Here is a 144,179-nt window from a genome sequence, read left to right on the forward strand (position 1 = left end):
ACAGGCTGCGCTACATACCAACAATAACCTTGGATCTAGCAGTACAAAAAAATCGTGTAGGATGCACTTACAAAGAATTCACTGCCTGCAAACCTTTGGAATTTGATGGAACCGAAGGACCGATCGGATTGAAACGGTGGACCGAGAAGGTTGAATCGGTGTTTGCCATAAGTAAGTGTACTGAAGAGGACAAAGTGAAGTACGCTACGCATACCTTCACAGGTTCTGCGTTAACATGGTGGAATACCTATCTAGAGCAAGTGGGACAAGACGATGCGTACGCACTACCGTGGTCAGCATTCAAGCACTTGATGAACGAGAAGTACCGTCCCAGAACCGAGGTCAATAAGCTCAAGACAGAACTTAGAGGGTTACGAACCCAAGGATTTGATATTACCACGTACGAAAGACGATTCACAGAATTGTGCCTATTGTGTACGGGAGCATTCGAAGATGAGGAAGAGAAGATCGACGTGTTTGTGAAAGGATTACCGGAAAGAATCCAAGAAGATATAAGTTCACACGAGCCCGCCTCCATACAACAGGCATGTAGAATGGCTCACAAACTAGTGAACCAGATTGAAGAAAGAATTAAAGAACAGACTGCTGAAGAGGCCAATGTGAAGCAAGTCAAAAGAAAGTGGGAGGAAAACGGTGATAAGAATCACCAATACAACAACAACAGCAATTACAACAATAATCGCAACAATTATCCCAACAATTGCAACATCAATCGCAACTACAACAAACGGCCCAACAACAACAACAACAACAACAACAACAACAACAGCAACTACAACAATCATCCCAACAACAATAATAACCGCAACAACAACAACAACAACAACAACAACAATCAGAAGCAGTTATGCCAAAGGTGTGAAAAGTATCACTCGGGGTTCTGCACCAAATTTTGCAACAAGTGTAAAAGAAATGGTCATAGCGCGGCGAAGTGTGAGGTCTACGGACCAGGGGTTAATAGAACGGAAGGAACAAATGGTGTCGGAACGAGTAATGGCGGAGCAAGTAGTGTCGGAGCAAGTTATGCCAATGTAGTTTGTTATAAATGTGGAAAACCGGGCCACATTATTAGAAATTGCCCGAACCAGGAGAACACGAATGGACAAGGCCGCGGAAGAGTTTTCAATATTAATGCGGCAGAGGCATAGGAAGACCCGGAGCTTGTTACGGGTACGTTTCTTATTGACAATAAATCTGCTTACGTTTTATTTGATTCGGGTGCGGATAGAAGCTATATGAGTAGAGATTTTTGTGCTAAATTAAGTTGTCCATTGACGCCTTTGGATAGTAAATTTTTACTCGAATTAGCAAATGGTAAATTAATTTCAGCAGATAATATATGTCGGAATCGAGAAATTAAACTGGTTAGCGAAACATTTAAGATTGATTTTATACCAGTAGAGTTAGGGAGTTTTGATGTGATAATCGGTATGGACTGGTTGAAAGAAGTGAAAGCAGAGATCGTTTGTTACAAAAATGCAATTCGCATTATACGAGAAAAAGGAAAACCCTTAATGGTGTACGGAGAAAAGGGCAACACGAAGCTACATCTTATTAGTAATTTGAAGGCACAAAAACTAATAAGAAAAGGTTGCTATGCTGTTCTAGCACACGTCGAGAAATTACAAACTGAAGAAAAGAGCATCAATGATGTTCCCATTGCAAAAGAATTTCCCGATGTATTTCCGAAAGAATTACCGGGATTACCCCCACATCGATCCGTTGAATTTCAAATAGATCTTGTACCAGGAGCTGCACCAATAGCTCGTGCTCCTTACAGACTCGCACCCAACGAGATGAAAGAACTGCAAAGCCAATTACAAGAACTTTTAGAGCGTGGTTTCATTCGACCAAGCACATCACCGTGGGGAGCTCCTGTTTTGTTTGTCAAGAAGAAAGATGGTACATTCAGGTTGTGTATCGACTACCGAGAGTTGAACAAACTTACCATCAAGAACCGCTACCCACTACCCAGAATCGACGACTTATTTGATCAACTACAAGGCTCGTCTGTTTATTCAAAGATTGACTTACGTTCCGGGTATCATCAAATGCGGGTGAAAGAAGATGATATTCCAAAGACTGCTTTCAGAACACGTTACGGTCATTACGAGTTTATGGTCATGCCGTTTGGTTTAACTAATGCACCAGCTGTGTTCATGGACCTTATGAACCGAGTGTGTGGACCATACCTTGACAAGTTTGTCATTGTTTTCATTGATGACATACTTATTTACTCAAAGAATGACCAAGAACACGGTGAACATTTGAGAAAGGTGTTAGAAGTATTGAGGAAGGAAGAATTGTACGCTAAGTTTTCAAAGTGTGCATTTTGGTTGGAAGAAGTTCAATTCCTCGGTCACATAGTGAACAAAGAAGGTATTAAGGTGGATCCGGCAAAGATAGAAACTGTTGAAAAATGGGAAACCCCGAAAACTCCGAAACACATACGCCAGTTTTTAGGACTAGCTGGTTACTACAGAAGGTTCATCCAAGACTTTTCCAGAATAGCAAAACCCTTGACTGCATTAACGCATAAAGGGAAGAAATTTGAATGGAATGATGAACAAGAGAAAGCGTTTCAGTTATTGAAGAAAAAGCTAACTACGGCACCTATATTGTTGATATTGCTCTAAACATACATATTATTCGACGCAATATCACTCATATTTCATAGGTTTTTATCTTCTACAAAGACATTCAATGCGCATTTCACGAGAAAAACGACAAAAGTGGATAAAAGCTTGCTATTTGAAGATTCGACGATAAAACGATAGTTTTAACCAGATTTATATCAAGAAACGTTTATCTGAATGAAAGTACAAGATTGATGAAGAAAAGAGTTCAAATGTATAATACCAAGACAGTACACGTCAACACGAGATCAACATAGAACGACTGAAGAACAAAAATCAAGAAAACTGAAATTTACTCTTACACGAATCGTGTACCATTACACGAATCGTGTAATGTAACTGGTCTTACACGAATCGTGTGACCATACACGATTCGTGTAATGTTAGGCCGAAATACTGTTCCAGTTTCGAGAAGGGTGGCTAGCTTTTTAATTTTAAAACAATACTTTTTCTGAATTGTGTACAGCAAAGAGTCCAATTGAAGATTTCAACAACTACTTGAAGGTTATAAATATGGATACGTTCAGAGATACAGATACACAGAGATTACAACACAAATTTATATTTCAATTACTATAGTTAATATTATTGTTAATTTTATTACGCTGTAAAAATAGTTTCAGTTATTAAGGGGGTATTGTTCGTGAAAAAGGGTGTTATTGTACGCGTGAAAGGGGTGTTATTATTGTAATTTTTTCTACCATTTGAAGTTAATGCAAGTGAAGATATATTAGTAAGTTTACTCTGTTAAAATTAGCGTTGTTATTATGTTTGCATATATATATATTTTTATGTCTCCCCTAGTGTAATGGATAGCTAAATTTCTCTAGTGTTTGCTTAAATGTAGAGCCCCTAGTGAAATGGATTGTTACCATTAGTAAAGTTAAAATGTAACTTTAGTATTTTTAATATTGAGCCTAGTTAAAAGAACCATTTTTATGTAATTAGGTATTTAACCCTTGCCACTTAATTTAGTAAATTTAAATAACGAAAGTTGTTTTTATTTACACAAATTAAGCTTCAACATTAAAAATGATCTAGACGAATTTATGGATAAGTTATTGACACCAATTTAGAAATAAACTTCGGTGGTTTGGGTGATATCAATAAATTATGTGAAGGTGAAATTATAAAAAGGGAGACCGTTATAATTTGGGTATGGGCGAAGGTCAAAACTAGGCTAGGTCTCAATTTAAATACTTAGGGAATAGTAGCTTTCTAAGAAGAATCCGATGAAAATTAGATTTTATTTAGTTAAGTTGTAACTTTATATTTATTCGAGAGAAAAATGTAAAGTTTGATACTAGAACATTTTAATAGGGCGTAAAACTTAAAACAATCCATGGATCTAGGGGTGACACAATTAAGTAAACACTTCCCATTTATCTTATTTTTATTTCTTATAAAAGTTTTATCTTTATTATTTACGAATTTCAAGTTTAAAATATATAAAAATACATAAAAATAACTAATTTTCGAAACAGTAATCTGTCCCATAATTTAAACCTTACACGAATCGTGTACTCCTACACGAATCGTGTAGGCCTTGACGCGGCTACAGTACCAGCTAGGGTAAAAATTAGGGTTTTGATTAATTAATTATTTATAATTTAGGTTATTAGTTATTTAATTATTATAATTAGGTTATTTATTATATAATCAGTTTTAATTAAGTATAAAATACAAAAATACATGTTTTAATCCTAAAATTAGCATTAATCATTATAGGTTTATAAATTGTAATTAGTTTATAATTAGTAAATTAATTAAATTCCTTTTAATTTGTATTAGTTTTATTAAAAATGCATTTTAGTTAAATTAATTAAGTTTATATAATTTTTTGCTTAAAACAAAATTCTAAACATATAGTTTTATTAAAAATTACTATTTTATTAATTATCATCTAGTAATATAACTGTCGCATCATAATTAGTATAATTTCATTTAGTTCCTTTTTAAGTTAATTTTTGTAAACTTGTAATTTTATTTAGTAAATTAGTTTTAGTTATTTTCTTTTACTGTTATTTTACAATTGCCTAATCCAAAACCCTCATTAATTAAGTTTGACATCAAAGACTATAATAAAAAAAAAAAAAACCATTAAACACTCCATCTCCCTGTGGAACGAATCGGATTTACCAACAAACTAAACTACACGAATAGGACTAGTTGCCTATATATATGTGTGAAATCAACCTAAAATCTATAAAATACCACATATACAATAAATCAATTCGTGTAACAAAACAACTTAAATCCGTTCATAAATAAAGGTTACGTTCGCATCACATCAACTTTTTGGCGCCGCTGCCGGGGAATTGGCAGTTAAATAAATAGATAATTTTTCTGATTCGTAGTAGTAGTTGGATTTGTACGTGGACCGGGTTGTTGGATCACCAATTTTATTGGTCTTTGAAGGATCCTGCCCCTCTGCTGCATCTTTTGGCTATTCAAAACGTGGGCAAAAATCAGAAGGAAAATCTGTTTGTTTAAAGGTTTTTATCATTGTTTTTATGTTATTCGATCCTCTCGAGGAAATTCATTTCCAAGAAAGTTCAAAGTTTTTGAATAAATCCTTTAATTCTTTGTACAATTTCCCAAATTGTATGATCCGTTCAATCCTAAACTCGTTAAACTTAATCCAGAACCTCAAAGAATTAATAAAGGACAAAAACAACAAAAAGAAATAGGAAGTACTAGTAATTTTAAAACACCGAAAAACACTAAAAAAAGAGAAACAAATAGGTAACCCTAGATAAACCTTTAGTGAAGTGATCTCATAATAGAAATTAATGTATGAACTTACGTTCCTCCAACGCTGAATTAACTCCCTCACATCCTGAACCCGAAAGGAAATTCCACGAACGCTTAAGAGCTCAAGAAGTAGAATCTCTTGCTAAAAATTTAGAGTCACTTTTCTTAGAATCCGACTCTGAACCAATAATTCAACCAATCATAGAGCCGATTATTAAAGAAGAAGAAGAAATGGCTGATACAAATCAAACGATGGAAGCATTAATGAAGGCCACAAGAAAAGGTCAAGGCCACGCAATCATCCAACCCCCGATGACTGATGGTTTTGAAATAAAAGGTCAATTTTTACACATGGTAACTAATACATGTCAATTCGGTGGAGCCCCAAATGAGGATGCTAACGAGCATCTTCGTAAGTTTGTAAGCATTTGCAAGCTTTTCAAAATCAAAGATGTCACCGATGAAGTTGCATGTTTAAAAATCTTTCCATGGTCATTAAAAGATGATGCAAGGGATTGGCTAGACTCATTACCAGAAGGTTATATTGAAAACTGGAATGATATGATGGATAAATTTTTGTCAGAATTCTTTCCTGCTTCAAAAGCAGCAAAATTACAAAGTGATATAAATCACTTTAAACAAAAGCCTAATGAAACTCTTTATGAAGCTTGGACTCGATTCAATAAAATGCTTCGAATATGTCCTCAACACGGGTTAAATACATTCCAAAAGGTCCAAATATTCTATAAAGGAGTCAATGTGACAACTAGAAAAGATATAGATGTTGCAGCTGGAGGTTCGATCATGAAGAAAACACCTGAAGACGCTCACACAATCATTGCTGATTTAGCCTCCCATTCTCATAATTGGCATCAAGAAATAGAATTTTCTAGATCATCAAATGTTGCTAGTATTGAAAGCAATGATGAAATTGCTTCTTTAAAAGTTCAAATAGCAAATCAAGCAAGGCAAATCGAGAAAGTAACCAAAGAAATGCATGCTATCAGAGTAGGATGTGAACTGTGCCAAGGTCCCCACCTTACTAAAGATTGTAATCAAGCAACAATGGAAGAGCAAGCAAATTTCTTAGGTTACTTACGAAAAGGTGAAATGAACTTTAGCGATTTTCCAACTATAGAAGCAAACAACCGAAGATATCCTCCCATCAACAGCTATCAAGTAGGAGGACCTTCAGGATCAAATAATAATAACTATCAAAATAACAATAACTATCAAGGTGGAAATCAAGGTTACCAAAACAACCGGAATTTTCAAAATCAAAATCAAAGAAATCCACCGCCAGGATATAATAACCGAAATCAACCTCAAAGAAATTATCAAAATAATTTCCAACCCAATCAACCGCAACCATTAGCACTCATGCAACCACAACCATTAGCAATTATGCAACCTCAACCCGAGAGGAAATCTGGTTTAGAAGATCTCTTAAGAGATTTTATGGTTAAACATGAGCAAAATGCAGAGCTCCAAACTCAGCAAATTCGAAATCAACAAGCTACAATACAAAACTTAGAAAGAGATGTTGGAAGGATCTCACAGTTACTATCAGAGAGACCACCAGGTACTCTCCCCTCAAATACTCAAGTGAATCCCAACAATCCCCAAACAAGGAACGAGCATGTAAATGCTATAACTACTAGAAGTGGTTTAACTACTAAACCCGAGACTCCAAAATCTCCGGAAGTTCCTTTATCTCCTACTATTTCACCAATACCGGTTGATGAAAACGAGCAAGATAACGAAGAACAAGAGAAAAATGATCTACCGGAGGTCATACAAAAGAAAATTGAAGAACCACCAGTAAAAGTGCATAAGGAACCTATTCCTTACCCAAAAGCATTAAAGAAAGATAGACTCGCAAAGCGATATGAGAAATTTGCGGACATGATTAAGCAAATTAGCATTAACATGCCACTCGCAGAAGTTCTTAGGGATATGCCCAACTACGGGAAATTCTTAAAAGATCTAATATCTTCAAAGGGTAAATACCATGATGTTTCTGCCACATTCCTCCATGAAGAATGTTCGGCTATCTTAAAGAAACAAAATGTACCTCCAAAATTAGGAGACCCTGGTAGTTTTATCATACCATGTATGATGGGTGATTCGGTAGTGTACGATGCACTAGCCGATCTAGGTGCAAGTGTCAACTTAATGCCTTACTCGTTATATTTAAAACTCGACTTGGGAGACTTAAAACCAACCCGAATGGGTATTCGATTAGCAAATCAATCATTTGACACTCCCATAGGTATAGCCGAGGATATACTTGTAAAAGTTGGCTCACTCATCTTCCCCGTCGACTTTGTTATTCTAGAAATGCAAGAGGACACAAAAGTTCCTATCATTTTAGGACGTCCTTTCCTAAATACTGCAGATGCTATCATCAATGTCCAAAAAGAACAATTAAGTCTAGGTGTAGGAAACGAGAGAATAATTTGTCACATTGACAAAGCCATGAAAAGACCCACTTCCACCGACGACTCTTGTTTTCAAATTGATGTTATAGATCTATGTGTCGAAAATGAATTAAAAGAACTACTAGAAATTGATATCCCGGGATTAGCCCCGGTAAGTGAAGATGAATACTTCAATATTGATGAAGATTTTGATAAGTTAATGAAGGTAGTCACGGATGACGAGACCATTAACGAAGAAATTCCCAATGAAGAGGAAACATTTGAGGAAATCAATAATGAAGATAGATTCCGTATAAAGAATTCCTTGGAAGAACCACCCGTACTAGAGCTTAAAGAGCTACCCAAACACTTGGAGTATGCTTATCTCGAAGGTACATATCAATTACCAGTAATTATCGCTTCACATCTTTCCGATAATGAGAAAGATAGGTTAATTTCTGTTTTAAAAACCCATAAAAAAGCTATAGCCTGGAAAACAACCGACATTCCGGGAATAAACCCGTCTTACTGTACACATAAAATTCTCCTTGAGAATGATTACAAACCCGTAGTACAAAGACAACGTAGGCTAAATCCCAACATGAAAGAAGTTGTCAAAAAGGAGGTTATCAAGTTACTTGATGCCGGGTTAATATACCCTATATCCGATAGCCCGTGGGTTAGTCCTGTTCAAGTAGTACCCAAGAAAGGAGGTACAACTGTAGTCCTTAATGATAAAAATGAACTCGTTCCTACGAGAACAGTCACTGGTTGGAGAGTCTGTATAGACTACCGTCGTTTAAATGACGCCACAAGGAAAGATCATTTCCCACTTCCTTATATTGATCAAATGTTAGAACGTTTAGCGGGAAAAGAATACTATTGTTTCCTTGATGGATTCTCCGGTTATTTTCAAATTCCCATTGATCCATTAGACCAAGACAAGACAACTTTTACTTGTCCATTTGGTACTTTCGCATACCGACGAATGCCGTTCGGATTATGCAATGCGCCAGGCACCTTCCAAAGGTGTATGATGGCAATATTTCATGACATGATAGAAGAAAGTATGGAAGTCTTCATGGACGATTTCTCTATTTTTGGAGATTCCTTCGATTCATGCCTTTCAAACCTCGAACGAATGTTAATTCGTTGTGAAGAATCAAATCTTGTTTTAAATTGGGAAAAATGCCACTTCATGGTGAAGGAAGGCATTGTCTTAGGACACAAGATTTCTCGAGATGGAATGGAAGTAGACAAAGCTAAGATTGATGTAATTTCAAAGCTTCCTCCTCCAACTAACGTTAAAGGAATTCGTAGTTTCTTAGGTCATGCGGGATTCTATCGACGATTCATAAAGGATTTTTCAAAAATCGCTCGACCCATGACTAAACTTCTTGAGAAAGATAGTACATTCGATTTCAATGACGAATGCCTACAAGCTTTCTCCATCCTAAAAGAAAAACTTACGAATGCACCTATCATAGTATCTCCCGATTGGTCCAAACCATTCGAGCTAATGTGTGACGCAAGCGACTATGCTTTAGGTGCTGTTTTAGGACAACGTTCAGATAATCATTTTCGTCCGATTTATTATGCAAGCAAAACTTTAACAGGAGCCCAAATTAATTACACCACCACAGAAAAGGAACTCCTAGCAGTTGTCTATGCATTTGATAAATTTCGGTCATATTTAGTGTTGTCTAAAACCATTGTTTACACAGATCATTCAGCACTTAGATACTTATTCAAGAAGCTAGACGCAAAACACCGTCTAATTCGTTGGGTTCTTTTACTACAAGAATTCGACATTGAAATACGTGATAAGAAAGGAGCTGAGAATCTAGCTGCCGATCACTTATCTCGACTTGAAAATCCCGAATTAGAGAAACTTGATGATACAATCATCAAAGATACATTCCCTGATGAATCTCTAATGAGAATAGAAACCGACTTTGAAATTCCATGGTTTGCTGATTTTGCAAACTATCTTGCTACAGGAGTATTAATTAAAAATCAAACATACCAGCAAAAGAAGAAATTCTTTGCTGATTTAAAGTATTACTTCTGGGAGAGTCCTAATCTTTTTCGAATAGGAGCGGATCAAGTTATCCGCCGTTGCATATATGGTAAAGAAGCTCAACAAATATTAGAGCACTGTCATCAAGGTCCAGCTGGTGGTCATTTCGGACCTAGCTATACAGCCAAAAAGGTTTTTGACTCAGGCTTTTATTGGCCAACTATTTTCAAAGATGCATATCACATGGTTAAAACATGTGATTCTTGTCAAAGATCTGGAAATATCTCCAAGAGGGACGAAATGCCACAACAAAGCATCCAAGTATGCGAAGTATTTGACATTTGGGGTATTGACTTCATGGGTCCATTCCCCGCTTCTAACAAATGTAAATACATTCTCGTAGCAGTCGATTATGTTTCTAAATGGGCTGAAGCAAAAGCCCTACCCACTAACGATGCTCGAGTTGTTGTTAGCTTCCTTAAAAACCTTTTCTCACGTTTTGGGATTCCAAAGGCATTAATCAGTGATCGTGGAACTCATTTTACAAATCAATTACTCGAGAAAGTGCTTAAAAAGTATGGAGTTAATCATCGTTTCTCAACTTCTTACCACCCTCAAACGAGTGGCCAAGTTGAAAACACTAATCGAGGTCTTAAACGAATTTTAGAAAGAACGGTAAATAACAACCCGAAAATCTGGCATCGAAAGCTAGATGATGCGCTATGGGCATTTAGAACCGCATTTAAAACGCCCATTGGTACTACACCTTTCCGATTAGTTTATGGTAAGGCATGTCATCTACCTGTCGAAATCGAACACAAGGCATATTGGGCTTTAAGAGAATGTAACACCGACCTTGTGCAAGCCGGGGAAAACCGATTCTTACAAATTAATGAATTAGATGAATTAAGACTACAAGCATATGAAAACTCTAAAACATATAAAGAGAAAACTAAAAGATGGCACGATGCACGACTAAAAACAAAAGAATTTGAACAGGGAGATAAAGTTTTAGTCTTCCAATCACGTTTTAAGTTTTCACCTGGGAAATTAAGATCCCGATGGTCTGGGCCATATATAATAAAACAGGTTTTTCCATCTGGATATACAGAATTGTACGGTAAAGACGGTGGAACTTTCAAGGTGAACGGTCATCGACTAAAGCTATACTTTGAAGGGATCAACACTACGGAAAGAGACGAAGTCACATTCTACCCTAAGGACAACTAAATTCAGGGTAACTCTAAGGTTGTAAAACTCCATTCTCACTTTTCATTTTTATCTTTACGAGTGGAGTTCGATTGGTCTTTCCCTAGCAGACCCTAAAGAACTAGTCTTCTCCCCCCATTCTACCTTTTTAATTTCTTTTGGTTTGTTTTTATTTCTTTATTTTCAAGATGCGAGGTAAATATACCTACAACCACTTCATTTTAATGTGCGATAAAATTCTACCAAGAGATGTGGTATTAGATATTAAGAAACGATGCGATGCGATAAGAAAAAGAGAAAGACAAGATTATAATGAAAAAAATTATGCAAAAGGTAAATCAAAATGCGCTAAGAGACGTCGAGCACGACAATTGGGTAAATGTGAAAAATGTGGAAAACCGGCTCACTCCGGAGATTGCCCAAAGAACCAAACGGACTCTAATTTCGAGTACGTAACTTTATGCCGAGAAGGGCCTTTCAAATGTTTAGAAGAAAACCTCTTAAACCCACGAGGTTACGCCTACGAGGCAATGGGAAGCGAAATTTCACGACTCGACTACGAGGCGAGTCAACGTGGGTTCACTATCTAATTCTTTTTCTCGTCGATTGTATGTATGTGCATATTTTATTTTTATTTTTTATTTTGTGTGTATTTTGGTTTATATTTGTTTGCAGTGAGTTTTATAAAAAGATCTACTATTTAAAATTGATTAAACTTGAATTTAACCTGTTTTCATTGAAAACAATAATGTTAAAGTGTTAAAACTGAATTATTATTGTTCAAACTGCACGAAATTAATTGTTAAATTGTTAAGATATCTTTTAAATAGTAAACCACGAAAACAAAATAAAAATCAGAAAAATTCTTTCTACTAAATTGAGGTGAAACGCCTTGAGTTTAACTTGTTCTTTGAAAATGAAAATGTTAGGTGTCACAACTGAATTTTCATTCTTCAAAATTGTACAGAATATTTGTTAAATTCTAAAAGTCTGTAGTAGATTGCAAAATTATACTCTTTTATCAATAACCGTAAAAATATATAACTTATAAAACTTTGTCGTGGATAATGATAGGTTTGACAACCGAAATTAATCTCTACCTAGACGATAGGAAACAAAGTTTTAAGTTTGAAAATTAGTTGATTTAAGGGTATATAACAAAAATAGAGTGAATTTTTATTTATTTTTATTTTTATTTTTCATGTACTTGTTTTTATTTTATTTATTTTCGATAAAACTATAAAAACTTTAAACTTTTAATTTATTGAATTTTATAAATTGACTTTAAAAATTTATAAACGGATTAAGATCAGGTGTAAAAACCGAATTTCCGTTACAAATATAAATTTTTAAAAGATATTTTAAGATTCAATTGATTTTAAGTTATAAAAAAAAATATAGAGTGTATTTTAATTTGTTTAAACTTTTATTTTTCATGTACTTGTTCTAAAATTAAAAATGTTAATCTTTTTAACACAAAAATAGAGTGTTTTTATTTTATTTTTAATTTGTTTTTGAAAAACTTTTAAAAACTTTAACTCTTAATGAATTAAATTTTATAAATTTATTTTTAAGATTTATAAGCGGATAAAGAACAGGTGTAAAAACCGAATTTCCGTTACAAATATAAATCTATAAAAGATATTTTTAAAACTTAATTAATTATAAGTTATATATAAAAAAAAAAAAAAAAAAAAAAAAAAAAAAAAAAAAAAAAAAAAAAAAATATACAGCTGGAATTTAAGCCTTACACGAATCGTGTAGGCCTACACGATTCGTGTAAGGCCACACGACCTGAACATAACAGCCGGGGCAGGGGCTGGGTTTGCACACTTCATCTCCCAATTTTTTTTCTGCAAAATCGAACCAAAAACCCCAAAATCCCCAAAATCGCCCCAAATCACTAAATTAACACCTCAAATCACCTCTAATTCTTCAACCTTTCATCATGCCAAGAGCGGTACGGATTTTTAACCCAATTTAATTAGTGTTCTTCAAGTTTTTCATTATTTTTCTTTTTAGTTATAATCCGAAATTTATGCATGTTTTTGTTGATTGTTGCTTGATTATTGTTATATATATGTTGTTAGTAACATGATAAACCCGATTAGCATGAAAAATTTGAGTTTAAGTGGTGTTTGCAAATTAGGGTTTATACCAAATTGGGGAAGATGAAGAAATTGTTACTAAAGTGTGTTAATTTAGTTATAATTAGTTGTTTTTGAGTATTTTGTTAGTATATAGAACTTGCGAACATAATTTTGATTGTTTTATTTTGTGATTTTTAATTTTAGCCTAAAATTGATAACTTTTGATACTTTCATGAATCAAGTATGCGTTTGAATGATGTTAAGGATAATTTAGAAGCTGAGATACGCGCAATGTGATTGAATAGAAGTATATATGCTTAGAAAAATTGCGTGTTTCACTTATGAGTTAGACTTTTTATATGAAACTTGATTTTTGATTCGTGATGTTTAGTTTGTTTTGCTTTTTCTTGAATGATAGAACTAATTATCCCAAGTTTGTTGAATTAAATTGAATAATGTGGTGTTGAAAACGAGCTTGTTTGTTGAAGTTAAAAATCTTTGCTAACATTTACACATCCTATTGGGATGATTTCCTTGTTTTTAAAATGTTATGCAGGGACCAATTAGAATGAGGCCGGTTAACCAACAAGAAGAAGTTACGCCCGATATGGAACAACGAATGTTGCTACTGCACCCGATTCTACATTTCCCTATCGAAATGAGCCAAAGGGTACAAAAGGTAAAGGATTTGCTTAATCTGGCAACTCGAACAATCAATCAAGTTTGCATTGTTGATTGGGCACCTTTAGGTCACCCAGTTAATTTAGATACACAGATTAGGGATATTTTAACCCAAAGTTATACGGATGAATTTGGGGTAGTTAGGAGTTTTAATGACTGGGAGAGATTGTTTAGCTTGACTGCTCCTGTATATAGGGAATTTTGTTTAGAATTTTATTCTACTGTTAGGATGATTCCCCGCCCAGCAAGTGTCCAAGATAATAGTTTTCTACAATTCCGACTGGGTGGGATTGATAGACGGATGTCCCTAGGCGACTTAACTATAGCATTAGGGATTTATGAGGGTCATGAAAGGATTGCTCCAGGTTTTTGGGATTTTATATTTAATGGAGCTAGATATTCAGGAGATTATGAGCATGGCAGGGTCTGGCAATCTTTTTCCGGTAGGAATACATATTCAGCCGGCCGAGAATCCTATCTTAAGATCCGAGATATTCGCTATCGTTTAATTCATAAATTTATAGCGAACACTATTAACCAAAGGGCATTCCTTTCTACAGATAGGATTAATTATGTCGACCTTTGGTATTTGGATCATATTAGAGATAGGTATTCTACTATTAGTATACCCTATGGAGTGGCCCACTTTTTGGCCAATGTAGGTAAAGGTGCTCGAGGAGACAGTGACATATCGGGGGGTCACTATATCACATGTTTGGCATCCTGGTTCGATATCAACCCGAACGACTTTGCGCCTCCAATCCAACCGATAAATCAACAGGTTCGTACCTTAGGATTGGATGTGTATAGGACAGCTAAAGCTATACGGGTGAGGGCTGGGGTGATTAGTTTAAGGGAACAGGATGTTGCACCTCAAGAACCGATGCAGGAGGATGACGAGCCCGAGAGGGAAGCCAGGAGGAGACGACGCGACACAGATCAGGCGAGCTCGTCTCAGGCAGGTACTTCTGATTACGATTTACTCCAAAGTTCATTTAACTCATTGAGTTTAGATGTACGTAACTCTTATCAAAACTGGGGAGTAAGATCAGAAGACCAGTATACGGCTTTATCTCGGCAGTTAGGGGACATTAGGCATACGCAGTTAGATATTAGACAAACCCAAGTAGATCAATATAGTATGCTGTCCAACATCCAATACGATCAGAGGGGAATACAAAATCAATTAGAGTGGGCGCACCATCAGGCACATTTATACGCGTCTAACCCACAATCATACGCACCCTCAGCCTTTCCATCATACCCCCAATGGCAGTCACCCAATGACCCGCTACCTCCATCATATGATCACAACGCCGCCATTGCCGCAAGTCAGGATGCATACAGGCGCTTCTACGAGGAACAACGCCTAAGCGAGCAGCGGCAACGACAGCAGCAGGAGGAGGGTGAGCGAGGAGGCCCGTATTGGAGCCCATTTGATTAGTTATATTGTTTTAAACATTTACATTTTTATTTTTGTTTGGTTTGTAATAACATAATTTTGTGTGGTGTGTATTTTTACATTTTTTATGTTTATTATGTTTTATTATATCTTAGTAAGAATTAAGTGTGGGGTAATATTGTTTTGTATGATTGAAGTACAACACCATATTTTGTGTGTTTTTAACATGGTTTTGACAGGTACAGATAAAAATGCAATTAGACGAAACGAAACATCGATACAAACGTTGGATAAAATCATAGGTAAAACAATTTGAAAATCCAAATCGGTTAACAAAGGAAGTTCCAAAAACTTCACACTAATTGTACTCTCAAATTTATACATTATTATCTGATTTGATGTAATGAGGGCATTACATAATCTTAAGTGTGGGGTGGGAATATATAAATTCTCGAGAACTTATAAGTTATTGGTTTTTATGAAAATTTGAAAATTTTTAAACAAATGTATCTAATCAATTTTTAAGGTAACTACGAGCAATTAAAGATCAGGTGTAAAAACCGAAATTGTTGTCTCCATACATTAAAAATACATAAGTTTATTTGTTTAAAACTTATAAAAGAAAACCATTTATAACAAGAATTTATAAATCCTTATATTGAGAACCATTTATCACATGTTTCTTTGAAGTTTATTGCAGATATCATTGCTAAGGAACGTATAAACCTGAATATTCCATTATCACGAGTAATAGAGGATGAATCAAGTCCATCCCGTAAGGAAGTAAAGTCTTCCGAATTGACACACTTGCTAACTTATGTTAGAAGATGTAGTCCAGAACAGCTGTAGGTTGACGAAAAATCTTGTAAAGTCATCCCTAAAATCGGCTGGAAATCCACCTAACCTCAGCATCAAACAGGGTTTTTGGTGGTCAGACTTATCCTAACCATGAGAAGGATATGTCCCGTACAATGGGGGGGCACAATGCAAATTAGCTTTTAAGACTAATGAATCTAATCCCCAGATGGATGATCTCCGTAAAGATCAACTGCATCTATGTTTGACCGCGGTCAACATACATATGCCATAACAAATTGAGGTGTGCAAACTCATGGTTCACCGATGATATTTGGACACGATATAATTTTGTTCTAAAACTTATGCTATTTTATGAATTATATTTGTGTAAAACTATTTTTGGACATTTGGCTTCAAGTTCCATGATACTACAATCATGGGGGCGAATAGCTTGCTAATCGCCGACTGAGACTTCGGTTTTCAGTTACCCTCAACCGGAATTTGAGGTTAAAACCGGAAAACGTGTCTAGTGTAAAAACTAGCATGACATTTTATAAAATCATAAAACGTTTTCACAAGGTCCAATTTTCCCTAAGGATCCAAATTTTTAAAACACTAATCACGAGTTTCATGTTTGTTTCTGTTGTCAGAATTTCATTTCGTGTGGTGTGTGTGTGATTCAATAAATACTGTGTTGTGTAATAAATTTCATATAGCGTGTGTTTCATTTCGTGTAGTGTGTGTTGTGTAATATATAATGTTCTAACTCTGTTAAAAGATGTAATTGCTTGAGGACAAGCAACGTTCTAGTGTGGGGTATTTTGATATTGCTCTAAACATACATATTATTCGACGCAATATCACTCATATTTCATAGGTTTTTATCTTCTACAAAGACATTCAATGCGCATTTCACGAGAAAAACGACAAAAGTGGATAAAAGCTTGCTATTTGAAGATTCGACGATAAAACGATAGTTTTAACCAGATTTATATCAAGAAACGTTTATCTGAATGAAAGTACAAGATTGATGAAGAAAAGAGTTCAAATGTATAATACCAAGACAGTACACGTCAACACGAGATCAACATAGAACGACTGAAGAACAAAAATCAAGAAAACTGAAATTTACTCTTACACGAATCGTGTACCATTACACGAATCGTGTAATGTAACTGGTCTTACACGAATCGTGTGACCATACACGATTCGTGTAATGTTAGGCCGAAATACTGTTCCAGTTTCGAGAAGGGTGGCTAGCTTTTTAATTTTAAAACAATACTTTTTCTGAATTGTGTACAGCAAAGAGTCCAATTGAAGATTTCAACAACTACTTGAAGGTTATAAATATGGATACGTTCAGAGATACAGATACACAGAGATTACAACACAAATTTATATTTCAATTACTATAGTTAATATTATTGTTAATTTTATTACGCTGTAAAAATAGTTTCAGTTATTAAGGGGGTATTGTTCGTGAAAAAGGGTGTTATTGTACGCGTGAAAGGGGTGTTATTATTGTAATTTTTTCTACCATTTGAAGTTAATGCAAGTGAAGATATATTAGTAAGTTTACTCTGTTAAAATTAGCGTTGTTATTATGTTTGCATATATATATATTTTTATGTCTCCCCTAGTGTAATGGATAGCTAAATTTCTCTAGTGTTTGCTTAAATGTAGAGCCCCTAGTGAAATGGATTGTTACCATTAGTAAAGTTAAAATGTAACTTTAGTATTTTTAATATTGAGCCTAGTTAAAAGAACCATTTTTATGTAATTAGGTATTTAACCCTTGCCACTTAATTTAGTAAATTTAAATAACGAAAGTTGTTTTTATTTACACAAATTAAGCTTCAACATTAAAAATGATCTAGACGAATTTATGGATAAGTTATTGACACCAATTTAGAAATAAACTTCGGTGGTTTGGGTGATATCAATAAATTATGTGAAGGTGAAATTATAAAAAGGGAGACCGTTATAATTTGGGTATGGGCGAAGGTCAAAACTAGGCTAGGTCTCAATTTAAATACTTAGGGAATAGTAGCTTTCTAAGAAGAATCCGATGAAAATTAGATTTTATTTAGTTAAGTTGTAACTTTATATTTATTCGAGAGAAAAATGTAAAGTTTGATACTAGAACATTTTAATAGGGCGTAAAACTTAAAACAATCCATGGATCTAGGGGTGACACAATTAAGTAAACACTTCCCATTTATCTTATTTTTATTTCTTATAAAAGTTTTATCTTTATTATTTACGAATTTCAAGTTTAAAATATATAAAAATACATAAAAATAACTAATTTTCGAAACAGTAATCTGTCCCATAATTTAAACCTTACACGAATCGTGTACTCCTACACGAATCGTGTAGGCCTTGACGCGGCTACAGTACCAGCTAGGGTAAAAATTAGGGTTTTGATTAATTAATTATTTATAATTTAGGTTATTAGTTATTTAATTATTATAATTAGGTTATTTATTATATAATCAGTTTTAATTAAGTATAAAATACAAAAATACATGTTTTAATCCTAAAATTAGCATTAATCATTATAGGTTTATAAATTGTAATTAGTTTATAATTAGTAAATTAATTAAATTCCTTTTAATTTGTATTAGTTTTATTAAAAATGCATTTTAGTTAAATTAATTAAGTTTATATAATTTTTTGCTTAAAACAAAATTCTAAACATATAGTTTTATTAAAAATTACTATTTTATTAATTATCATCTAGTAATATAACTGTCGCATCATAATTAGTATAATTTCATTTAGTTCCTTTTTAAGTTAATTTTTGTAAACTTGTAATTTTATTTAGTAAATTAGTTTTAGTTATTTTCTTTTACTGTTATTTTACAATTGCCTAATCCAAAACCCTCATTAATTAAGTTTGACATCAAAGACTATAATAAAAAAAAAAAAACCATTAAACACTCCATCTCCCTGTGGAACGAATCGGATTTACCAACAAACTAAACTACACGAATAGGACTAGTTGCCTATATATATGTGTGAAATCAACCTAAAATCTATAAAATACCACATATACAATAAATCAATTCGTGTAACAAAACAACTTAAATCCGTTCATAAATAAAGGTTACGTTCGCACACATCAATTGTCATTGCCTGAAGGGAATGATGATTTTGTGATTTATTGTGACGCATCAAAGCAAGGTCTCGGTTGTGTATTAATGCAACGAACGAAGGTGATTGCTTATGCGTCTAGACAATTGAAGATTCACGAACAAAATTATACGACGCATGATTTGGAATTAGGCGCGGTTGTTTTTGCATTAAAGACTTGGAGGCACTACCTATATGGGGTCAAAAGTATTATATATACCGACCACAAAAGTCTTCAACACATATTTAATCAGAAATAACTGAATATGAGGCAGCGTAGGTGGATTGAATTATTGAATGATTACGACTTTGAGATTCGTTACCACCCGGGGAAGGCAAATGTGGTAGCCGATGCCTTGAGCAGGAAGGACAGAGAACCCATTCGAGTAAAATCTATGAATATAATGATTCATAATAACCTTACTACTCAAATAAAGGAGGCGCAACAAGGAGTTTTAAAAGAGGAAAATTTAAAGGATGAAATACCCAAAGGATCGGAGAAGCATCTTAATATTCGGGAAGATGGAACCCGGTATAGGGCTGAAAGGATTTGGGTACCAAAATTTGGAGATATGAGAGAAATGGTACTTAGAGAAGCTCATAAAACCAGATACTCAATACATCCTGGAACGGGGAAGATGTACAAGGATCTCAGGAAATATTTTTGGTGGCCGGGTATGAAAGCCGATGTTGCTAAATACGTAGGAGAATGTTTGACGTGTTCTAAGGTCAAAGCTGAGCATCAGAAACCATCATGTCTACTTCAACAACCCGAAATCCCGGAGTGGAAATGGGAAAACATTACCATGGATTTCATCACTAAATTGCCAAAGACTGCAAGTGGTTTTGATACTATTTGGGTAATAGTTGATCGTCTCACCAAATCAGCACACTTCCTGAGAATAAGAGAAGATGACAAGATGGAGAAGTTAGCATGACTGTATTTGAAGGAAGTCGTCTCCAGACATGGAATACCAATCTCTATTATCGCTGATAGGGATGGCAGATTTATTTCAAGATTCTGGCAGACATTACAGCAAGCATTAGGAACTCGTCTAGACATGAGTACTGCCTAACATCCACAAACTGATGGGCAGAGTGAAAGGACGATACAAACGCTTGAAGACATGCTACGAGCATGTGTTATTGATTTCGGAAACAGTTGGGATCGACATCTACCGTTAGCAGAATTTTCCTACAACAACAGCTACCATTCAAGCATTGAGATGGCGCCGTTTGAAGCACTTTATGGTAGAAAGTGCAGGTCTCTGATTTGTTGGAGTGAAGCAGGGGATAGACAGATTACGGGTCCGGAGATTATACAAGAAACTACCAAGAAGATCATCCAAATTCAACAACGGTTGAAAACCGCCCAAAGTCGACAAAAGAGCTACGCTGACATTAAAAGAAAAGATATAGAATTTGAAATTGGAGAGATGGTCATGCTTAAAGTTGCACCTTGGAAAGGCGTTGTTCGATTTGGTAAACGAGGGAAATTAAATCCAAGGTATATTGGACCATTCAAGATTAATGATCGTGTCGGACTAGTAGCTTACCGACTTGAGTTACCTCAACAACTCATGGCTGTACATAACACTTTCCACGTCTCGAATTTGAAGAAATGTTTTGCTAAAGAAGATCTCACTATTCCGTTAGATGAAATCCAAATCAACGAAAAACTTCAATTCATCGAAGAACCCGTCGAAATAATGGATCGTGAGGTTAAAAGACTTAAGCAAAACAAGATACCAATTGTTAAGGTTCGATGGAATGCTCGTAGAGGACCCGAGTTCACCTGGGAGCGTGAAGATCAAATGAAGAAGAAATACCCGCATCTATTTCCAGAAGATTCGTCAACACCTTCAACAGCTTAAAATTTCGGGACGAAATTTATTTAACGGGTAGGTACTGTAGTGACCCGAACTTTTCCATGTTTATATATATTAATTGAGATTGATATTTACATGATTAAATGTTTCCAACATGTTAAGCAATCAAACTTGTTAAGACTTGATTAATTGAAATAGGTTTCATATAGACAATTGACCACCCAAGTTGACCGGTGATTCACGAACGTTAAAACTTGTAAAAACTATATGATGACATATATATGGTTATATATATAGTTAACATGATATTATGATAATTAAACATATCATTAAGTATATTAACAATGAACTACATATGTAAAAACAAGACTACTAACTTAATGATTTTGAAACGAGACATATATGTAACGATTATCGTTGTAACGACATTTAATGTATATATATCATATTAAGAGATATTCGTACATCATAATATGATGATAATATAATAATTTAAAATCTCTTTTGATATTATAAACATTGGGTTAACAACATTTAACAAGATCGTTAACCTAAAGGTTTCAAAACAACATTTACATGTAACGACTAACGATGACTTAACGACTCAGTTAAAATGTATATACATGTAGTGTTTTAATATGTATTCATACACTTTTGAAAGACTTCAAGACACTTATCAAAATACTTCTACTTAACAAAAATGCTTACAATTACATCCTCGTTCAGTTTCATCAACAATTCTACTCGTATGCACCCGTATTCGTACTCGTACAATACACAGCTTTTAGATGTATGTACTATTGGTATATACACTCCAATGATCAGCTCTTAGCAGCCCATGTGAGTCACCTAACACATGTGAGAACCATCATTTGGCAACTAGCATGAAATATCTCATAAAATTACAAAAATATGAGTAATCATTCATGACTTATTTACATGAATACAAAATTACATATCCTTTATATCTAATCCATACACCAACGACCAAAAACATCTACAAACACTTTCATTCTTCAATTTTATTCATCTAATTGATCTCTCTCAAGTTCTATCTTCAAGTTCTAAGTGTTCTTCATAAATTCCAAAAGTTCTAGTTTCATAAAATCAAGAATACTTTCAAGTTTGCTAGCTCACTTCCAATCTTGTAAGGTGATCATCCAACCTCAAGAAATCTTTGTTTCTTACAGTAGGTTATCATTCTAATATAAGGTAATAATCATATTCAAACTTTGGTTCAATTTCTATAACTATAACAATCTTATTTCAAGTGATGATCTTACTTGAACTTGTTTTCGTGTCATGATTTTGCTTCAAGAACTTCGAGCCATCCAAGGATCCATTGAAGCTAGATCCATTTTTCTCTTTTCCAGTAGGTTTATCCAAGGAACTTAAGGTAGTAATGATGTTCATAACATCATTCGATTCATACATATAAAGCTATCTTATTCGAAGGTTTAAACTTGTAATCACTAGAACATAGTTTAGTTAATTCTAAACTTGTTCGCAAACAAAAGTTAATCCTTCTAACTTGACTTTTAAAATCAACTAAACACATGTTCTATATCTATATGATATGCTAACTTAATGATTTAAAACCTGGAAACACGAAAAACACCGTAAAACCAGATTTACGCCGTCGTAGTAACACCGCGGGCTGTTTTGGGTTAGTTAATTAAAAACTATGATAAACTTTGATTTAAAAGTTGTTATTCTGAGAAAATGATTTTTATTATGAACATGAAACTATATCCAAAAATTATGGTTAAACTCAAAGTGGAAGTATGTTTTCTAAAATGGTCATCTAGACGTCGTTCTTTCGACTGAAATGACTACCTTTACAAAAACGACTTGTAACTTATTTTTCCGACTATAAACCTATACTTTTCTTTTTATATTCATAAATTATAGTTCAATATGAAACCATAGCAATTTGATTCACTCAAAACGGATTTAAAATGAAGAAGTTATGGGTAAAACAAGATTGGATAATTTTTCTCATTTTAGCTACGTGAAAATTGGTAACAAATCTATTCCAACCATAACTTAATCAACTTGTGTTGTATATTATGTAATCTTGAGATACCATAGACACGTATACAATGTTTCGACCTATCATGTCGACACATCTATATATATTTCGGAACAACCATAGACACTCTATATGTGAATGTTGGAGTTAGCTATACAGGGTTGAGGTTGATTCCAAAATATATATAGTTTGAGTTGTGATCAATACTGAGATACGTATACACTGGGTCGTGGATTGATTCAAGATAATATTTATCGATTTATTTCTGTACATCTAACTGTGGACAACTAGTTGTAGGTTACTAACGAGGACAGCTGACTTAATAAACTTAAAACATCAAAATATATTAAAAGTGTTGTAAATATATTTTGAACATACTTTGATATATATGTATATATTGTTATAGGTTCGTGAATCAACCAGTGGCCAAGTCTTACTTCCCGAAGAAGTAAAAATCTGTGAAAGTGAGTTATAGTCCCACTTTTAAAATCTAATATTTTTGGGATGAGAATACATGCAGGTTTTATAAATGATTTACAAAATAGACACAAGTACGTGAAACTACATTCTATGGTTGAATTATCGAAATCGAATATGCCCCTTTTTATTAAGTCTGGTAATCTAAGAATTAGGGAACAGACACCCTAATTGACGCGAATCCTAAAGATAGATCTATTGGGCCTAACAAACCCCATCCAAAGTACCGGATGCTTTAGTACTTCGAAATTTATATCATATCCGAAGGGTGTCCCGGAATGATGGGGATATTCTTATATATGCATCTTGTTAATGTCGGTTACCAGGTGTTCACCATATGAATGATTTTTATCTCTATGTATGGGATGTGTATTGAAATATGAAATCTTGTGGTCTATTATTATGATTTGATATATATAGGTTAAACCTATAACTCACCAACATTTTTGTTGACGTTTTAAGCATGTTTATTCCCAGGTGATTATTAAGAGCTTCCGCTGTCGCATACTTAAATAAGTACGAGATTTGGAGTCCATGCTTGTATGATATTGTGTAAAAACTGCATTCAAGAAACTTATTTTGTTGTAACATATTTGTATTGTAAACCATTATGTAATGGTCGTGTTTAAACAGGATATTTTAGATTATCATTATTTGATAATCTACGTAAAGCTTTTTAAACCTTTATTGATGAAATAAAGGTTATGGTTTGTTTTAAAATGAATGCAGTCTTTGAAAAATGTCTCATATAGAGGTCAAAACCTCGCAACGAAATCAATTAATATGGAACGTTTTTAATCAATAAGAACGGGACATTTCATGTAGCGCAGCCTGTACTGCAGCTATGTTTGAAGCTAGAAAAGTACGGAATTCCTCTTCATTCATATTCACGGTGTGTCGAGTAGTCGGTGCCATTTCCTTCAAAATAGTCAAATGGAACAAGTTAATCATACAGAATATTAAGAGTAGTTAATAGTATTTCGTAGCATAATATGAACTCATTTATAAAAGCTTTTTCTTCATATTAGCGTTTTATAAGTTTAAATTCGGGTAGTACCTACCCGTTAAGTTCATACTTAGTAGCTAATATACAATTCAACTACTACAATTCTATATGAAAAACTGATTATAATAATATTTCGCGTTCAAACTTTTATACAATATTTTACAAACTTACAATACCGCTTATTTTACATAAAGCATGAAATATAGCACACAATAACTTTGATACAAGATAGTTGTGAAGATAATTCTAGCTAGTACACAAGTCGTTCAGCAAAGGCAATAAAGACACGTAATTCATACGTCCAGAAACAAGTCATGCATTCTGGTTTTACTATGACTACTTCCCATCCTTGGTCTTGTGGAACATAACCGTTTTGGCCGTTGATAAGACAGCGTGTTGTAACGTCGTCAAATGGACGAGGGTTACGTAATGTCCAACAGTCCCGTAACAATCTAAAAACCTCATTTCTTACCCCAATTACCGACTCCGTCACTTGTGGGAACGTTTTGTTTAATAGTTGTAGCCTGATGTTCTTGTTCTCACTTTGGTGAGAAGCGAACATTACTAATCCGTAAGCATAACATGCTTCTTTATGTTGCATGTTAGCCGCTTTTTCTAAATCACGAAGTCCAATATTCGGATATATTGAGTCAAAATAATTTCTTAACCCATTGCGTAAAATAGCATTTGGGTTCCCCGCGATATATGCGTCAAAGTAAACACATCGTAACTTATGGATTTCCCAATGTGATATCCCCCATCTTTCGAACGAAAGCCTTTTATAAACCAAGGCATTCTTTGAACGTTCTTCGAATGTCTTACAAACTGATCTCGCCTTAAATAGTTGTGCCGAAGAATTCTGACCGACTCTAGACAAGATTTCATCAATCATGTCTCTGGGTAGGTCTCTTAAAATATTGGGTTGTCTATCCATTTTGTGTTTTTATACTGTAAAATAGACAAGAGTTAGATTCATAAAAAAATACTTATTAATACAAGCAATTTTTACATATATCATAAAGCATAAGCACACTATATTACTTATATTACACCACACGAATACAACTATCTTATTCTGACTCGCTTGTTTCTTCTTCTTCGGTTTTGGTTCGTTTTGCCAAGTTTCTAGGGATATATGATGTTCCCCTAATACGAGCCGTCGTTATCCACATTGGTTTAGAAAAAACCTGGTGGTTTAGAGGTTCCCGGGTCATTGTTACAACTTAAGGACTTCGGGGGTTGACGATACATATAAAGTTCATCGGGGTTGGAATTAGATTTCTCTATTTTTATGCCCTTTCCCTTATTATTTTCTTTTGCCTTTTTAAATTCAGTTGGGGTAATTTCTATAACATCATCGGAATTCTCGTCGGAATCCAATTCATCGGAGAATTGGTAATCCTCCCAATATTTTGTTTCCTTGGCGGAAACACCATTGACCATAATTAACCTTGGTCGGTTGGTTGAGGATTTTCTTTTACTTAACCGTTTTATTATTTCCCCCACCGGTTCTATTTCTTCATCCGGTTCCGATTCTTCTTCCGGTTTCGATTCTTCAGGAACTTGTGAATCAGTCCACGAATCATTCCAATTTACATTTGACTCTTCATTATTATTAGGTGAGTCAATGGGACTTGTTCTAGAGGTAGACATCTATCACATAATATCAAACGCGTTAAGAGATTAATATATCACATAATATTCACATGTTAAAAATATATAGTTTCCAACAAAATTTGTTAAGCAATCATTTTTCAAGTAAACACGGTCGAAGTCCAGACTCACTAATGCATCCTAACAAACTAGATAAGACACACTAATGCAAAATTCTGGTTCTCTAAGACCAACGCTCTGATACCAACTGAAATATCCCGTTCTAATTGATTAAAAACGTTTGATATTAATTGATTTCGTTGCGAGGTTTTGACCTCTATATGAGACGTTTTTCAAAGACTGCATTCATTTTAAAACAAACCATAACCTTTATTTCATAAATAAAGGTTTAAAAAGCTTTACGTAGATTATCAAATAATGATAATCTAAAATATCCTGTTTACACACGACCATTACATAATGGTTTACAATACAAATATGTTACATCGAAATCAGTTTCTTGAATACAGTTTTTACACAGTATCATACAAACATGGACTCCAAATCTTGTCCTTATTTTAGTATGCAACAGCGGAAGCTCTTAGTATTCACCTGAGAATAAACATGCTTTAAACGTCAACAAAAATGTTGGTGAGTTATAGGTTTAACCTATATATATCAAATTGTAACAATAGACCACAAGATTTCATATTTCAATACACATCCCATACATAGAGATAAAAATCATTCATATGGTGAACACCTGGTAACCGACATTAACAAGATGCATATTATAAGAATATCCCCATCATTCCGGGACACCCTTCGGATATGATATAAATTTCGAAGTACTAAAGCATCTGGTACTTTGGATGGGGTTTGTTAGGCCCAATAGATCTATCTTTAGGATTCGCGTCAATTAGGGTGCCTGTTCCCTAATTCTTAGATTACCAGACTTAATAAAAAGGGGCATATTCGATTTCGAAAATTCAACCATAGAATGTAGTTTCGCGTACTTGTGTCTATTTTGTAAATCATTTATAAAACCTGCATGTATTCTCATCCCAAAAATATTAGATTTTAAAAGTGGGACTATAACTCACTTTCACAGGTTTTTACTTCGTCGAGAAGTAAGACTTGGCCACTGTTGATTCACGAACCTATAACAATATATACATATATATCAAAGTATGTTCAACATATATTTACAACACTTTTAATATATTTTGATGTTTTAAGTTTATTAAGTCAGCTGTCCTCGTTAGTAACCTACAACTAGTTGTCCACAGTTAGATATACAGAAATAAATCGATAAATATTATCTTGAATCAATCCACGACCCAGTGTATACGTATCTCAGTATTGATCACAACTCAAACTATACATATTTTGGAATCAACCTCAACCCTGTATAGCTAACTCCAACATTCACATATAGAGTGTCTATGGTTGTTCCGAAATATATATAGATGTGTCGACATGATAGGTCGAAACATTGTATACGTGTCTATGGTATCTCAAGATTACATAATATACAATACAAGTTGATTAAGTTATGGTTGGAATAGATTTGTTACCAATTTTCACGTAGCTAAAATGAGAAAAATTATCCAATCTTGTTTTACACATAACTTCTTCATTTTAAATCCGTTTTGAGTGAATCAAATTGCTATGGTTTCATATTGAACTCTATTTTATGAATCTAAACAGAAAAATTATAGGTTTATAGTCGGAAAAATAAGTTACAAGTCGTTTTTGTAAAGGTAGTCATTTCAGTCGAAAGAACGACGTCTAGATGACCATTTTAGAAAACATACTTCCACTTTGAGTTTAACCATAATTTTTGGATATAGTTTCATGTTCATAATAAAAATCATTTTCTCAGAATAACAACTTTTAAATCAAAGTTTATCATAGTTTTTAATTAACTAACCCAAAACAGCCCGCGGTGTTACTACGACGGCGTAAATCCGGTTTTACGGTGTTTTTCGTGTTTCCAGGTTTTAAATCATTAAGTTAGCATATCATATAGATATAGAACATGTGTTTAGTTAATTTTAAAAGTCAAGTTAGAAGGATTAACTTTTGTTTGCGAACAAGTTTAGAATTAACTAAACTATGTTCTAGTGATTACGAGTTTAAACCTTCGAATAAGATAGTTTTATATATATGAATCGAATGATGTTATGAACATCATTACTACCTCAAGTTTAGTAGGTAAACCTACTGAAAGTGACAAAAAATGATCTAGCTTCAAAGGATCTTGGATGGCTTGAAAGTTCTTGAAGTAGGATCATGACACAAAAACAAGTTCAAGTAAGATTTTTACTCGAATTAAGATAGTTTATAGTTATAGAAATTGAATCAAAGTTTGAATATGAATATTACCTTGAATAAGAAAGATAACCTACTGTATATAACAAAGGTTTCTTGATCTTAGATGATTACTTGGAATGGATTAGAAAGCTTGGAAGTAAATTAGTAAACTTGAAGGGATTTTTGAAGTGTTCTTGAAGTGTTCTTCCTATGATGATTATAGCTTGATTCTTGAAGTGATTTTTGATGAAGATGATGATTAACTACTGGAAAAATACGTTCATAATAGTGTGTGTGTGTGTGTGTTGAGAGAGAATTAGAAAGAGAATTGGAAGTGAAATGGAGTGAATGATGAGTGGTAATTGGTGAGTGGTGAGTGGGGTTAAAAGGAGTTCTAGTTAGTTAACTAGCTCATGGTAGAAGTTAAAATTGATTAGTCATACATGACATAATCAAGAGTGGAATCCCATGCTAATTCCTATTGGTATATACCCATAGTAAGTACGTTTTGAAGCTGTGTATAATACGGGTAAGAATACGACTAGAATTCTTGATGAAAGAAAAGAATGGGAAAGTAACTTTAACCATTTTCGTTAAGTATGAGTGTTTTGATATATGTCTTGAAGTCTTCCAAAAGTATTTTAATACATCTAAATACACTACATGTATATACATTTTAATTGAGTCGTTAAGTCATCGTTAGTCGTTACATGTAAGTGTTGTTTTGAAACCTTTAAGTTAACGATCTCAATTAATGTTGTTAACCCATTGTTTATTATATCTAATGAGATGTTAAATTATTATATTATCATGATATTATGATATATTAATATATCTTAATATGATATATATACATTTAAATGTCGTTACAACGATAATCGTTACATATATGTCTCGTTTCGAAATCCTTAAGTTAGCAGTCTTGTTTATATGTATATAACTCATTGTTAATATACTTATGGAGATACTTACTTATCATAATCTCATGTTAACCATATGTATATCCATATATATATCGTCATGTCGTTTTTACAAGTTTTAACGTTCCTGAATCACCGGTCAACTTGGGTGGTCAATTGTCTATATGAAACATATTTCAATTAATCAAGTCTTAACAAGTTTGATTGCTTAACATGTTGGAAACATTTAATCATGTAAATATCAATCTCAATTAATATATATAAACATGGAAAAGTTCGGGTCACTACACATAACATCAATCGATTCATATATATAAAACTATCTTATTCGAAGGTTTAAACTCGTAATCACTAGAACATAGTTTAGTTAATTCTAAACTTGTTCGCAAACAAAAGTTAATCCTTCTAACTTGACTTTTAAAATTAACTAAACACATGTTCTATATCTTTATGATATGCTAACTTAATGATTTAAAACCTGGAAACACGAAAAACACCGTAAAACCGGATTTACGCCGTCGTAGTAACACCGCGGGCTGTTTTGGGTTAGTTAATTAAAAACTATGATAAACTTTGATTTACAAGATGTTATTCTGAGAAAATGATTTTTATTATGAACATGAAACTATATCCAAAAATTATGGTTAAACTCAAAGTGGAAGTATGTTTTCTAAAATGGTCATCTAGACGTCGTTCTTTCGACTGAAATGACTACCTTTACAAAAATGACTTGTAACTTATTTTTCCGACTATAAACCTATACTTTTTCTGTTTAGATTCATAAAATAGAGTTCAATATGAAACCATAGCAATTTGATTCACTCAAAATGGATTTAAAATGAAGAAGTTATGGGTAAAACAAGATTGGATAATTTTTCTCATTTTAGCTACGTGAAAATTGGTAACAAATCTATTCCAACCATAACTTAATCAACTTGTATTGTATATTATGTAATCTTGAGATACCATAGACACGTATACAATGTTTCGACCTTTCATGTCGACATATCTATATATATTTCGGAACAACCATAGACACTCTATATGTGAATGTTGGAGTTAGCTATACAGGGTTGAGGTTGATTCCAAAATATATATAGTTTGAGTTGTGATCAATACTGAGATACGTATACACTGGGTCGTGGATTGATTCAAGATAATATTTATCGATTTATTTCTGTACATCTAACTGTGGACAACTAGTTGTAGGTTACTAACGAGGACAGCTGACTTAATAAACTTAAAACATCAAAATATATTAAAAGTGTTGTAAATATATTTTGAACATACTTTAATATATATGTATATATTGTTATAGGTTCGTGAATCAACAGTGGCCAAGTCTTACTTCTCGACGAAGTAAAAACCTGTGAAAGTGAGTTATAGTCCCACTTTTAAAATCTAATATTTTTGGGATGAGAATACATGCAGGTTTTATAAATGATTTACAAAATAGACACAAGTACGCGAAACTACATTCTATGGTTGAATTTTCGAAATCGAATATGCCCCTTTTTATTAAGTCTGGTAATCTAAGAATTAGGGAACAGACACCCTAATTGACGCGAATCCTAAAGATAGATCTATTGGGCCTAACAAACCCCATCCAAAGTACCGGATGCTTTAGTACTTCGAAATTTATATCATATCCGAAGGGTGTCCCGGAATGATGGAGATATTCTTATATATGCATCTTGTTAATATCGGTTACCAGGTGTTCACCATATGAATGATTTTTATCTCTATGTATGGGATGTGTATTGAAATATGAAATCTTGTGGTCTATTATTATGATTTGATATATATAGGTTAAACCTATAACTCACCAACATTTTTGTTGACGTTTTAAGCATGTTTATTCTCAGGTGATTATTAAGAGCTTCCGCTGTCGCATACTTAAATAAGGACGAGATTTGGAGTCCATGCTTGTATGATATTGTGTAAAAACTGCATTCAAGAAACTTATTTTGTTGTAACATATTTGTATTGTAAACCATTATGTAATGGTCGTGTGTAAACAGGATATTTTAGATTATCATTATTTGATAATCTACATAAAGCTTTTTAAACCTTTATTGATGAAACAAAGGTTATGGTTTGTTTTAAAATGAATGCAGTCTTTGAAAAACGTCTCATATAGAGGTCAAAACCTCGCAACGAAATCAATTAATATGGAACGTTTTTAATCAATAAGAACGGGACATTTCAGGTTACCAGGTGTTCACCATATGAATAATTTTTATCTCTATGTATGGGATGATGTTTATGAAAAATGGAACTATGAAATTTTGTGGTCTATTATTACGATTTGATAAATATATAGGCTAAACCTAAAACTCACCAACATTTTTGTTGACATTTAAAGAATGTTTATTCTCAGATGATTATTAAGAGCTTCTGCTGTTGCATGCTAATTTATGGACAAGAGTTGGAGTCAGCATGCTTGTATAATATTGTTTAAAAACTGCATTCGAAGACTTAAATTGATGTGTAATATTATTGTTATCCATTATGTAATAATCATGTGAAAACGCTATATTTTAGATTATCATTATTTGATAATCATCGTAATATTTTAAACCTTTATCGATAAAATAAAGGTTATGGTTTGTTTTAAAATCGAATGCAGTCTTTGAAAAATGTCTCATATAGAGGTCAAAACCGCAACGAAATCAATTAATATGGAACGTTTATAATCGATATGAACGGGACATTTCATCTTCGATCCGACAACGATGGTGAATACTCTTCCAGGCAGTTCGATGCCAATTCCAGATCATATGGCATCCGACATGAGAAGACAGTTCCACGTACCCCTCAACACAATGGTATAGCAGAAAGAATGAACTGAACAATCATGGAACATGTTCGGAGCATGCTCAGTATGGCTAAGCTGCCAAAGCCATTCTGGGGAGAAGCAGTCAGAGCCGCATGTTACTTGATCAACCGATCTCCATCAGTACCACTGAATTTTAAAGTTCCAGAGAAACTTTGGTCTGGAAAGGATCCATCATACTCTCACTTAAGAGTATTTGGATGTTTGGCATACGCACATGTATCCAAAGAGCTCAGACATAAGCTGGATGCAAGGACCACTCCATGCATATTCATAGGCTATGGAGATGAAGAATTTGGATACAGATTATGGGATCCAAATGAGAAAAAGGTGATCAGAAGTAGGGACGTGGTGTTCCATGAAAGTCAGACAATAGAAGATATTGAAAAGCCCACAATATCTCAGAAGACAAATGTTGCTGCTCAGGTGCTAGAGGCAACAACGGAATCATTCATGAAAAATCAATTTTCAGTGCAAGAAGAAATGCCAGAAGTAGAAGATAATGATGATGGTGCTGAGCAGGGGAGCCACAACCCCATCTGCCAGACGTTCTAGAAACATCACAAGGCCAAGATGATGGTGGATCTCCTCAGAATATTCCAGAAGTTCGTAGATCTGAATGAAGCCGGATTCCATCGAGTAGATATCCAGAATCCGAGTACCTTCTACTTACTGAAGATGGAGAACCAGAGAGTTTTCATGAAGCGGTAACTCATAAGGATAAAGAAAAATGGTTGCTCGCAATGTAGGATGAGATGGATTCTCTGCAGAAAAATCAAACTTATGAGATTGTAGAACTTTCATGCGGGAAGAAGGCACTGAAAAACAAATAGGTGTTCAAGCTGAAAAAGGATGGTAGTGGAAAAGTGGTGAAATACAAAGCACGACTTGTAGTCAAAGGATTTCAATAGAAGAAAGGGATTGATTTTGATGAGATATTTTCATCAGTAATCAAGATGACTTCAATTAGAGTCATACTTGGATTGGTCGCAAGTATGAACTTGGAGCTTGAACAGATGGATGTAAAGACAGCTTTTCTTCATGGAGATTTATAAGAAGAAATTTACATGGAGCGGCCGAAAGGTTTTGAGGTTTCAGGAGATAACCTCGTATGCAAGCTGCAGAAAAGTTTATACGATTTAAAGCAGGCACCTAGGGAGTGGTACAAGAAGTTTGACTCGTGCATGGTGAGTCAAGGGTACAAGAAAACTACGGCAGATGAGTGTGTCTACATTCAGAAGTTTTCTAAAGGAAATTTCGTTGCTCTTCTACTATATGTAGACGATATTTTGATCGTAGGGAAAGACGCAACGAAGATCAACTAGCTGAAGAAGGAACTCTCGAAGTCTTTTGACATGAAAGACTTAGGACAGGCTCAACAGATTTTGGGAATGCAGATAACCCGAGACAGGAAGAATAAAAGGTTATGGCTATCTCAGGAGAAGTATATTGAACGAGTATTTTCACGTTTCAATATGAACAATGCCAAACCTGTTAGCATTCCATTAGCCAACCATTTCAAGTTAAGCAAGAGTTCTTGTCCCTCATCCAAGGAAGAGATCGGGGAGATGTCTTCAGTACTATATTCTTCAGCAGTTGGAAGTTTGATGTATGCGATAGTGTGTACAAGGCCCGATATTGCTCATGCAGTGGGAACGGTGAGTCATTTTCTCTCCAACCCCGGGAAAGAGCATTGGAATGCGGTAAAATGGATTCTCAGATATCTTAAATGTACAACGAATCTATGTTTTTGTTACGGAGGAGCTGATCCAATCTTGGAAGGCTATACATATGCGAATATGGCCGGAGATCCTGATAGTAGGAAATCTACTTCAGGATTCATTTACACTTTTGCAGGGGGAGCTGTTTCAAGGCAGTCAAGACTACAGAAGTGTGTTGCATTATCCACAACCGAAGCAGGATATATTGCTGCCGCAGAAGCTGGAAAAGAAATGTTGTGGTTAAAGCGTTATCTTCAAGAATTTGAAATCAAGCAAAAAGAGTGCAAGGTACATTGTGGCAGTCAGAGTGCTCTAGATTTGAGCAAGAACTCCATGTACCATTCCCTACAAAACATATTGATATTCGCTATCATTGGATACGCGAGGTAATTGATCGACAACTGTTGAGACTAGTGAAGATCTATACAAAGGAGAATCCTGCGGATATGTTGACAAAGGTGGTGACTCGAGAGAAATTGGAGTTATGCAGAGACATAACTGGAATGTTCGTGGATTCGGCTGGAGGGGGAGAATTGAAGGTTTTCAGCCTACAATCTAGAAGCCCACCTTCTAGATGTTCAAAGTAGTCTTCTTTGAACACCATGTGGAAGTAGCAAAGTTGAAAACGGTGACGGCCGCCAACCTTCCACGTTCACACGTCACCTTCCTCGTTCACACCTATCTACCGCTATAAGATCTTAGCTATAAATAGAGGTGCAAACATCAGTTGTAAATCATCACAAATCACTCAGAGAAGTGTAATCACAACCTAGAGAGTGTGTGTGAGTTTGAGAGTTTTTTTGAGTTTTGTAAATACTCGTGTAATCTATTCTTGTGAGTAATAGAGTTATTTTCTCTCAAATTTATATCTCCCAACGTCCAGGCGATCCTCTCTTCCTAACATGGGTTTCGAAACTTTGAACTCCAACATAATTTTTGTAGTTCACGGCTAGTGGAACATAAGGCCTTTTTAATAGAGTTTTTCTTTAGTACTAAGTTTACAATTCTTCTGTCCCTTTAGCAAAATTTGAGCTTGTTCCATACTACACGTATTAAAATTATTGCCGTTTGATGACTCCGGAAAATTTGCAAAGAGAACTGGTCGTGTTCGCAAAGCAAATCAGATACTTAAGTTAAGACAAAAAATAAACGTTTACAAGGGTCCTTTTTTATGACTCGAACTGGGCCTTGTAAATCAATGAGACGGACCCTGTGAATATTCTGTCGAACATTTGATTTGATGCATAGACACATTTTAGTGTTTTGATATAAAGTTGTTATTATTTGATGGACAAAGCTATCAAAATCTCACATCCCATTTTCAAACCGAATCCCGACAAGACTTCATTGCTTGGTAAGTCGCTCAACAAAGAGTATAAGTTATGACCATTGGCCTAACATTATTGAGATGCTCTTATCAAATAATCTGAAAGACTGAAATTTGAAAAAGAAAAAAAAAATATAATCGCAATACCCGATTGTATGTTACAACTAGAAAGATATGATGGGTGGTTTGAACGGTATATTTTACATTATCCGCAGAGGCGGAGACAAAGGGGGACTGAGTAGTGCTCAGTTTCCCCCAATGTCTAAATAAAGCTGAAATCTCAATTGTACTTTATGCCCAAATAATTATAAGCTTTCCTAAATGAGAGAGTCTCAAATGTATTATTATGTAAAAATAGTTGTAAATTAAATGACTCAATTGTCCAAAACTCATATAATAAACAAGTAACTCATTATAATTATAAAAATTAGCTTATTTTACATTATTATTGATTAAAAATTATTAATCTAATATTTGTTTATCGAGTAAGTCACACTCATCTTTAAATTCAGAGTTCGCCTCTAATTATGTAATACTCCGTATTTTACCTTTTATGTTGATTTGTATTGTATATGTGTGTCAAGGGGTTAACAGTGATGTTGTACATGTGCCGACTTTTCTTGATCCGAAATTGTCGTACACTCGTACACGTTATGACCCTAGAGATCATCATGCATGATAAAGTTGACTTATTGACTTCCTAAACTCCCAATGAAAACAACCATGTCTTTTTATCTATACATAAAGTTGATATATTTAGATAAAAACGAGTTGAGACGGATTCATTGTACATCTTCTCTTAACGAGTTAAACGAATTTATTCACGAATGTGATCACAACGAAGTAAAAACGCCTACCCTTTTAGTACCGCATACACATCGATTTGAAGGCAATCAAAACTTCATGTTATAAAAGAAATTAAACAAAATAGCCAAGTAAATGATCATTTGGCTACACTACAGATTTGATTATAGCCAATATTTAACACCTTTATTCCAAAATTCAGCATAATGATCATATTAAATTACCACAAAATCAATTAACGTTCTTGGTCAGCAACAACTTGTTTATCATTATCTTTTTCCTGATTTGTGCCATCAACAATAACACCTTCTTTTTCTTTCTGTTTCTCTTGCTTCAATTGATTAATAGCTAGTTGTTCAAAATATTTTGTAGCTTGTAATAATTCACCATAGTATTCCTGATTAGCTTCCATACACTTCCTCCAAGCTAATCTAGCTTCATAACACATCTCCACATAATCTTCATTATTCTTTTCACCTTCTTCACAATATTTCTCCAAATTAACGAATGCTTTTTTACACGCACCCTTTTTTATATACAAACAAAGCCCACATTCGCCTTCTTCTTCTTCTTCTTCTTCTTCTTCTTCTTGAATCTGGATTTGTTGTTCTTGATTTTGGGTTTCTTGTTCTTGATTTTGGGTTTGTTCTTCTTGATTTTGAGTTTCTTGTTCATGATTTTGGGTTTCTTGTTCTTGATTAAGGTTTTCGGTTTCTAGGGTTTCAGGGGCTGACGACGTGATCGTGGTTGAAGAGGTCTTAGGGTTTTGTTGTTGGGGTGAATTTGGGGGAGATGATGAAACAGGCGATGATAATTGGTTTCCCATGATTTTGAACGTTTTTAAGTTAAACCGTGATTTATGGGATTTATTATATGTAAAAGCTAACTTATGCACCAAGACAGGTCATTATTTACATTCAAAATTGGGATATTGACAAAAATACACTTTTTTCAAAACTTTCAAGAAAAATATAAATTCAGAATTTTTTTCTTGCAAAAGTACCACATTGAGTCGACCTATATATGGGTCTATTATAGTGCTCCAAATGAACATATATTTAGGCGCAATATCCTTTCAGTATGTAAAGCTTTTAGTTGCATTTGTTCTATTTTCAAGTAATATTCGTTTAAATAAATAAGTGCGAAGACAAAAGAAGAAAACGACGATTTGAAGACACAAATGACCAAAAAGCTCAAATGTACAAGATATAATTCAAGTGGTTCAATTTATTGATGAGAAACGTCTAAAAATTACAAGAGTACAAGCCGCGAAACGCAAAGTACAAGATATATAAGCGTACGAAAGGACGTTCGAAAATCCGGAACCGAAACATAAACCGAGCATCAATGCGCGAGTCAACGGAGCTAAAATTACAAGTCAACTATGCACAAAAATATAATATAATATAATATATATATAATTATATACTATTATATTATATATTAAAAAAATCTCAGCAGCCCACGTTTTAATCAAGATATGAGCTGGCCAGGGCGGCCATGCGAGTGCATGAGAATTACACTGAATCCCATGCGAGTGCATGAGCTACAGGATCAGAAAATTTTCCTATAAATTCCAGGCTTCTGCTCGACGAAAAAACTACACCTACACCTTAATTTCTTTCTTTCTCTCTATATGTAATATATATTTATATTATAATTTTAATTTAAGTTAATTTTAATAATAAAGTTATGGTTTAGTTGGGTTATTGTAAGAAATGTTTTACGAGTTTTAAAGTCGAAACTCTGTCCGGGTAACGCTACGCGATAAATAATCACTGTAAGCTATGTTCTTCCTTTTTAAATTAATGTATCGTAACTAAGTTATTATTATGCTTATTTGAGCTGAAGTAATCGTGATGTTAGACTAAATATTAAAGACGGGGTTATTGGATTTTGTACCATAAATCGGGTTTGGACAAAAGACCGACACTTGTGGACATTGGACTATGGACTATTAATAGATGGGGATATTGTCTAATCGAATGACAACTCATTAGAATCTGTCGAACCTATCTTCAAATTAGTTAATTTAATAATTATTAAATGATTATGCATGTCCTATTTAGTGACGTTTATACGACATCTTTTACGATCATTTAACTAATTATTCGGGTTGGGTAATTGATTATTCAAACTGATCAAGTGGGTAAATTAATGTTCATATCTTATTAAAACAGGGGTGGATTACATACAATGGTAATTGGTGTAATTGTTAACAAAGTATTAAAACCTTGGATTACACGCAGTCGATAACCTGGTGTAATTATTAACAAAGTATTAAAACCTTGTTACAGTTTAAATCCCTAATTAGTTGGAATATTTAACTTCGGGTATAAGGTTAATTTGATGAGCATTTTATAATTATGACCGATGGACTATTATGGGCAAAAACCCGATAGGTTTCAAATAATCCAGGAAAAAGGACAATTAACGCAGATAAATAAATTAAAATCAAAACGTCAAACATCATGGTTACGGAAGTTTAAATAAGCATAATTGTGTTATTTTATATCTCATCGTACTTTTATTTACTGTCATTTTATTTATTGTCATTTTAATTTGTCATTTACTTTACGCACTTTAATTATTGTCATTTATCTTTAAGCTTAAAAATATAAAATCGACAAACCGGTCATTAAACGGTAAACCCCCTTTTATATAATATTACTATATATAATTATATATATTTTATATAAATATAGTTGTTAGAAATATAGTACGTAATCACTAGCTCCCTGTGGAACGAACCAGACTTACTAAAAACTACACTACTCTACGATTAGGTACACTGCCTATAGTGTTGTAGCAAGGTTTAGGTATATCCCATCCGTAAATTAATTAAAACTTGTATCATATTTCGTAGTATTTCGTAAACCATCGCTCGCACATCAGTCTACCACCGTTTATACCGATCGACTATAGAAATAAAGAAGAGGTCGACCCAAAAAAGCAAGGGCGACCAAAAAACGGCCGACCCTTCCCTGATAAACCCAATCGACGACAAAACACCCCATTCTGTTTTCAAACCCAATCGGCTCCAGTTCCATGACGATTCACACCCTAAATCGTCACCCCATCGATTCATACCCTAAATCATCAATTGTTTCTTTTAATTCTTCAAACCAACCGCCATCGTCACCCACATCGACCTCATTCATTCTTCTTTTTTTCCCAACCGTCGGCTTTTAGGTCTTGAAACTGTGTTTAAAACAATTTCAACAATTTCAAACCCTAAAGTGCTTGTGCTTGAGGATACGATTTTCAAGAAGATGATTGATGTTGAGGTAATCTTCAATTCCTAATTTCGAACTTTGAATTAATTTTGAAAAAATTTCCTAAATGTGTATGATATGTACATATGTATATGTATATGTATATGTATATGTATATGTATATGTGTAGGCTTTCAAAACATGTTGATATGTATATGTGTTTGTTTATAAGTGTATGTGTATATGTATAATATATGTGTACTGTATATGTATATATGTACAGTATATATGTACAATATAGTATATGTGTATATGTATAGTATATGTGTATGTACAGTATAATATATGTGTATATCTACAGTATAGTAGATGTATACAGTATAAGTATATATGTACTATATATATGTGTATACATGTACTACATATATATATTTGCACAGTATAGTATAGGTATTATATATGTACAATATAGTATATGTATATATGTACATTATATGTGTATATGTATATGTACAATATATGTATATATGTACAGTATATGTATGTATGTATAGTACTATGTACGAAAACATCTTGTATATGTGTATAGTATATGTATGGAAGCAGCTTGTATATGTGTATATATGAATAGTATATGTATTTGTAAAATGTATATGTGTATATATGTATGATTGGTATAATGTATATGTTTATGTGTATATATGTATATGTATAAGTAGTAAACTGTTATTTTTGGTATGTAGGAATGGTTTGAGGCGAAGATCACTTGCCGGAGCAAGATGACTTTGCTTGATGAAATTAAACAAAACTCACCCCGGTTCAGGAGAATCTATTTCGAGAGACATGTTTTGGTCATTGGTTAGATATAAAGTGTTATGACATTGATCCGGGATACATTCATTGCCTATTAATGAATCATATTGACCGTCTTGACAACCCGATAGTTGGACGCGAACTACTTGAGGATCCGGAAGAGCTGTGGTTTCAAGCTACACCTGATCATCCCATTAGATGCGGTAGACGTGAGTTCTGTTTGGTGACTGGAATGCGTTTTGGGCCGGTTACATCATTTGTTGAGTGGATACAACAAGACACGTCTGATTTTGATCATTCTATTTCACATCGTGTGTTTTCAAACCGGTGTAGTGGTCCTCGCCATTGGAGTTTCATGATGCGTTTATGAAGGGTACACTTAAAGGAAGTGACAAGGATAAGGTCATAGTCGTTATTACGTTGATAGTTTACATTTGTTTTTGTGGAAAGAAGTTGCGAGACCCCGTAGACAAAAAATTTCTTCTCTTGATAGAGAACGCTAACTTGATGAACTAGTTTCCATGGGGTTCCTACATATGGAGAATACTTTATAATCAGTTGCGCCACATGTTGGTACCATATAAAGAAAAAATAGCAAAGGACATCAGTGAAGGCAAAAAGGTGACATATTGTTTGAGAGGCTTTACATGGGCGTTTAAGGTATAATTTTTAACAACAACAACGGAATAATTTAATATGTTTCCCATTTGTTAAAGTATAATTTTGTACGTTTTAAAGATGTGGATATGGGAGGCATACAAACACAGAATAGAAGATTATGCTAATAATATAACTTTATAATATGTATACTTTATATATACAGTATACATATAATTTTTGTATTCTTATGGGTTTTTTTTAAAGGATGATGTTGTATTGATATTGATGCTGATATATTAACTTTCACAAAGAAGTGAAAAATTCAGTTACAAAATGGGCAATCTGGACTTACTAATCTAGCCCACTAAGAAAGCCCATATCCTTACAAAACATTACAAAAACACTACCTTACAACCATGAGTGTCAAAAAAGAAAAATATAGGAACTATGCATGTACTCCAACATCACACTAGCATCAAATTAACATCCAAGGCTCCATCTTCCATACATAATATTGGTGACGGTGACTCGCGCATACTTTCGATTTCACTAGCCATTGAAACACCTTCAACTTTATTCAGGTCACCATAGCGGCCCAACATGTATATATCCCATTAAACACCACCTCATTCCTAGCCATCCCTATCGCCCAACAAATAACTGGGACGATTAAGCTCCAAAACTTGCCAACCTTGATTCCCAAACCATTACAACACTCAAATCCACTATTAAATAGTGCATGATCCAAAATATATTCCACCATTTAAACAAGTCCATCCATAACTTGTGCATCCACGAGCAATGTAAGAGCGGATGTTCAATCGGTTCCACATGATCCGCAAACTAACTACAGTTTTCATCCATCCCATCTTTTAAACTTTTTTTTGGGCAAAAGGATGAAGTTGTATGTACTCTTACATTTTTACCCTTTGTCTAATTGTATGAAATAATTAGCTGTTAATGAGTGTTATTTTAAATATGTTTGACGCGGTGCTTTTATGAGCTTTTAGTTTTTATGAAAAAACTCGTATTTAATATAAAACTTCGTTTGATTAAAGAAGTTTAGAGATTCGGCTAAAATATATCTAAAAAACTACCAGCTACCAGTTAAAAGCTACCAACTAATGGCTAAAATCGAAAAACTACTAGCTACAAGCTAAAAGCTACCACTTATCGGCTAGTTTTGCCAAACATACCCTTTTGATGTACACCCTCAATATAAACATGATATATTTAACATTTAACTATTTTAATTCATTTACGCTCCACAAATTTCCTTCATTTACATAAATATAATTAAATATTCTACGTCCAGATTATTTCAAAGTATTTTAATTTAACAATGGCCAAATGGCCCGAAAAGGTAATCTATTTTGACAAATTTGCCAATAAAGGTAATATGATTTTTCCAGATACCCGAAAAGAATGTTTGTTTTAATTTGGAAGCTGAAAGGTTTATAAATTGAAAAAGTGTTAAATTGAGGTAATTTTTGCTGATGTGGCATTTTTTTTAACTTCCTTTGCCAATATGGAAATACACTAAATACACGTATACATTTATATTTAAAATTAATTCCATGTGTATAAAATCAATTAAAACCCTTCATATAAAACCCTAATTTTGTGAGCAAGCTTTATAAAGTTGTACCCATATGAAGGGTTTTAATTCATTTTATACACATGGACTTAATTTTAAATATAAATGTATACGTGTATTTAGTGTATTTCCAGATTGGCAAAGGAAAATAAAAAAAAAACTCCACATCTGCAAAAATTACCTCAATTTAACACTTTTTCAAATTATAATCCTTTTCGGCTTCCAAATTAAAACAAACATTCTTTCCGGGCATCTGAAAAAGTCATATTACCTTTATTGACAAATTTGTCAAAATAGGTTACCTTTTCGGGCCATTTGACCTTTAACAATTATATAATTTTAAAAACGATAAATCAAATATGGTATAACTTTCAGTTTATGAGTAGGAGTTAGAGTTTAGGGTTATAGTTTTGGATTTATGGGTTAAGAGTATAGGGTTTAGAGGTTTAGGGTATAGGATTTAAGGTTAGAATTATGTCAAGCAAAGCAAAATGATGATGATTGCCACACTGTTTTGGTTAATTAACAAGTTAAAGATCGGCCCGCGATTTGTTGTGGTGTTGTTTCGATTTGTTAGTTTTTACGGGTTTTTAGTAGCGGATAATTAGATAATATTATTCGATAGCATTAATCGTTTGTTGTGTAGCGTTGGCTATTCACATGAAGAAAATGCCTACGATCATCATGTCGTTTAGTTGGTTATAAACATAAAGATTGTTTATTTGGAATTCCTTTTTTTCTCTTGGTTCTTTGTCTTCAGTTTCTGGGAACAACATTCGCTTTCTTCCTACTTGTTTAGAGTGGGTGGTACTGGTGTTGCAATGCTTTTTCCAGAGCTTACTTGTTTGTTCAAAAGGTTTTGAATATTAAAACTAATGCATGAAACTTTTCAACCATCAGATTTAGATAGTATTGAGTTGCAGACGCTCCTGAAAGTTGTAGATGTCCCACATTGGTGAATAAATAAGCTGTAATGATACGTGCACCTACGCGCATGGCGCTCGTGCATATCACATGCGGGGCGCACGTCGTGACTAATTAAACTGAGTCTGATCGGGAGGCACGCGTACAGTCTTTGCTTGGCGCGCACGAAAGCAATCCGATATAATATTATCCTTAATTAAACATGATCATTTTCTAACTATAACTCCGTTATTTATGGACGTTATTCGGAAGGATCTAGAAATTAATTAGCAGGTAATCTAGGGTTAGGGTTTCATTATAAATACAACTCTAACCTTCTTCATTCGACAGCAACGTTTTTCTGTATTACTCGGTTACTGATTGCATCCAGAAAACGATCTTACGGTAACATGTATGTTCTTCGAACATAAACCCTATGCAACTGTAGTGACCCGAACTTTTCCATGATTATATATTATATGAGATCTATATCTACATGATTAAATGTTTCCAACATGTTAAGCAATCAAACTTATTAAGACTTGATTAATTGAAATGAGTTTATGTAGACAATTGACCACCCCATTTGCCTGATGATTCACGAACGTCATAACTTGTGATAATTATATAATCGTTTTATTTTTTTTATGATGTAAGTTTTTATTTTTTTTATATATATATATATATATATATATATATATATATATATATATATATATATATATATATATATATATATATATATATAAAAGAAGAAATATAATTAAATCAAAGATGTAAAAGTAAAATACTATTTGCTACAATAAAATACTATTTGCTATAGTAAATTTTCGCTTTGCTACAATAAAATACTATTTGCTACAGTAAAATACTATTTGCTACATTAAAAAACTATTTGCTACAGTAAATACTATTTGCTACAGTAAACACTATTTACTAAAGTAAACACTATTTACTCGTATTCAATCCGTATTAGTACTCGTACAATACACAACTTCTAAATGTATATACTATTGGTATATATACTTCAATGATCAGCTCTTAACAGCCCTTAATGAGTCATCAAATATGTGGAAACCAACATTTGGCAACTAGCATGAATGATTATAGTAAAAATCAAACTAATGGAGCCTATATTTGACTCCTCCATTTACGTGAACCTACACACACACAAACACATTTTCATCCAACTTCCATGCATTAAACACATCTCTCTCTAGTTTCCTCTTGATGTTCTAAGTGTTCTTCATCATCTCCATCAAAATCTAGCTCAATCTAGCTCAAAAATCCAAACATAAATCAACATACAACATAAACTTTCAAGAACACTTCCAAGTTTGCTAGATTACTTCCAACCTTGCAAATCCATTTCAAGTGATCATCCAACCTCAAGAAATCTTCATTTATATAGTATGTATTCTTTCTAAATCAAGGTAATAACTATATATAAGCTTTAATTAAAAAATTTATAAACATAACTATCTTAATTCGGGTAGCAATCTTACTTGAACTTGTTTTCGTGTCATGATTTTGCTTCAAGAATTTCCAAGCCATCAAAGATCCTTTGAAGCTCAAGTTATTTTCTCATCATTTCCAGTAGGTTTACCTACTATACTTTAGGTAGTAATGATGTTCATAACATCATTCGATTCATATATATATATAACTATCTTATTTGAAGATTTAAACTTGTAATCATTAGAACATAGTTTAGTTAATTCTAAAATTGTTCGCAAACAAAGGTAATCCTTCTAACTTAACTTTTAAAATCAACTAAACACATGTTCTATATTTATATGATATGCTAACTTAATGATTTAAAACCTGGAAACACGAAGAACACCGTAAAACCGGACATACGCCGTCGTAGTGAAACCGGGGGCTGTTTTGGGTTAGATAATTAAAAACTATGATAAACTTTAATTAAAAGTTGTTCTTTTGGGAAAATAATTTTTCTTATGAACATGAAACTATATCCAAAAATCATGGTTAAACTCAAAGTGGAAGTATGTTTTTCAAAATGGTCATCTAGACGTCGTTCTTTCGACTGAAATGACTACCTCTTACAAAAATGACTTATAACTTATATTTCCGACTATAAACCTATACTTTTTCTGTTTAGATTAGTAATCTTTGGTTCAATATGAAACCATAGCAATTTGATTCACTCAAAACGAATTTAAAACGAAGAAATTATGGGTAAAACAATATTGGATTTATTTGCTTGTTTTAGCTACGTGAAACTTTGAAACAAATCTATACTAACCATAACTTAACTAACTTATATTGTATTATACATGTATTCTAACATATATTATGTAATCTTGATAGACCATGGACACGTATACAATGTTTTGACATATCATATCGACGTCATCTATATATATTATTTGGAATAACCATAGACACTCTATATGCGGTAATGCTCGAGTTAGCTATACAGGGTTGAGGTTGATTCCAAAATAATATATATACCTTGAGTTGTGATCGAGTCTGAGACTTGTATACACTGGGTCGTGGATTGATTCGAGATAATATATATCGATTTATTTCTGTACTACTAACTGTGGACAACTAATTGTGGACTACTAACGTTGGACTGTTAACTTAACAAACTTAAATCGTTAAAACGTAATAAAATATGGTATGAATATATTTCTATCATACTTTGATATATGTATATATTTGTTATAGGTTCATGAATCGACCCATGACCAAGTCTTATTTTCCAACGAAGTGAAAATACGTGAAAGAGAGTTATAGTCCCACTTTTAAAATCTAATTTTTTGGGATGAGAATACATGCAGTTTTTTTAAATGTTTTACAAAATAGACACAAGTACGTAAAACTACATTCTATGGTTGGATTATTAAACCGAATATGTCCCTTTTTAGTCTGGTAATCTAAGAATTATGGAACATACACCCTAATTGACGCGAATCCTAAAGGTAGATCTATTGGGCTCAACAAACCCCATCCAAAGTACCGGATGCTTTAGTACTTCGAAATTATCATATCCGAAGGTTGTCCCGGAATGATGGGGATATTCTATATGCATGTTGTTAATGTCGGTTACCAGGTGTTCACCATATGAATGATTTTTATGCAGATTGCTATTTGCATGCATGATGTTTATGAGAAATGGAAATATGAAAATCTTCTGGTCCACTATTACGATTTGATAAATATATAGGCTAAACCTATAACTCACCAACATTTTTGTTGACGTTTTAAGCATGTTTATTCTCAGGTGATTATTAAGAGCTTCCGCTGTTGCATGCTAATTAAAGACAAGAAATGGAGTCAGCATTCTTGTATGATAATGTTTAAAAACTGCATTCGGAAAATAAATTGATGTATAATATTATTGTAAGCCATTATGTAATGGTTGTGTGTAAAAGTGTATTTTAGATTATCATTACTTGATAATCCATGTTATGTCTATTAAACCTTTATCGATAAAATAAAGGTTACGGTTTGTTTTAAAAACGAATGCAGTCTTTGAAAAACATCTTATATAGAGGTCAAAACCTCGCAACGAAACCAATTAATATGAAACGTTTATAATCGATATGAACGGGAAATTTCAGTTGGTATCCGAGCGTTGGTCTTAGAGAACCAGAAATTTGCATTAGTGTGTCTAACCGAGTTTGTTAGGATGCATTAGTGAGTCTGGACTTCGACCGTGTTTACTTGAAAAACGAGTGCTTAACACTTTTGTTGGAAAATATATATTTTTACATGTAAATATTATGTGATATATTAATCTCTTAACGTGCTTGATATTGTATGATAGATGTCAACTTCTAGTACAAATCCTATCGACTCACCTAATAATAATGAAGAGTCGAATGATGAGACGACCCGTCCTAATCCATAAGGACGAATACAATAACATATGATTACATTGTGAGGTTCTGACCTCTATATGATACATTTTACAAACATTGCATTCGTTTTAAAAAAGACAAACTTTCATTTCATCGAAAGTTGACGGCATGCATACCATTTCATAATATATCCAACTATAATTGACTTAATAATAATCTTGACGAACTCAACGATTTGAATGCAACGTCTTTTGAAATATGTCATGAATGACTCCAAATAATTCTCTAAAATGAGCAAATGCACAGCGGAAGATTTCTTTCATACCTGAGAATAAACATGCTTTCAAGTGTCAATCAAAAGGTTGGTGAGTTCATTAGTTTATCATAAACAATCATTTCCATTAATTTAATAGACCACAAGATTTTCATTTCATTTCTCATAAATATCATGCATCTGCATAAAAATCATTCATATGGATTGAACTGTCATAACCCGTCCTTAACCATAAGAACGAGTTAGATAACGTATGATTTCATTGCGAGGTATTGACCTCTATATGCGACATTTTTAAAAGAACAACTGCATTTATTTTACATTACAAACCATAACTCTTATTTTAATACAAGCTTTAGACATTATAAAGATGATTATCGTTTAGCGATAATCTTAGACTTGCAAACTTTACATGTGATGATAACAATATGATTTCCAACATATTTTACATTACAAATCCTCCGATATGCAGTTTTATTTTTGACACAAATATGCATACTCAAGATCTTGCTTAAATTCAACATGTTGCAGCGGAAGCTTTTAGTTATCACCTGAGAATAGACATGTTTAAAACGTCAACATAAAGTTGGTGAGATATAGGTTTAATGCCGGCAGCGATATAAATATAGACCACAAGATTTCATATGTAAACATTTTAATAAAAATATTCTAAGTGGTTGAGCACTTGGTAACCATACTTAACATTTAATCACGTCGTATATTCCCTTTATTATGAAATCTTACTACACCGTACCAAGTGTAGTTACGAAACGAAGTACTGTGCAACCGTTGAATACTGGTCGTCCAGTCCGGTTGGGGTTGTTAGGCCCGATAGATCTATCAACAGGATTCGCGTTTACAATACCGCTGTAAATAATAGTTACCAAGCTACAGGGAAGTATGCCAGTGGTACAACTCAACGTAGAATATATTTTTCAGTTACTTGTGTCCATAACGTAAAACATAAAATACATGTATTCTCATCCCGAAATACTTAGAGTTTAAAAGTGGGACTATATACTCACTTTTGCCTTGAAGATATATATTTTTACTTGGTCTCCGGTTGATATCACGAACCTATCCATATATAATATATCAATATATTTTTATTTTAAACAATCGTCACATATATATACTTATAATACTTTTTATGTCTTCTTAGTCCGTAGTTAGTAATTTAATTTTAATGGTTCATTTTTAGGTGTTTTAATAATTAAATAAAACCCCCATCGAAATAAATAAAACCCCCATCGAAATAAATAAAACCCCCATCGTATTCGTATTGGTCGGGATTAATCTTGACCCACGGTACCGGTGTTGTCAAATGACGTGTTGCGTACAATCATGGGATCTTATGATTAATCTTCTCGTATTGTTTACGGGTGATCCTGAAATATATAAAATTAAATTATGAGTACATATATATAAAATATCATGTTATTTTAAAAAGATGTGATTTATTTAATTTTTCTCCAATTATTTTCGTGGCTAAACTAGTCTTGGATATCCGATTTTGTTTTGGTCATAGTTTCTTCGTTACAACTCCGTTTTCGTTGGTTCAACTTGCCACTTCCTTGGATCGAGTCCTTCTTTAAGAATATGAACTGTAAATACCTTAGTTTGTATTCGAAATCACAGGTCATAGGTCAAACTTTGGTGAAACTTATGAAGTTAATCATTTTCCATCATGTAAACAACCTTAAATGATTATTTTTCTAAAAATACTTATACTTTGAGTTAAATCATGAAATTTTTATGTGTTATCATATTCATAGTAAATATCATTTTTCCATAAAATAAACCTCCAATTCAAGGTTCAAGATAGTTTTTAATTATCCAACCCAAAACAGCCCCCGGTTGCACTCCGACGTCGTAAAAACAGTTTTTAAGGTGTTCTTTGAAAAACCAAGTTATACCTTGTTAAATTAGAATATATTTATGATATATTACAGGTCTTGAAGTATTTTAAAAGTTAAGTTAGAAGGATCTATTTAGTTTGCAAACAAGTTTGAAAACATTCAAACTATGTTCTTGTTGTTAAAATTTTATACCATAAAATAAGATAGCTATATATATATATGAATCGAATAAGGTTATGAACAAAGTTACTACCTCAAGTTACTTGGACAAGATTGCTGTAAAAGAGGAGTAAAAACCTAGAACCAAAAGAGTGATGGAGTTGAATGAAAAATTGGAAGTAAACTTGTGTTCTTGGAAGGATTCTTGAAGTGTTTTTGTAAGGGTTTTCTTATGGTGATTAAGTGATGTTTTTGAAGCTAGATCTTCATGGTAACTTTGCTGAATTGATTAAGGGTTTTAAGGCTTCTAAGTATGTGTGTGTTTTGGCTAGAAAGTTGAAGTAAAATGAATCAAAATGATGATCCTTGGATACTCCTTAAAAACGTGAATCAAGGGTAGACATGGACAAAATTTCAAGTTGTAATTTTATGTAATTAGTCAAGCTATCCTCCAAATTCAATTACCTTATACCTAGGGCATGAACAAGGGCTGGTTGGTGGTGATTTGATGTGTATATACCAATAGTAAATACGTATAGAAGCTAGGTATGATACGAGTACATATACCGTAGATATACGTATAGAAATCTTGTGAAAAATGGAATGAGAATTCAAATATAGCTATCTTTTGTGAATATACTTATATTGTTTTATGTATTTAAGTCCTTAAAAAGTGATTAAATACATTATATATACGATATATGTATAAACATTATAGGTCATAAGTATTTATATCAAAAAACGTTACGTATGGTTATTGTTTTGAAAACTTAAGTTAGTAGTTTCAAAATATACTTATAACTTATTGTTATTAATACAAAATGAGGTATTAAAACATTCTTAGATCATGTTAAATATGTATATATACATATATATACACAAACGTATAATTATCATATGTTATATAGTTCGTGATATCATCGGTCAAACTAGACGGTCAAACGTTGTGTAAAACTCTTTTCAAAAACATAAATCTCAACAATTTGGATTGCTTATCATGTTGGTAAGGTTTAATTTATGTAAATATTAATCTTATAAGTATAGAACGATCGAAAAAGTGCGGGTCATTACAGTACCTACCCGTTAAATAAATTTCATCCCGAAATTTTAAAATTGTACCTATTTTGCGTCATCGAGAAACAAGTGTGGATACTTTTGTTTCATCTGATCCTCTCGTTCCCAAGTAAACTCAGGACCTCTTCGAGCATTCCAACGAACCTTAACGATCGGTATGTTGCTCTGCTTCAGCTGTTTAACTTCACGGTCCATGATTTCGATTGGTTCTTCGATGAATTGTAGTTTCTCATCGACATGGATTTCTTCAAGAGGAATGGTGAGATCTTCCTTTGCAAGACACTTCTTAAGGTTCGAGACGTGAAATGTATTATGTACTCCGGCGAGTTGTTGTGGTAACTCGAGTCGATAAGCTACCGGTCCAATGCGTTCGATAATCTTGAACGGGCCTACGTATCTTGGGTTCAGTTTACCCCTTTTTCCGAAACGTATTACACCTTTCCAATGTGACACCTTTAGCATAACCATGTCACCGATCTGAAACTCTAATGGTTTCCTTCGAACATCGGCGTAGCTCTTTTGGCGACTACGGGCTATTTTCAATCTCTCCTTAATTTGTACTATCTTTTCAGTAGTTTCATGTATGATCTCGGGACCAGTTAATTTTCGATCTCCTACTTCATTCCAACAGATAGGAGATCTACACTTCCTTCCATACAGTGCTTCGAATGGTGCAGCTTTAATGCTCGCATGATAACTATTATTATACGAGAATTCTGCTAACGGTAGATATTTATCCCATCCGTTTCCAAAATCGATCACACATGCCCTGAGCATGTCTTCAAGAGTCTGAATTGTTCTTTCACTCTGCCCGTCGGTTTGCGGATGATATGCAGTACTCATATCCAAACGAGTTCCTAGTGCCTCCTGTAGTGATTGCCAGAACTTTGAGGTAAATCTACTATCACGATCAGATATAATGGAAATAGGTATTCCATGCCTTGAAACTATTTCCTTTATATATAATCGTAATAATTTCTCCATTCTATCCGTTTCCTTTATAGGCAAGAAATGTGCAGATTTGGTAAGACGATCAACAATTACCCAAATGGTGTCGTATCCCCAGGCAGTCTTTGGTAACTTCGTGATGAAATCCATGGTAATACCATCCCATTTCCATTCTGGGATTTCTGGTTGTTGAAGTAACCCTGACGGCTTCTGGTGTTCTGCTTTGACTTTGGAACAAGTTAAACACTCCCCAACATATGTTGCAACGTCTGTCTTTAAATTTGGCCACCAATAATGTGTCTTAAGATCTTGGTACATCTTTCCCACTCCAGGATGTATCGAGTATCTTGTCTTATGTGCCTCGTTCAATATCAACTTCCTTAATCCACCCAACTTCGGTACCCAAATACGATTTGCAAAATATCGAATTCCATCTTCCCGTATAACGAGTTGCTTCTCATACTTCTTCATTATTTCATTTCCTATATTTTCTTTAGTAAGTGCTTCTCGTTGAGCCTCTTTGATTTGTGAGTTGAGATTCATGCGAATTTTTATGTTCATCGCTCGAACTCGAATTGGTTCTCGTTCCTTTCTGCTTAAAGCATCGGCCACCACGTTCGCCTTCCCGGGATGATAATGAATTTCACAATCATAGTCGTTTATTAACTCGACCCACCTACGTTGTCTCATGTTCAGCTGTTTCTGATCAAAAATATGTTGAAGGCTTTTATGATCAGTAAACACAATGCATTTAACCCCATACAAGTAGTGTCTCCATATCTTCAATGCAAACACGACTGCTCCCAGTTCTAGATCATGCGTCGTATAATTCCGCTCGTGAATCTTCAATTGTCGGGATGCGTATGCAATAACTTTCTTCCGTTGCATAAGAACGCAACCAAAACCTTGTCGCGAAGCGTCACAATATATTTCAAAATCATCGTTCCCTTCTGGTAACGATAAAATAGGCGCCGTAGTTAACTTCTTCTTTAGTAATTGAAATGCACTCTCCTGCTCAGAGGTCCATTCATATTTCTTCCCTTTTTGCGTTAACGCTGTCAACGGCTTAGCTATTCGGGAAAAATCTTGAATAAACCTTCTATAATAACCGGCTAAACCCAAAAATTGGCGTATCTGCGTTGGTGTCCTAGGAGTCTCCCATTTTTCAATGGCTTCAATTTTTGCTGGATCAACCTGAATTCCTTTGCTACTAACAACGTGACCAAGAAATTGCACTTCTTTCAACCAGAAAGCACATTTAGAAAATTTAGCATATAGCTGTTCTTTTCTTAACAACTCTAATATCAACCTTAAATGCTGCTCATACTCTTGCTCACTCTTGGAATAGATAAGAATATCATCAATGAAAACGATAACAAACTTATCTAGATATGGACTACAAACTCGATTCATGAGGTCCATGAATACAGCTGGCGCATTCGTCAATCCAAACGGCATGACCAAAAATTCGTAATGACCGTAGCGTGTCCGAAAAGCAGTTTTCGGTATATCTTCTTCTTTGACGCGTAGTTGATGATAGCCCGATCTTAGGTCAATTTTCGAATAAACACATGATCCTTGCAGTTGATCAAATAAGTCATCAATTCTCGGTAGTGGATACCGATTCTTGATAGTTAACTTATTTAATTCACGATAATCTATACACATCCTAAAAGATCCATCTTTCTTCTTAACAAATAAAATTGGAGCTCCCCACGGTGAAGTGCTTGGTCGTATGAATCCACGGTCCAGTAATTCTTTTAACTGACTTTGAAGTTCTTTTAATTCGGACGGTGCAAGTCTATATGGCGCACGAGCCACTGGTGCAGCTCCTGGTACTAAATCTATTTGAAATTCTACAGATCTAAATGGAGGTAATCCCGGCAACTCTTCCGGAAAGACTTCAGGAAAATCTTTTGCCACAGGCACGTCATTGATGCTCTTCACTTTTTCCTTCGTTTCGACTTTATTAACATGTGCTAAGATAGCATAGCACCCTTTCTTCAAGCACTTTTGAGCTTTCAAATAACTAATGAGTTTTAGCTTTGAGTTACCCTTCTCTCCATAAATCATTACTGGCGTTTTATCCTTACGAGGAATGCGAATTGCCTTCTTGGCGCACACAACTTCAGCTCCTATTTTGGACATCCAGTCCATGCCGACTATTACATCAAAACTTCCTAATTCTACGGGTATCAAATCAATCTTAAATGTTTCTCCGGCTAAATTTATTTTACAATCACGGCAAATTTTATCGGCTTTAATTAGTTTACCATTAGCTAACTCAATCATGTACTTAGCATCTAGAGGTAATGATGAACAATTCAATTTAACGTAAAAGTCTCTACTCACGTAACTTCTATCGGCACCAGTATCAAATATAATAGATGCGGATAAGTTATTAATGGTAAACGTACCCATAACAAGCTCCGGGTCTTCACACGCCTCTCTAGCATTAATAACAAATGCTCTTCCACGTGCAGATCCATTGTTCTTCTCTGGATTCGGACACTGGCTCTTATAATGACCCTGTTTCCCACACCCATAACAAGTAACAGTGGCCAAGGCAGTTCTATTTGCATTGGTGGCAGGAGTCTTGGTACCGTTTGTATTTGTAACGAGAGCCCTACAATCTTCAGCAAGATGACCCTTTCGATTACATTTGTTTCATACCACATTACAGTAACCAGAGTGATGTTTGTGGCATCGGTTGCATAAAGGATTTTGTCCTTTGTAACCAAAGCTTAAACCACTACCCGCACCTTGCGTGATTTCTTGTTTCTTAAAAGATTGTTGTTGGTTACCTCGACCATAATTTCCATTCCACTTTCTTTTGTTACCTGATACCCTCACATCAGTATTGGATACTTTCTTATCCATGATGACCTGATCCATTAGCTCGTTTGCCATGGTTATAGCTTCATGAATTGTCTTAGGTTTCGATGCTGTAACATTTGCCTTGACCTTTTTGGGAAAACCATCTTTGTACATTTCAATCTTCCGTTCTTCGGTTGGAACCAATTCAGGACATAGCAAAACTAATTCCATGAATCGCTTATTGTATTTGGTGATTTCAGTACCAATAACCTTCAGACTTCGTAATTCATCTTCCAACTTCCTAACCTCGTTCCTTGGACAATATTCGTTGATTAACATTGTTTTGAATTCTTCCCATGGAGTATCATAAGCTACATCTCCTCCTACAGCCTTCACAAAATTTTTCCACCACGTGAGTGCACTATCTTGTAAAGTGCACGATGCATACTTGGTCATGTCCTTTTCAACACAACCACTGATTTTAAACACAATCTCCATCTTTTCTATCCACCGGGTTAAACCGATCGGTCCTTCTGTTCCACTGAATGATGAGGGCTTGCAAGCTTGAAAAGTCTTGTAGGTGCATCCTACGCGAGGATTTGGGTTAACTGCAGCAGCTCTTGCAGCCTCGACCCATAACATTCTATCGTTCACTCGCTGGTTGATGAATTCCTCGATTTCTTGTTCCGTCATTCGATTCAATCGCGCCATATTCTTCTATAAGAATGAAAAGAAAATAATTATTCACATGGAATATTATAGATGTAGTGTATATTTACAGTACATTATAGCTTATTAATAATATGAACCAGGTATTATTATAAAAGCCTTTTCTTCTTATTAGCGTTTTATAATTATATCTAGGGTAGTACCTACCCGTTAATGTCCATACTTAATAGCTTAGTACAGAACCAATTACTACCATCTAAATAATACTTAACCATGGAAAATTATTGCATTTCATACTTCATTATTTTACATATGCTTATCTTACATTGAACATTAAGCAAACCACACTAATAATATTATACAAAACATTATATGATCCCATGGTTTAATACGGCAGCGCATCGTTTGGTCTATTTTCTAGGACGTTTAGGTTCAAAGAATCGCTTAACGCTTATCCTAGCTGTCTGCCTATATTTTGGCTGTGGGGCTGAAGAACTGGATGCCGGGATAGAACGAATAGGAATAGCGGGAATAGGGGTGGTAGTGTCTAGTGGAGTTGGTGCCACATCATCCTCACTAAACTCGGGATTTGAATTTTCTAATTCATTAGCCTTTCGTTTCTTTCCTAGTTCGAACTTGTCTTTTGTAATTTCCTGTATTTCTTCCTCGGTTTCACTTTCCTCCTCGGGTTCACTTTCCTCCTCGGGTTCACTTTCCTCCTCGGGTTCACTTTCCTCCTCGGGTTTACTTTCCGGGTTCTCTATAGTCGGTTCATCCGGAATTTGTGAGTCTTCCCCAAAGATATTATTTTCGTCATCGGATAGGTTAATGACTGGAACACCATCTGAAGATTCTGGTTCGGAGTCGCTGAATGTGATAACAAGTTTTGAGCCCGACATCTATCACACAACAACTAACCCATTAGTACTACATAATATTTACATATAAATTTTAACCAACAATGATAAGCAATGGTTTTTAAATCAGACCCGGTCAAAGTCCAGACTTACTAATGTATCCTAACGACTTATCAGTTAGACACACTAATGCAAACCTGGTTCGCTAAGACCACCGCTCTGATACCACATGTCATAACCCGTCCTTAACCATAAGAACGAGTTAGATAACGTATGATTTCATTGCGAGGTATTGACCTCTATATGCGACATTTTTAAAAGAACAACTGCATTTATTTTACATTACAAACCATAACTCTTATTTTAATACAAGCTTTAGACAATATAAAGATGATTATCGTTTAGCGATAATCTTAGACTTACAAACTTTACATGTGATGATAACAATACGATTTCCAACATATTTTACATTACAAATCCTCCGATATGCAGTTTTATTTTTGACACAAATATGCATACTCAAGATCTTGCTTAAATTCAACATGTTGCAGCGGAAGCTTTTAGTTATCACCTGAGAATAGACATGTTTAAAACGTCAACATAAAGTTGGTGAGATATAGGTTTAATGCCGGCAGCGTTATAAATATAGACCACAAGATTTCATATATAAACGTTTTAATAAAAATATTCTAAGTTGTTGAGCACTTGATAACCATACTTAACATTTAATCAACGTCGCATATTCCCTTTATTATGAAATCTTACTACACCGTACCAAGTGTAGTTACCAAAACGAAGTACTGTGCAACCGTTGAATACTGGTCGTCCAGTCCGGTTGGGGTTGTCAGGCCCGATAGATCTATCAACAGGATTCGCGTTTACAATACCTCATGTAAATAATAGTTACCAAGTTACAGGGAAGTATGCCAGTGGTACAACTCAATGTAGAATATATATTTTTAATCACTTGTGTCCATAACGTAAATCATAAAATGCATGTATTCTCATCCCAAAATATTTAGAGTTTAAAAGTGGGACTATATACTCACCTTTTCCTTGAAGGTATTTAACTCGACTTGGTCTCCGATAGATATCACGAACCTAACCATATATATAATATATCAACATATTTTCTTTTCAAGTAATCGTTACATATATATATATATACTTATAATACTTTTAATATTTTCTTAGTCCGTAGTTAGCAGTCTGTTGTTAATGGTCCACAATTAGTTGCTCAATAAAATAAATAAAGACCCCATCGTATTCGTATTGATCAGAATTAATCTCGACCCATGGTACCATGTTGTCAAATGACGTGTTGCGTACATAAAGTACCGTGTTGTCAGATGACGTGTTGCGTACAATCATGAGGTCTTATGATTAATTTTCTCGTGTTGTTTACGGGTGGTCCTGGAATATATAAAATCAAATCATAAGTAAATATATATTAAATATTATGTTGATTAGCCAAGATATGATTAATCCGATTTTGTCATAATATGATATATTACAGGTTTTGAAGTGTTTTAAAAAAATCAAATTAGAAGGATCTATTTAGTTTGCGAACAGGTTTGAAATCATTCAAACTATGTTCTTGTTGTTAAAAATTTTATAACACAAAATAAGATAGCTATACAAATATGAATTGAATAAGATTATGAATAAGGTTACTACCTCAAGTTACTTGGATAAAGCTACTAGAAAAGATAGAAAATAATCTTGATCAAACTTTCTTATGATGATTATAGGTTGTTCATGAAGCTAGTTCTTCATGAGTATTTGCTGAGATTGTGAAGAACACTTAGAGTTCCTAAGAGTGTGTTTTTGGTTAGAGAAAGATGGTTGTAAGAATGAAATGAAAAACCAAGGTGATGGTGATACTTATAGGACAGTCTGGTTGTTGAGGGAACAAGGACAAATTATTGTGTTGAATTTTTGAGTAATAATGTATGCTAGCTTATAAATAAGATTCCCTCTTATCTAGGGCAGATCTAAAGCTGATAAGGATATTGATTTGATGTGTATTTACCAATAGTAAATACGTATGGATGATGAGTATGATACGGTAAAAGAAGCTCAAAATCGGGCTTTTATTTTGGGTCCAACCGGGCCAAAAATAAAATTTTAAGATATTTTTAATAAAGCAATGTTAGCCCAAAAAAAAATTTCCAAGCTGACCTGGCATCTCGACCCCAGCCAGGGGCTCTGCCCCTTGGACCCCGCCAGGGGTTGCCACCCCTTGGACCCCGCTTATCGGGGGCGCTGCCCCCGAACCCCCGTCATAATCAAGATAAGTTCAAACAAATGTGCACTCCACACTTCCCCAAACTTGTTCGATATTTATCAAGATTATTTTGGTTACAAATTAATCCCATTACACTTAAATCATATTGGTGACATAAATCACAACACATTATAGATTGTAAGTATATATGTCAAAGAACGTTACATATAGTTATCGTTTTGAAAACTTAAGTTAGTGGTCTCAAAGTATACTTATAACTCATTGTTGTTAGTTCACAATGAAATGTTAAACCATCCTTAAATCATGTTAAATATGTATAGATATGTACATATACATAATCGTATAATTATCGTGTGTTATATAGTTCGTGATATCATCGGTCAAATTGGACGGTCAAACGTTGTGTAAAACTCTTTTCAAAAATATAAGTCTCAACAGTTTGAATTGCTTATCATGTTGGTAAGGTTTAATTTGTGTAAATATTAATCTCATAAGTATAGAACGATCGGAAAATTCCGGGTCGTTACAGTACCTACCCGTTAAATAAATTTCGTCCCGAAATTTTAAAATTGTACCTATTTTGCGTTCTCGGGAAACAAATGTGGGTACTTTTGTTTCATCTGATCCTCTCGTTCCCAAGTAAACTCGGGACCCCTTCGAGCATTCCAACGAACCTTAACGATTGGTATGTTGCTCTGCTTGAGTTGTTTAACTTCACGGTCCATGATTTCGACTGGTTCTTCTATGAATTGTAGTTTCTCGTCGACTTGGATTTCTTCAAGAGGAATGGTGAGGTCTTCCTTTGCAAGACACTTCTTAAGGTTTGAAACGTGAAATGTATTATGTACTCCGGCGAGTTGTTGTGGTAATTCGAGTCGATAAGCTACCGATCCAATGCGTTCGATGATCTTGAACGGGCCTACATACCTTGCGTTCAGTTTACCTCTTTTTTCAAAACGTATTACACCTTTCCAAGGTGACACCTTTAACATAACCATGTCACCGATCTGAAACTCTAATGGTTTCCTTCGGACATCGGCGTAGCTCTTTTGGCGACTACGGGCTGTTTTCAATCTCTCCTTGATTTGTACTATCTTCTCAGTCGTTTCGTGTATGATCTCGGGACCAGTTAATTGTCGATCCCCTACTTCATTCCAACAGATAGGGGATCTACACTTCCTTCCATACAGTGCTTCGAATGGTGCAGCTTTAATGCTCGCATGATAACTGTTATTATATGAGAATTCTGCTAATGGTAGATATTTATCCCATCCGTTTCCAAAATCGATCACACATGCCCTGAGCATGTCTTCAAGAGTCTGAATTGTTCTTTCACTCTGCCCATCAGTTTGTGGATGATATGCGGTGCTCATATCCAAACGAGTTCCCAGGGCCTCCTGTAGTGATTTCCAAAACTTTGATGTAAATCTACTATCACGATCGGATATAATGGAAATAGGTATTCCATGCCTTGAAACAATTTCCTTTATGTATAATCGTAATAGTTTCTCCATTCTATCTGTTTCCTTTATAGGCAAGAAATGTGCAGATTTGGTGAGACGATCAACTATTACCCAAATGGTGTCATAACCCCAGGCAGTCTTAGGTAACTTTGTGATGAAATCCATGGTAATACCGTCCCATTTCCATTCTGGGATTTCTGGTTGTTGAAGTAACCCTGACGGCTTCTGGTGTTCTGCATTGACTTTGGAACAAGTTAAACATTCCCCAACATATGTTGCAACGTCTGTCTTCAAATTAGGCCACCAATAATGCGTCTTAAGATCTTGATACATCTTTCCAACTCCAGGATGTATCGAGTATCTTGTCTTATGTGCCTCATTCAATATCAACTTCCTTAATCCACCCAACTTTGGTACCCAAATACGGTTTGCAAAATATCGAATTCCGTCTTCCCGTATAACGAGTTGTTTCCCATACTTCTTCATTATTTCATTTCCTATGTTTTCTTTAGTAAGAGCTTCTCGTTGAGCTTCTTTGATTTGTGAGTTGAGATTCATGCGAATTTTTATGTTCATTGCTCGTACTCGAATTGGTTCCCGTTCCTTTCTGCTTAGAGCGTCGGCCACTACATTCGCTTTCCCAGGATGATAGCGAATCTCACAATCATAGTCGTTTATCAGCTCGACCCACCTACGTTGCCTCATGTTCAGCTGTTTCTGATCGAAGATATGTTGAAGGCTTTTATGATCGGTAAACACAGTGCATTTAACCCCATATAAGTAGTGTCTCCATATCTTCAATGCAAACACTACTGCTCCCAATTCTAAATCATGTGTCGTATAATTCCGCTCATGAATCTTTAATTGTCGGGATGCGTATGCTATAACTTTCTTCCGTTGCATAAGGACGCAACCAAAACCTTGTCGCGAAGCGTCACAATATATCTCAAAATCATCGTTCCCTTCAGGTAACGATAAAATAGGTGCTGTAGTCAACTTCTTCTTCAGTAATTGAAATGCACTCTCCTGCTCAGAAGTCCATTCGTACTTCTTCATTTTTTGTGTTAACGCTGTTAATGGTTTAGCTATTCGAGAAAAATCTTGAATAAACCTTCTATAATAACCAGCTAAACCCAAAAATTGGCGTATCTGCATTGGTGTCTTAGGAGTCTCCCATTTTTCAATGGCCTCAATTTTAGCTGGGTCAACCTGAATTCCTTTGCTACTAACAACATGGCCAAGAAATTGCACTTCTTTCAACCAAAACGCACACTTAGAAAATTTGGCGTATAATTGTTCTTTTCTTAACAATTCTAATACCAATCTTAAATGCTGCTCATGCTCTTGCTCACTCTTGGAATAGATAAGAATATCGTCAATGAAAACGATAACAAACTTATCTAAATACGGACTACAAACTCGATTCATGAGGTCCATGAATACAGCTGGTGCATTCGTTAACCCAAACGGCATGACCAAAAATTCATAATGACTGTAGCGTGTCCGAAAAGCAGTTTTCGGAATATCTTCTTCTTTGACGCGTAGTTGATGATAGCCCGACCTTAGGTCGATTTTCGAGTAAACACATGATCCTTGCAATTGATCAAATAAGTCATCAATTCTCGGTAGTGGATACCGATTCTTGATAGTTAACTTATTTAATTCATGATAATCTATACACATTCGGAAAGATCCGTCTTTCTTCTTGACGAATAAAATCGGAGCTCCCCACGGTGAAGTGCTCGGTCGAATGAAACCACGGTCCAGTAATTCTTGTAACTGGCTTTGTAACTCTTTCATCTCAGATGGTGCAAGTCTATATGGAGCACGAGCCACTGGTGCAGCTCCCGGTACTAGATCTATTTGAAATTCTACAGATCTAAATGGAGGTAATCCTGGTAACTCTTCCGGAAATACTTCAGGAAAATCTCTTGCCACAGGCACGTCGTTGATGCTCTTCACTTTTTCCTTCGTTTCGACTTTATTAACATATGCTAAGATAGCATAGCACCCTTTCTTCAAGCACTTTTGAGCTTTCAAATAACTAATGAGTTTTAGCTTTGAGTTACCCTTCTCTCCATAAATCATTACTGGCGTTTTATCCTTACGAGGAATGCGAATTGCCTTCTTGGCACACACAACTTCAGCTCCTATTTTGGACATCCAGTCCATGCCGACTATTACATCAAAACTTCCTAATTCTACGGGTATCAAATCAATCTTAAATGTTTCTCCGGCTAAATTTATTTTACAATCACGGCAAATTTTATCGGCTTTAATTAGTTTACCATTAGCTAACTCAATCATGTACTTAGCATCTAGAGGTAATGATGAACAATTCAATTTAGCGTAAAAGTCTCTACTCACGTAACTTCTATCGGCACCAGTATCAAATATAATAGATGCGGATAAGTTATTAATGGTAAACGTACCCGTAACAAGCTCCGGGTCTTCACACGCCTCTCTAGCATTAATAACAAATGCTCTTCCACGTGCAGATCCATTATTCTTCTGTGGATTCGGACACTGGCTCTTATAATGACCCTGTTTCCCACACCCATAACAAGTAACAGTGGCCAAGGCAGTTCTATTTGCATTGGTGGCAGGAGTCTTGGTACCGTTTGTATTTGTAGCAGGAACCCTACAATCTTCAGCAAGATGACCTTTTCGATTACAATTGTTGCACACCACATTACAATAACCAGAGTGATGTTTGTGGCATCTGTTACATAAAGGATTTCGTCCTTTGTAACCTGAGTTTGAACCGCTACCCGCACCTTACGTGGTTTCTTGTTTCTTGTTGGATTGTTGATGATTACCTTCCCACTTTCTTTTGTTTCCCGATGTCTTGACATCGGTGTTCTTATCCAGAATAATCTGGTCCATCAATTCCTTCGCCATGGTGATAGCTTCATGAATAGTCTTGGGTTTGGATGCTGTAACATTTGCCTTGACCTTTTTAGGCAAACCGTCTTTGTACAGTTCAATCTTCCGTTCTTCGGTTGGTACCAATTCGGGACATAGCAAAGCTAATTCCATGAATCGCTGATTGTAGTTGGTGAGTTCAGTACCAATAGCTTTCAGGCTTCGTAATTCAGCTTCCAACTTCCTAACCTCGTTCCTTGGACAATATTCGTTGATTAGCATTGTTTTGAATTCTTCCCAAGGAGTATCATAAGCTACATCTCCTCCTACGGCCTTCACATAGTTTTTCCACCACGTGAGTGCACTATCTTGTAGGGTGCACGATGCATACTTGGTCATGTCCTTCTCAATACAACCACTGATTTTAAACACAGACTCAATCTTTTCGATCCACCGGGTTAAACCAACCGGTCCTTCTGTTCCACTGAATGATGAGGGCTTGCAACCTTGAAAAGTTTTGTAAGTGCACCCCACACGAGGATTTGGGTTAACTGCAGCACCTCTTGCAGCCTCCACCCATAACATTCTGTCATTCACTCGCTGATTGATGAGTTCCTGGATTTCTTGTTCCGTCATTCGGTTCAATCGCGCCATAATCTTCAATAAGAATGAAAAAATAATTATTCACATGGAATATTATAGATGTAGTATGTATTTACAGTACATCGTAGCTTATTAATAACATGAACCAGTTATTATTATAAAAGCCTTTTCTTCTTATTAGCGTTTTATAATTATATCTAGGGTAGTACCTACCCGTTAAAGTTCATACTTAATAGCTTAGTACGAAAATCAATTACTACCACCCAAATAATACTTAACCATGGAAAATTATTGCATTTCACACTTCACTATTTTACATATGCTTATCTTACATCAAACATTAAGCAAACCACACTAGTAATATTATACAAAACATTATATGATCCCATGGTTTAAAACAACAGCGCATCATTTAACCCAAAACGTTTGTGTTCAAAGAAATCGCTTAAAGGTTATCCTGGTTGTCTCCCTGCGTTTTGGCTGAGGAACCGAAGAACTGGATGTCGGGATAGAACTAATAGGAATAGCGGGAATAGGTGTGGAAGTATCTGGTGGAGTTGGTGCCACAACATCCTCTCTAGACTCGGGATTTAGATTTTCCATTTCAGTAGCCTTTCGTTTCTTTCCTCGTTCGAACTTGTCTTTCGTAATTTCCTGTATTTCTTCCTCCTCAGGATCACTTTCCGGTTCCTCTTCAATTGATTCATCCGGAACTTGTGAGTCTTCCCCAAAGGTGTCGTTTTCATCATCGGATAGATTAATGACTGGAACACCATCTGAAGAGTCTGGTTCGGAGTCGCTGAATGTGATAATAAGTTCTAAGCCAGACATCTATCACATAACAACTAGCACGTTAATACCACATAATATTTACATATTAATTTTTAACCAACAAGGATAAGCAATAGTTTTCGAAATCAAACACGGTCAAAGTCCAGACTCACTAATGCATCCTAACAAACTCGATAAGACACACTAACGCAAATTCTATGGTTCTCTAAGACCAACGCTCTGATACCACATGTCATAACCCGACCTTAACCATAAGGACGAATACAATAACATATGATTTCATCGCGAGGTATTGACCTCTATATGCGACATTTTTCAAAAACTGCATTCGTTTTTACAATACAAACCATAGCTTTTATTACAAATACAAGGTTTAAACAACTTAATAATGATTATCATTTAGCGATAATCTTAGACTTACAAACTTTACATGTGATAATAACAATACGACCTCCAACATATTTTACATTACAAATCCTCCGATATGCAGTTTTATTTTTGACACAAATATGCATACTCAAGATCTTGCTTAAATTCAACATGTTGTAGCGGAAGCTTTTAGTTATCACCTGAGATTAAACATGCTTAAAACGTCAACATAAAGTTGGTGAGATATAGGTTTAATGCCGGCAGCGTTATAAATATAGACCACAAGATTTCATATATAAACGTTTTAATAAAAATATTCTAAGTTGTTGAGCACTTGATAACCATACTTAACATTTAATCAACGTCGCATATTCCCTTTATTATGAAATCTTACTACACCGTACTAAGTGTAGTTACCGAAATGAAGTACTGTGCAACCGTTGAATACTGGTCGTCCAGTCCGGTTGGGGTTGTCAGGCCCGATAGATCTATCAACAGGATTCGCGTTTACAATACCTCATGTAAATAATAGTTACCAAGTTACAGGGAAGTATGCCAGTGGTACAACTCAACGTAGAATATATATTTTTAATCACTTGTGTCCATAACGTAAATCATAAAATGCATGTATTCTCATCCCGAAATATTTAGAGTTTAAAAGTGGGACTATATACTCACCTTTTCCTTGAAGGTATTTAACTCGACTTGGTCTCCGATAGATATCACGAACCTAACCATATATATAATATATCAACATATTTTCTTTTCAAGTAATCGTTACATATATATATATACTTATAATACTTTTAATATTTTATTAGTCCGTAGTTAGCAGTCTGTTGTTAATGGTCCACAATTAGTTGCTTAATAAAATAAATAAAGACCCCATCGTATTCGTATTGATCAGAATTAATCTCGACCCATGGTACCATGTTGTCAAATGACGTGTTGCGTACATAAAGTACCGTGTTGTCAGATGACGTGTTGCGTACAATCATGAGGTCTTATGATTAATTTTCTCGTGTTGTTTACGGGTGGTCCTGGAATATATAAAATCAAATCATAAGTAAATATATATTAAATATTATGTTGATTAGCCAAGATATGATTAATCCGATTTTGTCATAATATGATATATTACAGGTTTTGAAGTGTTTTAAAAAAATCAAATTAGAAGGATCTATTTAGTTTGCGAACAGGTTTGAAATCATTCAAACTATGTTCTTGTTGTTAAAAATTTTATAACACAAAATAAGATAGCTATACAAATATGAATTGAATAAGATTATGAATAAGGTTACTACCTCAAGTTACTTGGATAAAGCTACTAGAAAAGATAGAAAATAATCTTGATCAAACTTTCTTATGATGATTATAGGTTGTTCATGAAGCTAGTTCTTCATGAGTATTTGCTGAGATTGTGAAGAACACTTAGAGTTCCTAAGAGTGTGTTTTTGGTTAGAGAAAGATGGTTGTAAGAATGAAATGAAAAACCAAGGTGATGGTGATACTTATAGGACAGTCTGGTTGTTGAGGGAACAAGGACAAATTATTGTGTTGAATTTTTGAGTAATAATGTATGCTAGCTTACAAATAAGATTCCCTCTTATCTAGGGCAGATCTAAAGCTGATAAGGATATTGATTTGATGTGTATTTACCAATAGTAAATACGTATGGATGATGAGTATGATACGGTAAAAGAAGCTCAAAATCGGGCTTTTATTTTGGGTCCAACCGGGCCAAAAATAAAATTTTAAGATATTTTTAATAAAGCAATGTTAGCCCAAAAAAAAATTTCCAAGCTGACCTGGCATCTCGACCCCAGCCAGGGGCTCTGCCCCTTGGACCCCGCCAGGGGTTGCCACCCCTTGGACCCCGCTTATCGGGGGCGCTGCCCCCGAACCCCCGTCATAATCAAGATAAGTTCAAACAAATGTGCACTCCACACTTCCCCAAACTTGTTCGATATTTATCAAGATTATTTTGGTTACAAATTAATCCCATTACACTTAAATCATATTGGTGACATAAATCACAACACATTATAGATTGTAAGTATATATGTCAAAGAACGTTACATATAGTTATCGTTTTGAAAACTTAAGTTAGTGGTCTCAAAGTATACTTATAACTCATTGTTGTTAGTTCACAATGAAATGTTAAACCATCCTTAAATCATGTTAAATATGTATAGATATGTACATATACATAATCGTATAATTATCGTGTGTTATATAGTTCGTGATATCATCGGTCAAATTGGACGGTCAAACGTTGTGTAAAACTCTTTTCAAAAATATAAGTCTCAACAGTTTGAATTGCTTATCATGTTGGTAAGGTTTAATTTGTGTAAATATTAATCTCATAAGTATAGAACGATCGGAAAATTCCGGGTCGTTACAGTACCTACCCGTTAAATAAATTTCGTCCCGAAATTTTAAAATTGTACCTATTTTGCGTTCTCGGGAAACAAATGTGGGTACTTTTGTTTCATCTGATCCTCTCGTTCCCAAGTAAACTCGGGACCCCTTCGAGCATTCCAACGAACCTTAACGATTGGTATGTTGCTCTGCTTGAGTTGTTTAACTTCACGGTCCATGATTTCGACTGGTTCTTCTATGAATTGTAGTTTCTCGTCGACTTGGATTTCTTCAAGAGGAATGGTGAGGTCTTCCTTTGCAAGACACTTCTTAAGGTTTGAAACGTGAAATGTATTATGTACTCCGGCGAGTTGTTGTGGTAATTCGAGTCGATAAGCTACCGATCCAATGCGTTCGATGATCTTGAACGGGCCTACATACCTTGCGTTCAGTTTACCTCTTTTTCCAAAACGTATTACACCTTTCCAAGGTGACACCTTTAACATAACCATGTCACCGATCTGAAACTCTAATGGTTTCCTTCGGACATCGGCGTAGCTCTTTTGGCGACTACGGGCTGTTTTCAATCTCTCCTTGATTTGTACTATCTTCTCAGTCGTTTCGTGTATGATCTCGGGACCAGTTAATTGTCGATCCCCTACTTCATTCCAACAGATAGGGGATCTACACTTCCTTCCATACAGTGCTTCGAATGGTGCAGCTTTAATGCTCGCATGATAACTGTTATTATATGAGAATTCTGCTAATGGTAGATATTTATCCCATCCGTTTCCAAAATCGATCACATATGCCCTGAGCATGTCTTCAAGAGTCTGAATTGTTCTTTCACTCTGCCCATCAGTTTGTGGATGATATGCGGTGCTCATATCCAAACGAGTTCCCAGGGCCTCCTGTAGTGATTGCCAAAACTTTGATGTAAATCTACTATCACGATCGGATATAATGGAAATAGGTATTCCATGCCTTGAAACAATTTCCTTTATGTATAATCGTAATAGTTTCTCCATTCTATCTGTTTCCTTTATAGGCAAGAAATGTGCAGATTTGGTGAGACGATCAACTATTACCCAAATGGTGTCATAACCCCAGGCAGTCTTAGGTAACTTTGTGATGAAATCCATGGTAATACCGTCCCATTTCCATTCTGGGATTTCTGGTTGTTGAAGTAACCCTGACGGCTTCTGGTGTTCTGCTTTGACTTTGGAACAAGTTAAACATTCCCCAACATATGTTGTAACGTCTGTCTTCAAATTAGGCCACCAATAATGCGTCTTAAGATCTTGATACATCTTTCCAACTCCAGGATGTATCGAGTATCTTGTCTTATGTGCCTCATTCAATATCAACTTCCTTAATCCACCCAACTTTGGTACCCAAATACGGTTTGCAAAATATCGAATTCCGTCTTCCCGTATAACGAGTTTTTTCCCATACTTCTTCATTATTTCATTTCCTATGTTTTCTTTAGTAAGAGCTTCTCGTTGAGCCTCTTTGATTTGTGAGTTGAGATTTATGCGAATTTTTATGTTCATTGCTCGTACTCGAATTGGTTCCCATTCCTTTCTGCTTAGAGCGTCGGCCACTACATTCGCTTTCCCAGGATGATAGCGAATCTCACAATCATAGTCGTTTATCAGCTCGACCCACCTACGTTGCCTCATGTTCAGCTGTTTCTGATCGAAGATATGTTGAAGGCTTTTATGATCGGTAAACACAGTGCATTTAACCCCATATAAGTAGTGTCTCCATATCTTCAATGCAAACACTACTGCTCCCAATTCTAAATCATGCGTCGTATAATTCCGCTCATGAATCTTTAATTGTCGGGATGCGTATGCTATAACTTTCTTCCGTTGCATAAGGACGCAACCAAAACCTTGTCGCGAAGCGTCACAATATATCTCAAAATCATCGTTCCCTTCAGGTAACGATAAAATAGGTGCTGTAGTCAACTTCTTCTTCAGTAATTGAAATGCACTCTCCTGCTCAGAAGTCCATTCGTACTTCTTCATTTTTTGTGTTAACGCTGTTAATGGTTTAGCTATTCGAGAAAAATCTTGAATAAACCTTCTATAATAACCAGCTAAACCCAAAAATTGGCGTATCTGCATTGGTGTCTTAGGAGTCTCCCATTTTTCAATGGCCTCAATTTTAGCTGGGTCAACCTGAATTCCTTTGCTACTAACAACATGACCAAGAAATTGCACTTCTTTCAACCAAAACGCACACTTAGAAAATTTGGCGTATAATTGTTCTTTTCTTAACAATTCTAATACCAATCTTAAATGCTGCTCATGCTCTTGCTCACTCTTGGAATAGATAAGAATATCATCAATGAAAACGATAACAACCTTATCTAAATACGGACTACAAACTCGATTCATGAGGTCCATGAATACAGCTGGCGCATTCGTTAACCCAAACGGCATGACCAAAAATTCATAATGACCGTAGCGTTTCCGAAAAGCAGTTTTCGGAATATCTTCTTCTTTGACGCGTAGTTGATGATAGCCCGACCTTAGGTCGATTTTCGAGTAAACACATGATCCTTGCAATTGATCAAATAAGTCATCAATTCTCGGTAGTGGATACCGATTCTTGATAGTTAACTTATTTAATTCACGATAATCTATACACATTCGGAAAGATCCGTATTTCTTCTTGACGAATAAAATCGGAGCTCCCCACGGTGAAGTGCTCGGTCGAATGAAACCACGGTCCAGTAATTCTTGTAACTGGCTTTGTAACTCTTTCATCTCAGATGGTGCAAGTCTATATGGAGCACGAGCCACTGGTGCAGCTCCCGGTACTAGATCTATTTGAAATTCTACAGATCTAAATGGAGGTAATCCTGGTAACTCTTCCGGAAATACTTCAGGAAAATCTCTTGCCACAGGCACGTCGTTGATGCTCTTCACTTTTTCCTTCGTTTCGACTTTATTAACATATGCTAAGATAGCATAGCACCCTTTCTTCAAGCACTTTTGAGCTTTCAAATAACTAATGAGTTTTAGCTTTGAGTTACCCTTCTCTCCATAAATCATTACTGGCGTTTTATCCTTACGAGGAATGCGAATTGCCTTCTTGGCGCACACAACTTCAGCTCCGATATGCAGTTTTATTTTTGACACAAATATGCATACTCAAGATCTTGCTTAAATTCAACATGTTGCAGCGGAAGCTTTTAGTTATCACCTGAGAATAAACATGCTTAAAACGTCAACATAAAGTTGGTGAGATATAGGTTTAATGCCGGCAGCGTTATAAATATAGACCACAAGATTTCATATATAAACGTTTTAATAAAAATATTCTAAGTTGTTGAGCACTTGATAACCATACTTAACATTTAATCAACGTCGCATATTCCCTTTATTATGAAATCTTACTACACCGTACCAAGTGTAGTTACCGAAACGAAGTACTGTGCAACCGTTGAATACTGGTCGTCCAGTCCGGTTGGGGTTGTCAGGCCCGATAGATCTATCAACAGGATTCGCGTTTACAATACCTCATGTAAATAATAGTTACCAAGTTACAGGGAAGTATGCCAGTGGTACAACTCAACGTAGAATATATATTTTTAATCACTTGTGTCCATAACGTAAATCATAAAATGCATGTATTCTCATCCCGAAATATTTAGAGTTTAAAAGTGGGACTATATACTCACCTTTTCCTTGAAGGTATTTAACTCGACTTGGTCTCCGATAGATATCACGAACCTAACCATATATATAATATATCAACATATTTTCTTTTCAAGTAATCGTTACATATATATATATATATACTTATAATACTTTTAATATTTTCTTAGTCCGTAGTTAGCAGTCTGTTGTTAATAGTCCACAATTAGTTGCTCAATAAAATAAATAAAGACCCCATCGTATTCGTATTGATCAGAATTAATCTCGACCCATGGTACCATGTTGTCAAATGACGTGTTGCGTACATAAAGTACCGTGTTGTCAGATGACGTGTTGCGTACAATCATGAGGTCTTATGATTAATTTTCTCGTGTTGTTTACGGGTGGTCCTGGAATATATAAAATCAAATCATAAGTAAATATATATTAAATATTATGTTAATTAGCCAAGATATGATTAATCCGATTTTGTCATAATATGATATATTACAGGTTTTGAAGTGTTTTAAAAAAATCAAATTAGAAGGATCTATTTAGTTTGCGAACAGGTTTGAAATCATTCAAACTATGTTCTTGTTGTTAAAAATTTTATAACACAAAATAAGATAGCTATATAAATATGAATTGAATAAGATTATGAATAAGGTTACTACCTCAAGTTACTTGGATAAAGCTACTAGAAAAGATAGAAAATAATCTTGATCAAACTTTCTTATGATGATTATAGGTTGTTCATGAAGCTAGTTCTTCATGAGTATTTGCTGAGATTGTGAAGAACACTTAGAGTTCCTAAGAGTGTGTTTTTGGTTAGAGAAAGATGGTTGTAAGAATGAAATGAAAAACCAAGGTGATGGTGATACTTATAGGACAGTCTGGTTGTTGAGGGAACAAGGACAAATTATTGTGTTGAATTTTTGAGTAATAATGTATGCTAGCTTACAAATAAGATTCCCTCTTATCTAGGGCAGATCTAAAGCTGATAAGGATATTGATTTGATGTGTATTTACCAATAGTAAATACGTATGGATGATGAGTATGATACGGTAAAAGAAGCTCAAAATTGGGCTTTTATTTTGGGTCCAACCGGGCCAAAAATAAAATTTTAAGATATTTTTAATAAAGCAATGTTAGCCCAAAAAAAAATTTCCAAGCTGACCTGGCATCTCGACCCCAGCCAGGGGCTCTGCCCCTTGGACCCCGCCAGGGGTTGCCACCCCTTGGACCCCGCTTATCGGGGGCGCTGCCCCCGAACCCCCGTCATAATCAAGATAAGTTCAAACAAATGTGCACTCCACACTTCCCCAAACTTGTTCGATATTTATCAAGATTATTTTGGTTACAAATTAATCCCATTACACTTAAATCATATTGGTGACATAAATCACAACACATTATAGATTGTAAGTATATATGTCAAAGAACGTTACATATAGTTATCGTTTTGAAAACTTAAGTTAGTGGTCTCAAAGTATACTTATAACTCATTGTTGTTAGTTCACAATGAAATGTTAAACCATCCTTAAATCATGTTAAATATGTATAGATATGTACATATACATAATCGTATAATTATCGTGTGTTATATAGTTCGTGATATCATCGGTCAAATTGGACGGTCAAAAGTTGTGTAAAACTCTTTTCAAAAATATAAGTCTCAACAGTTTGAATTGCTTATCATGTTGGTAAGGTTTAATTTGTGTAAATATTAATCTCATAAGTATAGAACGATCGGAAAATTCCGGGTCGTTACATCAAACCATAGAATGTAGTTTCGCTTACTTGTGTCTATTTCGTAAAGCATTTATAAAAGTAGTGCATGTATTCTCAGTCCCAAAATATATATTGCAAAAGCATTTAAGAAGGGAGCAAATGAAACTCACGATATTGTATTTTGTAGTAAAAATACATATGACGACATTGAACAAGTGTAGGGTTGGCCTTGGATTCACGAACCTATATCATTTGTATATATATTAATACAAATAATTGAAATCGAACAATTATATATATATATATATATATATATATATATATATATATATATATATATATATCATTTGTTTGCTAATGAAAATTGTAATTATAATAATATTAAAATAATATTAAATATGATAATAATTATAATACTTTAGATTTCTAAGAAAAGTAATAATGTTAATAATTTTATTAGTGATAATAATAATGATATTAATGATAATAACTATAAAAATATTAATTTTACTGTTAATGATAGTTATGATAATGATTTTAGTAATCACATAATAATAATACTCATGATAATATAAATAATAATACTTATAATCATGTTAGTGGTAATAATAATAATAATCTTAATATTAATATTAATGATGATAATAATATTTATAGTCATGTTAATAATACTCATTTTAATGATAATAATATGTAATTACATTATTATGGTATTACTATTAATTAACTTAACCATAATAATAATAATAACCATATTTATAATGATAATCATTTTAATAATAATAATGATAATACTCATAATAATACTTATATTAATAATAATAATAATAATAATAATAATAATAATAATAATAATAATAATAATAATAATAATTATAAAATGTAACAATTTCTAATATTAATGATAATAATAATAAATTTTTATTACTTTCATAATAATAATCATAATCATAATCATAATGATGTTAATAATACTAAAAATGATAAGATTACTAATAATAATAATGTTGAGTCCCCAAAATAATTAAGGATTTAATTATGACAAAACTGTAATTTATTTGCACTAAAATGTTATGTGCAGCCAGCACAAGTTTGTTTATGTATAGATAGCAGATATTGCTGTGTCGAGTGTAGTTTGCTGCTCAGTCTACCAGCACAAGGTAGACAGTGTTCTTCAATCAACACAGGATGTGTACTAAGCAGTTCAAGAATATCAAATGTCTCAGCAATGAAGAACCAGCACAGATGGAATGCAGCTTACTTCACAAGACAGCTATGCTCCATTATAAGCATAGTAGTTTCCCGAGTGGTCTACATCAATTGTACTATTCAACAGAAGTCAAAGACAAAGTTGAACAGAAAAGGACACGCATCGGCGGCTGACAAGTGACCTTATAAGACCACGTGGGAATGCAGAAGTTTAACGCATGTGCAGACATGGTTTATACTTTGTCAACACCTAGGGAACACAACATTTTATTTTTTAATGAAATAGTGGTGCCAAACCGAATTGGGGTGTTCCTGCAAATAGCTACCAAAGAGGAAAGAGGAGAGCATGCTCTCTGATGCAGTTGTCCCCACAAGTACAGACATCCTATGTACCAGTGGATAATAGAACCATTACACGGTTAATAGGACTACTATAAATTGTTGTATTCACTATTGTAACAACTAGTGGTGTGGGTTTATTTATTTAGAGTCCAAAATGTGTAAAAGCTTTTAGTTTACCTCTTAGCTATATTCTAGGTAATCTGTATCAACCAACTATCATTCCGCCAAGGATAGTTGTGATTCTTTGTAATTCAATCAATAAAGAATAACCGTTGAAAATTACCGGTGACTCTATTTAATTTACATGTTTGAATACTAATCGTGTTTAACTGTTAAGTTAATTAAAAGAAATTGTATTCACCCCCCCTCTACAATACTCCTGTTGTTATCAAGAGACCAACAACTGGTATCAGAGCTTCAGTCTTGATAATTAATATCTTGGATCTGAATTCTCTCATGGCTGCATATTCAAATACAGCTTACCTTGAAAATGGCTCATCCAATAGACCACCCAAATTTGATGAAGATGAGTATGAAACTTGGAAGGCAAGATTCATGCTTCACCTTTGGTCTGTTGACCCACTCATGCCTGGTATTACCACAGATGGTCCATTTATTCCCACTGAGACTATTGGTAGTGCCCCAGCTACAGCTGACACTCCTGCTATTCCTGGCAGAGAGGTTATTCTCACCCCTTCTAGATGGGATGCTGAGGATAAACGTCGTGTTGGACTTGACCCTAAAATCAGAACCCTGTTAGCTATAACTTTGCCTAACCCACTGTTCAAACTGATTAAGGGAAAAGCAAATGCCAAGCTTAGGTTGGACTATCTAGATGTCACCTATGAGGGTATGGGAGAAGTAAGGCAGAACAGAATGATTGCTTTAAAAAGAGAATATGAAATGTTCTTTGCCTATAAGAATGAAACCCTTAAGCAAACCTTTATTAGGTTTAGCTCCTTGATTGCAGACCTGATCACTTTGAATGTCACCTATACTGAATTTGAACAAGTAAACAAATTCATTGATTCACTGCCTACTAAATGGAAATCTGTTACTGATCCTTTAAGAACCACTCAGACCTTAAAGAACTTTAACATGTCTTCTCTCTACAGTTCACTTTGGAACTATGAGAAAGCAGAGGCTAAATTTGAACTTAACTTGAAAGAAAACTTTAGGTCTGCCCCCACCACTTCAAAATCTTCTAAGACAGATGATACTGCTCTTATTGCTGCTGCTAAAAAGAAAGCTCAAAAGGCTTTACTAGTTCAAAGGTTGTTGGCAGAAGAAGAGACAGCTGAGAGTGATGTGGATAGTGGTACTGGGTCTGAAGAAAGCAGTGATGATGAAAGTGATGTAGAAGGGTTTGCTGAAGGTATGGCTTTGCTGGCTAGGCATTTCAAAAGGTTCAATCGTAATAGAACCAGCAAGTCATACAAAGGGAGTAAGAAATCGAGTGCCAGGTATAGAAGCAAGTTAGTCCAGGGTCCTAAATCTGAGTGTTATAATTGTAGGAAGGTTGGACATTTTGCTGCTGAATGCATGTTCAGGAAACCTTCAACTTCACATGCTAACTCTTTCTCAAAAGCTGATAAGTACAAGAACAAGTACAAAGCTATGAAAGCTCAGATGAAGGAAAGTGCTAAGACTGATAACAAGGGTAAAAAGCCAGAAAAGGTTCTAGTTGTTGAGCATCATGATTGGGATGAAACCAGCTCGTCATCTTCCTCTGATAGTGATACTGATAATGATGGTGATGGTTATGCTTCTGATAAAAAGCTGTGTTTAATGGCCAAGGAGGTCAAGGAGTCTGATGAGAATGATAGTGGTAGCAAGTTTTTGGCTGATATGAGGGAAGCTGATCTGAAAAGAGATTCACCTCAATGGAAAACTGAATTGATGTATAAGGTTGATAATTTTCGAACTTATACTGATGATGAAAAAGCCAAAATGTTTGACTACCTAAGAGTTGATTTATGTAGAGGCAGCAAACGTGAAGAAGTTTTGAAAACTGACAATAAATCTTTAAATGACAAACTTAAAAGCAAAAATGATGAAATTAAACTCTTGAAAGATGAAATTTTCAAACTTGAAAAACAAAACTTTGCTTTAAAGTCTCTTCACGTTGAGGCAGCAGAAGTCAAGAACCAGCTGGATAATCTTAAAAAGGTTGTCACTTCGTGGTGTACATCTACTCAACGCACATCAAAGTGTGTTAACGAGTAGGTGTCTGCCCAAGTTGAAGCTTTCTTTACTGGTGACTATGCTGCTACTGCTGCTATTGCAGAAGTTACTTTCATGGACCCAATTCTTGAAACTGATCCTGAAGCTGTCTTGCCAAATACTTTTGACAAGATAGTTAAGGGTAAAAAGGTCTTGATAAATAAGTTTGTTAGACCTGCTGTGTCCCCACCACCTACCATGAAAGAGATTTTGGAGGATGAAGTTAGAGCAAGAGAAGCCAGTACCTCAATTGATGAGACTACTGATGAAATGTCCCGTTCATATTGATTATAAACGTTTCATATTAATTGATTTCGTCACGAAGTTTTGACCTCTATATGAGACATTTTTCAAAAACTGCATTCATTTTTAAAATAACCATAACCTTTATTTTATCGATAAAGGTTTAAAAAGTATTACGTAGATTATCAAATAATGATAATCTAAAATGTACTGTTTACACACGACCATTACATAATGGTTTACAATAAGAATATATTACATCAAAAATAAGTTTCTTGAATGCAGTTTTTACACAATATCATACAAGCATGGACTCCAAATCTTGTCCTTATTTTAGTATGCAACAGCGGAAGCTCTAAATAATCACCTGAGAATAAACATGCTTAAAACGTCAACAAAAATGTTGGTGAGTTATAGGTTTAACCTATATATTATCAAATCATAATAATAGACCACAAGATTTCATATTTCAATATACATCCCATACATAGAGATAAAAATCATTCATATGGTGAACACCTGGTAACCGAAATTAACAAGATGCATATAAGAATATCCCCTATCATTCCGGGAAATCCTTCGGATATGATAAAAACGAATTCGAAGTATTAAAGCATCCGGTACTTTGGATGGGGTTCGTTGGGCCCAATAGATCTATCTTTAGGATTCGCGTCAATTAGTAGTTCGGTTTACTAATTCTTAGGTTACCAAGCAAAAGGGGCATATTCGGCTTCGATCATTCACCCATACAATTGAAATGTCCCGTTCTTATTGATTAAAAACGTTCCATATTAATTGATTTCGTTGCGAGGTTTTGACCTCTATATGAGACGTTTTTCAAAGACCGCATTCATTTTAAAACAAACCATAACCTTTATTTCATCAATAAAGGTTTAAAAAGCTTTACGTAGATTATCAAATAATGATAATCTAAAATATCCTGTTTACACACGACCATTACATAATGGTTTACAATACAAATATGTTACACCAAAATAAGTTTCCTGAATGCAGTTTTTACACAATATCATACAAGCATGGACTCCAAATCTCGTCCTTATTTAAGTATGCGACAGCGGAAGCTCTTAATAATCACCTGAGAATAAACATGCTTAAAACGTCAACAAAAATGTTGGTGAGTTATAGGTTTAACCTATATATATCAAATCATAATAATAGACCACAAGATTTCATATTTCAATACACATCCCATACATAGAGATAAAAATCATTCATATGGTGAACACCTGGTAACCGACATTAACAAGATGCATATATATGAATATCCCCATCATTCCGGGACACCCTTCGGATATGATATAAATTTCGAAGTACTAAAGCATCCGGTACTTTGGATGGGGTTTGTTAGGCCCAATAGATCTATCTTTAGGATTCGCGTCAATTAGGGTGTCTGTTCCCTAATTCTTAGATTACCAGACTTAATAAAAAGGGGCATATTCGATTTCGATAATTCAACCATAGAATGTAGTTTCACGTACTTGTGTCTATTTTGTAAATCATTTATAAAACCTGCATGTATTCTCATCCCAAAAATATTAGATTTTAAAAGTGGGACTATAACTCACTTTCACAGATTTTTACTTCGTCGGGAAGTAAGACTTGGCCACTGGTTGATTCACGAACCTATAACAATATATACATATATATCAAAGTATGTTCAAAATATATTTACAACACTTTTAATATATTTTGATGTTTTAAGTTTATTAAGTCAGCTGTCCTTGTTAGTAACCTACAACTAGTTATCCAAAGTTAGATGTACAGAAATAAATCGATAAATATTATCTTGAATCAATCCACGACCCAGTGTATACGTATCTCAGTATTGATCACAACTCAAACTATATATATTTTGGAATCAACCTCAACCCTGTATAGCTAACTCCAACATTCACATATAGAGTGTCTATGGTTGTTCCGAAATATATATAGATGTGTCGACATGATAGGTCGAAACATTGTATACATGTCTATGGTATCTCAAGATTACATAATATACAATACAAGTTGATTAAGTTATGGTTGGAATAGATTTGTTACCAATTTTCACGTAGTTAAAATGAGAAAAATTATCCAATCTTGTTTTACCCATAACTTCTTCATTTTAAATCCGTTTTGAGTGAATCAAATTGCTATGGTTTCATATTGAACTATATTTTATGAATCTAAACAGAAAAAGTATAGGTTTATAGTCGGAAAAATAAGTTACAAGTCGTTTTTGTAAAGGTAGTCATTTCAGTCGAAAGAACGACGTCTAGATGACCATTTTTGAAAACATACTTCCACTTTGAGTTTAACCATAATTTTTGGATATAGTTTCATGTTCATAATAAAAATCATTTTCCCAGAATAACAACTTTTAAATCAAAGTTTATCATAGTTTTTAATTAACTAACCCAAAACAGCCAGCGGTGTTACTACGACGGCGTAAATCCGGTTTTACGGTGTTTTTCGTGTTTCCAGATTTTAAATCATTAAGTTAGCATATCATATAGATATAGAACATGTGTTTAGTTGATTTTAAAAGTCAAGTTAGAAGGATTAACTTTTATTTGCGAACAAGTTTAGAATTAACTAAGCTATGTTCTAGTGATTACAAGTTTAAACCTTCGAATAAGATAGCTTTATATGTATGAATCGAATGATGTTATGAACATCATTACTACCTTAAGTTCCTTGGATAAACCTACTGGAAAAGAGAAAAGTGGATCTAGCTTCAACAGATCCTTGGATGGCTCGAAGTTTTTGAAGCAGAATCATGACACGAAAACAAGTTCAAGTAAGATCATCACTTGAAATAAGATTGTTATAGTTATAGAAATTGAACCAAAGTTTAAATATGATTATTACCTTGTATTAGAATGATAACCTACTGTAAGAAATAAAGATTTCTTGAGGTTGGATGATCACCTTACAAGATTGGAAGTGAGCTAGCAAACTTGAAAGTATTCTTGATTTTATGTAACTAGAACTTGTAGAATATATGAAGAACACTTAGAACTTGAAGATAGAACTTGAGAGAGATTAATTAGATGAAAAAAATTGAAGAATGAAAGTGTTTGTAGGTGTTTTTGGTCGTTGGTGTATGGATTAGATATAAAGGATATGTAATTTTGTTTTCATGTAAATAAGTCATGAATGATTACTCATATTTTTGTAATTTTATGAGATATTTCATGCTAGTTGCCAAATGATGGTTCCCACATGTGTTAGGTGACTCACATGGGCTGCTAAGAGCTGATCATTGGAGTATATATACCAATAGTACATACATCTAAAAGCTGTGTATTGTACGAGTACGAATACGGGTGCATACGAGTAGAATTGTTGATGAAACTGAACGAGGATGTAATTGTAAGCATTTTTGTTATCTAGAAGTATTTTGATAAGTGTATTGAAGTCTTTCAAAAGTGTATAAATACATATTAAAACACTACATGTATATACATTTTAACTGAGTCGTTAAGTCATCGTTAGTCGTTACATGTAAGTGTTGTTTTGAAACCTTTAGGTTAACGATCTTGTTAAATGTTGTTAACCCAATGTTTATAATATCAAATGAGATTTTAAATTATTATATTATCATGATATTATCATGTTTGAATATCTCTTAATATGATATATATACATTAAATGTCTTTACAACGATAATCGTTACATATATGTCTCGTTTAAAAATCATTAAGTTAGTAGTCTTGTTTTTACATATGTAGTTCATTGTTAATATACTTAATGATATGTTTACTTATCATAGTATCATGTTAACTATATATATATATCCATATATATGTCATCATATAGTTTTTACAAGTTTTAACGTTCGTGAATCACCGGTCAACTTGGGTGGTCAATTGTCTATATGAAACATATTTCAATTAATCAAGTCTTAACAAGTTTGATTGCTTAACATGTTGGAAACATTTAATCATGTAAATATTAATCTCAATTAATATATATAAACATGGAAAAGTTCGGGTCACTACAGTACCTACCCGTTAAATAAATTTCGTCCCGAAATTTTAAGCTGTTGAAGGTGTTGACGAATCTTCTGGAAATAGATGCGGGTATTTCTTCTTCATCTGATCTTCACGCTCCCAGGTGAACTCGGGTCCTCTACAAGCATTCCATCGAACCTTAACAATTGGTATCTTGTTTTGCTTAAGTCTTTTAACCTCACGATCCATTATTTCGACGGGTTCTTCGATGAATTGAAGTTTTTCATTGATTTGGATTTCATCTAACGGAATAGTGAGATCTTCTTTAGCAAAACATTTCTTCAAATTCGAGATGTGGAAAGTGTTATGTACACCCGCGAGTTGTTGAGGTAACTCAAGTCGGTAAGCTACTTGTCCGACACGATCAATAATCTTGAATGGTCCAATATACCTTGGATTTAATTTCCCTCGTTTACCAAATCGAACAACGCCTTTCCAAGGTGCAAATTTAAGCATGACCATCTCTCCAATTTCAAATTTTATATCTTTTCTTTTAATGTCAGCGTAGCTCTTTTGTCGACTTTGGGCGATTTTCAACCGTTGTTGAATTTGGATGATCTTCTCGGTAGTTTCTTGTATAATCTCCGGACCCGTAATCTGTCTATCCCCCACTTCACTCCAACAAATTGGAGACCTGCACTTTCTACCATAAAGTGCTTCAAACGGCGCCATCTCAATGCTTGAATGGTAGCTGTTGTTGTAGGAAAATTCTGCTAACGGTAGATGTCGATCCCAACTGTTTCCGAAATCAATAACACATGCTCGTAGCATGTCTTCAAGCGTTTGTATCGTCCTTTCACTCTGTCCATCAGTTTGTGGATGATAGGCAGTACTCATGTCTAGACGAGTTCCTAATGCTTGCTGTAATGTCTGCCAGAATCTTGAAATAAATCTGCCATCCCTATCAGAGATAATAGAGATTGGTATTCCATGTCTGGAGACGACTTCCTTCAAATACAGTCGTGCTAACTTCTCCATCTTGTCATCTTCTCTTATTGGCAGGAAGTGTGCTGACTTGGTGAGACGATCAACTATTACCCAAATAGTATCAAAATCACTTGCAGTCCTTGGCAATTTAGTGATGAAATCCATGGTAATGTTTTCCCATTTCCATTCCGGGATTTCGGGTTGTTGAAGTAGACCTGATGGTTTCTGATGCTCAGCTTTGACCTTAGAACACGTCAAACATTCTCCTACATATTTAGCAACATCGGCTTTCATACCCGGCCACCAAAAATGTTTCTTGAGATCCTTGTACATCTTCCCCGTTCCAGGATGTATTGAGTATCTGGTTTTATGAGCTTCTCTAAGTACCATTTCTCTCATATCTCCAAATTTTGGTACCCAAATCCTTTCAGCCCTATACCGGGTTCCGTCTTCCCGAATATTAAGATGCTTCTCCGATCCTTTGGGTATTTCATCCTTTAAATTTCCCTCTTTTAAAACTCCTTGTTGCGCCTCCTTTATTTGAGTGGTAAGGTTATTATGAATCATTATATTCATAGATTTTACTCGAATGGGTTCTCTGTCCTTCCTGCTCAAGGCATCGGCTACCACATTTGCCTTCCCCGGGTGGTAACGAATCTCAAAGTCGTAATCATTCAACAATTCAATCCACCTACGCTGCCTCATATTCAGTTGTTTCTGATTAAATATGTGTTGAAGACTTTTGTGGTCGGTATATATAATACTTTTGACCCCATATAAGTAGTGCCTCCAAGTCTTTAATGCAAAAACAACCGCGCCTAATTCCAAATCATGCGTCGTATAATTTTGTTCGTGAATCTTCAATTGTCTAGACGCATAAGCAATCACCTTCGTTCGTTGCATTAATACACAACCGAGACCTTGCTTTGATGCGTCACAATAAATCACAAAATCATCATTCCCTTCAGGCAATGACAATATAGGTGCCGTAGTTAGCTTTTTCTTCAATAACTGAAACGCTTTCTCTTGTTCATCATTCCATTCAAATTTCTTCCCTTTATGCGTTAATGCAGTCAAGGGTTTTGCTATTCTGGAAAAGTCTTGGATGAACCTTCTGTAGTAACCAGCTAGTCCTAAAAACTGTCGTATGTGTTTCGGAGTTTTCGGGGTTTCCCACTTTTCAACAGTTTCTATCTTTGCCGGATCCACCTTAATACCTTCTTTGTTCACGATGTGACCGAGGAATTGAACTTCTTCCAACCAAAATGCACACTTTGAAAACTTAGCGTACAATTCTTCCTTCCTCAATACTTCTAACACCTTTCTCAAATGTTCACCGTGTTCTTGGTCATTCTTTGAGTAAATAAGTATGTCATCAATGAAAACAATGACAAACTTGTCAAGGTATGGTCCACACACTCGGTTCATAAGGTCCATGAACACAGCTGGTGCATTAGTTAAACCAAACGGCATGACCATAAACTCGTAATGACCGTAATGTGTTCTGAAAGCAGTCTTTGGAATATCATCTTCTTTCACTCGCATTTGATGATATCCAGAACGTAAGTCAATCTTTGAATAAACAGACGAGCCTTGTAGTTGATCAAATAAGTCGTCAATTCTCGGTAGTGGGTAGCGGTTCTTGATGGTAAGTTTGTTCAACTCTCGGTAGTCGATACACAACCTGAATGTACCATCTTTCTTCTTGACAAACAAAACAGGAGCTCCCCACGGTGATGTGCTTGGTTGAATGAAACCACGCTCTAAAAGTTCTTGTAATTGGCTTTGCAGTTCTTTCATCTCGCTGGGTGCGAGTCTGTAAGGAGCACGAGCTATTGGTGCAGCTCTTGGTACAAGATCTATTTGAAATTCAACGGATCGATGTGGGGGTAATCCCGGTAATTCTTTCGGAAATACATCGGGAAATTCTTTTGCAATGGGAACATCATTGATGCTCTTTTCTTCAGTTTGTACTTTCTCGACGTGTGCTAGAACAGCATAGCAACCTTTTCTTATTAGTTTTTGTGCCTTCAAATTACTAATAAGATGTACCTTCGTGTTGCCCTTTTCTCCGTACACCATTAAGGGTTTTCCTTTTTCTCGTATAATGCGAATTGCATTTTTGTAACAGACGATCTCTGTTTTCACTTCTTTCAACCAGTCCATACCGATTATCACATCAAAACTCCCTAACTCTACTGGTATCAAATCAATCTTAAATGTTTCGCTAACCAGTTTAATTTCTCGATTCCGACATATATTATCTGCTGAAATTAATTTACCATTTGCTAATTCGAGTAAAAATTTACTATCCAAAGGCGTCAATGGACAACTTAATTTAGCACAAAAATCTCTACTCATATAGCTTCTATCCGCACCCGAATCAAATAAAACGTAAGCAGATTTATTGTCAATAAGAAACGTACCCGTAACAAGCTCCGGGTCTTCCTGTGCCTCTGCCGCATTAATATTGAAAACTCTTCCGCGGCCTTGTCCATTCGTGTTCTCCTGGTTCGGGCAATTTCTAATAATGTGGCCCGGTTTTCCACATTTATAACAAACTACATTGGCATAACTTGCTCCGACACTACTTGCTCCGCCATTACTCGTTCCGACACCATTTGTTCCTTTCGTTCTATTAACCCCTGGTCCGTAGACCTCACACTTCGCCGCGCTATGACCATTTCTTTTACACTTGTTGCAAAATTTGGTGCAGAACCCCGAGTGATACTTTTCACACCTTTGGCATAGCTGCTTCTGATTGTTGTTGTTGTTGCGGTTATTATTGTTGTTGGGATGATTGTTGTAGTTGCTGTTGTTGTTGTTGTTGTTGTTGTTGTTGTTATTGTTGTTGTTGTTGTTGTTGGGCCGTTTGTTGTAGTTGCGATTGATGTTGCGATTGTTGGGATAATTGTTGCGATTATTGTTGTAATTGCTGCTGTTGTTGTATTGGTGATTCTTATCACCGTTCTCCTCCCACTTTCTTTTGACTTACTTCACATTGGTCTCTTCAGCAGTCTGTTCTTTAATTCTTTCTTCAATCTGGTTCACTAGTTTGTGAGCCATTCTACATGCCTGTTGTATGGAGGTGGGCTCGTGTGAACTTATATCTTCTTGGATTCTTTCCGGTAATCCTTTCACAAACGCGTCGATCTTCTCTTCCTCATCTTCGAATGCTCCCGGACACAATAGGCACAATTCTGTGAATCGTCTTTCGTACGTGGTAATATCAAATCCTTGGGTTCGTAACCCTCTAAGTTCTGTCTTGAGCTTATTGACCTCGGTTCTGGGACGGTACTTCTCGTTCATCAAGTGCTTGAATGCTGACCACGGTAGTGCGTACGCATCGTCTTGTCCCACTTGCTCTAGATAGGTATTCCACCATGTTAACGCAGAACCTGTGAAGGTATGCGTAGCGTACTTCACTTTGTCCTCTTCAGTACACTTACTTATGGCAAACACCGATTCGACCTTCTCGGTCCACCGTTTCAATCCGATCGGTCCTTCGGTTCCATCAAATTCCAAAGGTTTGCAGGCAGTGAATTCTTTGTAGGTGCATCCTACACGATTTCCTGTACTGCTAGATCCAAGGTTATTGTTGGTATGTAGCGCAGCCTGTACTGCGGCTATGTTTGAAGCTAGAAAAGTACGGAATTCCTCTTCATTCATATTCACGGTGTGTCGAGTAGTCGGTGCCATTTCCTTCAAAATAGTCCAATGGAACAAGTTAATCATACAGAATATTAAGAGTAGTTAATAGTATTTCGTAGCATAATATGAACTCATTTATAAAAGCTTTTTCTTCATATTCGCGTTTTATAAGTTTAAATTCGGGTAGTACCTACCCGTTAAGTTCATACTTAGTAGCTAATATACAATTCAACTACTACAATTCTATATGAAAAACTGATTATAATAATATTTCGCGTTCAAACTTTTATACAATATTTTACAAACTTACAATACCGCTTATTTTACATATAGCATGAAATATAGCACACAATAAATTTGATACAAGATGGTTGTGAAGATAATTCTAGCTAGTACACAAGTCGTTCAGCAAAGGCAATAAAGACACGTAATTCATACGTCCAGAAACAAGTCATGCATTCTGGTTTTACTAGGATTACTTCCCATCCTTGGTATTGTGGAACATAACCGTTATGGCCGTTGATAAGACAGCGTGTTGTAACGTCGTCAAAGGGACGAGGGTTACGTAATGTCCAACAGTCCCGTAACAATCTAAAAACCTCATTTCTTACCCCAATTACCGACTCCGTCACTTGTGGAAACGTTTTGTTTAATAGTTGTAGCCCGATGTTCTTGTTCTCACTTTGGTGAGAAGCGAACATTACTAATCCGTAAGCATAACATGCTTCTTTATGTTGCATGTTAGCCGCTTTTTCTAAATCACGAAGTCCAATATTCGGATATATTGAGTCAAAATAATTTCTTAACCCGTTGCGTAAAATAGCATTTGGGTTCCCCGCAATATATGCGTCAAAGTAAACACATCGTAACTTATGGGTTTCCCAATGTGATATCCCCCATCTTTCAAACGAAAGTCTCTTATAAACCAAGACATTCTTGGAACGTTCTTCGAATGTCTTACAAACTGATCTCGCCTTAAATAGTTGTGCCGAGGAATTCTGACCGACTCTAGACAAGATTTCATCAATCATGTCTCCGGGTAGGTCTCTTAAAATATTGGGTTGTCTATCCATTTTGTGTTTTTAAACTGTAAAATAGACAAGAGTTAGATTCATAAAAAAATACTTATTAATACAAGCAATTTTTACATATATCATAAAGCATAAGCACACTATATTACATATATTATACCACACGAATACAACTATCTTATTCCGACTCGCTCGTTTCTTCTTCTTCGGTTTTGGTTCGTTTTGCCAAGTTTCTAGGGATATATGATGTTCCCCTAATACGAGCCGTCGTTATCCACATTGGTTTAGAAAAACCGGGTGGTTTAGAGGTTCCCGGGTCATTGTTACAACTTAAGGACTTCGGGGGTTGACGATACATATAAAGTTCATCGGGGTTGGAATTAGATTTCTCTATTTTTATGCCCTTTCCCTTATTATTTTCTTTTGCCTTTTTAAATTCAGTTGGGGTAATTTCTATAACATCATCGAAATTCTCGTCGGAATCCGATTCATCGGAGAATTGGTAATCCTCCCAATATTTTGCTTCCATGGCGGAAACACCATTGACCATAATTAACCTTGGTCGGTTGGTTGAGGATTTTCTTTTACTTAACCGTTTTATTATTTCCCCCACCGGTTCTATTTCTTCATCCGGTTCCGATTCTTCTTCCGGTTCCTATTCTTCTTCTGGTTCCGACTCTTCTCCCGGTTCCCTTTCGGGAACTTGTGAATCAGTCCACGAATCATTCCAATTTACATTTGACTCTTCATTATTATTAGGTGAGTCAATGGGACTTATTCTAGAGGTAGACATCTATCACATAATATCAAACGCGTTAAGAGATTAATATATCACATAATATTCACATGTTAAAAATATATAGTTTCCAACAAAATTTGTTAAGCAATCATTTTTCAAGTAAACACGGTCGAAGTCCAGACTCACTAATGCATCCTAACAAACTCGATAAGACACACTAATGCAAAATTCTGGTTCTCTAAGACCAACGCTCGGATACCAACTGAAATGTCCCGTTCTTATTGATTAAAAACGTTCCATATTAATTGATTTCGTTGCGAGGTTTTGACCTCTATATGAGACATTTTTCAAAGACTGCATTCATTTTAAAACAAACCATAACCTTTATTTCATCAATAAAGGTTTAAAAAGCTTTACGTAGATTATCAAATAATGATAATCTAAAATATCCTGTTTACACATGACCATTACATAATGGTTTACAATACAAATATGTTACAGCAAAATAAGTTTCTTGAATGCAGTTTTTACACAATATCATACAAGCATGGACTCCAAATCTCGTCCTTATTTAAGTATGCAACAGCGGAAGCTCTTAATAATCACCTGAGAATAAACATGCTTAAAACGTCAACAAAAATGTTGGTGAGTTATAGGTTTAACCTATATATATCAAATCATAATAATAGACCACAAGATTTCATATTTCAATACACATCCCATACATAGAGATAAAAATCATTCATATGGTGAACACCTGGTAACCGACATTAACAAGATGCATATATAAGAATATCCCCATCATTCCGGGACACCCTTCGGATATGATATAAATTTTGAAGTACTAAAGCATCCGGTACTTTGGATGGGGTTTGTTAGACCCAATAGATCTATCTTTAGGATTCGCGTCAATTAGGGTGTCTGTTCCCTAATTCTTAGATTACCAGACTTAATAAAAAGGGGCATATTCGATTTCGATAATTCAACCATAGAATGTAGTTTCACGTACTTGTGTCTATTTTGTAAATCATTTATAAAACCTGCATGTATTCTCATCCCAAAAATATTAGATTTTAAAAGTGGGACTATAACTCACTTTCACAGATTTTTACTTCGTCGGAAAGTAAGACTTGGCCACTGGTTGATTCACGAACCTATAACAATATATACATATATATCAAAGTATGTTCAAAATATATTTACAACACTTTTAATATATTTTGATGTTTTAAGTTTATTAAGTCAGCTGTCCTTGTTAGTAACCTACAACTAGTTGTCCACAGTTAGATGTACAGAAATAAATCGATAAATATTATCTTGAATCAATCCACGACCCAGTGTATACGTATCTCAGTATTGATCACAACTCAAACTATATATATTTTGGAATCAACCTCAACCCTGTATAGCTAACTCCAACATTCACATATAGAGTGTCTATGGTTGTTCCGAAATATATATAGATGTGTCGACATGATAGGTTGAAACATTGTATACGTGTCTATGGTATCTCAAGATTACATAATATACAATACAAGTTGATTAAGTTATGGTTGGAATAGATTTATTACCAATTTTCACGTAGTTAAAATGAGAAAAATTATCCAATCTTGTTTTACCCATAACTTCTTCATTTTAAATCCATTTTGAGTGAATCAAATTGTTATGGTTTCATATTGAACTATATTTTATGAATCTAAACAGAAAAAGTATAGGTTTATAGTCGGAAAAATAAGTTACAAGTCGTTTTTGTAAAGGTAGTCATTTCAGTCGAAAGAACGACGTCTAGATGACCATTTTAGAAAACATACTTCCACTTTGAGTTTAACCATAATTTTTGGATATAGTTTCATGTTCATAATAAAAATCATTTTCCCAGAATAACAACTTTTAAATCAAAGTTTATCATAGTTTTTAATTAACTAACCCAAAACAGCCAGCGGTGTTACTACCACGGCGTAAATCCGGTTTTACGGTGTTTTTCGTGTTTCCAGATTTTAAATCATTAAGTTAGCATATCATATAGATATAGAACATGTGTTTAGTTGATTTTAAAAGTCAAGTTAGAAGGATTAACTTTTATTTGCGAACAAGTTTAGAATTAACTAAGCTATGTTCTAGTGATTACAAGTTTAAACCTTCGAATAAGATAGCTTTATATGTATGAATCGAATGATGTTATGAACATCATTACTACCTTAAGTTCCTTGGATAAACCTACTGGAAAAGAGAAAAGTGGATCTAGCTTCAACGGATCCTTGGATGGCTCGAAGTTCTTGAAGCAGAATCATGACACGAAAACAAATTCAAGTAAGATCATCACTTGAAATAAGATTGTTATAGTTATAGAAATTGAACCAAAGTTTAAATATGATTATTACCTTGTATTAGAATGATAACCTACTGTAAGAAATAAAGATTTCTTGAGGTTGGATGATCACCTTACAAGATTGGAAGTGAGCTAGCAAACTTGAAAGTATTCTTGATTTTATGTAACTAGAACTTGTAGAATATATGAAGAACACTTAGAACTTGAAGATAGAACTTGAGAGAGATTAATTAGATGAAGAAAATTGAAGAATGAAAGTGTTTGTAGGTATTTTTGGTCGTTGGTGTATGGATTAGATATAAAGGATATGTAATTTTGTTTTCATGTAAATAAGTCATGAATGATTACTCATATTTTTGTAATTTTATGAGATATTTCATGCTAGTTGCCAAATGATGGTTCCCACATGTGTTAGGTGACTCACATGGGCTGCTAAGAGCTGATCATTGGAGTGTATATACCAATAGTACATACATCTAAAAGCTGTGTATTGTACGAGTACGAATACGGGTGCATACGAGTAGAATTGTTGATGAAACTGAACGAGGATGTAATTGTAAGCATTTTTGTTATCTAGAAGTATTTTGATAAGTGTATTTAAGTCTTTCAAAAGTGTATAAATACATATTAAAACACTACATGTATATACATTTTAACTGAGTCGTTAAGTCATCGTTAGTCGTTACATGTAAGTGTTGTTTTGAAACCTTTAGGTTAACGATCTTGTTAAATGTTGTTAACCCAATGTTTATAATATCAAATGAGATTTTAAATTATTATATTATCATAATATTATCATGTTTGAATATCTCTTAATATGATATATATACATTAAATGCCTTTACAACGATAATCGTTACATATATGTCTCGTTTAAAAATCATTAAGTTAGTAGTCTTGTTTTTACATATGTAGTTCATTGTTAATATACTTAATGATATGTTTACTTATCATAGTATCATGTTAACTATATATATATATCCATATATATGTCATCATATAGTTTTTACAAGTTTTAACGTTCGTGAATCACCGGTCAACTTGGGTGGTCAATTGTCTATATGAAACATATTTCAATTAATCAAGTCTTAACAAGTTTGATTGCTTAACATGTTGGAAACATTTAATCATGTAAATATTAATCTCAATTAATATATATAAACATGGAAAAGTTCGGGTCACTACAACAATGTAGTTTCATTTACTTGTGTCTATTTCGTAAAACATTTATAAAACTGCATGTATTCTCATCCCAAAATAATAGATTTTAAAAGTGGGACTATAACTCACTTTCACAGATTTTTACTTCGTCAGGAAGTAAGACTTGGCCAGTGGTCGATTCACGAACCTATAACAAATATGTACATATATATCAAAGTATGTTCAAAATATATTTACAACATTTTTAATACGTTTTACTGTTTTAAATTTATTAAGTCAGCTGTCCTCGTTAGTAACCTACAACTAGTTGTCCACAGTTAGATGTACAGAAATAAATCGATATATATATTATCTTGAATCAATCCACGACCCAGTGTATACACGTCTCAGGCTAGATCACAACTCAAAGTATATATATTTTTGGAATCAACCTCAACCCTGTATAGCTAACTCCAACATTACTGCATATAGAGTGACTATGGTTGTTCCAAATAATATATATACATGGGTCGATATGATATGTCAAAACATTTGCATACGTGTCTATGGTATCCCAAGATTACATTAGAATACATGTATAATACAATATAAGTTAGCTAGGATATTATTTGTATAGAATTATTACAATATTTCCCGTAGCTACAACAATCAAAAAATATCCAATCTTGTTTTACCCATAACTTCTTCGTTTTAAATCCGTTTTGAGTGAATCAAATTGTTATGGTTTCATATTGAACTCTATTTTCTGAATCTAAACAGAAAACGTATAGGTTTATAGTCTAAAATATAAGTTACAAGTCGTTTTTGTAAGAGGTAGTCATTTCAGTCGAAAGAACGACGTCATGATGACCATTTTGAAAAAAAGATACTTCCACTTTGAGTTTAACCATGATTTTTGGATATAGTTTCATGTTCATAAGAAAAATCATTTTCCCTGAAGAACAACTTTTAAATCAAAGTTTATCATAGTTTTTAATTATCAAACCCAAAACAGCCCGCGGTGTTACTACGACGGCGTATATTCGGTTTTACAGTGTTTTTCGTGTTTTCCGGTTTTAAATAATTAAGTTAGCATATCATATAGATATAGAACATGTGTTTAGTTGATTTTAAAAGTCAAGTTAGAAGGATTAACTTTTGTTTGCGAACAAGTTTAGAATTAACTAAACTATATTCTAGTGATTACATGTTCAAATCTTCGAATAAGATAGTTTTATATGTATGAATCGAATGATGTTATGAACATCATTAATACCTAAAGTTTAGTAGGTAAACCTACTGGAAGTGACAAGAAATGATCTAGCATCAAAGGATCTTGGTTGGCTTGAAAGTTCTTGAAGTAGAATCGTGACACGAAAACAAGTTCAAGCAAGATTATCACTCGAATTAGATAGTTATAGTTATAAGAATTGAATTAAAGTTTGTATATGAGTATTACCTTGATTTAGAATGATATCTTACTGTAAACAATAAGGATTTCTTGAGGTTGGATGATCACTTTACAAGATTGGAAGTGAGCTAGTAAACTTGGAAGTATTCTTGATTTTATGAAACTAGAACTTGTAGAATTTATGAAGAACACTTAGAACTTGAAGATGAAACTTGAGAGAGATCAATTAGATGAAGAAAATTGAAGAATGAAAGTGTTTGTAGGTGTTTTTGGTCATTGGCATATGGATTAGATATAAAGGATATGTAATTTTATTTTCATGTAAATAAGTCATGAATGATTACTAATATTTTTGTAATTTTATGAGATATTTCATGCTAGTTGCCAAATGATGGTTCCAACATGTGTTAGGTGACTCACATGGGCTGCTAAGAGCTGATCATTGGAGTGTATATACCAATAGTGCATACATCTAAAAGCTGTGTATTGTACGAGTACGAATACGGGTGCATACGAGTAGAATTGTTGATGAAACTGGACGAGGATGTAATTGTAAGCATTTTTGTTAAGTAGAAGTATTTTGATAAGTGTCTTGAAGTATTTCAAAAGTGTATGAATACATATTAAAACACTACATGTATATACATTTTAACTGAGTCGTTAAGTCATCGTTAGTCGTTACATGTAAATGTTGATTTGAAACCTTTAAGTTAACGATCTTGTTAAATGTTGTTAACCCAATGTTTATTATATCTAATGAGATGTTAAATTATTATATTATCATGATATTATAATATATTAATATATCTTAATATGATATATATACATTTAAATGTTGTTACAACGATAATCGTTACATATATGTCTCGTTTCGAAATCATTAAGTTAGTAGTCTTGTTTTTACATATGTAGTTCATTATTAATACACTTAATGACATGTTTACTTATCATTTATCATGATTAAACATAGTGTATCAATATCTTAATATGATTCATATGTATTTAGTAAGACGTTGTTATAACAATAATCGTTATATATATCGTTTTCGAGTTTCTTAAATTCAATAGTCTCATTTTTATATATATAACTCATTGTTAAAATACCTAATGAGATAATTACTTATCATAATATCATGTTAACTATATATATAACCATATATATGTCATCATATAGTTTTTACAAGTTTTAACGTTCGTGAATCACCGGTCAACTTGGGTGGTCAATTGTCTATATGAAACCTATTTCAATTAATCAAGTCTTAACAAGTTTGATTGCTTAACATGTTGGAAACATTTAATCATGTAAATATTAATCTCAATTAATATATATAAACATGGAAAAGTTCGGGTCACTACAGTACCTACCCGTTAAATAAATTTCGTCCCGAAATTTTAAGCTGTTGAAGGTGTTGACGAATCTTCTGGAAATAGATGCGGGTATTTCTTCTTCATCTGATCTTCATGCTCCCAGGTGAACTCGGGTCCTCTACAAGCATTCCATCGAACCTTAACAATTGGTATCTTGTTTTGCTTAAGTCTTTTAACTTCACGATCCATTATTTCGACGGGTTCTTCGATGAATTGAAGTTTTTCGTTGATTTGGATTTCGTCTAACGGAATAGTGAGATCTTCTTTAGTAAAACATTTCTTCAAATTCGAGACGTGGAAAGTGTTATGTACAGCCGCGAGTTGTTGAGGTAACTCAAGTCGGTAAGCTACTTGTCCGACACGTTCAATAATCTTGAATGGTCCAATATACCTTGGATTTAGTTTCCCTCGTTTACCAAATCGAACAACGCCTTTCCAAGGTGAAACTTTAAGCATGACCATCTCGCTAATTTCAAATTCTATATCTTTTCTTTTAATGTCAGTGTAGCACTTTTGTCGACTTTGGGCTGTTTTCAATCGTTGTTGAATTTGGATGATCTTCTCGGTAGTTTCTTGTATTATCTTCGGACCCATAATCTGTCTATCCACCACTTCACTCCAACAAATCGGAGACCTGCACTTTCTACCATAAAGTGCTTCAAACGGCGCCATCTCAATGCTTGAATGGTAGCTGTTGTTGTAGAAAAATTCTGCTAACGGTAGATGTCGATCCCAACTGTTTCCGAAATCAATAACACATGCTCGTAGCATGTCTTCAAGCGTTTGTATCGTCCTTTCACTCTGCCCATCAGTTTGTGGATGATAGGTAGTACTCATGTCTAGACGAGTTCCTAATGCTTGCTGTAATGTCTGCCAGAATCTTGAAATAAATCTGCCATCCCTATCAGTGATAATAGAGATTGGTATTCCATGTCTGGAGACGACTTCCTTCAAATACAGTAGTGCTAACTTCTCCATCTTGTCATCTTCTCTTATTGGCAGGAAGTGTGCTGATTTGGTGAGACGATCAACTATTACCCAAATAGTATCAAAACCACTTGCAGTCCTTGGCAATTTAGTGATGAAATCCATGGTAATGTTTTCCCATTTCCATTCCGGGATTTCGGGTTGTTGAAGTAGACCTAATGGTTGATGCTCAGCTTTGACCTTAGAACACGTCAAACATTCTCCTACGTATTTAGCAACATCGGCTTTCATACGTGGCCACCAAAAATGTTTCTTGAGATCCTTGTACATCTTCCCCGTTCCAGGATGTATTGAGTATCTGGTTTTATGAGCTTCTCTAAGTACCATTTCTCTCATATCTCCAAATTTTGGTACCCAAATTCTTTCAGCCCTATACCGGGTTCCGTCTTCCCGAATATTAAGATGCTTCTCCGATCCTTTGGGTTTTTCATCCTTTAAGTTTCCCTCTTTTAAAACTCCTTGTTGCGCCTCCTTTATTTGAGTAGTAAGGTTAGTGTGAGTCATTATATTCAAAGATTTTACATGAATGGGTTCTCTGTCCTTTCTGCTCAATGCGTCGACTACCACATTTGCCTTCCCCGGGTGGTAACGAATCTCAAAGTCGTAATCATTCAACAATTCAATCCACCTGCGCTGCCTCATGTTCAGTTGTTTCTGATTAAATATGTGTTGAAGACTTTTGTGGTCGGTATATATAATACTTTTGACCCCATATAAGTAGTGCCTCCAAGTCTTTAATGCAAAAACAACCGCGCCTAATTCCAAATCATGCGTCGTATAATTTTGCTCGTTAATCTTCAATTGTCTTGACGCATAAGCAATTACCTTCGTTCGTTACATTAATACACAACCGAGACCTTGCTTTGAGGCGTCACAATATATCACAAAATCATCATTCCCTTCAGGTAATGACAATATTGGTGCCGTAGTTAACTTTTTCTTTAATAATTGAAACGCTTTTTCTTGTTCATCCTTCCATTCAAATTTCCTCCCTTTATGCGTTAATGCAGTCAAGGGTTTTGCTATTTTGGAAAAATCTTGGATGAATCTCCTGAAATAACCAGCTAGCCCTAAAAATTGGCGTATGTGTTTCGGAGTTTTCGGGGTTTCCCACTTTTCAACGGTTTCAATCTTTGCTGGATCCACCTGAATACCTTCTTTGTTCACAATATGACCGAGAAATTGAACTTCTTCCAACCAAAATGCACACTTTCAAAACTTAGCATACAGTTTTTCTTTTCTCAGCAACTCTAGCACTTTTCTCAAATGTTCTTCGTGCTCTTGATCATTCTTCGAGTAAATAAGTATGTCATCGATGAAAACAATGACAAACTTGTCAAGATATGGCCCACACACTCGGTTCATGAGGTCCATGAACACAGCTGGTGCATTAGTCAATCCAAACGGAATAACCATAAACTCGTAATGACCGTAACGCGTCCTAAAAGCAGTCTTTGGAATATCATTCTCCTTCACCCGCATTTGATGATACCCAGAACGTAAATCAATCTTCGAATAAATCGACGAGCCTTGTAGTTGATCAAATAAGTCATCGATTCTCGGTAGTGGGTAACGGTTCTTAATGTTAAGTTTGTTCAACTCTCAGTAGTCGATACACAACCTGAATGTACCATCTTTCTTCTTGACAAACAGAACAGGAGCTCCCCATGGTGATGTGCTTGGTTGAATGAAACCACGCTCTAAAAGTTCATGTAACTGACTTTGTAATTCTTTCATTTCACTGGGTGCGAGTCTATATGGAGCACGAGCTATTGGTGCAGCTCCTGGTACAAGGTCTATTTGAAATTCAACGGATCGATGTGGGGGTAATCCCGGTAATTCTTTCGGAAATACATCGGGAAATTCTTTTGCGACGGGAACATCACTGATGTTCTTTTCTACAGGTTTAATTTCCTCGATGTGTGCTAGAATGACGTAACAACCTTTTCTTATTAGTTTTTTGTGCCTTCAAACTACTAATAAGATTTAATTTCACGTTGTTCTTTTCTCCGTACACCATTAAAGGTTTTCCTTTTTCACGCATAATGCGAATCGCGTTTTTGTAACAAACGACCTCTGCTCTCACCTTCTTCAACCAGTCCATGCCAATTATTACATCAAAACTCCCTAACTCGACTGGTATTAAATCAATCTTAAACGTTTCATCACCTAGTTTAATTTCTCTATCCCGACATATATTATCTGCTGAAATTAATTTACCATTTGCTAATTCGAGTAAAAATTTATTATCCAAAGGCGTCAATGGGCAACTTAATTTAGCACAAAATTCTCTACTCATATAGCTTCTATCCGCACCCAAATCAAATAAAACATAAGCAGATTTATCGTCAATAAGAAACGTACCCGTTACAAGCTCCGGGTCTTCCTGTACTTCTGCCGCATTAATATTGAAAACTCTTCCACGGCCCTGCCCATTAGTATTCCCCTGATTCGGGAAATTTCTAATAATGTGGCCCGATTTTTCACATTTATAACAAACAGGGTTGGTATTACTTGCTCTGACACTATTCGTTTCGGCATTACTTGTTCCGACATTATTTGTTCCTTTAGTTCTGTTAAACTTTGGTCCGTAGACCTCACACTTTGTCGCGCTATGACCATTTCTTTTACACCTGTTGCAAAATGTCATGCAAAACCCCTGGTGATTTTCTTCACACCTATGACATGGCTGTTTTTGGTTTTTGTTGCCGTTGTTGTTATTGAGGTTGTTGTTGGGATTGTTGTTGTTGTTGTTGAAATGGTTGTTGTAGTTGTTGTTGTTGCTGGGATGTTTGTTGTAGTTATTGTTAGGATTGCGGTTATTGTTGCGATTGTTGTTGCAGTTTTGGGATAGTTGTTGCGATTGTGGTTGTAATTATTGTTGTTGTTGTTGTTGTACTGGTGACTCTTGTCACCGTTTTCCTCCCACTTCCTCTTGAGTTGTTTCGTGTTGGCTTCTTCGACCGCCTGCTCTTTAATTCTTCCCTCAATCTGATTTATGAGTTTATGAGCCATTCGACTTGCCTTCTGTATAGAAGCAGGCTCGTGTGAACTCACATCTTCTTGGATCCTTACTGGTAACCCTTTTACAAACACGTCGATCTTCTCTTCTTCATCTTTGAATGCTCCCAGACACAATAGGCACAACTCTATGAATCGTCGTTCATATGTGGTAACGTCGAACCCTTGTGTTTGTAACTCTCTAAGTTCTGCCTTGAGTTTATTGACTTCGTTTCTAGGACGGTACTCTCGTTCATCAATTGCTTGAATGCCGACCACGGTAGTGCGTAAGCAGCATTTTGTCCTACCTGTTCAAGATAGGTGTTCCACCATGTTAACGCAGTACCTGTGAAGGTATGCATAGCGTACTTAACTTTGTCCTCTTCAGTACACTTACTTATGGCAAACACCGATTCGACTTTCTCGGTCCACCGCTTCAATCCAATTGGTCCTTCAGTTCCATCAAATTCTAAAGGTTTGCAGGTAGTGAATTCTTTGTAGGAGTATCCTACATGATTTCTTGTGCCGTTAGCTGCATTGCTAGATTCGGAGTTATTGTTGGTATCTAGCGCAGCCTGTACTGCGGCTATGTTTGCAGCAAGAAAGGTACGAAATTCCTCTCCGTTCATATTCATGGTGTGTCGAGTAGTCGGTGCCATTTCCTTCAAAATAGCCAACTGAATCGAGTCAATCATACAGAATATTAAGAGTAGTCAATAGTATTTCGTAGCATAATATGAACTCATTTATAAAAGCTTTTTCTTCATATTAGCGTTTTATAAGTTTAAATTCGGGTACTACCTACCCGTTAAGTTCATACTTAGTAGCTAATATACAATTCAACTACTACAATTCCATATGAAAAACTGATTATAATAATATATCACATACAAATATTCTTCAAACTTACAACTTCGCTATATTACATATAATATGAAATATAGTACACTTTGATACAGGACAGTTTTGAAGATAAACCTAGTTAATACGAAGTTGTTCAGCAAAGGAAATAAAGACACGTAATTCATAAGTCCAGAAACAAGTCATGCATTCTGGTTTTACTAAGACGACTTCCCATCCTTGGTCTTGTGAAAAATAACCGTTATGACCATTGGCTAGGCAGCATGTTGTAATGTCGTCAAACGGACGAGGGTTTCGTAATATCCAACAGCCCCGTAATAATCTAAAAACCTTGTTTCTCACCCCAACTACTGAATCCGTTACTTGTGGGAAGGTCTTATTTAAAAGTTGCAATCCGATGTTCTTTTTCTCACTTTGGTAAGAAGCAAACATCACTAACCAGTAAGCATAACATGCTTCTTTATGTTGCATGTTAGAAGTTCTTTCTAATTCACGAAATCCTATGTTGGGATATGTTGAGTCAAAATAGGTTCTTAACCCTTAGCGTAAAATTGCATTTGGGTTCCCCGCATTTAATGCTTTAAAGAAAACACGGCGTAACTTACGGTCTCTCCAATGTGATATACCCCACCTATCAAAGGAAAGCCTTTTATAAACTAAGGCATTTATAGAAAGTCTTTCAAATGTTTGACAATTTAATTTCGCCATAACTAAATGTGCTGATGAATTTTGACCGACTCTAGACAAGATTTCCTCAATCATATCCTCTGGTAGGTCTTCTAAAATATTCGGTTGTCTACCCTTAATGTCCATTTTGTTTTTATAATGTAAAATAGACAAGGATTAGATTCGTAAAAGATAATTAACAAACAATACAAGCAATTTTTACATAGAACATAAAAGTACAAGTACACTACAATACATATAATATACAACATGATTACAACCCTCTAATCTGAATCACTGGTTTCTTCTTCTTCGGACTTGGTTCGTTTTCCTAATTTTCTAGGAATATATGGTGTTCCTCTAATACGAGCCGTCTTTTTTCATAATGGTTTAGAAAAACCTGGTGGTTTAGAGGTTCCCGGGTCATTGTTACCTTTTAGGAAATCGGATGTTGCCGGTACATATAAAGTTCATCGGGGTTGGAATCGGGTTTCTCTATTTTTATACCTTTTCCCTTATTATTTTCTTTCGCTTTATTAAATTGGGTCGAGGTAATTTCTATAACATCATCGGAATCCTCATCGGGATCCGATTCATCGGAAAATTGATAAACTTCCCAATATTTTGCTTCCTCGGCGGAAACACCATTGACCATTATTAACTTTGGTCCGTTGGTTGAGGATTTTCTTTTATTTAATCGATTTACTATAGGTATCAATATTTCTTCCTCCAGAACCTCTTCTTCTTCTAGTTCCTCTTCTTTCGATTCCTCCTCTTCTGGTTCCTCTTCTTCCGGTTCCTCTTCTTCCGGTTCCTCCTCTTCCGGTTCCTCCTCTTCCGGTTCCTCTTCGGGAATTTGTGAATCTTCCCAAAATATATTCGACTCTTCATTATTATTAGGTGAATCAATGGGATTTGTACTAGAGGTAGACATCTATCACACAATATCAAACACGTTAAGAGATTAATATATCACATATTATTTACATGTTAATAATATATAGTTTCTAACAAATAAAAAAATGTTAAGCAATCATTTTTGAAGAAAAACACGGTCGAAGTCCAGACTCACTAATGCATCCTAACAAACTCGGTAAGACACACTAATGCAATTTTCTGGTTCTCTAAGACCAACGCTCGGATACCAACTGAAATGTCCCGTTCATATTGATTATAAACGTTCCATATTAATTGATTTCGTCGCGAGGTTTTGACCTCTATATGAGACGTTTTTCAAAGACTGCATTCATTTTTAAAATAACCATAACCTTTATTTTATCGATAAAGGTTTAAAAAGTATTACGTAGATTATCAAATAATAATAATCTAAAATATACTGTATACACACGACCATTACATAATGGTTTACAATAAGAATATATTACATCAAAAATAAGTTTCTTGAATGCAGTTTTTACACAATATCATACAAGCATGGACTCCAAATCTTGTCCTTATTTTAGTATGCAACAGCGGAAGCTCTTAATAATCACCTGAGAATAAACATGCTTAAAACGTCAATAAAAATGTTGGTGAGTTATAGGTTTAACCTATATATTATCAAATCATAATAATAGACCACAAGATTTCATATTTCAATATACATCCCATACATAGAGATAAAATTCATTCATATGGTGAACACCTGGTAACCGACATTAACAAGATGCATATAAGAATATCCCCTATCATTTTGGGAATCCTTCGGACATGATAAAAACGAATTCGAAGTACTAAAGCATCCGGTACTTTGGATGGGGTTCGTTAGGCCCAATAGATCTATCTTTAAGATTCACGTCAATTAGTAGATCGGTTTACTAATTCTTAGGTTACCAAGCAAAAGGGGCATATTCGGCTTCGATCATTCACCCATACAATGTAGTTTCATTTACTTGTGTCTATTTCGTAAAACATTTATAAAACTGTATGTATTCTCATCCCAAAATAATAGATTTTAAAAGTGGGACTATAACTCACTTTCACAGATTTTTACTTCGTCGGGAAGTAAGACTTGGCCACTGGTCAATTCACGAACCTATAACAAATATGTATATATATATATATCAAAGTATGTTCAAAATATATTTACAACATTTTTAATATGTTTTACTGTTTTAAATTTATTAAGTCAGCTGTCCTCGTTAGTAACCTACAACTAATTGTCCACAGTTAGATGTACAGAAATAAATCGATATATATTATCTTGAATCAATCCATGACCCAGTGTATACACGTCTCAGGCTAGATCACAACTCAAAGTATATATATTTTTGAAATCAACCTCAACCCTGTATAGCTAACTCCAACATTACTGCATATAGAGTGTCTATGGTTGTTCTAAATAATATATATACATGGGTCAATATGATATGTCAAAACATTTGCATACGTGTCTATGGTATCCCAAGATTACATTAGAATACATGTATAATACAATATAAGTTAGCTAGAATATGATTTGTATAGAATTGTTACAATATTTCCCGTAGCTACAACAATAAAAAAATATCCAATCTTGTTTTACCCATAACTTCTTCGTTTTAAATCCGTTTTGAGTGAATCAAATTGCTATGGTTTCATATTGAACTCTATTTTATGAATCTAAACATAAAAAGTATAGGTTTATAGTCAGAAATATAAGTTACAAGTCATTTTTGTAAGAGGTAGTCATTTCAGTCGAAAGAACGACGTCTTGATGACCATTTTGAAAAACATACTTCCACTTTGAGTTTAACCATGATTTTTGGATATAGTTTCATGTTCATAAGAAAAATCATTTTTCCAGAAGAACAACTTGTAAATCAAAGTTTATCATAGTTTTTAATTATCAAACCCAAAACAGCCCGCGGTGTTACTACGACGGCGTATATTCGGTTTTACGGTGTTTTTCGTGTTTTTCGGTTTTAAATCATTAAGTTAGCATATCATATAGATATAGAACATGTGTTCAGTTGATTTTAAAAGTCAAGTTAGAAGGATTAACTTTTGTTTGCGAACAAGTTTATAATTAACTAAACTATGTTCTAGTGATTACATGTTCAAATCTTCGAATAAGATAGTTTTATATGTATGAATTGAATGATGTTATGAATATCATTACTACCTCAAGTTTAGTAGGTAAACCTACTGGAAGTGACAAGTAATGATCTAGCTTCAAAGGATCTCGGATGGCTTGAAAGTTCTTGAAGTAGAATCATGACACGAAAACAAGTTCAAGTAAGATTATCACTCGAATTAAGATAGTTATATTTATAGGAATTGAATCAAAGTTTGTATATGAGTATTACCTTGATTTAGAATGATATCTTACTATAAACAACAAGGATTTCTTGAGGTTGGATGGTCACTTTATAGGATTGGAAGTGAGCTAGTAAACTTGGAAGTATTCTTGATTTTATGAAACTAGAACTTGTAGAATTTATGAAGAACACTTAGAACTTGAAGATGAAACTTGAGAGAGATCAATTAGATGAAGAAAATTGAAGAATGAAAGTGTTTTTAGGTGTTTTTGGTCGTTGGCATATGGATTAGATATAAAGGATATGTAATTTTGTTTTCATGTAAATAAGTCATGAATGATTACTAATATTTTTGTAATTTTATGAGATATTTCATGCTAGTTGCCAAATGATGGTTCCCACATGTGTTAGGTGACTCACATAGGCTGCTAAGAGCTGATTATTGGAGTGTATATACCAATAGTACATACATCTAAAAGCTGTGTATTGTACGAGTACGAATACGGGTGCATACGAGTAGAATTGTTGATGAAACTGGACGAGGATGTAATTGTAAGCATTTTTGTTAAGTAGAAGTATTTTGATAAGTGTCTTGAAGTCTTTCAAAAGTGTATGAATACATATTAAAACACTACATGTATATACATTTTAACTGAGTCGTTAAGTCATCGTTAGTCGTTACATGTAAATGTTGATTTGAAACCTTTAAGTTAACGATCTTGTTAAATGTTGTTAACCCAATGTTTATTATATCTAATGAGATGTTAAATTATTATATTATCATGATATTATGATATATTAATATATCTTAATATGATATATATACATTTAAATGTTGTTACAACGATAATCGTTACATATATGTCTCGTTTCGAAATCATTAAGTTAGTAGTCTTGTTTTTACATATGTAGTTCATTGTTAATACACTTAATGACATGTTTACTTATCATTTATCATGATTAAACATAGTGTATCAATATCTTAATATGATTCATATGTATTTAGTAAGACGTTGTTATAACGATAATCGTTATATATATCATTTTCGAGTTTCTTAAATTCAATAGTCTCATTTTTATGTATATAACTCATTGTTAAAATACCTAATGAGATACTTACTTATCATAATATCATGTTAACTATATATATAACCATATATATGTCATCATATAGTTTTTACAAGTTTTAACGTTCGTGAATCACCGGTCAACTTGGGTGGTCAATTGTCTATATGAAACCTATTTCAATTAATCAAGTCTTAACAAGTTTGATTGCTTAACATGTTAGAAACACTTAATCATGTAAATATCAATTTTATTTAATATATATAAACATGAAAAAGTTCAGGTCACTACAACTGACCCCTCAAGCATCTACTACATGACTCCAAAGGAAAGACGTATTAAAAGGGAAATCACTTAAATTAATCTAAGGAAAATTAAACCAACTGATTCCCCTTCATGTTCGAGTTCCAATTGTGCTGAGCCAGCTGATGACAAACTTACTGGTCAACCAGTAGCTGTAGACAAGCCAGTCAAACGAAATACTGGCAAGTCCAAGGCAGCAGGTAAAACTCCTACTAGCTCATCAGCTTCAGTAGACAAGCCAGTAACTTCCCACGCTGGCTTGATAAGTGATAAAGGCAAAGCAATACGTCATGACTATGGTACTGGTTCTAAGAAGAAAGCTGCCCTTAAGGGAAAAGCAAAAGTGGACTCGAATGATGAGCTGTCTATCACTGAGATTATGACAGTCAAGCTTGACTAGCTAATTGAGGCAGTAGCCAAAAGTCGACCCGATCTTACTGCACCCATTTACTCAGTGTATGACCAGTCACCGATACCAAATGTGAGAAAATGCTACAAATGTGGTAGCAAGTTTCACTTAGCCAATCGGTGTACTCTAACCCTAACCCCATTTGCTGCTGCTTCTTCAAGCAAACCAGCAGACAGGAAGAGAGCATCAAAGATGACCCTTCCAGAACCCATCCTTGGATAGGTTCCCAAAAAGAACTAATCTCTTAGCTACTGTGCAGGGCATTCAAAACAAGCAAATCTGGTATCTCGATAGTGGTTGTTCGAGACATATGACCGGATGTAAGTCCCTGCTGATGGACTATCAAGAAAAGGATGGTCCAGTTGTTTCGTATGGAGATAATTCGTTGGGTTACACAAATGGTTTTGGTACTTTAACAAATGGGAATGTCACGTTCTCAAATGTTGCATATGTCGTTGTGCTTAAATATAATTTACTCAGCATAAGCCAACTGACAAGTAAGAATAAGATAGTCCAATTCAGAAGAAAAATTGGCACTATTTTTGATAAGACAGGGAAGCCACTGCTGACTGCAAAACGTCATGAAAACATGTATCAAATTAACATGAACATAGCAGTCACAACAACTGATACTTGTTTCTATTCAAAGGCAGCAGACAACCTGAAGTGGTTATGGCACAAGAGACTCTCACATCTCAACTTCAAAAACATTCACAAATTATCCAGTAGAAGTTTGGTGTCTGGGCTACCCACTATGTCTTATGTAAAGGACAGATTGTGTCCTGGCTGTGAAAAGGGAAAACATCACCATGCCTTATTCAAATCAAAGAAAATCTCATCTATTGAGAAACCATTTCATTTACTTTATATGGATCTATTTGGTCCTGTTAATGTGGCCAGCTGTAGTGGAAAGAAGTATACATCGGTTATTGTTGATGAATATTCCAGATACACCTGGGTATTCTTTTTGAAGCAAAAGAGTTAAGCTGCTGATGAAATTATTAATTTTATCAAAAGAATGGAGTTTTTAAATGGGCAACTGGTGAAACAGCTAAGAAGTGATCATGGTACAGAATTCAGAAATGCTACATTAGAAGAATTTTGTGCTGACAAAGGTATTTCATAGAACTTTTCTACTGTGAGAACACCTCAACAGAATGGTGTTGCAGAAAGAAGAAACAGAACTCTCATTGAAGCAGCAAGATCTATGTTAGCTGAGTCTGGGCTGAAAAATTCATATTGGGTAGAAGCTGTGAACACTGTATGTTTTACCCAGAATAGATCTTTAATAGTGAAAAGACATCAGAAAACTGCTTATGAAGTTCTCAAAGGAAGAAGACCCTCAATTTATTTCTTCATGTATTTGGCACTCCCTGTTTCATTCTAAACAATAGGGATTAGCTAGGCAAGTTTGATGCTAAGGCTGACGAAGGTATATTCTTGGGATATTCCAACATGTCAAAGGCATATAGGGTTTTCAATAAAAGAAGGGGTTGTTTTGAAGAATCAATTAATGTTACATTTGATGAAACTGCCCCAGCTTTATCTCCCAGTCAAGAAGAGGAAGAGTTATTGTTTGAAGAGCCTACTCAGCAAGCTCTTGATGATGAAGAAGAACCAGCTGCAAATCCCTCACCAATCCATGTTGCTGGGTTCTCTGATGATGAGATGGAATACTCTGTTCCATCTGTGTCTAAACCAAGTAGACCTACTGGCTCTACTGAAGTCCTACAACTTGACCATAGGTCTACTGGTTCTGAAGGATCACAAGCTGGTACTGGTTACATTAATAATGAACAGCTGTCTCCAACTGCTGCTCATACCTTTGAACCAGCTGATGATCAAGATGCTGTGTGTTCCACGACAAGCTCACTTGTTCATAACACTAGATGGACAAAAGAGCATCCAATTGATCAAGTTATTGGTAATCTGGCTAGTGGTGTTAAAACAAGAAGACATGCAACTAGCAATTTTTGTATGCATGTAAGTTTTGTGTCTACCATTGAACCTACATGTCCTGATGAAGCAATCAAAGATCCAAGCTGGGCAGGAGCTATGCAAGAAGAGATCTCCCAGTTTGATAGGAATAAGGTTTGAACATTGGTACCTAAACCTGATGATGAAATTAAGAAGATCATTGGTACCAAGTGGGTTTTCAAGAACAAGATGGATGAAGATGGGATTGTGATCAGAAACAAAGCTAGATTGATAGCTCAAGGATTCAAATAGGAAGAAGGATTGGATTATGGAGAGACATATGCTCCAGTGGCCCGGATGGAAGCTATCAGATTGTTCTTGGCATATGCTGCTAAGATGAACTTTAGGGTATTCCAAATGGATGTTAAATCTGCATTTCTAAATGGGAAGCTGCAAGAAGAAGTTTATGTCAAACGGCCTCCTGGTTTTATAAGCAGTAAATATCCAGACCATGTCTACAAGCTAGATAAAGCTCTTTATGGCCTCAAACAGGCTCCAAGAGCATGGTATGAGACACTTCATGTGTATCTCACTGGTATAGGTTTTAAGGTTGGAACAATTGATACCACTTTGTTCTTAAAAGAGAAAGATGGTGATCTCTTGCTGGTACAGATATATGTGGATGATATTATTTATGGATCTAAAAATGAGAAACATTGTCAAGATTTTTCAAAACTTATGTCAAAGAGAAAGATGGTGATCTCTTGATGCTTACAAAGAGATTTGCAATACTTTTTAGGATTGCAAATTAAACAACTTGATGATGGAATTTTTATAAGTCAGGATAAATATATCAAAGATATGTTAAAGAAATTTGGTCTGACCTGTTTAAAGGATATAGTGACCCCGATGGCAGCATCTATTAAAATAGATGCTGATCTCAATGGTGAACCAGTCAATATCACTGAATATAGAGGTATGATTGGATCCCTACTTTATCTTACAGGCAGCAGACCAGATATTATGTTTGCCACATGTCTCTGTGCCAGATATCAAGCTGATCCTAAAGAGTCACACTTGCTAGCAGTAAAAAGGATATTTAGGTATCTGAAAGCTACTGCTAAACGTGGTCTTTGGTATCCTAAAGACCAAGATTTTGAGCTAATTGGGTATTCAGATGCTGACTTTGCAGGGTGTAAAATAGGCAGGAAAAGTACTACTGGTGGTTGTCAGTTACTGGGTGGTAGGCTAGTCAGCTGGACGAGCAAAAAGCAAAATACTGTGTCCACATCTACTGCTGAGGCAAAATACATTTCTGCTGGTAGTTGTACTGCTCAAGTACTATGGATGCAAAGCCAGCTGAAGGACTATGGTGTTCATGTTACAAAGACTCCAATCTACTGTGACAATACAAGTGCAATTGCTATCACTAACAATCCTGTGATGCATTCAAGGATGAAGCACATTGACGTTCGATATCATTTCATAAGGGATCATGTTCAAAAAGGAGATGTGGAGCTACATTTTATTTCAACAGACCAGCAGTTAGCAGATCTATTCACAAAGCCCTTAGATGAGAAACGTTTTAACTATCTCATCTCTGAGCTGGGTATGCTAGAACTTTAAATAAAAGACAATTTTGTTGGTGTGCTGGCTCTACAACATGTAGGGCAAACCAGTAAGTCACATTTATTAACTTACTGCCTACATGTCAATCACTCAGCACAACAATGTCTTTTATACTTTGGTTACTCAAAATATTTTAAATGAAATAATAAATAGCTCACAAAATTAAATGATTCCTTAAAACTGAAACTCATTTACTCCCAATGATTTAAATTAAATTCATGACATATTAAATGTAACAAAGTATTTTGTATTTAATACAAAACTTATTTTGTGGTCTTTAAATCAATTTTGAATTAAAACCTGCTGTATTTAATGCTGAATGGGAGGTATGAATGTTCAAGCTGTATATACATCATGTCAACAGTCTGTGTCCCCTCGAAAATGTGCCAGTCTGTCACATATGCCCACGCGCCTGCAGATGACAGTTGCCATTTTCTCTCTCCTGCACTTTTTCACCCAATCAGAACGGATAAAAGAGTGTTTTATCTTCCATAATAACCTTCGGTTATTCATTATTCAAAATCACACACTCTTTTCTCTCAAAATCTTCCAAACTTCCAACTTTCATAACTTCATATCTTCATCTTTACCTATCATCAATGGCAGACCAACCACAATCACCACATGTTGAAAACTAGCCAGAGGAACAACAACAGCAACAACAACCAGTACAACAACCTGATCAACAACCACAACTGGCACCCGAGGATAGGTTGTTCAAGGACCACCAGTCTGTCCCCAGAGACCTACTTTGTCTCAATCAAAGGGCTGACTAAACCACCAGTCTATCCCCAGAGACCAACAACAGATGCAATTGTTGAGTCAAATTTATTTGGTTCTACAGTTGTTAACATAAAATGTTCTTTTGTTTCAGTTCTTAGCAGGGTAGATGAACAGGCAGAGGGGGAGCAAGAAAAGGATGTTAATGTTTCTACTGATGAGCTCTCTGCTTCTACTACTGGTGTTGGTGCTACTGAATTGCCTACTGGTGGTGCTGATACTAGTACTGTTGTCTCTACTGCTGCTGGCTCTACTGGAGACAATGTGGTTACTAGTTCCACTGTTCTTAATGATAATGAGGAGTTAGCTACTGCTGATATATCTGCTACTCCTCCTACTGTCTCTGGTATTGCTGCTTCAATCACTGATTCTACAGTGGTTGATGAGATGATAATGTAACCTCCTCCGGTACTTGAAAAGGTTATTGATAACATTGTTAAGGAGGTTCTTGATATTGATATTGCTGCCACTACTGATGTTACTACTGAAGTGGTTACTAGTGGTGGCTTGCATGCTGATGATGATTCCTGGCCTTCGTTTCTTCAGGATGTTGGCTATGTTTCCAAAGAGCCACAGGTGGATACTGCTACTGCTACTACTGTTATTCCATCTACTGAGCAGTCATCCGATGTTGCTACTGGTTCTATTAGTATTCTGGATGTTTCTGATCTTCAATCGCGATAATTTATTACTGTGGATCCAGCTGGTAATCTACAGGTTTCTGATTCAACACCGGATACTTTCTTTAGAGGTGATGCAGATGCTGCTTCTTCACCTACTGCACAGTCACCTACTGCTGCTACTGGTTCTACGGAACTCTTTATGGATGCTGGTACCTCTGCTACTGCCACTACTGATTCATCTCAGGCTACTGCTTCTGCTGAGAAGAAGCCATAAGTGTGCCAGGTACTAGATCCTGATGAAGTTGTACCTAACTTCATCTATAGGGGAGCATCCATCACTCCCAGAGTTTCCTTGCTGGTGGATCAGCTGACTATTGATCCCCAAAGTGCTCTGGTGTCAGCCAGTAAACTACCTAGGGAAGAGCTGATTGAAATGCTGTCTCAGCTTGATCGACCAGCAAGAGAAGAGGTATATGAGAGGCTGGCCACTTTAGAACAGATCAATGAGCAGCCATACTATCACTATTTTGGTATGGCTCCAGCTGCTTCTCTATGGCCTGGTACATGGAGGCCTCTCAAGTTCATCAGAGATCCCACTACTGGTAAATATATCATGCAACAACTTCCTGATTCGCCAGTACCTTCTGATTCATCAGCTTCTTCCTCATCATCTTCTTTATCTGATGGTGATGGTGATGCTGATAAAGGTACTGGTAAGGAAGAGCCAGTCATTCATGATAATGTGACTAGCTCCAAAGATAAACCAGTGGATCTCACTGATGATGCTGATAATGATGCTGACAAGGATACCAGTGGATCTAAACCTTCGGGTGAAGGTAAAAATGATGGTGATCATGGTGACGAGACATACTCTGACCTTCCACCTCCACTACCTCACGGAGGTACTCATGTGTTAGCTGCTAGTGATCGCCCCTCAACCAGCTATACTAAGTTTAATGCTGATGAGGTGGCTGCCATCTCCACTTTGGCTGTCTATAAGACATTAGCTGAAGTCACACCGGATCTACAAAACACCATTCGTTCTTCTATTGTTGATAGAGTGTCTGAAGCAGTACGCACAGCTGGGGAGGTTACCACTTCTTCTATTGAGAACAATCTCAAACAAGTGTGTGCCTTTGCAGATCTTGTGGTGGAAGCCATTGTCAAACAACATGAAGAGGAGGAGGATTTAAAGAGTCGAATCATCTCTCACAATGAGTATACTGAGGATATTGCCCGTCTTCAAGCTAATTTGGATGCTGCTAATCGTAGAATTCTTTTCCTTCATGAAGAAAATAGGGTGTTAGAAGAGAGATTGGATTCACAGGAACAGCAAATGGCTACTATGATTCCTGCCTCAGCTTATGTTCAAATGGTGGAGGTAATGCAACGCATGGCTGATCTTCAAGCTGGTGTTAGGGCTGATGTCCAAAATATGGCCATGGGTGTTGCTAGAAATGAAGTTCGAACTTCCAACCTCTGCCTAAGACAATATGGCGTAGATCCTGGTGCCTATCTTTCTCCTGCTGATGCTGACTGAAACAATTTTGCTTTCTCTATTCCTCAGTCAGATAGTGACCTTGATGCACAGGTCTCCCCTGCTCACCTTTCTGCCCCTGCTGATGACAAAAAGGGGGAGAAGAAGTCTAGAATAAAATCCAAAAAGAGAAAATAATCTGAGGGGGATCATGAGCATGAAAAGGCTCCTAAACAGCAAAGGAGAGATGGTGATGATGGTGGTGATGGTACTGGCACTAAGCCCAGCAGCGCTCATACTGAAGCTGGTGTACAGGCAGCTGGTGAAACTCAACCCAGTGTGTCTGCCACATCAGTGGATGATATTGGTTCTGGCAGTAAGCCCAGTGACATTTTTTAATTGGCTGTTATTGAATCTTTTACTGTCTCTCAAACCATTGAAGGTAAATTGAAAAGAAAAATGGAGAGACATCAGAAGAGACAGCAGGAATTAGATGCTGCTTTTAACGCTAAATTTGGGGCCTATGCTGCTCTAAAAAGATTTAAAATGGAGCGTAGACGAACCCTCACTCCTGATAGGCATGAAATTGATGATGATCTGATCAGCATTGACGAATATAAAAGGGCTACCCTGAAACAAAATGCTAAGTTCATGATCAAGTATGATAAAAAAGAAAGCCAAGCTGTATGCTGAGCGAGCAGATAGAATAAAGAAGATGACTCCTGAAGAAATGAAAGACTATTTAGCTTCTACTGAGTCAGGAGGAGTTAGAGCTGATGTATTTATGAAATGGCTATATGCAATATTAGAAACCAACTCATCTTCTCGACCAGTATCGTCTACTCAGCCAGCTACACAACAACAGCCAGCAGATGTTGATGTTCAGGGGGAGCATCTTGCTATTGTTCCCTATCTGCCACCACAAGAACCAGTATCAACACAAGAACCATCAGCTGAACCCAAGCCAATTGACAAACAAAGGGTGAAATCTGTTCCTAGGGATAACCAGCCCCTAAGGAAAGGACCCCTATTTGAGGCAGCTGATGAAGATACTGTGGCAGTTGTACCAGCTGATACTAACCAGTCAGCTGGTACTGAAGACACAACAAGGGGTGCTATGAATGAAGACCCAGCCAGTAGTGTGCTGCTGGGTGAAACAAGTGTTGAAGACCCAACAAAGGTGGATGTGCTGGGTGCTAATCAAGATGATGATACGGTTAATCCTGCTGACTTTACAGTCTTGGGTAGTGGAGATCAATTATTTGTTCAATCACCTATCTCTCCTCGAACCCTCACTTATTTTAACAGAAACAGGATAATCGTGTTAACCAGTTTCCAATGAGTTCATCTGGCATAAGTAAATCAATCATGTATCCTCCATCTTCCCCAAAACATCATGGTAAGCACAGAACTTGGGAAGATGATTCAGTTGCCCGTGGTGAGCCAGATCTATTTAGAATGAATCTAGATGAAAGAAAGGCTTACAGGCTGGAGATCACTGTACAAGAATTGCTTGAGCAAAGACAAGTAGCTATTAATGAAAGGATACGCCAAGTTAGATTGCTGCATCATCCTCTTGATCAGCCATTCTACATCATTGCCTTGACTTATGGCATTGAAATTGGTGTATACTTAAATAACAGTGGTCAAAGGCTCTCTACTGATGAGGAGAAAGCTCAATTTCAAGAGGCTCACCAGCTAGGTATGGATCTAAGGGAGTATCTTGCTGCCCTTAGAACTGAAGATGGTAGAAAGATGATTGAAACAGCAAAGTCCCTGAAAATTATTGTCGATGATTATCTGTTGGGCTTAGAAGCTGAAAAGCAAAGAAGGGATGCTGCTGATGCTGAACTCGCTGAGAGGGTAAGGCTTCAGGAAATAGAAGATAAATTGGCTGCTGATAGAAAGCTAGAGGCGGATTCCCTCAAATTAGCTAAAGCCATTGTCAAGGAACAAGATAAGGCCCTTGATGAACTAGAAGCTGCTGAGAAAGCACCTGCTATTGCTCCTATAGAAACTGCTCGAACCATAGAACTATCTGATCATTATTATAGGAGCAGGTATGGTGATGTGATGAACAGAAGATCAAATCCCAGCAAGATCATCAAAGTGCATAGAGGCTCAAAAAGAGCTTTCAATGTCAACAGGGAGAATAATGTTCAAGAAAGGTTAAATTATGATGAGTTACGATCGTTAGGATTCAGTAAATGGATGGAGATATTGGAGTACTTCATTGGTAAAGCTAAAAGTGGTATTAAAAAGGCATTGAAGCTAGAACTCCAAGACCTCTTCAACAAAGCTACAAAATTTGGGAATGCACCAGTAGTAAACGTAGAAGAAGTACTTCCTCAAAAACCTAAAGGAAAGAAATCTACTTGTGAATGCCCACAAAGAAGATATCGCATCATTCTTCCTCCTTATATCCCTGTATTTGATCCTGCTGATATACCTATCCTATTTCCTGAAGCCTGGAGAATCGAATAAGAGGAGCTATCTGAAGAGGAATTAAATAAAGATAAAGATAGATAGCCCTCTAGTGGTCAAATTGCATCTTTTGTTTATTTTATCTTTCATTATGATGTTCCTGTAATTACTGTATATACTCTGTTGTAATGAAAGTGAAATGAGTCTATCTTCAAAATCATATCAAATTATAAGATATAGATAATTCAGCAAAAGATCCCAAAAACAAACTTAAAAATGGGATAAATTTACTGCCTATTTTTCATTAGGTCCTTCGGTGCTAGCTTTAGTGTTTTCTCTATATGTCATAGGTTTTGTCATCATCAAAGAGGGGGAGATTGTTGAGTCCCCAAAATAATTAAGGATTTAATTATGACAAAACTGTAATTTATTTGCACTAAAATGTTATGTGCAGCCAGCACAAGTTTGTTTATGTATAGATAGCAGATATTGCTGTGTCGAGTGTAGTTTGCTGCTCAGTCTACCAGCACAAGGTAGATAATGTTCTTCAATCAGCACAGGATGTGTACTCAGCAGTTCAAGAATATCAAGTGTCTCAGCAATGAAGAACCAGCACAGCTGGAATGCAGCTTACTTCACAAGACAGCTATGCTCCATTATAAGCATAGTAGTTTCCCGAGTGGTCTACATCAATTGTACTATTCAACAGAAGTCAAAGACAAAGTTGAACAGAAAAGGACACGCGTCGATGCCTGACAAGTGACCTTACAAGACCACGTGGGAATGCAGAAGTTTAACGCATGTGCAGACATGGGTTATACTTTGTCAACACCTAGGGAACACAACATTCTATTTTTTTAATCAAATAGTGGTGCCAAACCGAATTGGGGTGTGCCTGCAAATAGATACCAAAGAGGAAAGAGGAGAGCATGCTCTCTGATGCAGTTGTCCCCACAAGTACAGACATCTTATGTACCAGTGGACAATAGAACCATTACACGGTTAATAGGACTACTATAAATTGTTGTATCCACTATTGTAACAACCAGTGGTGTGGGTTTATTTATTTAGAGTCCAAAACGTGTAAAAGCTTTTAGTTTACCTCTTAGCTATATTCTAGGTAATCTGTATCAACCAACTATCATTCCGCCAAGGATAGTTGTGATTCTTTATGATTCAATCAATAAAGAATAACCGTTGAAAATTACCTATGACTCTATTTAATTTACATGTTTGAATACTAATCGTGTTTAACTGTTAAGTTAATTAAAAGAAATTGTATTCACCCCCTCTACAATACTCCTGTTGTTATCAAGGGACTAACAAATAACATTATGAATACTTATAATAATAATACTAATATTGATTATACTACTTATACATAAGATAATAATAACTATTGTAGTGACCCGAACTTTTCCATGTTTATATATATATATTAAATGAAATTGTTATTTACATGATTAAGGGTTTCCAACATGTTAAGCAATCAAACTTGTTAAGACTTGATTAATTGAAATAGGTTTCATATAGACAATTGACCACCCAAGTTGACCGGTGATTCACGAACGTTAAAAGTTGTAAAAACTATATGATGACATATATATGGATATATATATATATATATATATATATATATATATATATATATATATATATATATAGTTAAAATGATATTATGATAAGTAAACATATCATTAAGTATATTAACAATGAACTACATATGTAAAAGCAAGACAACTAACTTAATGATTTTGAAACGAGACATATATGTAACGATTATCGTTGTAACGACATTTAATGTATATATATCATATTAAGAGATATTCATACATCATAATATCATGATAATATAATAATTTAAAATCTCATTTGATATTATAAACATTGGGTTAACAACATTTAACAAGATCATTAACCTAAAGGTTTCAAAACAACACTTACATATAACGACTAACGGTGACTTGACGACTCAGTTAAAATGTATATACATGTAGTGTTTTAATATGTATTTATACACTTTTGAAAGACTTCAAGACACTTATCAAAATACTTCTATTTAACAAAAATGCTTACAATTACATCCTCGTTCAGTTTCATCAACAATTCTACTCGTATGCACCCGTATTCGTACTCATACAATACACAGCTTTTAGATGTATGTACTATTGGTATATACACTCCAATGATCAGCTCTTAGTAGCCCATGTGAGTCACCTAACACATGTGGGAACCATCATTTGGCAACTAGCATGAAATATCTCATAAAATTACAAAAATATGAGTAATCATTCATGACTTATTTACATAAAAACAAAATTACATATCCTTTATATCTAATCCATACACCAACGACCAAAAACACCAGAAACACTTTCATTCTTCAATTTTCTTCATCTAATTGATCTCCCTCAAGTTCTATCTTCAAGTTCTAAGTGTTCTTCATAAATTCTACAAGTTCTAGTTTCATAAAATCAAGAATACTTCCAAGTTTGCTAGCTTACTTCCAATCTTGTAGGGTGATCATCCAACCTCAAGAAATCTTTCTTATTTACAGTAAGATATCTTTCTAATATAAAGTAATACTCATATTCAAACTTTGATTCAATTTCTATAACTATAACAATCTTATTTCGAGTGGAAATCTTACTTGAACTTGTTTTCGTGTCATGATTCTACTTCAAGAACTTTCAAGCCATCCAAGATCCTTTGAAGCTAGATCCATTTGTCTCTTTTCCAATAGGTTTATCCATAAAACATGAGGTAGTAATGATTTTCATAACGTCATTCGATTAATACATATAAAGCTATCTTATTCGAAGGTTTAAACTTGAAATCACTAGAACATAGTTTAGTTAATTCTAAACTTGTTCGCAAACAAAAATTAATCCTTCTAACTTGACTTTTAAAATCAACTAAACACATGTTCTATATCTATATTATATGCTAACTTAATGATTTAAAACCTGGAAACACGAAAAACACCGTAAAACTGGACATACGCCGTCGTAATAACACCACGGGCTGTTTTGGGTTTGATAATTAAAACTATGATAAGCTTTGATTTAAAAGTTGTTCTTCTGGGAAAATGATTTTTCTTATGAACATGAAACTATATCCAAAAATCATGGTTAAACTCAAAGTGGGAGTATGTTTTTCAAAATGGTCATCAAGACGTCGTTCTTTCGACTAAAATGACTACCTCTTACAAAAACAACTTGTAACTTATATTTCCGACTATAAATCTATACATTTTCTATTTAGATTCATAAAATAGAGTTCAATATGAAACCATAGCAATTTGATTCACTCCAAACGGATTTAAAATGAAGAAGTTATGGGTAAAACAAGATTGGATATTTTTTGATAATTTTAGCTACGGGAAATGTTTAACAAATCTATACAAATCATATCCTAGCTAACTTATATTGTATTATACATGTATTCTAATATATTATGTAATCTTGGGATACCATAGACACGTATGCAAATGTTTTGACATATCATATCGACCCATATGTATATATTATTTGGAACAACCATAGACACTCTATATGCAGTAATGTGGGAGTTAGCTATACAGGGTTGAGGTTGATTCTAAAAATATATATACTTTGAGTTGTGATCTAGCCTGAGACGTGTATACACTGGGTCGTGGATTGATTCAAGATAATATATATCGATTTATTTCTGTACATCTAACTGTGGACAACTAGTTGTAGGTTACTAACGAGGACAACAGACTTAATAAACTTAAAACATCAAAATGTATTAAAAGTGTTGTAAATATATTTTGAACATACTTTGATATTTATGTACATATTTGTTATAGGTTCGTGAATCGACCTGTGGCCAAGTCTTACTTCCCTACGAAGTAAAAATCTGTGAAAGTGAGTTATAGTCCCACTTTTAAAATCTAATATTTTGGGATGAGAATACATGCAGTTTTATAAATGTTTTACGAAATAGACACAAGTAATTGAAACTACATTATATGGGTGAATGATCGAAGCCGAATATGCCCCTTTTGCTTGTTAGCCTAAGAATTAGTAAACCGATCTACTAATTGACGCGAATCTTAAAGATAGATCTATTGGGCCTCACGAACCCCATCCAAAGTACCGGATGCTTTAGTACTTTGAATTCGTTTTTATCATGTCCGAAGGATTTCCCAGAATGATAGGGGATATTCTTATATGCATCTTGTTAATGTCGGTTACCAGGTGTTCATCATATGAATGAATTTTATCTCTATGTATGGGATGTATATTGAAATATGAAATCTTGTGGTCTATTATTATGATTTGATAATATATAGGTTATACCTATAACTCACCAACATTTTTGTTGACGTTTTAAGCATGTTTATTCTCAGGTGATTATTAAGAGCTTCCGCTGTCGCATATTTAAATAAGGACGAGATTTGGAGTCCATGCTTGTATGATATTGTGTAAAAACTGCATTCAAGAAACTTATTTCGTTGTAACATATTTGTATTGTAAACCATTATGTAATGGTCGTGTGTAAACAGGATATTTTAGATTATCATTATTTGATAATCTACGTAAAGCTTTTTAAACCTTTATTGATGAAATAAAGGTTATGGTTTGTTTTAAAATGAATGCAGTCTTTGAAAAACATCTCATATAGAGGTCAAAACCTCGCAACGAACTCAATTAATAAGTACTACTCTTGATAAATAAGTACTACCCGAATTAAAGAGTATAAAATGCTATTATGAAGAAAGAGCTTTTATAAATAAGTTCATATTACGCTACGAAATAATATTGACTACTCTTGATATTCTATATGATTAACTCGTTTCTTTTGGCTATTTTTGAAGGAAATGGCACCAACTACTCGACATACCGTGAGTATGAATGAAGAGGAGTTCGTACCTTTCTTGCTGCAAACATAGCCGCAGTACAGACTGCGCTACATACCAACAATAACGCTGAATCTAGCAATGCAGCTAACGGCGCAAGAAATCGTGTAGGATGTACCTACAAAGAATTCACTGCGTTAACATGGTGGAACACGTATCTTGAACAGGTAGGACAAAATGCTACTTACGCACTACCGTGGTCGGCATTCAAGCAATTGATGAACGAGCAGTACCGTCCTTGAAACGAAGTCAATAAACTCAAGGCAGAACTTAGAGAGTTACGAACACAAGGGTTAGACGTTACCACATATGAACGACGATTCACAGAGTTGTGCCTATTGTGCCCGAGAGCATTCGAAGATGAAGAAGAGATGATCGATGCATTTGTAAAAGGGTTACCAGTAAGGATTCAACAAGATGTAAGTTCACACGAGCCCGCTTCTATACAGAAGGCAAGTCGAATGCCTCATAAACTCATAAATCATATTGAGGGAAGAATTAAAGGGCAGGCGGCCGAAGAAACCAACACGAAACAACTCAAGAGGAAGTGGGAGGAAAACGGTGACAAGAGTCACCAGTACAACAACAATAACAATTACAACCACAATCGCAACAACTATCCCAACAACCGCAACAACAATCGCAACAATAACCGCAATCCTAACAATAACTACAACAAACATCCCAACAATAACAACAACAAATACAACAACCATTTCAACAACAATAACAATCCCAACAACAACCTCAATAACAACAACGACAACAAAAACCAAAAGCAACCATGTCATAGGTGTGAAGAAAATCACCAGGGGTTTTGCACGACATTTTACAACAGATGTAAAATAAATGGTCATAGCGCGACAAAGTGTGAGGTCTACGGACCAAAGTTTAACAGAACTAAGGGAGCAAATAATGCCAGAACAAGTAATGCCGAAACGAATATTGTCGGAGCAAGTAATACCAACGCTGTTTGTTATAAATGTGGAAAACCGGGCCACATTATTAGAAATTACCCGAATCAGGGGAATACTAATGGGCAGGGCCGTGGAAGAGTTTTCAATATTAATGCGGCAGAAGCACAGGAAGACCCGGAGCTTGTTACGGGTACGTTTCTTATTGACGATAAATCTGCTTATGTTTTATTTGATTCGGGTGCAGATAGAAGCTATATGAGTAGAGAATTTTGTGCTAAATTAAGTTGCCCATTGACGCCTTTGGATAGTAAATTTTTACTCGAATTAGCAAATGGTAAATTAATTTCAGCAGATAATATATGTCGGAATCGAGAAATTAAACTGGTTAGCGAAACATTTAAGATTGACTTGATACCAGTAGAGTTAGGGAGTTTTGATGTGATAATCGGTATGGACTGGTTGAAAGAAGTGAAAGCAGAGATCGTTTGTTACAAAAATGCAATTTTTATTATACTAGAAAAAGGAAAACCCTTAATGATGTAAAGAGAAAAGTGCAACGCAAAGTTAAATCTTATTAGTAACCTGAAGGCACAAAAACTAATAAGAAAAGGTTGCTATGCTGTGCTAGCACACGTCGAGAAAGTCAATTCCGAAGAAAAGAACATCAATGATATTTCTGTCGCAAAAGAATTTCCCGATGTATTTCCGAAAGAATTAGCGGGACTACCTCCACACCGATCCGTTGAATTTCAAATAGACCTTGTACCGGGAGCTACACCAATAGCTCATGCTCCATACAGACTCGCACCTAGCGAAATGAAGGAACTTCAGAGCCAATTACAAGAACTTTTAGAGCGTGGTTTCATTCGACCAAGCACATCACCGTGGGGAGCTCCTGTTTTGTTTGTCAAGAAGAAAGATGGTACATTCAGATTGTGTATCGACTACCAAGAGTTGAACAAACTTACCATCAAGAACCGCTACCCACTACCGAGAATCGACGACTTATTTGATCAACTACAAGGCTCGTCTATTTATTCAAAGATTGACTTACGTTTCGGGTATCATCAAATGCGAGTGAAAGAAGATGATATTCCAAAGACTGCTTTCAGAACACGTTACGGTCATTACGAGTTTATGGTCATGCCGTTTGGATTGACTAACGCACCAGCTGTGGTCATGGACCTTATAAACCGAGTGTGTGGGCCATATCTTGACAAGTTTGTCATTGTTTTCATCGATGACATACTTATTTACTCAAAGAATGATCAAGAGCATGAAGAACATTTGAGAAAAGTGCTAGAAGTATTGAGGAAAGAAAAACTGTACGCTAAGTTTTCAAAGTGTGCATTTTGGTTGGAAGAAGTTCAATTCCTCGGTCACATAGTGAACAAAGAAGGTATCCAGGTGGACCCGACAAAGATCGAAATCGTTGAAAAGTGGGAAACCCCAAAAACTCCGAAGCATATACGTCAATTTTTAGGATTGGCTGGTTACTACAGAAGATTCATCCAAGATTTCTCCAAAATAGCAAAACCCTTGACTGCATTAACGCATAAAGGGAAGAAATTTGAATGGAAGGATGAACAAGATAAGGCGTTTCAGTTATTGAAGAAAAAGCTAACTATGGCACCTATATTGTCATTGCCTGAAGGGAATGATGATTTTGTGATTTATTGTGACGTATCAAAGCAAGGTCTCAGTTGTGTATTAATGCAACGAACGAAGGTGATTGCTTATGCGTCTAGACAATTGAAGATTCACGAGCAAAATTATACGATGCATGATTTGGAATTAGGCGCGGTTGTTTTTGCATTAAAGACTTGGAGGCACTACTTATATGGGGTCAAAAGTATTATATATACCTACCACAAAAGTCTTCAACACATATTTAATCAGAAACAACTGAATATAAGGCAGCGTAGGTGGATTGAATTATTGAATGATTACGACTTTGAGATTCATTACTACCCGGGGAAGGCAAATGTGGTAGCTGACGCCTTGAGCAGGAAGGACAGAGAACCTATTCGAGTAAAATCTATGAATATAATGATTCACAATAACCTTACTACTCAAATAAAGGAGGCGCAACAAGGAGTTTTAAAAGAGGGAAATTTAAAGGATGAAATACCCAAAGGATCGGAGAAGCATCTTAATATTTGGGAAGATGGAACCCGGTATAGGGCTGAAAGAATTTGGGTACCAAAATTTGGAGATATGAGAGAAATGGTACTTAGAGAAGCTCATAAAACCAGATACTCAATACATCCTGGAACGGAGAAGATGTACAAGGATCTTAAGAAACATTTTTAGTGGCCAGGTATGAAAGCTGATATTGCTAAATATGTAGGAGAATGTTTGACGTGTTCTAAGGTCAAAGCTGAACATCAGAAACCATCAGGTCTACTACAACAACCTGAAATCCCGAAATGGAAATGGAAAAACATTACCATGGATTTCATTACTAAATTTCCAAGGACTGCAAGTGGTTATGATACTATTTCGGTAATAGTTGATCGTCTCACCAAGTCAGCACACTTCCTGGCAATGAGAGAAGATGACAAAATGGAGAAGTTAGCAAGATTGTATTTGAAGGAGGTTGTCTCCAGACATGGAATACCCGTCTCTATTATCTCTGATAGGGATGGTAGATTTGTTTCAAGGTTCTGGCAGACGTTGCAACAAGCATTAGGACTCGTCTAGACATGAGTACTGCCTATCATCCACAAACTGATGGACAGAGTGAAAGGACGATACAAACACTTGAAGATATGCTACGAGCATGTGTTATTGATTTCAGAAACAGTTGGGATCAACATCTACCGTTAGCAGAATTTTCCTACAACAACAGCTACCATTCAAGCATTGATATGACGCCGTTTGAAGCACTTTTGAAAGGACCCGTTCATATACATTATAAACGATTCACAATAGTTGATTACATCGCGAGGTATTTTGACCTCTATATGATACATTTTACAAACATTACATTCGTTTTTAAAAGACAAACTTTCTTTACAACGAAAGTTGACGGATGCACACCATTTCATAATACATCCAACTATAATTGACATAATAATAATCTTGATGAACTCAATGACTCGAATGCAACGTCTTTCAAAATATGCCATGAATGACTCCAAGTAATATCCTTAAAATGAGCTAATGCACAGCGGAAGATTTCTTTTATACCTGAGAATAAACATGCTTTAAAGTGTCAACCAAAAGGTTGGTGAGTTCATAGGTTTATCATAACAATCATTTCAATATATTAATAGACCACAAGATTTCCGTTTATAAATATATGTACACTCGCAAGTGTATAAAAGTATTCTATAAGTTGTAGGCACCCGGTAACAAGCCTTAACATTCATGTTTTACCCTCTGAAGTACACCAGATTAGGTGTGTTTAAAATAACCTCGAAGTACTAAAGCATCCCATAGTCAGGATGGGGTTTGTCAGGCCCAATAGATCTATCTTTAGGATTCGCGCCTACCGTACATAGACAAGTAGTTTAATGTTAACAAGCTAAGGGTATATTTCTGGTTTAAACCCACGTAGAATTAGTTTTAATACTTGTGCCTATTTTGTAAAACATTTATAAAAACAGCGCATGTATTCTCAGTCCCAAAAATATATATAAAAGGGAGCAAATGAAACTCACCATACTGTATTTCGTAGTAAAAATACATATAACGTCATTTAACAAGTGCAAGGTTGGCCTCAGATTCACGAACCTATATTAATTATATATATTTATATGTTGGTCAATATTTGTCTAACAATTTTTGGTCAAGTCATAGTGTACCACAATCCTAATGCTCGAGACTAATATGCAAAAGTCAACAAAAGTCAACTTGACCCAAAATGACTTCTAAAATTTATACGTGTTTATTATATAACTTAACTATAGTCGTTTTATATATTTAAATATATTTATTAGATTTTATAATAATAAAAGTCATTTATTAATAAAAATTTATATTAACGTTTATATATGATAAAATATACTTTTATATATCTTAAGTAGTAAAATTTATAAAGTTCACTTAATATCTTAAAACTATAGTGGTAAGTATTATTAATGTAATTATATTACGCGTGGTGAAAAATATCTTTGTATCCCCTATTTATTTGATAAAATAATATTGATCATGATAATAATAAGTAAAAGTTGTATTATTTTGTAATAATAATTATTATTATTCTATAAAAAAATAACAATATTTATATTTACTAAAAATGTTATTATGATAAAATGATAATAGTAACATAATAGTAATAATGATATTTTATAATAACAATGATATTTCTATTAAAATAATAACGACGATAGTAATAATAATCATTTTAACAATAATACTAAAATTCAGTTGACTATAACTTCAAATCCGTTCATCGAAACCATTCGATATCTAAATGAAAAGTTCTTAATTTTTCGCTAGCTTTCCAATGACATGCATATCATATACCCTATCTCAGTATCATATGTATCTAATTCAGGATTCAACAAACCTATCTAAGGACAATATCGAATGTACAAGCATGCATAATCCTATATACTCGAGCACTAGTCAGGGATACACTATTGATATATAAAAGTTAAGTTATGAGTGCTCACGTATCAATATTGAGATTCAATATTGCAGGAAAGTACGTAGACGCAACGGAGATGATAAACACTAGATTGACCTCACGAGCATACCCATGAACCATACCCATCACCTCCATAGCTATAACCCATAATTTCCTTAGCTTCGACTCATTCAAAAAACTATTTTGAAATCACTCGGACATCACTCCGTCGTAATATTTTATGTATACTAATAATATCTTGAAATAATACAGAGCAAATATATATATATATATATATATATATATATATATATATATATATATATATATATATATATATATATATATATATATATATATGTAAATCGATTGAGAGAGTTTAGAGAAATATATTTTCAAGTTTCTATGAAATAATGAAACCTATTTAATTCTATTTATAATAGATTTTTAAATTATTAAAGTGAATTATTAAAGTATGAATTATTAAAGTGAATTATTAAAGTGTGAATTATTAAAGTGAATTATTAAAGTATGAATTATTAAAGTGAATTATTAAAGTATGAATTATTAAAGTTAAAGTAAAGTAAATGTAAAGTTAAAGTATAGTAAAAGTATAAAAACTATGTATGTATAATACGCGTATAAATATATATAATATTAATTTAAATCGTTATATATATTTAATGAAATAAAATATAAATATCCTTATATTTATTATACTGGTTAAGTAATGAGTTGTCAAAAGTGATTCTAGATATTTATAAAAGTTATATACGTTTGAATAATAAAGTTCTTTTTAAACTGAAAACGTTTTTGTACGTTTGAAAATAGATTAATAGAATATTATAGAAACCAATTCTCCACTAGCTTTTGTCTAACTTTCGTAAATGACACTTTTTATTTTTTTTTATAAATAGCTTTACAAATTATTCCGAATATCGTTAAGAGGAATAGATTTCTCAAATCATAGTGGACCTCTCAACAGAGACTTGTAATCATAATTCAATGTTTCTGATAATTCAATCATTTAATATATATATTTTTTTTAATCTCGTCGATAATCATATTGAAACAAATACGTTCATATAAAGCATTATACTTTTAAATACTTTGTTGACATTTTCAATTTATAACATATACACATATACATACATATTCATATATGTTCATTTAATGGTTCGTGAATCATTGGAATTTGGTCGAGGTTTAAATGAATGTATAAACATAGTTTAAAATCCTTGAGATTTAACTTAACAAACATTGCTTATCGTGTCAGAATAATATAAAGATAAAGTTTAAATTTAGTCAGAAATTTCCGGGTCGTCACAACTTTATGGTAGAAAGTGCAGGTCTCCGGTTTGTGGGAGTGAAGTGGGGGATAGATAGATTACGGGTCCAGAGATAATACAAGAAACTACCGAGAAGATCATTCAAATTCAACAACGGTTGAAAACCGCCCAAAGTCGACAAAAGAGCTACGCTGACATTAAAAGAAAAGATATAGAATTTGAAATTAGAGAGATGGTCATGCTTAAAGTTGCACCATGGAAAGGCGTTGTTCGATTTGGTAAACGAGGGAAATTAAATCCAAGGTATATTGGACGATTCAAGATTATTGATCGTGTCGGACCAGTAGCTTACCGAATTGAGTTACCTCAACAACTCGTGGCTGTACATAACACTTTCCACGTCTCGAATTTGAAGAAATGTTTTGCTAAAGAAGATCTCACTATTCCGTTAGATGAAATCCAAATCAACGAAAAACTTCAATTCATCGAAGAACCCATCGAAATAATGGATCGTGAGGTTAAAAGACTTAAGAAAAACAAGATACCAATTGTTAAGGTTCGATGGAATGCTTGTAGAGGACCCGAGATCACCTGAGAACAAGAAGATCAGATGAAGAAGAAATACCCGCATTTATTTCCAGAAGATACGTCAACACCTCCAACTGCTTAAAATTTCGAGACGAAATTTATTTAACGGGTAGGTACTGTAGTGACCCGAACTTTTCCATGTTTATATATATATATATATATATATATATATATATATATATATATATATATATATATATATATATATATATATATATATATATATATATATATATATATTAAATGAAATTGTTATTTACATGATTAAGTGTTTCCAACATGTTAAGTAATCAAACTTGTTAAGACTTGATTAATTGAAATAGGTTTCATATAGACAATTGACCACCCAAGTTGACCGGTGATTCACGAACGTTAAAACTTGTAAAAGCTATATGATGACATATATATGGATATATATATATATAGTTAACATGATATTATGATAAGTAAATATATCATTAAGTATATTAACAATGAACTACATATGTAAAAGCAAGACTACTAACTTAATGATTTTGAAACGAGACATATATGTAACGACATTTAATGTATATATATCATATTAAGAGATATTCATACATCATAATATAATGATAATATAATAATTTAAAATCTCATTTGATATTATAAACATTGGGTTAACAACATTTAACAAGATCGTTAACCTAAAGGTTTCAAACAACACTTACATGTAACGACTAACGATGACTTAACGACTCAGTTAAAATGTATATACATGTAGTGTTTTAATATGTATTTATACACTTTTGAAAGACTTCAAGACACTTATCAAAATACTTCTACTTAACAAAAATGCTTACAATTACATCCTCGTTCAGTTTCATCAACAATTCTACTCGTATGCACCCGTATTTGTACTCGTACAATACACAGCTTTTAGATGTATGTACTATTGGTATATACACTCCAATTATCAGCTCTTAGCAGTCCATGTGAGTCACCTAACACATGTGGGAACCATCATTTGGCAACTAGCATGAAATATCTCATAAAATTACAAAAATATGAGTAATCATTCATGACTTATTTACATAAAAACAAAATTACATATCCTTTATATCTAATCCATACACCAACGACCAAAAATACCTACAAACACTTTCATTCTTCAATTTTCTTCATCTAATTGATCTCCCTCAAGTTCTATCTTCAAGTTCTAAGTGTTCTTCATAAATTCTACAAGTTCTAGTTTCATAAAATCAAGAATACTTCCAAGTTTGCTAGCTTACTTCCAATCTTGTAGGGTGATCATCCAACCTCAAGGAATCTTTCTTATTTACAGTAAGATATCTTTCTAATATAAGGTAATACTCATATTCAAACTTTGATTCAATTTCTATAACAATAACAATCTTATTTCGAGTGGAAATCTTACTTGAACTTGTTTTCGTGTCATGATTCTACTTCAAGAACTTTCAAGCCATCCAAGATCCTTTGAAGCTAGATCCATTTGTCTCTTTTTCAGTAGGTTTATCCACAAAACTTGAGGTAGTAATGATGTTCATAACATCATTCAATTCATACATATAAAGCTATCTTATTCGAAGGTTTAAACTTGAAATCACTAGAACATAGTTTAGTTAATTCTAAACTTGTTCGCAAACAAAAATTAATCCTTCTAACTTGACTTTTAAAATCAACTAAACACATGTTCTATATCTATATGATATGCTAACTTAATGATTTAAAACCTGAAAATACGAAAAATACCGTAAAACTGGACATACGCCGTCGTAGTAACACCGCGGGCTGTTTTGGGTTTGATAATTAAAAACTATGATAAGCTTTGATTTAAAAGTTGTTCTTCTGGGAAAATGATTTTTCTTATGAACATGAAACTATATCCAAAAATCATGGTTAAACTCAAAGTGGAAGTATGTTTTTCAAAATGGTCATCAAAACGTCGTTCTTTCGACTAAAATGACTATCTCTTACAAAAATGACTTGTAACTTATAGTTTTGACTATAAACCTATACTTTTTCTGTTTAGATTCATAAAATAGAGTTCAATATGAAATCATAGCAATTTGATTCACTCAAAACGGATTTAAAATGAAGAAGTTATGGGTAAAACAAGATTGGATATTTTTTGATTATTTTAGCTACGGGAATGTTTAACAAATCTATACAAATCATATCCTAGCTAACTTATATTGTATTATACATGTATTCTAATATATTATGTAATCTTGGGATACCATAGATACGTATGCAAATGTTTTGACATATCATATCGACCCATGTGTGTATATTATTTGAAACAACCATAGACACTCTATATGCAGTAATGTGGGAGTTAACTATACAGGGTTGAGGTTGATTCCAAAAATATATATACTTTGAGTTGTGATCTAGCCTGAGACGTGTATACACTGGGTCGTGGATTGATTCAAGATAATATATATCGATTTATTTCTGTACATCTAACTGTGGACAACTAGTTGTAGGTTACTAACGAGGACAACTGACTTAATAAACTTAAAACATCAAAATGTATTAAAAGTGTTGTAAATATATTTTGAACATACTTTGATATATATGTACATATTTGTTATAGGTTCATGAATCGACCAGTGGCCAAGTTTTACTTTCCGACGAAGTAAAAATCTGTGAAAGTGAGTTATAGTCCCACTTTTAAAATCTAATATTTTGGGATGAGAATACATGCAGTTTTATAAATGTTTTACGAAATAGACACAAGTAATTGAAACTACATTATATGGGTGAATGATCGAAGCCGAATATGCCCCTTTTGCTTGGTAGCCTAAGAATTAGTAAACCGATCTACTAATTGACGTGAATCCTAAAGATAGATCTATTGGGCCTAATGAACCCCATCCAAAGTACCGGATGCTTTAGTACTTCGAATTCGTTTTTATCATGTCCGAAGGATTTCCCGAAATGATAGGGGATATTCTTATATGCATCTTGTTAATGTCGGTTTCAGGTGTTCACCATATGAATGAATTTTATCTCTTTGTATGGGATGTATATTGAAATATGAAATTTTGTGGTCTATTATTATGATTTGATAATATATAGGTTAAACCTATAACTCACCAACATTTTTGTTGACGTTTTAAGCATGTTTATTCTCAGGTGATTATTAAGAGCTTCCGCTGTCGCATACTTAAATAAGGACGAGATTTGGAGTCCATGCTTGTATGATATTGTGTGGAAACTGCATTTAAGAAACTTATTTCGTTGTAACATATTTGTATTGTAAACCATTATGTAATGGTTGTGTGTAAACATGATATTTTAGATTATCATTATTTGATAATCTACGTAACGCTTTTTAAACCTTTATTGATGAAATAAAGGTTATGGTTTGTTTTAAAATGAATGCAGTCTTTGAAAAACGTCTCATATAGAGGTCAAAACCTCGCAACGAAATCAATTAATATGGAACGTTTTTAATCAATAAGAACGGGACATTTCAACTATAACACTAATAATAACAATAATAATAATAATAACATAACAATAACAATAATAACAATAACAATAATAATAATAATAATAATAATAATAATAATAATAATAATAATAATAATAATAATAATAATAATAATAATAATAATAATAATAATAATAATAATAATAATAATAATAATAATAATAATAATAATAATAAAAAATGAAAACTACCTCCAAAGATTGTTCTAAAAAGAATGCCCCGAACCGGACTCGAGACCTCTCGCTCACCCTCAACCCTCCATAACCATTACTCTAATTCTGATTTCCTGCTTATATTCTCATACCATTTTTATTTAAACCCGTTTAAATTTCTTTTCATCTTCTCCAAATATTCACGCGACCAGAGAACTTCCATAACCAAAATAACGAATCCTTGATTTCATTTAAGACTTGTAAACAACCGTAAAAGTAACTTGAATCGAACAGCTACTGTGTTCGTCGTTGCTTACTTTTGAAAAAAAAATTTGATTTTGATTTTGATCGCGTATTAGACTATGATTATAACATAAAATAGTTTAGAAAATATTCTTAGAAACATTATAAACCATCAATTTAACTTGAATCAAAACAAATAACATGAATTCGATTGATGAACAAAGTTTGACTTTTTGTTTCAAAAACTTTGACTCGAAAATTCGAGATCGATAAAACGAATTGGGATTTGAAACTTCACAGATAGTTTGAGTATGAGATTCCTAATACTTCTACATTATTACATTTTGTAATTTCTTTCAAATTCGAGTTTTGAAAAAAATTAATCAAGAACAGAGAACGAACACTTTTTTTTTTAAATTTGATCTGTTTAATCTAATCTGTAACTTGCAAAGGATACGTTATATAGCGTGATAGTACATGATTTAACAGTGGAATTGACTCAACTAGCATTTGTTTTGTAGCTTGATTAACTCGACAGGTAGTACCAATTTGACACAGAAAGAAAGAAATTAAGAGCAGATATAATTTTTAATTTCATTCGTACAAATCAAGGATTTTTAATATCAGATGGATAATTGAAACTTGATTGTGATATAACACAGAATACCTAATTATTTGATTATTATTTGATTATATATCTGTATATATATAATTCTAAATCTTGAAAATTACATAAATAATAATAATAATTCTAACAATAATGATAATAATTTTAATTGTATTAATGATAATAATAATCATATTTTTAATCTTAATAATAATAATATTTAACATAATAATAATAACAACAATTAATTTATAATAATAATAATAACAATAATAATAATAATGTAACAAATTACATGTATCAATTTTATATCTATATATTATATTAAAATAGAATCATTCATAATACTGATATTAATATTGGTATCAATATTTATTTTAATAATAATAATGAAAGTAATAATCATTTATACATCACAACTTTCATATTTATATACTGTATATTTATAGTAATAATATTAATAATACTATCATTGATATTAATATTAATAGTCATAGTCATAGTAATAATGAAAGTAACTATAACAATTATATTTTTAACCTGTAATCAAACTGATCATATTAATGTTACCAATTATTAATTATGTAATATATAATATCATGTATCGAATATTTATTATTCATACATACAATATAATAATAATTATACATTGATATCATATAGATATATATTTTAATTACAACTTATTTATTTACATTTTTAATTCTAATAGTTTAAAGTGTATTTTATTAATTCAAAATTTATATATATATATATATATATATATATATATATATATATATATATATATATATATATATATATACATACATACATACATACATATACATATTTAATTACACACCATTATTCGTGAATCGTCGGAAATAGTCACAGGGTAATTTAATACATGAAGTATTTCAAAAATTTTGAGACTCACCTTTACAGAATTTGCTTATCGTGTCGAACCCATATAAAGATTAGGTTTACATTTGGTCAAAAATTTCCGGGTCGTCACAAATGATTTGTGGGAAGATTCACAAAATTCGGAAGAAGAAGAACCGGAAGAAGAGGTTCTGCAGGAGGAAATATTATGAACCACAAAAAATAGATAAATAAAAGAAAATCATCAATTAATGGACCAAAATTAAAAATGGTTTGTGGTGTCTCCACTGAGGAGGAAAAATATTGGAAGATTACCAATTTTCTGATGAATCGGATCCCGACGAGGATTCCGATGATGTTATAGAAATTACCCCGGCTCAATTTAATAGGGCAAAAGAAAATAATAAGGGAAAAACTATCAAAATGGAAAAACCCGAGTCCAAAACCGAAGAACTCTATGTTAACATGAAGTATCCCGATGGTATATATTGTAAACACCTGTATTTCTTAAATTTTAACTATAACCCGGGAACATCTAAACCACCAGGTTTTTCTAGACCATTTGTGAAAACGAAGACTCGTATTAGAGGAGCACCATGTATCTGTAACGACCCGCCAAAATCGCTATTGACGCAGTACGTTATTCACCAGTTTCATTGCGAGGTATTGACCTCTATATGATACGTTTTGTAAACATTGTATTCTTTTGAAAAGGCACACCATAAATGAATATCTAAATCCAAGGTTTTTGACATCTGATGATTTCTACATATAGACAATCACCGTAAATAATAGTTTACAATAATACATCCGTTGACAATGCAGTCAAAATAAGATACATGGTGACGATTTTGAGAATGCAAAGTTTTATCGGATAAAGCATGTATGACTCCATGCACATAACTTGTATAACGTATAAGCAAACAGCGGAAGACTTCTTGAGACCTGAGAATAAACATGCTAAAAAGTGTCAACACAAAGGTTGGTGAGTTCATAGTTTTAATATTGCGCATAATCTGTATATAAAGGTGGATCACAAGATTTCAGTTGTTTCATCCAGAAACGTTTATCAAAATATTCTACAAGATTGAGCACCCTGGTAACTAAACTTAACGTATATATAATAAGTACCCCTGTTTTAACATACATGCAACCAACAGGTACAAAACACGTAAACCAACGTGTACTAAACTCAAATAGTATGCGTCTGTTTTATAGTTCAGGCTAGGATTTCTATACCTGGAACAGACGGGGATGTCAAGCCCTATGGATCCATATATAACTACTCGCGCCCACCAGTTCTTATAACCGGCAGTTACTAGTTACCAAAGCTAAGGGATTTTCGGTTCAAACTCGGTGTAGAATTTAGTATGTACTTGTATCCATTGCGTTTAAAATAAAGTGCATGTATTCTCAGCCTAAAAATATAGATTGCAAAAGCAATTAAAAAGGGAGCATATGAAACTCACCTGACAACTTCAGAAATAAATTACAGAGATGTGACCGAATATCGGAATGCAAGTAACTGTAGACCTCAACCTAGAGAACATATGTTGGTCAATAAGTATCTAATAAGCTAGGTCGGTCCATAGGGTAAGTATAGTCCTACTGCTCAAGTCCGACTCATAAATTTAGCAAAATTTAGCAAAAGTCAACAAAAGTCAACACCAGTCAAAGTAAGTCAACTGTAAGTCAAACGCAAGTCAAACACAGTCAACATGGTTAACACAAGTTAACAATATCATAATATTACACAAGTTGGTCAAATAGTCAAACATAGGTCAAACTTAAGTTATCCATTTTTACTAAAAATTATTATTTACATATATGTATTTTTTTAGGTATTTTCTAGCTGATTCCAGGTCCCACTAAATAAGATATCATACCTTAGGTCATGACCATTGGAAAGTATGTTGTCCCACCTTTCTATAGACAGTTTATTTGACAAAAATGAAGTTACGGTTTTAAAGTGATGACCTCGTGAAAACAGTCTCCCGAAACATAAAATGCTGATAAAAATTGCTGTCAAGTGTTCAAAATCAGCAACGATTATCCATTTTCTCGCTTCTTTTAAACCTGTTTAGACTTAACAAAATCATACATATAATATATCGTTTTAAAGCATGGCGTAACTACTTTTAATAACAAATAATAGTTTTTATCCAAACTTAACTGATTTCAACTTACGAGTCCGCAAAGTAGACCCAAGAGTCATTTTTGACACTTTACCAAAACTAAAAGTCAGCCCCAACATCCTGTTTTCATGCTCGTTTTAAACTAGTTTTGACTCGACAAAATCATTCATATCTTATATCATTTTGAAGCGTCTCATATCTACTTTCTGACCCAATTAATAGCTTTCACCATAACTTAATTATTTACAATTTACGAGCCTACAAAGTGAGCCCGTGAGTCATTTTGACACTTTCACTAAAATAATAAAATTTTTCCATTGACAACTCAAATTCCAAACCATAATACTTGAGTATGTAAAAATCATGTCATAAGTTTAAAAATGATATTTTAGACGTGTAACATACCTTTGATCCTCAAAATTTCGCATATTGGTCAAAGTAGACGCGTATGACCCAAATGGGTCATAAATACCTATTTGACCAAAACATGCTAAAACTCATTTTTAAAACATTATAATTTTCAAACTTACTTAAATTGATATATCGGACGTGTTCAAGTTGCCCGTTACCCATTTTGACATTTTTAGGCTCAAACGGGTCAAGTGTCCAAACGGGCGGTTTAAGTTACATGGTTTATACGTATACAAATTTACCACTTTAGAACACACCACACTATATGAAATAGTTAATATAAGTGTATTAAGTTCATGCAAAAAGTCTCAAGTCTCAAGTATTGGTCATTATTTTTATAACACAAAATATTTGCAAAAACACGAGTTTAAAACACGGTTTACAGCAGTAACTTCTGTGATTTTTAGAAAAATCATCGCAACTCCAAATCAGTCACCGCCAATTGGAGATGCGTATTTTTTAAGTGAAGAACCTGCACAATATTTCCCATGACCTGTTCTATCACGAAACAGCCCCAGCAACCGCATACGTACAGGTTGGTCAAATCAGTTTTTAACAGCACTTTTAATAAAATGTACAAAACTTTGAACGAGTGTATAGGGTTCAAGAAAAATCGAAATGACCCGATTCTTGAGTCTAAATTCAATAGATTTTCGACATCTACAATCCTATCAACCCAAGTTTTTAATTACACCTCGTTAACAGTGTCAAAAATGTACTTTTTCAGCCTATCCCGAAATGTACCTTATTTTAATCCTAATTTTTGACCCGTTCGCCCAATTTACACAATATCTATATGAAAATTTAACTACTTTTCGAGAGTAATTCATTTAAAAACTTATCATTATCAGTTACTAAGATTTACCTGCTCAGAATCAGATAAGCAGTTAAGAATTTTTATATCAAAATCTATTTACGCGTAGTTTTTGATCCGTTAATCGAAATCAAACGATTCTTAAACCAAAAGTTATTAATTTTTCAAGCTCTCTTTAAATATCATCATGCCAAGAACAGACTGTAAATTCAATTTTTCCAGAATCCCAATTTCAAATACGAATTTTCAATCCGAAATCAATTAATCATAACTTTTGATCTAGAAATCGAAATCACATGATATCTTAATGAAAATTTATTAATTTTTCAAGAGCAATACATTTATACAAATATCATAAACTGAAAATATCATGTTCATATCAGTAGCATACCATTCAAATTCGTGATCATTTATAAAAACGAGTTAAAACTTCAATTAAACATAAATGAGCATACGGTAACGAAAATTCGAAATTCCAAAGCCCAAACTTATTAGTTTTTCAAGAGGATTCTGATTATCTCATAATATTATACATTCAACAAGTTCAAGTTTCTGACCTCACACAAAACAAATTCGTGATTCATCAAAAAGCCACCAAACGATCAAATTAACGAATAATATCATGCATACATACAAGGACTTGAGCACTAGACACTATATCTTCCCTAATATGTAACAAAAACATGAAAGCTAGAAAATTGGAGTCTTTAAAACTTACTCTAATCAAGAAATTGTTGGTATGGATGTGTAGAGCTCTTCGAGATGAATCCGAATATGTAAATAATTTTATGATCAAGCGATTTCTTGAAGGTGTTCTTGAGGATGAAAGATTGATGATGATGATGATGATGAATAGTAATGGGTGTTCTTAATAAGAGAATAAGATAGATACGTATGTGTGTGTGTTTGGTGAAATGAATGTAGATTAGAAATATAAGTAGAAAAGGAAAGTCACGGGTTTAAACTGTAGTAGTCACGGGTAGTTATAAGATATCACGGGTGTAATAATTTGATAAACACAGGTATTATATCTATTTGCAATTATAATTATAGATGTCACAATTTTTAGCTGTATGGTCACGAGTTCTATTAAATTCTTAACCGTTATCTAAAACCCAATGTATTTTACTTTAATATGATTTACTTAATTGATTTATTTTGTATTAAAAATATACATTTATATATTGTTCAAAACCTTTTAGAATCTTGACATTATACTTAGTTGATGTGTTTCATAAAATACTTATTTATTATATTTTTAAATTAGATACTGAAAACATGAATGTTTAAACTAATTTTCTCGGGTTTAGTTTAAGAATATCCTAATTAATAAAATTGATTTTCAAAACTCAATTATTATATAACATAATAATTATTAAAATTAATAATCATACGTTTTGTTGTCTTAAAATATATTATTTTTTCTCGTTTTCACTAACCGTAGTGTTTTAAAAAAAATCTAACCAATATTAACAATAGTATATTTAAAAAAAATTACATACAAAATTGTAAATTTTAAGCAACGGTTGTTAAGTTTTCAACGAAAAGTTAACGGAAAAATTCGGGTTATTACATTACCTACCCCTTAAAGAAAATTTCGTCCCGAAATTTTGGTTGGTGTGATTAAACGGCATTTAAGAAACAAGTGAGGATAAAAATGTTCGTCTTGACATAGTAAGATCGAGCATCTTGTAGTTAAGTATGAAAGTTATATTTCTTTGACGACGAATACTTTTGACTAAACTGTTCGGAGTGCAAGTATGATATGACAAAGATGAGAAGGAAATTACATGTGACTCAAATGATGTCACATATAGAGTATCAGTATATTCAGATGTCAGTAGAGAAAATAAAGGAATCATGTAACATGGTACATGGTGAAGGTAAGGTTGATCAAGTTTTACCCCCATCACGTTCCATTAGAACTTCTGCATGACTTACTATAATATAATCACGTCGATTAACTGTCATTATATTACACTAACTCATGCTTCCATTCCAACACTACTCCAAAATATTTATGGATATAAAACAAGTGTCGTTTTCCAGAATTTATAAATCAAAATAATTTTAAAAAGGGGTGTACTAAAAATAGTACGAGAATATAATATTTATTAATAATATTGAAAGGGTAATGACGTAAGAATGTCTTTGAAACTATTGAGAATCTTCGTGAGTTGGAAAAGACTTCTACCGATTCACAATTTGAGATGTCAGGAGTTTTTGAATCGAAGCACATAAGCACATAATATAACACATATGATATCTATAAAAATATATAAGTAATAACTCACATAGGAATGTCGGGAATTTCGAAAGTCCTGAATGATGCTTCTGGGTTTTTTTTTTTTTTTTCAATAACCGGGGTGTTGAAATTGTACTCGCTTGAGCAGGAGAAGGCTTGTAATCAAATGGAGAAATACTTTCTCACTGATAGTAATAATAATATTATATTAATGTCAGAATATGTACATAATCACGTATAAGTGTAACGACACGGTTGTAGACTAGACCACTAATGTATCCAAACAGTCCAGTTTAGACACACTAATGCACCTAACTCCCTACAACCAACGCTCTGATACCACCTGTAACGACCCGCCAAAATCGCTATTGACGCAGTACGTTATTCACCGATTTCATTGCGAGGTATTGACCTCTATATGATACGTTTTGTAAACAATGTATTCTTTTGAAAAGGCACACCATAAATGAATATCTAAATCCAAGGTTTTCGACATCTGATAATTTCTACATATAGACAATCACCGTAAATAATAGTTTACAATAATACATCCGTTGACAATGCAGTAAAAATAAGATACATGGTGATGATTTTGTGAATGCAAAGTTTTATCAGATAAAACATGTATGACTCCATGCACATAACTTGTAAAAACGTATAAGCAAACAGTGGAAGACTTCTAGAGACCTGAGAATAAACATGCTAAAAAGTGTCAACACAAAGGTTGGTGAGTTCATAGTTTTATTATTGCGCATAATCTGTATATAAAGGTGGATCACAAGATTCCAGTTATTTCATCCAGAAACGTTTATCAAAATATTCTACAAGATTGAGCACCCTGGTAACTAAACTTAACGTATATATAATAAGTACCCGTGTTTTAACATAAATGCAACCAACATGTACAATACACGCAAACCAACGTGTACTAAACTCAAATAGTATACGTCTATTTTATAGTTCAGGCTAGGGTTTCTATACCTGGAAAAGACGGGGATTTCAAGCCCTATGGATCCATATATAACTACTTCCTCCTATCAGTTCTTATAACCGGCAGTTACTAGTTACCAAAGCTAAGGGATTTTCGGTTCAAACTCAGTGTAGAATTTAGTATGTACTTGTATCCATTGAGTTTAAAATAAAGTGCGTGTATTCTCAGCCCAAAAATATAGATTGCAAAAGCAATTAAAAAGGGAGCATATGAAACTCACCTGACAACTTCAGAAATAAATCACAGAGATGTGACCGAATATCGGAATGCAAGTAACTGTAGACCTCAACCTAGAGAACATATGTTGGTCAATAAGTGTCTAATAAGCTAGGTCGGTCCATAGGGTAAGTATAGTCCTACTGCTCAAGTCCGACTCATAAATTTAGCAAAATTTAGCAAAAGTCAACAAAAGTCAACACCAGTCAAAGTAAGTCAACTGTAAGTCAAACACAAGTCAAACACAGTCAACATGGTTAACACAAGTTAACAATCTCATAATATTACACAAGTTGGTCAAATAGTCAAACATAGGTCAAACTTAAGTTATCCATTTTTACTAAAAAATTATTATTTACATATATGTATTTTTTAGGTATTTTGTAGCTGATTCCGGGTCCCACTAAATAAGATATCATACCTTAGGTCATGACCATTGGAAAGTATGTCATCCCACCTTTCTATAGACAGTTTATTTGACAAAAATGGAGTTACGGTTTTAAAGTGATGACCTCGTGAAAACAGTCTCCCGAAACATAAAATGCTGATAAAAATTGCTGTCAAAGTGTTCAAAATCAGCAACGATTATCCATTTTCTCGCTTCTTTTAAACCTGTTTAGACTTAACAAAATCATACATATAATATATAGTTTTAAAGCATGACGTAACTACTTTTAATACCAAATAATAGTTTTTATCCAAACTTAACTGATTTCAACTTACGAGTCCGCAAAGTAGACCCAAGAGTCATTTTTGACACTTTACCAAAACTAAAAGTCAGCCCCAACATCCTGTTTTCATGCTCGTTTTAAACTAGTTTTGACTCGACAAAATCATTCATATCTTATAACATTTTGAAGCGTCTCATATCTACTTTCTCACCCAATTAATAGCTTTCACCATAACTTAATCATTTACAATTTACGAGCCTACAAAGTGAGCCCGTGAGTCATTTTGACACTTTCACTAAAATAATAAAATTTTTCCATTGACAACTCAAATTCCAAACCATAATACTTGAGTATGTAAAAATCATGTCATAAGTTTAAAAATGATATTTTAGACGTGTTACATACCTTTGATCCTCAAAATTTCGCATATTGGTCAAAGTAGACGCGTATGACCCAAATGGGTCATAAATACCTATTTGACCAAAACATGCTAAAACTCATTTTTAAAACATTACAATTTTCAAACTTACTTAAATTGATATATCGGACGTGTTCAAGTTGCCCGTTACCCATTTTGACATTTTTAGGCTCAAACGGGTCAAGTGTCCAAACGGGCTATTTAAGTTACATGGTTTATACGTATACAAATTTACCACTTTAGAACACACCACACTATATGAAATAGTTAATATAAGTGTATTAAGTTCATACAAAAAGTCTCAAGTCTCAAGTATTGGTCATTATTTTTATAACACAAAATATTTGCAAAAACACGAGTTTAAAACACGGTTTACAGCAGTAACTTCTGTGATTTTTAGAAAAATTATCGCAACTCCAAATCAGTCACCGCCAATTGGAGATGCGTCGTTTTTAAGTGAAGAACCTGCACAATTTTTCCCATGACCTGTTCTATCTTGAAACAGCCCCAGCAACCGCAAACGTACACGTTGGTCAAATCAGTTTTTAACAGCACTTTTAATAAAATGTACAAAACTTTGAACGAGTGTATAGGGTTCAAGAAAAATTGAAATGACCCGATTCTTGAGTCTAAATTCAATATCTTTTGACGTCTACAATCCTATCGACCCAGAGTTTTAATTAAACCTCGTTAACCGTGTCAAAAATGTACTTTTTCAGCCTACCCCGAAATGTACCTTATTTTAATCCTAATTTTTGACCCGTTCGCCCAATTTACACAATATCTATATGAAAATTTAACTACTTTTTGAGAGTAATTCATTTAACAACTTATCATTATCGGTTACTAAGATTTACCTGCTCAGAATCAGATAAGCAGTTACGAATTTTTATATCAAAATCTATTTACGCGTAGTTTTTGATCCGTTAATCGAAATCAAACGATTCTTAAACCAAAAGTTATTAATTTTTCAAGCTTTATTTAAATATCATCATGCCAAGAATAGACTGTAAACTCAATTTTTCTAGAATCCCAATTTCAAATACGAATTTTTAATCCGAAATTAATTAATCATAACTTTTGATCTAGAAATCGAAATCACATGATATCTTAATGAAAAGTTATTAATTTTTCAAGAGCAATACATTTATACACATATCATAAACTGAAAATATCATGTTCATATCAGTAGCATACCATTCAAATTCATGATCATTCATAAAAACGAGTTAAAACTTCAATTAAACATAACATGAGCATACGGTAACGAAAATTTGAAATTCCAAAGCCCAAACTTATTAGTTTTTCAAGAGGATTCTGATTATCTCATAATATTATACATTCAACAAGTTCAAGTTTCTGACCTCACAAAAAACAAATTCGTGATTCATCAAAAAGTCACCAAACGATCAAATTAACGAATAATATCATGCATACATACAAGGACTTGAGCACTAGACACTATATCTTCCCTAATATGTAACAAAAACATGAAAACTAGAAAATTAGAGTCTTTAAAACTTACTCTAATCAAGAAATTATTGGTATCGATGTGTAGAGCTCTTCGAGATGAATCCGAATATGTAAACAATTTTATGATCAAGCGATTTCTTGAAGGTGTTCTTGAGGATAAAAGTTTGATGATGATGATGATGATGATGAATAGTAATGGGTGTTCTTAATAAGAGAATAAGATAGATACATATGTGTGTGTGTGTTTGGTGAAATAAATCTAGATTAGAAATATAAGTAGAAAAGGGAAGTCACGAGTTTAAACTGTAGTAGTCACGGGTAGTTATAAGATATCACGGATGTAATAATTTGATAAACACGGGTATTTACATATTAACTAATAGACAAAATTTATAAATAGTAACCAGGGGCATTTTTGACTTTTCACCTTTTTTTAAAAAAAAAATTTAACTAAATTTCATTTTATTAACAAAGCCCCCCACACTTTTTTGAAAAATTTAAATCGACCCCCCAAACAGGGGGGTAAAGCATCAAATAACCATTTTCATAAAAAATCTTAAATAAACTCCACCCAAATATTCAACGGGTCATATCTTCTAGATCGCAACGAGTTAAATTTTTCCGACACCATCGTTAAACTTGAAATAATTTTAGGAACACAATATCACTAGCTATACGCAAAACGGATGATTTTTAAAAAATGCTAAATATTTGAGGTACTTTTCATACACGTTGATTTTGCGTTAAATTTTTTAAAAGTCGACAATTCCATAGTGAAACGAGGAGATGCACATATATTGTTAATTTAAAATAAAATTTAAATCTCTCACGGGTTATACCTTTTAGTTCGACTCGAGTTGCGCTTCAACGACATCATCGTAAGCCACAAAATAATTTTACTAAACGCAATAAAATACATTGAAAATCGAACCCCCGGCGCGAAGCGAGGGTTCGATAACTAGTTATATCTATTTGTAATTATAATTATAGATGTCACAATTTTTAACTGTATGGTCACGGGTTTTATTAAATTCTTAACCGTTATCTAAAACCCAATGTATTTTACTTTAATATGATTTACTTAATTGATTTATTTTGTATTAAAAAAATACATTTATATATTATTCAAAACCTTTTAGAATCTTGACGTTATACTTAGTTGATGTGTTTCATAAAATACTTATTTATAATATTTTTAAATTAGATACTGAAAACATGAATGTTTAAACTAATTTTCTCGGGTTTAGTTTAAGAATATCCTAATTAATAAAATTGATTTTCAAAACTCAATTATTATATAACATAATAATTATTAAAATTAATAATCATACGTTTTGTTGTCTTAAAATATATTTTTTTTTCTCGTTTTCACTAACCGTAGTGTTTTAAAAAAAAATCTAACCAATATTAACAATAGTATATTTAAAAAAATTACATACAAAATTGTAAATTTTAAGCAACGGTTGATAAGTTTTCAACGGAAAGTTAACGGAAAAAGTCGGGTTATTACAGTATCCCTAGGAAATTAGCAAAACGAACCAAGTCCGAGGACGAAGAAACAAGCGAGTCGGAATAAAGAGTTGTAATCATGTTGTGTAATATATGTATTGTAGTGTGCTTGTACTTTTATGTTATATGTAAAAATTGCTTGTATTGTTTGTTAATTATCTTTTACAAATCTAATCTTCGTCTATTTTACAGTATAAAAGCACTAAATGAACGTTAAGAATAGACAACCGAATATTTTGGAAGACCTACCAGGGGATATGATTGATGAAATCTTGTCTAGAGTTGGTCAGGAGTCACCGGCTTAATTGTTTATGGCGAGATTAGTCTGTAGAACATTTGAAAGACGTTCCAGGCATGCCTTAGTTTATAAAAGGCTTTCCTTCAATAGATGGAGTATATCACATTGGGGAGACCTTAAGTTACGTCGTGTTTTCTTTAAGGCTTTGTGTGCGGGAAACCCTAATGCAATTTTCCGCTACGGGTTGAGAGCCTATTTTGACTCCACATATCCCAACATAGGACTTCGTTCTTTAGAAAAAGCCTCAAACATGCAACTTAAAGAAGCATGTTATGTTTACGGGATTGTGATGTTCGCTTCTCACCAAATTGAGAAAAAGAACATCGGATTGCAACTTCTAAATAAAACATTCCCACAAGTGATGGATTCAGTAGTTGGGGTGAGAAATAAGGTTTTTAGATTGTTACGGAGCTGTTGGGCATTACATAACCCCCATCCTTTTGACGACATTACAACATGCTGCCTAGCCAACGGCCACAACGGTTATATTCTACAAGATCAAGGATGGGAAATAGTATTAGTAAAACCCGAATGCATGACTTGCTTCTGGACCTAAGAATTACGTGTCTTTATTGCCTTTGCTGAACGACTTGCGTTAAACTAGAATTGTTTTCGCAACTGCTTTGTATCAAAGTTATTGTGTTCTTTTTTCATGCTATATGTAAAATAGCGGTATTGTAAGTTGTAATATTTTGTATAATAGTTTGAACGCGAAATTTTATTGTAATCAGTTTTTCATATGGAATTGTAGTAGTTTAATTGTATATTAGCTACTAAGTATGAACTTAACGGGTAGGTACTACCTGAATGGAAACTTATAAAACGCTAATATGAAGAAAAAGCTTTTATAAATAAGTTCATATTATGCTACGAAATACTATTGACTACTCTTAATATTCTATATGATTAACTTAATTCTTTTGGCTATTTTTGAAGAAAATGGCACCGACTACTCGTCAGAACTTGAACATGAGAGAGGAAGACTTCCGTGTTTTTCTTGCAGCAAACATAGCTGCAGTGCAGGCCTCAATGCAAAATAACAACAATAACTCTGGATCTAGCAGTGGAACTAACTCCACAAGGAATCGTGTAGGATGCTCCTACAAAGAATTCACTGCCTGTAAACCTATGGAATTCGATGGAACCGAAGGACCGATCGGATTAAAACGGTGGACCGAGAAGGTCGAATCGGTGTTTGCCATAAGTAAATGTACTGAAGAAGACAAAGTAAAGTACGCTACGCATACCTTCACAGGTACTGCGTTAACATCGTGGAACACCTATCTCGAGCAGGTAGGACAAGATGCTGCTTACGCACTACCGTGGTCAGCATTCAAACACTTGATGAACGAGCAGTACCGTCCCAAAAACGAGGTCAATAAGCTCAAGGTAGAGCTTAGAGAACTACGAACGCAAGGATTCGATATTACCACATACGAACGATGATTCACAGAGTTGTGCCTATTGTGTCTAAGAGTGTTCGAAGATAAAGAAGAGAAGATTGACGCATTTGTAAAAGGGTTACCAGAGAGGATTCGGGAGGATGTGAGTTCAAACGAGCCTACCTCCATATAAAAGGCAAGTCGAATGGCTTACAAACTAGTGAACCAGATTGAGGGAAGGATTAAAGAGCAGGCGGCCGAAGAGGCCAACATGAAACAAGTCAAGAGAAAATGGGAGGAAAACAGTGACAAGAGTCATCAATACAATAACAACAACAATCACAACATCAATCGCAACAACTATCCCAACAACCGCAACATCAATCGCAATTCCAACAACAACTACAACAAATGTCCCAACAACAACAACTACAACAATCGTCTCAACAACAATAACAACCGCAACAACAACAATTCCTATAACAACAAGAAGCAGAAACAGCCATGCAAAAGGTGTGAAGAGTACCATCCGAATGAGTTCTGCACGACATTTTGCACCAAGTGTAGTAGAAAAGGTCATAGTGCGGCGAAGTGTGAGGTCTACGGACCGACGAATAACAAAATTAACAGAACAAATAATGTCGGAATAAATGATGCCGCCGTAGTTTGTTTTGGATGTGGAAAATCGAGCCACATTATTAGAAATTGCCCGAATTAGGGAAATACTAATGGGCAGGGCCGCGGAAGAGTTTTCAATATTAATGCGGCAGAAGCGCAAGAAGACCCGGAGCTTGTTACGGGTACGTTTCTTATTGACAATAAATCTGCTTATGTTTTATTTGATTCGGGTGCGGATAGAAGCTATATGAGTAGAGATTTTTGTGCTAAATTAAGTTGTCCATTGACACCTTAGGATAATAAATTTTTACTCGAATTAGCAAACGGTAAATTAATTTCTACAGATAAAATATGTCGGAATCGAGAAATTAAACTGGTTAGCGAAACGTTTAGGATTGATTTGATACCAGTAGAGTTAGGGAGTTTTGATGTGATAATTTTCATGGACTGGTTGAAAAAGGAGAAAGAAGAGATCGTATGTTATAAAAATGCAATTCGCATTGTACGAGAAAAGGGAAAACCCTTAATGTTGTACGGAGAAAAGAGCAACGCGAAGCTAAATCTTATTAGTAATTTGAAGGCGCAAAAGCTAATAAGAAAAGGTTGCTATGCTGTTCTAGCACATGTTGAGAAAGTACAAACCGAAGAAAAGAACATCAATGATGTTCCAGTCGCAAAAGAATTTCCCGATGTATTTCCGAAAGAATTACCGGGACTACCTCCACACCGATCCGTTGAATTTCAAATAGACCTTGTACCAGGAGCTGCACCAATAGCTCATGCTCCATACAGACACGCATTCAGCGAAATGAAGGAACTCCAGAACCAATTACAGGATCTTTTAGAGCGTGGTTTCATTCGACCAAGCACATCATCGTGGGGAGCTCCTGTTTTGTTTGTCAAAAAGAAAGATGGTACATTTAGGTTGTGTATCGACTACCGAGAGTTGAACAAACTTACCATCAAGAACCGTTATCCACTACAAAGAATCGACGACTTATTTGATCAGCTGCAAGGTTCATCAGTTTACTCGAAGATTGATTTACGTTCTGGATATCATCAAATGAGGGTGAAGGAGGATGATATTCCAAAGACTGCTTTCAGGACTCGTTACGGTCATTATGAGTTTATAGTTATGCCGTTTGGACTCACTAATACACCAGCTGTGTTCATGGACCTCATGAACCGAGTGTTTGTGCCATATCTTGACAAGTTTGTTATTGTTTTCATTGATGACATACTTATTTACTCAAAGAACGATCAAGAACACGAAGAAAATTTGAGAAAAGTGCTAGAATTGTTGAGGAAGGAAAAACTGTACGCTAAGTTTTCAAAGTGTGCATTTTGGTTGGAAGACGTTCAATTCCTCGGTCATGTAGTGAACAAAGAAGGTATTCAGGTTGATCCGGCAAAGATTGAAACCGTTGAAAACTGGGAAATCCCGAAAACTCTGAAGCATATACTCCAATTTTTTGGATTGGCTGGTTACTACAGAAGATTCATCCAAGATTTTTCCAAAATAGCAAAACCCTTGACTGCATTAACGCATAAAGGGAAGAAATTTAAATAGAAGGATGAACAAGAGAAAGCGTTTCGGTTATTAAAGAAAAAGCTAACTACGACACCTATATTGTCATTGCCTGAATGGAATGATGATTTTGT

This window comes from Rutidosis leptorrhynchoides, chromosome 6 (genome assembly GCF_046630445.1).
Source record: "Rutidosis leptorrhynchoides isolate AG116_Rl617_1_P2 chromosome 6, CSIRO_AGI_Rlap_v1, whole genome shotgun sequence".
NCBI lineage: Eukaryota > Viridiplantae > Streptophyta > Magnoliopsida > Asterales > Asteraceae > Rutidosis > Rutidosis leptorrhynchoides.